The sequence below is a fragment of the Callorhinchus milii genome, unplaced genomic scaffold, assembly GCF_018977255.1.
Source record: "Callorhinchus milii isolate IMCB2004 unplaced genomic scaffold, IMCB_Cmil_1.0 Scaffold14, whole genome shotgun sequence".
Taxonomy (NCBI): Eukaryota; Metazoa; Chordata; class Chondrichthyes; order Chimaeriformes; family Callorhinchidae; genus Callorhinchus; species Callorhinchus milii.
Genome location: NW_024704755.1, coordinates 13,843,391 through 13,963,159, shown reverse-complemented (window position 1 = coordinate 13,963,159; position 119,769 = coordinate 13,843,391). Strand labels below are relative to the sequence as shown.

Genomic DNA, 119,769 nt, shown 5'->3' with positions numbered 1-119,769 from the left:
AAGGTCCATCTCTTTGACTACACCTTTGGTCATCTTTCCCCTCCCCACTCGACTCCCATCCCCAGTTCAGGTGCTAAGCCAGAACTCTCGAGCGTCTTGGAACATCTTCCTGACATAAATGTAAATCTGTAATGAATTGTTACCTGTTTCAGCTTGTGGCTAAATATTTTCTGATGACTCCTTACCCATGCCCTTTATTATCATTTTACCCGGACAAATCTTCAGGTTTTAATTTATAACTCAATTTGGGGTATAAATCAATGCACATATTTATGTGTATTATATATTCTACACTGCATATTTATTTCCAATTAAAGCAACTACCCACCTCAATCAAGATTAACTGCACAAATGAAGTCCCAAGTGGTTTGGGATTGAAGTGGAACTGAGGGCTTCTTTCTCACAGTAAACTGATCCATGCAATCATAATAGCACAGACTAAGAGCTATTACAATAAACCCTACAGCAAATATGGAAGCTGAGACCGATCAGCACTCGATCATTCCAATTATGACAACTTGCATTTAATATAGCACCTTTCACGCTTATCAGTGGCGGAGCCTGACACTGAGCCAGGGGGATGGAGGAGGTGACCTTGAGCACGGTCAAAAAGGAAGCAATTTGAAGAAAAAAAAGGAAGCAAACATCAGCGTCGAAAAAGAAACCAGAAAATGATCCAGTGAAGATTTTTCCCCTCAGATGACTGATGCGGTCAACATCTTCAGTCAATTAGTGACGTCCTCACTAATGTAAAAAATACATTTGTTTGTGTACAACCACCAAAATATTGCACCCCTCTCCCCATACACACACACACACACACACAAGATCACAAGAAAACCCCAATTCTATATATTAAATATTTTCAAAAAAAATTAAAGTTGGCCTTTCATTGTACTTTTATTTTTTGAATCTGTAAAATGTTTCACAACAGCTGCAGTGCCACCTAGAGCAAAAACAAGAAACTGTCACAGTAATTCAACCAAGTGGAAAGCAACACAATCTGAAGGCTGGTAATGCCTGCTCTGTGGATGTTCTGCTGGCAAATGTGAGCCAATTTCTCTCATAAGATGTTAACATACATTTACTATTAAAGAGAGTAACCTCTTACAGATAGCTGAACCACTGGATGGAACATCAGAAATAACACTGTAAATGAACCATTGCCCCGTGGTCATCTACGCTTAACAAAGAAAATGGGAGTCCAAACTCCCAAGAAGCAAGCTAGGTTTTGGGGGAACAATATGCTTCATATTTTAGGTGGGAGATTGAAAGAAAGGGCTATTGTTGATGTACAAACCCTAATACCTTCAGAAAATGAACATCAAATTGTGTGCCCTAAAATGGCACAGAAACATAAATACTGTATAACATCCAGGCACCAGAGATCCAAGAGAAGTGATCCAGCTGATGTCTGATTTCATATTTATCTGATGTCCAGCTTGTAACTGGGTCTTGTATCCATATAGTTATTGCTGGTATATTTGAAGCCAACCTTCTTAGTCTGTGTGAAACTGAGAATTGAGAGATGCGTATCACATGTTGCTTCCAAAAAGATCATGTCTGGATAATGCTCTCCTGACAGTTCTCCTGACAGATGCTAATAATCCTTTGAAGTCCACTGAACGAGCTTCAGTTGTTCAAAGACAAATTAGCTAGAATCCCAGCAGTCCTGGTGTATCCAATGTGATTGACATACTGCATTCTGTTCTCACCATTTATTGTCTGAATAAAATCTAGTTGTAGACTTACTATATCCATAACATTGGATTGAAAGGTTTCAACATCTCTCAAAGGCTCCAATTTGTTTTTGTCTACTTGAAAAATCTAACCTGCTTAACAACCAAGTCTTTAGAGAGAGAAAAAGAGAGGGAGAAAGAGAGAACTTGCATTTATAGAACTTTATATTTTGAAATGTTTCAGAAAAACTTTACAGTAATCGTTAAGTTACATGCTGTAGGGCAGATGAAATGAGCCATTCATACAGATGAAGGTGATGTGGAAGTTCTGTGGTTAAAGGAAGGCTGACACAACTGACAAGAACATTAACACTCTAGTGTTTTTGAAGGGAAATATCCTGCACTAACAGCATATTCTGGCTGATTGTGGGACATTCCTGTGCACAAACTGGCTGCCACATTTGCCCACAAAACACACAGTCTCACTGCACTTTTCAGTGTATCCTGTGAAACACTTTGGGGTATCCCAAAGGGCGCTGTACCAAATGTAAGGATTATTATTATTATTATTTGCTGGGCACTAAGCCACCAAGTATTTTCTGTAGGACTGTTTTGTGTGAAGGTACATGCTACCCCAAGGTCTGTAGGTATCAGCCAATAATACACACAAAAAAAATGAACAGCAAAAAATGCATTAGTTCTGTTCATCATGACCAGGAATGAGGAAGAGCCCAACTCAAGACTTCTCCAAACCAAATTTGTATGTGGCCAACAAGGTAGAAGGGGAATTTGGGAAACCAACATAACACTGAAAAATGCAGGAAGACCAGGATTAAGTCACCACCTTCAATAGGACTAGTGGGTATGGTGTGTACCTCCAATGCAATCTCTACCTACCAAGGAGTGCGTGTCATGAGGTTTTTCTTCTTCCTCCTCATTCCACGGCCTTATCTGAATCAGAAAAACCTCAAATGTCTCAAACTGTCAGCCAAGTATTTTTGCTTTCAACCCTGTATAAAAAACAATTTTGATGAACTCAATTGGTATTTTTCTCTCGGAACAGGTACCACCGATTACTCAATTCCCATCAAGCAGTCGACAGAATATATTAATATAATAGTTTACTTCAACCACAGTGACATAAACGCGAGTCAGTGAAACAGATATATAGAGGATCCTGGATAATAATAATCCTTGCATTTGATATAGCGTCTCATCACGTCCTTGAGAAGTTTCAAAGCGCTTCACCGAATATACTGTAAAGTGAATAATTGACTGTATATTTTGTGGGTGAAACACGGCAGCCAATTGTGCACAACAGTGTCCCACAAACAGTCGTGGATTGAGAGCCCAAATTATTATTTTTTTTAAGGGATTATTACCCCAGAAAAGCGATCTGCCAATTGGTTCCTATTTACTGCTTGGTGAACAGAGGGTGCAGAGTAAGGAAACTTGCCCAATATTTTGCCCTGCCGGGAATCAAACCCTTTCATGACAAATTTGTTATAAATACAACTGGAAACATTGGCTCTTCATTTGAGACTCAAAAAAAAATGCTTTGAGTCATGTTAGGAGAAAGTATGATGTGGATAGTGACTTCTGCGCCTTGGGACGTCCTCCTGACGTGAAAGGCACTATATAAATGCAATTTTTGTTGTTGACTTGATGCAAAGTGAGATACATACAGCATATCCCTTCTCCCTACCCCCAAAACAATTCTAGCCAGTAATTAACATTTTGGGGTTGGATGCCAACATAATCGACACCCAATCAGCCTCAGAATAGGACAGACAATAGAAGTTACAAGCGAGTGGGTGAAATGGAAACGAGCATTTACTCTGTTGCCAACATGTTAAATAACTTTCACATGCTTGAGCCAAATGCAGTTAGTTTTAGCAATATCGCAAAGTGATACATTTCCAATTTAACATCTTTATAGCTAATTAAATCTATCTCCGCAATTATTTTACGATCAACAATATGTACAAAGTTCTAGGTTCGCTCAGGATCCCACTTTAGAGCCTGCAAAATAATGCAGTAATGGTAGCAATAAGACTTATTTTTGACACTGATATTTTTACAAAGACTATATTACAAAAGATTAGAAATGGTTAGGATTATTAGGCTCTATTTTAATCTCTGGGCTCCAAAGACATAAAAAAGTAGTTATATGAACTTCTAATAGTAGCTTAGAGGCTCACCTGCTTGTGTTTAAACTAGTCCATGAATAAAACTGATATAATTGTTAACATATGTCACATATGATGCAAACAGTGTTCCATGGTAAACCACACTATGAATTATAAGTGATATATTCCAGGCTATCTACCAGGCATTCTCTATTAACAAACAAGGCTCCAGATCGGGGTATCTCCAACTTGTGCTGCAAGTTAGTCTCAAACATAATGTGGGCACCATTACATTCCTAAAATCTAACTGTGCAGTTTCTAAAGCAGTTCAAGGCTTTGCTTTTGAGAAAACAGAACTTATGTACTACTCAGAATTATTTTTATTAATCCACTTTTCATTTAGCGTCTGCAGTAGCAAACTGTTAATGCTTACAAAATGGAGATGACATAGAACACCCTAGGTACCAGCTGCATTTTACTGGTAAACACGGATTTTTTTTTCCAATCAAACATCCACGTTTTCAAAATTGCAGTCAAACAGGATTTAGACGTCTTGCCTAACCTTCGTTGGTGCAGGTTCAATTGCGTGGGCAGTTTATAGTCAGCTGGCTTCCGCTGTGCCCATATCTTCACACCCATTGCTGTTCCAACATCAGACGTCAAAATGAAAATTAACCATGAAACACTAGTTACGGCTCCCTTTCCGTACATGGCACGAGAACATTTGCCTCAAACATCCTTGTCGAAGTAGTGCTTTCAAAAATAAAACCATTTTCCCAACAGTGTCCAAACTGATTGAAACAGTCAAAAGAAAAGCACAGCAGGACAGGCAGTCTAACCCAAAGCAGCGGTCAAGGTGATGGCCTGACTTCCAAGCAGTTTGAAAAAGACATAAATTATATTTTATGAACAGTTATAAACATTTTTGCAAAGGTACGTCTGCAAATATCTCAACTGCAAAACGAATTCACTGGTGCAATAGATAACCAGGTGGTTACCTCCAATGGGTAACCTCTCCATCAACAATACAGATGCCTCCAAAACATTCATACCCAAATCCATGCAACCAACCCATGTCCCCTTTGGACAAAATTCCTCATCCAGGTATCATTACAAAATTTAGATCTTAGTATAAAACGCTCCTTTTTTTTTTAAAAGTATTCCAACACAATGAACCGACTTAATCCGCTATTTAAATTAACCTTTTTCTACAGGCAAGCTGCATAGTTAGAAATGGCTCTCTGTAAAATGTTTCAGGTTACCATTTCTGGGATGGTGTGTACAATCGATGAGAGATGAAGATTTACAAAAAAAAATATTTTTTTTTATATCTACAGATTTATACATATCCTGACCCAGGTAAGTATGACGGCACAAAACGATGAAGCTATAACACACCGTGGAGGAATAGGATATGCGTTTGCATGGCATTGGGTAGGTGCAGAGGGGAGAACAGGCACATCCCTTTCAGGGGCAGAAACTCACGGGGGAGGGGAAGGGTGGAGTGGGGAGAATAGGGAAGGTGCCGAAGCATCTCCTGCCAACTGCTGCTTTGGCAGATACGTGGGATATAATGGTCAGCTCATCCTCTCAACCCGGGAATGGTCATTGTGTAAGGAGGGGAGAAAGCAAAAACAGCTTAAAGCACACATACAGCCAGCTTCAATCCAAGCATAAACGTCTCTGCAAATAACCTTTATTTTGCGACCTTCCTTTGGGAAGGATGGCTTACTGCCTTCTGCAGGGATTTGGGATGGAGGACAAGATCATGGTTTAAGACAGAGGCCAGTCCTTCCACTGCCTCAGTCAGGTGGTTGTGTGCAAGACGGCCAGCCCATATTTACAGAGCATTTTCTTACTGATGCAAAAGCAACGAGCGCCAGATTTGTTGAAAGAAAGTGAATCATTTTGTCTGTTCTGGAGGCAGTGCTCACTGGCATTTCCTTCTTTCACTTGCAACAGGCAATTAATAGTTCATGCAACATCCCGTTCCCTCAACTGTCTGGAGATTGTAGGGATAGGCTGCTATGCAAGTTACGGCTTAAGTTATTTTGGGGAGAGAGAGGGAAGATGGGGAGCCAAACATAGCCATTTTACTGCAAAAAGGGAGGAAAACTAATAGCAGATCTCTAACTTTTAACAATGTTCAAAAGCAACAACTAATGCATCGATTAACAGGTTACAATGTTAATTTGCTACTGTTCTCCCATTCAGAGGTACCGCTTTCTGAACTCTGGTAACAATTCAGACCAAAGCACAGAATCGCCTTCAGCGGCACATCAATGGAAGAAGTCAATGCCCGTCATATGGTGGTTGATCTGTGAACCGCAGTCCGAAACGCACATGGAAATGCTCACTGCCATTGACAGCATGAAAAATTACCACAAGTGGAAATTTAAGAGATTTTAAAAGAGATACAACACACAAATACGGTACATAATTTGACTATCTGAACAATTCACAAAAACAGCTTGGAATTGATACACTTATTCTGCCTATGTTCCAAGAGGGTATTGGATTTTGAATCTGGATCAAAACATTCTCCTAAAACCTATTTCTTTTTCGGGAGGGTGGGGTGGGGAAGAGAGATAGATCTCAAAACCATTTGATATCACACATTTACAAGCAAACATTCTGCTTGCCTCGCACTGAATAATCATGGCACCATTGCCATTTTATAAAAACAATATAACCGGGATGGTTAAACTAAGTCAAACTCCCACAGCTCAGTGATTTTGAAATACATAAGTTTCTTTCCACGCTGGAGGTTCAACTATTAAAGCGAAACAAAGAAGGGGATCACATCCCAACGATTTTGCACCAGTGTTGCACACGCCAACTTCCTCCTACTCTGGGCTTCCCACCATTGCGGTCTGATGGCTGGGGAGAGAAGGGGGAAGTGGGGGGGGGGAACGTCCGACACAGACACAATCGCAGGCCAGTCCTGAACATTCCCACCAAGGTGGGGGGATGGGGGGGGGGGGGGCGGCAGACCTCGGAGGAGGGAGGCTTTACTCTCCTCTGGTGACGCCGGTCATGCAAGCATCTCCGTGCACCCATTTCCACAGTTTCAAAAACCTCATTCGATTTTCAACTCAGAGACCTAGTGTTGGTAGCAGGGCAGAGGCATAGGTGCTGTGAAAATCCAGATCGTTTGAACTAAGTAAGGGCTTCTAACTCTCTGGAAAGCTTGGTAATCCATGAAAGTTAAATAGAAACCACCCCTAAGGGTCGTTCCTCCCTATGTATTCCTAGTAGTCAAGTTGTGGCACAGTTAGACACATTAGCCGAGATCCTGTTTTTTCTTAAAATCACTGTCCACAAGCAGAACTTTCGTAAGAACTTTCCACGGCGTGCTGGAGGGAGTGCTCTTGCAGATAGCTGAGGTCTGTGAACCTCTCGCCGCACCAGGTGCATTTACACTGGTTCTCGCGTGCGTGCACGTTCTGGTGCTTGACCAGGTGTTCCCTCTGCTTAAAGCCCCTCTCGCACGTGATGCACTTGAAAGGCTTGTCCCCAGTGTGCACTCTCCGGTGCCGCTCCAGGTCCGAGGAGTACTTGAATCTCTTCTCACAGTCGCCGCACTTGAGGGGTTTCTCCTTGGCCGGCCGGCACTGGTGGCTCACCAGCTCAGGGGAGGAGGCAAAGCGCTTCTCACATGCCCCGCACTTGAGCGGCTTCTGCTCGCTGTGGCTGGACTCGTGGAGCTGCAGGGCCGAGGCCCGCTTGTAGGCCTTCTGGCAGACCGTGCACTTGTATGGCTTACCCTCGGCCCGGGCGCAGCGGTGGCGCAAGAGTTCTGCTGACTCCTTGAAGCCCTTCTGGCAACCGGTGCACTGGAAGAGGCTCTCGCCGGCGTGCGAGTGCTGGTGGTAGAGCAGGTGGGAGGACTCGCTGAAGCCCTTGTCGCACACCGTGCACTTGTAGCGCTTCTCCCCCGAGTGCACCCGCTGGTGCCTGACCAGGGCATACAGCTGCTTGAAGCTCATCTCGCAGGCGTTACACTTGAAGGGCCGCTCACCTGAGTGCACCCGCTGGTGGTGCTGCAGGTAGGACGAGCGCTTGAAGGTCTTGCTGCACTGGCCACACTTGAAGGGCCGCTCGGCATCTGGCACGCAGGGGTGCTGCAGCAGCTCGCCCGCCTGCTTGAAGCCCAGCTGACAGATGGAGCACTTGAAGAGGTCCTCGCCCGAGTGCACGCACATGTGGCGCACCAGGTGCGAGCGGTGCTTGAAGGACTTGTGGCAGACACTGCACTTGTGGGGCCGCTCAGCCGAGTGGATGCGCTGGTGGTGAGCCAGGTGCGAGGACTGGCTGAAGCTCTTGTCGCACATGTTACAGCGGAACGGGCGTTCCCCCGTGTGAACCCGCTGGTGACGCATCAGCTCCGAGGAGTGGCGGAAGGTCTTCTGGCACGAGGGGCACTTGAAGGGCCTGTCAGCCGAGTGCACGTACTGGTGCCTGGACAGCTGTGAGGACTTCTTGAAGCCCTTGTGGCACACGGTGCACTTGAAGGGCTTCTCCAGCGTGTGGAATTGCTGGTGGGACACCAGCTCAGACGAGTCCTTGAACTTCTTCTTGCAGACCGTGCACTCGAAGGGCTGGTCCTCGATGTGCACCCGCTGGTGCAGGAAGAGCTCGGACGACTGCTGGAAGTTCTCCCCGCAGATGGTGCACTTGTACGGATTGTTCTCGTTGTGCACGCTCTGGTGCTGCACTAGGGCCAGCAGCTGGGAGAAGCCCATCTTGCAGATGTGGCAGATGAAGGGTTTCTCCTCCACCTCCCCGCACTGGTGCTGCAGGAGGTCAGTGGACTGGCTGAAGGTCTTCTGGCACTGGGCGCACTGGTAGAAGCGGTTCATGTTGACGAAGCACGGGTGCTGTTGCAGGTCGGACAGCTGGGCGATGGTCTGGCCGCACAGGTTGCATTTCTGGGAGGCCTCAGTGATGGGCACCGGGTGCTGGTGCTGAAGGGACGAATCCTGGGGGAAAACCACGGCGAACTCCAAGGCCCGCTCGGTGTTCTGGGCCACGCAGTTCTCCACAAGGGGAGGGGGAGCTGGATGCTGCTCCCAACACTCGGTCATCTTGAAATGGGCTCACATCAGGGTTCGGCAGCTCCCGAGGCAAGGCTGGGTCCAACACCCTGTTCGAACACCCGGCTCAATTTCCTTGTCACCCACCGGTGTCCTCAGCAGACAAAGAGGCTTCAGTCTGTCAAAGACAAAATACTTGGTTTAATCATAAGAATCCTTGCATTTGATAGAGCGCCTTATCATGTCATTGAGACATTTTAAAGCGCTTCACAGAATATACTGCAAAGTGAATTGACTTTGTGGGCGAAACGCGGAAACCAATTGCGCACAGCAGTGTCCCACAAACAGTCGTGGATTGAATGACCAAACTATTATTATAACCCCTGGAATGCAATCCGCCAATCGACTAACAACCGGGTTCCTACTTACTGCTAGGTAAACAGACTCATGTGGAAGAAGGAATCTTGCCTACAGTTTCTCCCTACCTGAGAATCGAACCCGGGTCCTCTCACTTGCGAGGCGAATGCTTTAATCAGTGCTCTACAGAATTCCACAAGTTTTTATTCTTTCCCTTTTGAAAAAAAATGTGTTGTGACACTTCTTTCCTCACAATAGACCAATACTGAATTTGAACATCACCATGACAGCACCCAGGAGTAACAGGAGCAAAAGTGTGGGTGGCAATAGGTGTATAACCCCTTATAGAAATGAAGCGACTTGGACAACAACCATATTAAGCAATACATTCTAAGGACTGGTGGCAACATATGTTGCAGAGTGAAAAGAATAAGACAGATAGAAAGGAAAGTGGAAAAAGTCCTTGAGGCCCAACAAGGGAAGAAAGGGTTGTAAGGGAGAGATTGAGAGGGAGAGAACAGAGGAGACAAGGGAAGAGAAATATTGGTAAGCAAGAAAAATTATTAAGTGAGGAAAATAATGGATGGATGTTGATGTGGATAAATGTATTGAAAACATGTACTCAAAGGATGTCACTTGACAAGCCTGGAAGAGAAAAAAAGGAAGGGATTACTGACTATTCACTGATGGTATCCAATCTATACAAAGCTGTTTTTTCATGGTTTCAAAGCGCTGCGCTCAAGGATTTGATTCCAAGGTTGTTTAACCATTTAAAGTCCATCCGTGAGGGTCAGTTTGGAATAGCTTGTGCGGCTTTCAGCATTCTATCTTCAAAAAGGTTGAACTAAGCAGATACGAATGGAAATGTGGGACTGAAAAAAAGCCATTCAAACCAACCGGCTCCTTTCCAGAACTAATCATAGTTTCACCATCTCAGTCTAAGATCTATGTATACAGGCAAACAGGAGTATTATGTACACTATTTCAAACAACTTTCTCTCTGATACTCTCTCTTCCCCTGTCATCATGCTCCTTCCTGGCTGTTTGTTTTGCTTTCCTTTCTCTCTCTCTCTGTGGCCACCTATCCCTTTCATTTTGACTTTCAGCTCCATCAAAAATCGCAAAACTTCCTTCAATTTGGTATATTCACTTCTCACAGTTTTTATAGTTATTTATAGCTATACAAAGAGATCAGAGACAGCTTGAGAAGCCTCAGACTGTAGATGCAGCGGGGAACAAATCCAAGTTATTCACTTGATTTTCAAGTAAGAAAATTGATTCCAGGCAGAACACTCCTTAGCCACTGGGCAGGAGTCACCTGCACAACATAAGACTCAGAATGGAGCCTCAGCAACTATTTTTGGAGGCGGCCATCCATCAACCAACAGCAAAGAGGTTCAAAGTTCTACAGAATCATGGGTTTACCTCAATGTCCTACTTTTACTTGGTTTTGCACTGGAATTCCTATTAAAGCATCTCTTCAGATCTGGGTACTGTACAATATTAATAGATTAAATGAAAGTATTAAAACTCCTCAAAAAATTATTTTGATTTTCACTCGACTTTATGATTTGGCCCAATGTAAAGGAAGAACCTCAATACATCGGATTCCTACAGTCTCAGCTTCCTCCTCTGTCCATGTACTATATCTTCTGCAATAAACACTAGACTGTAAAGGTCAAACCTAAGTCACTGGAGAGGAATTCCAATGTGTATTTTGTTACCTCCAATTCCATGGCATGGTATTTAAAATGCACATCACCGATGTCTAGTGTCAGAACATTGGCACTGCACAAACTTGAGCTGGGTGTATATCTTTTACATCCTAATTAGAAGTTTCACAAACTTTTCTGGTGTGCCAAATAATCAGTCTGGTAACCTTGCTTGAATCTCTACGGGGAACCTTGTTGAATTTACCCCCAAATATGAACAGCCTGCAGATATTCATGGGAGTTAGGTCAGCTTCAATAGGGTTCAGAAAGACAGCTTGACCAGAGTGACAGGCATGAGAAAGTGCCCAAAACAAACAACAGCGTTTCAGGAGGTTGATCTATCGAAATTCACAGCACAGAAGGCCATTCAGCCCACTGCGTCCTCATCTATCAGTCCCATTTACCTGTCCTTTCCCCATAACCCTGCAACTGACACCTTTTTCGATATTTATCTAGTTCCCTTCTGAAAGCTAATAAGGTTTATGAGGTTGTGAGATAGGGAAACTCAGTTGCAAGATACCAGAGAGCAACAAAGAGGAAAAGAAACAGAGTAAGAGCACAAAAGATAAAAGATCCAGAAAGAGCAGTGACAATAAGACACTCGGATAAGAGAGAGAAATTACTTGAAAGTAGTCTAACCGTTGATCATAAAACAATTCTTGCATGGACAGGTGAAGACATGTAAAGGGGAATAAGGAAGTGGTTGCATTGTTCCTGCGTTATTTTTGGGTTGTACCGACACTTGTGTGTACACAAGAAAACATACAGGGAAAGGCACTCATAAAGCCAGGAAAAGGTGGAGTATCAACAGGAAAAATGTGACCAGGATGTAGTCCTGCAATCAGTAACCTCAGCCCACTCCACCTACTGCAGTCAGTAACCCAACTCGGCTACTCTCTACTTACAGAAACAGGAGAAAGAGGCAGCGCCACCTGAAGAGAATACGCTTTAGATAATAAATGATCGGGAGATTGTTGCACAACAGAAGCTCTAGTAATGATAAACTATCAAGTAAACCTGAACATTTTATCAAGGTCATTCAAGCCCTTAAGAGGCTTGCTGCTTTGTAACCCAATTTAACCTATTGTACTTTTTATGATATATACAATTGGAAAGTTTGAAGCTAGATTATTCCATTTGCGTCTTTTTTGTAGTTTTGCTGCCAGTAGGTATCATAACAGCAATCCAAAGGCAAGCAAGTGGCTGGTCCGATCGTAAATTTTGTTGAATATTGCACCACAAATTGCAGTGATAATGATAATTATTTCACTATATGTAACTGGGAAATAGCACATCTTGTTCATATTTGCTGCTAATGCAGAGGTGAGAGTGAATTACAGGAAGGCATTTTCCACTGAGATCGCAATCAGCTTTCTCAACAACCCTTAGCCATGTAACCTCACACTCCAGAGAAAACTGTTCCTTCTTATTGGAGACCTCAAAGTTATGACAACAACAACTTGCATTTATATAGCACCCTTCACGCGGGCAGCATCTCGGGTAGTCCTACCCTTCCATTAAACAGAGCTCCAACAAATTGCAGTGTTAAAATCAAAAGGTAGTCAAAGTGCAGTTTACAAATGGTCAAGTATGGACCAAAAGGTAGCATTGAGACACAATGCATTACAGCAGCAGAATTACTGGCAGTTTAAGGCAAGAGTGCTCCATCTGTTATTTTGCATAAAATATTAACGATTCTCCAGGCTGTATCTCGAAGGGCAATGAAGCAGTATTCTCACTATGACTAAGTTCCAAGTCTGGCCCTCATTCAGAATGCACTCACACTGAGTAAACTTAAGGTGAGCTCCATGTGACCAAGACTTCCTTTACTGTGCCCACCTGTTTATCCCGCTTCCTGTACTGTGCTAGTCAGTCGATCAAAGCTGGCACGAGCTTCAGAAAAACAGTATGGTTGCAAATCACAGAACACAATACATTCAAAACACTGAATTGTCACAACTGAACTTCACACCGCAGATTATCATCCACCAAAGTGGATAACAGATCCGCCAAAGCTAAGTGGTTCTTTGTCGTACTGTATTTTAGTCAGTCCTGGACGGAAACCTCTGAAAATACTTGTCGTGCACAAAGCAGCAATTTTGTCTTACAATTCAAAATAGCATCTTAATATCGAACACCTACGCTACTTATAAATAGCACTTCATGTGTTAGGGTTACTTTGAACAGGAGAACAGCGTTGCAACAGTAACGAAGATAAATAGAACCACTCCCACTGAATGAAAAAAGAATGCAATCCAAGATTCAACTGGCAACCACAACCATTCTAGCTTCATTTCCATGTGTATATTATCTGAACCGCTGGATTAGAATGCAGTGTTCAATCCCTGCCAGGTACTTATCATGTACACCGAACCTTCCCATCTCTCATTCACATTCCAGCCTAGTTTCCCATCAGGTATTCACAAAATATCCAGCTGCTCCCAACTCAACTGTGACATCTGTCCCCTCCCCCCTCCCCAATACTTAACCCTATGACAATGATAGCATTTTGAAGCACTTGCACACAGGCTCTTCTGGATCCCTCAATGTTGACACTATTAATGAATTACTGTGGATAATGAAAGGCTCCTCCAGCACTATAAATCTCACTTACGACAGCAAGCTATGTGACCAGGTGGCTACTGGAGTGGAGATTAACAACGTTAGTGCCATCTGAACCTAAATCTACCGGTTAGGAATAGTAGATGGATTTCAACGTGGATACATAGATCAGCTTTATAGTCCTAAATCATGTGGGTTGTGCAAATTCCAATTCTATTGAGATAAACATCGCTTTACAAGGAGGCCATCAGTTAAAACTACACTGGAAAATGTAAGGGAATACACATTGCATATATCAGGAGGTGTCTATTAAAAGATGGGAAAGGGCTTTTGGCAATCATTTAGCATTCAGTGAAGAAGCCCAAAGTGAGGGTGCTATCAACAAAGCTGGTCCAAGTACTGGGGCTTATCTCAACAGCATTGTAGGGTTAAACTCAAGTTACCGCTTGCAATTCAAAAGATGAGACAATTTTGAAAAGGGTTCAGAGAAAAGCATACAGGAATGATTCAAAGAGCTCCAAGTCAATTGAAAAAAAAGCCTTGAACTGGGTTTAGCTGGAGAAAAGATAGTGAGACCATTTATCCAGGTTTCTAACAGACACAGATAATGACAATGTAAGGAAGTTATTATTCAATTTAAATTACAAAATTAGAACAGGACCAGGCAGCATATTCTTTGCGGCCACATGCATTTGATGTGCTGGCAGACGCAGGGGTCTTTCTTAGGACAGAGCTTTACATGATTAAGCAGAATAACCATAACTTGTCAAGGCTCAAAAATAACTTACAGTTCAGACAAGAGCAGGAAGCAAGCAAGCTGGCGTTGGCAGGACGTCACCTCAGGTGCTACTATAGGGAGCCACTCAACCAGCACCGTTTGAATAGACTCCATTACTGATACTGTTCATTTTTTTGGCAAGTTAGGTATCACTATGTAAATAAAGGATAATAGGGTCTTAGCTCATTTAATGATGAAGAAACGTCAAAGAGATATTGCATGCTGGATCCTGCAGTTTCTCTGCTGGGACATGCAACAGAAGAAATCAAAGGGTTTTGGAGTACTGCAGGCAGGACTAGTGGAAACTGAGTGTAGGAGTTTGGACCAAATGCAATGACAATCAAGTTATGGGTAGCAATCTTATTTTGGCTGCGACCCGATCTCCAGGAAGGGTTGGTACAGGTCAGTCATTCAGCCTCCACACTGTTGGCCTGTTGCTGGTTGGCAGTTCTGATCAAGCTAAACCACGGTGGCTGGCATTGCAAATAGCAGCAGGGTAGAACCTTGTGCTGGAGGCAGACAGCAACATAAAAAGTGTGAAGTGATGTGGTGAAGGTAGCTCCTACAGGTTCATGAAACACAATTACTCGTGACCACAAAGCCTGGGGAAAACAACATTTTACGGACTGATTGACAGCCCACAGCACCACCTGTCAGAGAAACCCGCAAGTGTAATTGTCAGTGTTGTTTATCTTTCTTGAACTCTTGTATCTTCAGACCAAAGATATTACCAAAGAACAACCTCAGATCTGTCTTTTGATCTGGAGGCTAAATTCTCTCCTCTCTATGTTTGTGGACTCGGCTAACAGTCACCATTTCAAATTCCGATTGCTGAAAGTAATGAGTTGTTGATGCAGAGTGCACTAAATTTCTTGCTTGGCCAAAACAAACCAGGCTAGAAAGAAAATGCCTTCAGGGAAGAAGAATGCTGAGTAAAGACGCAGGTGAGAGTTGCAGGACAGAATGAAAGCTGTAAGGACATGCCAGAGGCACGCAGTAAGGAATGGGCCTATAGGGGCAGAGTAGCCTGAGGGAAATCGCCTGGTTGCCAGAGCAAGAGAAGGCCAAGGGCAGGAGCAAGAGAGAATGGAGGTGACGAGCAACGAGTATGGGGAGGTGGAGGTCATGACAAAGTGAATCAATTGGTGGAAATATAATTGGAGGAAAAGCATAGGGTTACATTTGAAAATTGAGGAGCTCTCAAATAGAAGGCTGATAACTGAAAACACACTACAGTATAAATCTGGTTCTTGCACTTTCCAGCCATCAGTGGTATCCTTCTGGACTAATTGATGGCAAGTAGACCTACAAAGTCCCGTAGTGTAGTGGGTAGAGCACTCACCCCGTAAGCGCGAGGACCGGGATTTGATTCCTGGGCAGGATGAAATCTTAGGCAAATTTTCTTACTCCACACTCCTCTGTTACCAAGCAGTAAGTAGGAACCTGATTGTTAAATCGATTGTTAGATCCCTTTCTGAGGGTAATAATCCCTTCAAAAAAAAATTAGCCATTCAATCCACGACTGCTTGTAGGACAATGCTGTGCACAATTAGTTGCCGTGTTTCGCCCGCAAAATACTCAGTCAATTCACTTTACAGTATAATCTGTGAAGCGCTTTGAGACGTCTCAATTACATGATAAAGCGCTATATGAAATGCAAGGATTATTATTTGAAAAGAATCAGGAACTTCTGGTATAGACTCAGCAAATTCAGAGTGAGAACAAGATACGCATTCAGTTCACAGTCGAGCAAAAAGACCAGGAACACTTCCCCTACAATACTTCTCACTTCCACTAACTGCAAACAGAATAGAATCAACAACGCCTGCATTAATCTGGGCAAGTTTATCTATTGGGTGAAGATCATGCAAATCAGTTTGCTGATGAGCTGTTTAGATTGTGTATGTATGGTGCAGACAGTAGCTGGTATAAATTACAGTGAGTAATGGGTTTATTACCCTCTATTGCAGTTCATATTGCCATCTGTGTGGGTGGTGACTCAGATTTAATATTTCATACTCCATATATTGGAAGGAGCTTGTGTTACATCACCATAGTTTACACAACCTAGAATATCTATCGATGTTTGTGAAATCACATTGCTTCATCCACATTTAGCCACTATAAATTTAGATTCTATATNAAAAATTTACTGTGTCAGAGCTTCTTGCTGAAGAATATCATTCAAACACCACAATTATTGACTTGGCTCTCCCCCCGGGTCAGAAGGTGGTCAGTTCCAGTCCCACAGCAGCACTTTGAACTTGCAAACCTGTGCAATAATGGAGCATTGTCAAGAGATGTCATCCTTCAGATGAGGTGCAAAACTAAGATCCCATCGGTCCAAAGAAGAGGGATCTTCTCATTGTCAATCTACAGTTAACTTCGTGGCTGCTTGTGGGAGCCTTCTAGACACAGATTGGTGCATTTGCCTACAGCAATATAGTCACTATAGATGACAGCGATTACTGGGTGTACACTGTTGAGGTGCATTAGGCACTGGATAAAACGCACAGCTTACAACAGCATTTTCTATTAGCATTCATGAACTGATGGGGGGGGGGGATCTGCATTTCTTTGCTGCAGGACCCAAGGCTGGACCAGACTCTGCTCTGGAAAATCCTAGTGCACAGGACTGAATACGACCACAACTAGTAATAATCCTTGCATTTGATACAGTGCCTTATGGAGCCTTTCAAAGCACTTGGAAATAATAAAAGTGGACGGGACTGTGCATTCTGTGGGCTGAAGGCGGCAGCAATTGCCAACGCAGCAGTGTGTGCGTGTGTGCGTGTGTGTGTCCCACAAACAGCGGAGGATTGAGTGACCAAATGATAATTATTGTTATTTATTTATTTATTTATTTATTTATTTATTTTGTGAGGGGATTAATAAACCGCGGGAAATGCGGCCGAATACGACTCCCTGGGGCGGAAAATGCTAGTGACCAGCGCTGAATATCAGAGCCCGGAGCACAAGACCCGAACCCGGCCATTAGCCGCCTGGTCGGCGGTGCGGTGCGGTGCGGGCGCGGGCGGTGCGGTGCGGGCCGGCCGGGCGGTGCGGGCCGGGTGGGCGGGCGGTAGCAGCAGCTCCTCTCCCTGGCCTTTCCCCCTTGTCTGCCTGTCGGGGGCCGGCCGGGCCGGGCCGGGCAGGGCCGGGCCGGGCAGGGCCGGGCAGGGCGGACAATGGCCGCCGCCGCCTCCCACCCCCTCAGCGCATCGTGTGACCGCGGGTCGGGAGGCGGTGGCCGAGGCCGCGGCCCCGATTAGTAATCCCCCGCCCGCCCGCCCGCCTAACGCTTAAACCGCCCCCCTCCCGCCCTTCCCGCCGGGCCGCGCCCCGCCCGCCCGCCCGCCCGCCCGCTACTCACCTCAGCTCCTCAGGCGGGTCGGTTTTTCCAGCGCTCACCAGGCCCCAAAGCCGCGGCCCTGCCGGCTCGCTCGCTTCCCGTCCTCCCCCCCCCACCCCCGGGGGTGGAGGTGGAGGTCGCGGCCGGTCGGCCGGTCGGTCGGTGAGGAGCGAGAGCGGGGCCCGGATTTCGGGCGGCGTTTGCGATGGTCAGCAACGGCAGCGCCGCCGCAGGTTACTCCCGGCGCGAGGCGAGGCGAGGAGAGGGCCGCAGTCCCGGGCCGACACCAACCGAGCGGCCCGCGTAAACAGGAAGCCAAGAGCAGCCGCGGGATTTCCTGTCAGCGGCGCCCACTCGCTGCTGCCCCCCGGCGGATCCCCAGAGAACAGCCGCTTACTGCCCCACTGCAGAGCAAAGCACCAAACACAGCGCGTTACCCTGAGCCCCGAAGGCAGAGCTTCAGTTGTGTGTTGTTGTTATTATTATTATTATTATTAATAATAATAATACTCCTCCTCCTCCTCCTCCTCCTGGCAGTGGGGAGTCCTCATCGCCTGCCCGAGACGTCTCAAAGCACTTCAGAGGACTTTACTGTGAAGTGTAGTGACTGTCCCGGAGTCCTTGTAGCTCAGTGGTTATTAAGGGCGCTCGCCTCGCGGGCGAGAGGACCTGGGTTTGATGGCCGGGCGGCCGGGCGGGCGGGTGGGCGGGGTCGGGGCGAAACGTCGGGCTGAGTGTTTCCTCGCTCCACGCGCCCCCGCTTACCCAGCAGTGCGGAGGAACCCGGCTGTTAAGTCGATTTGGCGGATGGCTTTCCGGGGTGAACAATCCCTTCGAAAAATAAAAACGCGGTCACTCAATCCGCGACGGTTTGCGGGACGCTGCCGGGCGCAATTGGCTGCCGGGCTTCGCCCCACAAAATAGACAGTCAGCTCACTTCGCAGTATATTCCGCGAAGCGTTTTGAGACGACTCGAAGACTCGGATCAAACGCTATATCAAGTTCAAAGATTATTATCTCCCCGAGATGTCTCAAAGCACTTCAGTGGATTTTACTGTGAAGTGTAGTGAGTTTTAATTGGCAAACGCGGCAATCATTTTATCTGGGCGATTGTTGGCCAGGACACCCTTTCCTTTACAAAAAATGCCATGGGATCTTTTGGATCCACCTGAACAGGCAAACAGGACCTTGATTTAATGTATCATCTGAAGGATGACACCTCCAGCAGTGTAACATGACCCCAGCACTTGCACTGGAGTGTCAGACTAGTCTATGATAAAGTCCTGATGCGGGGCATGAACCTGCTACCTTTGAGGCTAAATTATTATATCTCAGTATTTCATTTTAAATATAAAATGACCAACCTGTTTGAAGGGATAAACAAATCCATTTTAAACAGTTTTGAACAGTTAATTACCCCTGAAGTTGTTTAAATGGGTTAATTACCTGTTAAGAATTTCTGCTTTGATTCTGTTAATATATTGTCCCAATAGAATTGCTAAATTTAATTATTTGAATGTAATTAATTGGTATATTTAGTCTATTATTTGCGTGACAATTTCAGAGATTTTCGAATCCAATATGACTCCTTAATAGAGCAAAGCTCAATCGAAACATTCTGCTTAACTAATTCCTGAGTGGAGTGGTGAGGCGAGAATGTAGAGATGATTAGATGAGTCATTTATGTAGGCCCATAGCATATCTCCTAGTGATTTGTCATTGAGTACCATTGGCAAAGACCAAGGAGAACATCTTCAAACAATCATCAACAACAACTTGTATTTATATTGTGCCCTTCACGTAGGATAACGTCTCGGGGTGCTGCACGGTTGTGGAGTTGGATCCCAAGCAACAGAAAAGGGAGCGGGATCAGATTGAAGTTCGAGAGGAATCCATAGAAAAGGTTAGCGAACTGGAGAAATCCATTTCTGTGTGTTTGTGCTTTCTTTCTGGTCCTCTACATACAGTCCAGCCAATTTCAACATGTTGCTATTCAAGGAGGATTGAAATAGAATTTTCCCCATTGACTTACTCATTATCCAATGAGGCAGTGGTATAAAGGAAGAATAATAGTGACCATATAGTTTGGTATTTGTCCAACTGTTCGATCTTTGCAGGGCTAACGAGACGCCAACAGCTCCATGTATAGGAATCCATTACGCTGTGTGGTTACCCAGATAAACTCAGATAGTATTTCTTTGAATGTTCTTTATATTTATCGATATTGTGCAACAGCTTCAAACTTTTATTAAAGTGTGTGAGTTTAAATGGGTTAATGTTTGGATGTTTAGCAATGCTTTAATATTTATCTTAGGAAAGTTACAAGTAACTAATGTCCATTTGACCACAATTATTAGAAACAGCTCCAATGATGTTCTCTGTGATGCAGGAGGTCACTCTATTGCATTGGAGAATGGAGCTGCTCACAGCACTGATAAGAGTGCTCACCATGATACCATATAATGATAATAATAATCTTTGCATTTTAGTGCCTTATCACAGCATTAAGACGTCTCAAAGCTGTTTGCTCTGAAACCATTGAGAAACGTTTATCAATTGCATTAACTGATCAGTGAAACTCATCAATTGAAATACTATTGTCATGTTTCCTCCTATGTTCTCCTACAAAATAGTCACTAAATTTTACAGTGAAACATTTCAAGTCCTTCAACATATCCACACAACGTGCATATGAGTGCATATGGAATGCAATTATTATTATTATTATTATTAGGTACTGATTCTGGGGATTATTTCTACTGGTGTGTTTTTCCATTTTAAACATAAAGTAATATTTACCCTTGTTTTTTATAAAAAAACTAACATTTTTATAATTGCTATGCTTAACATGCACAATTTAATTTAGTTTGTATCTGAGAACTATAGAAGCATAGAAATTTACAACAGAGAAGGTCATCTTGCTGTGTAGAATCTTTTAAAGAGCAATCCTTACAAGCTCATTTACCTGCCTTCTCTATACCTCTGTAGTTCACCCCTTTTCAGCTATACTTCTAGTTTGCTTTTCAAAGTTCATTTGGATCCTTTGTTTAGTTAGTTATTAATTATAATTCTGTAATAATAATCTTTACATTTGATAATAATCCCTCCAAAACAAAAAAATAATAAATTGGTCATTTTCAATCTACGACTGTTTGTGGGACATTGCTGTGCGCAATTGGCTGCCGCGTTCGCCCACAAATATACAGTCAATTCACTTTACAGTATTCTGTGAAGCGCTTTGGGACGTCTAGAAGACGTGAAAAGCGCTATATCAAATGCAAGGATTATTATTATTATTGCGCCTTTCACTTCTGGAGGATGTCTCAAATCGCTTCACATGATACTGTAAAGTGCAGTGACTATTTTGTCTTTGCGTCAGAAGTAAGTAGCTAATGTGTCTTTATTTTACTCTTATTACCCAGTAAACTCTCCCAAATGTGGGTCAGTACCCCAAAACAAACACATCCGGTATCACAAACTGCAGTGCGATGTCTGAAGTCTGCACACACTATAGGGCACATTACCTATAAAGTCTTTGTCTTTCACACCTACCTCAAGTTTGCTCCCAGTTCCATGAAGAGATGGATTGAGTTAAGGATCTTTACTCAGAATGTTTGCTGTGAGGACACTTCTCTTGCTTTTGAGGCTGGGAATGATTTACACAGGTGCGTGTGATCACATTGCAGAAAGGTCATTTACCCAAACTGGAATGTTTCTGTGCAATAATTTTTGTTCCAAATATTGGAGTTGTGCTTCACTTTGATTGTCTTTTTCGGTTTTCCCGTGTCCGCAGATTCCTTCCGGTGAAGTGCCTTTAACTCGCATTTATTTACTGTGTTATTAATTGTTACTTTCCTTTCCTCCAGTTACCTGGAAACCTCTCCAGAATGTGAAACAGGTCCCTGAGCAGCTGAGAAGGACTAAAGGCACAACTGCGACCTTTTATTGCTCTTTCCCAATTGTCAAAGATAAATCCTAAATCGATGTCCATTGGTGGAGGGAGGGAGGGAGGGAGAAGAGGAATTATTGAACAGAAAGGATACCAGGAATCGATTTGAAGTTGTGAATCAAGGCAGCGCTGACTTTCACCTCCTAAATTTGAGTCTTTCGGACTCGGGACGCTATTACTGCAGAGTCAGATACGAGCTTCAAAGCGGTAACGGAAATGGCACATGGCTGGATGTAAACAGTGAGTGTCTCCAATGTTGGGAATCCACAGAGTAAATAAATAATCCTTGATACAGCGTTTATAACGTCAAGAATGTCAATACCCACACACAGTTTCTATAAAGTATAACAACTGTGCATTTGTAGGCTAGACAGTCACTTTGCATTTGGCAATGCCCACAACAGACACAATGAGAATTACAAATCTTATCTGCATTCTGACACTGTGTTAGATATTACATATGGTGATGGACAATATTGGAGCTCATTAATATTGGTCAGTTTTCTAACTTGACTGTAAAGTGAGTCGGATGCAAAGAATTTTTAATTTGGTTTCGATACTCTTTAGCATGGTGTTGGGTTTCAGCATGTGTCAGCCAGGCTGAACAAACAAAAACAGTAAAGGGCACTTAGAAATAAAACAATTGCTTGAAATCTCCAATCTGACTTGGAGACAGGGGGAGTTTGTGTATATGATATTTTTAAGTTCATTTGAAAAAAAGTCATTCAATATTCAATGCAATTTAGAAAGAGAAACAAAATCACCATCAGAAATGGGTCATAAATGAGCCACAACTTCTTTTCTCTGTTCTTCTGATTGACAAAATAATTCTTGCATTGAGTGTCCGCTTCGAAAGGTCTCAAAATTACTTCACACTTCAAAGCTGTTTAAAATGTCCACAGAAAGTCTTTTACAGAACAGAAGCGAGAAATATCTGTAGGCACACAAAACCATCAACTTTCTCTGGGTTTCAGAGATCTTTTGCTCGATTCTTTGGAAATACATACTTTTTTTTAAAAAAAGATAGGTATAAAATATAAATTAATAAAACAAAAATGTAAAATAAGTTAGAGATCTGCATCCTGATAGAGACCAGATCAGCCCCTGACTCACCCATCCCCGTGGATAAAAAACCTCCAGAAACGCAACACTGAAGTGTAATGTAAATGAAATCTTGTTGTTGTTGTGTACCTTAATATTTATGAATTTTACTGTAAATGACAAAGAATTATAATAGCCTGACATTAAGGTGAAAACTTTTATTTGACTTTTGCCTACAAAATATACAGTCAATTCACTTTACAGTATATTCTGTGAAGCGCTTTGAGACGTCTTGAAGACACGATAAGGCGCTATCTCAAATGCAAGGATTATTATTATTATAGTCATGTTTCAGCCTGCGGACAGCACTAAATTACATACCCTCCCCATTCTGCACCCATCTGGGAATAATAAATTCCTGCATTTGATATAAAAATTATCAATTAAAAATTAATATAATGATAAATTTATAAGATGATCACTTGTAAGTTAATAACGTAATTTAGAATTAAAATAATTCAGAACTGCATGCTGTGGATAAGTAATAAATTCACAATAAATTCACTTTTATTTCAATTGTATCTCTTTTTACTGCTCTGGGTGCCATCCCATCTGCCTGTTCAGGTGGAGATTAAACAACCCACCTGCACTATTCCAAAAAGAAGAGTTTCTCCAGATGTCCTGGCCAACAATCCCCAGATTCCCATTTAGTCATTACTTCATAACTGGAGGACCGTGGACAAATTGGCTGTTTCTTTTGCTGGCAAATACAATTACTACCCTTTAAAGGCAGTGTTACCTGTCAAGCACTATGAGAGATTTAGACTTTCTTTAAGTTTTATCAAAGTTTTAATAACGTCGCTGCCTATTGCAGTGTAAACCAGAGTCTGACAACATAATCCGTTTTAAATTAAAAAAAAACATGTTCGTCGGTTATCTGCTCTCAAGTTCCCCCAGCTCCTTTGAAGATCACCTCCGTCCCGCTTGAAAGGAGCTCATCTGTGTTTCTGAAGCTGGTGTGTAAGACCCATGGGTTTTACCCAGACAAGCTGCAACTCAGCTGGTTTGTGAATGGCTCAGAGATTGCGACGGGGATCAGCACTGATGTACAGCCGAGTGAACAGGGGCTCTTTCAAGTGTCCAGCTCCATGGAAGAGAAAAGCTCTGTGCAGCCGGGGACAGTTTATACCTGTCAAGTCTCCCATCCCTCTCTCCAGACTCCAGCCATCTCCAATTACACTTTCACCTCTCCAGGTAATGGTTAGACTTTTCTCAATGCTGCTCCCATGATTATTGTGATCCTGGCTTTAACGTTTTGAAGACAAGATGATTGTTGATATGAGATGCTTGAAAGTGGGCACTGCTTTGATGATGAGAAGGTATTCGACTTTCGTTTTGGTCAGCCGTGTGTCCGATACATGCGGAAAAACCATCACTATGCTTAAGATTATACAAATGACACAGAGGAGATCATTTAAAATAATTTTCCATTTGCTTCTAACCACCTTCCCCCCCCCATTATTTACAGAATATTCGCTTTTATTTTCTTAAATATTAATAGCCAAGTTTACTAGCCAGGACATGGCTAGCCAACTACTTCATGGCTGTTTGTGGGGAATTGCTATGCGCAAATTGGCTGCCACATTTACCCACAAAATACACACTTTACACCTACAGTAAATCCTGTGAAGCGCTTTGAGATGTCCTCCCAAGGTGAAAGGCATTATATCAAATTTAAGGATTATTATTATTTATTAATAATATAAGGTATCATTATTAATAAAATCAGAGTTCCGTAGTGTAGTGGTTAGCACGCTCGCCTCGTAAGCAAAAAGACCCGATTTGATTCCCGGGCGAAGCAAAATGGTAGGCAAGTTTCCTTACCTCACACGCCAGTTTACCTTGTCGTAAGTAGGTTGTTGGTTGATTGGTGGTTTGTTTTCTGGGGTAATAATTCCCTCAAACCGCCCCCCAAATTGGCTGCCGCATTTCGCCCACAAAACATACAGTCAATTGACTTTACAAAATATTCTGTGAAGTGCTTTGAGACGTCTCGAAGACGTGATAAGGCGCTATATCAAAATCAAGGGTTACTATTATAATTATTATTATTAAATCATATTGTTTGTTACTGCATGCTGAAGTCACAAGGTTGGAAAAGCATTCTCAGTGATACATTTCTCTTTGAGAAAGTGACCTTTGCATTCTGGTTTGTGCATTTGTTGCAGAACCAGTGCACACATCCACATGGTGGATGTCTGTTAGTATCGCTGTTGGGGTTTTTCTTTTACTGCTCCTAATTCTTATAATAATATGCTGTGAGATGAGCAAAGGTGAGTATGTTTTTTGTGAATTTTTTAAAATTTAGATTTGACGTGTTTTGTCTTGAATGTGTTAAAATCAGAAATTGCAAGGAATTAAAATGTGAATGAAGGTAAATTAGGATTTACCTGTATTGGCTGCACTTGTAATCCTTAATAGTGACTTCAGCAAAGACTTTAATGCACAGGCAAGAGATGACTTGAATGTTGAATGATGATTAAGTATATATCCCCAGGATCATAATGCTTATCAAATATATTCCATTCAGAATAAAGTGATTTATTAAAACATAATTGTTATTAATTATTATAATTGTAGATCAGATGGGTTGCCCCAACTATACCTACACTGACGGCATTGAGCCCATCCCTGTAACTGTAAACTCCAGTTTCTCATCTATAATTTTTTAAAACATTTATTTCTTAGATCTTGTTTGGCTGCTTTTTGCTTCTCTCTTTTCTCAGTTCAGCGCTTCCCTCTGTTAATATCCACATTGGTTTCTATCTCTCCTTTCCCGTTTGTTATCAGCTTAAATTCTCAATGTTAAAGTTGCTTCGGCAAATTTTCTCTCCCACCCCATCACTTTTATGCAAGACAGAGAAGCCAAGTCTCAGCTTCTGACAGTTGCAAAAGTGTCAGCAAATTATTGTTAGATTTTGACCGGAATGTCTATCAGAACCTCGTCAATCAAATGTTTTCCTGCTGTTTCCCGCGGCTCATGCAGACATCAGCCGGTGAGGGGATGGCAAACTCCACTTCGTATTTCAACAACCCCATGAAATGCCCAGTTCCCCAACCCAAGCAGAAAGCAACACAGGCGCACGCAGCACTCAGGAAACAAGCCAGAGACACAGAGATCGCCAACGCAAGCAGCACTTAGAATCAAGTAGAACTTTTGCGAGAGCTTGAGGGATCTTGAGTGTCCCTAAACCCTTCAAACAATGAATCTGAATCATGACTGTGAGTAAATGTTTCCTTTTCGCACCTTCAGTTTTTGACTGTTTTTTCAAATCGTGATTTTTAACTGAACGTGTCGCTGACTGCCAAAGTACGTGATAAAAATGACACAATTCTTTCAGTGTTGCCTTTTGGAGATAGCTTAATAATCAAATGGATTAGATTAGTCCCTAAATCAGATTTATACTGTACTTCTGGCATCACGTGGACCAAAAAATATATTATTAATAACGATATTCCTTGGATTTGATAAAGTGCTGTATCGTGTGACGGAGACATCTCAAAGCGCTGCACAGGTTTTACTGTGAAATGACTAGTTTTGGTAGGCTAACCTGACAGCCAATTTGCACACAGCAACGTACCACGAACAGCCATGAAGTGATGTCAAATTGATGTTAGAGGTATAATGCAAATCTAGAATTTACGCTACCAAAAGCATGGGTTTTGGAGTGAAACGAAAGGGTGTGGAAGGGAGAATCTTTCACGCTGAATGTAGAGACTTTGATATTGTGGTTCTGCTATTCTTCGCATCTTATCTCCTGCACCTAAGCGTCTTGGGACGTCCTCCTGATGTGAAAGGCGCTATGCAAATGTAAATGATGTTGTTGTTGCACCCCGATCTGCCTCCTTTTCAGGGGTCCTTTGTTCAGCAATATTTGACTGCCAATCTCCCTTCAGTATCTTAATGCTAACTTTTCATGCCCTTTATATTATTGCTGCTGTTTGTAGCCAGACCACTCTCCAGTCCCTGCCAGTCATGTGGTTGCACTAGCATATTGGTTAGAGCACCCGCCTCGCAAGTGAGAGGACCAGGGTTTGACTCCCGGCAGGGACAAACCTTAGGCAAGTTTCCTTACACTACAAGCCTCTGTTTGCCTAGCAGTAAATAGGAAGCCAGGGTGTTAGTTGATTGGCAGATCGCTTTCTGGGGAAAATAATCCCTTAAAAAATAAATTTTAAAAATAATTATTTGATCACTTGATCCATGACCGTTTGTGGGAAACTGCTGTGTGCAATTGGTTGCCGCATTTCGCCCACAAAATATAGAGTCACTTCACTTTACAGTATATGCTGTGAAGTGCTTTGAGACATCTCAACGACCTGTTTATTATTATTATGTGTGGGCTGATGGACATTTAAGTGTGTTTGACTGTCTTTGCCCATTGCAGTGGATGGTACTGAATGATAGAACGCTTGCACATTGTCATTTTATCCCTATTTCAGAACAAGCATATCAGTTTGTAATCGTAATTTTGAGTTTTATTCCACAGTTCCCTGAACTCCCAAACAACAATTGTCTATGAAATGTTCTTCCTGTATATAGGTGATGGGTTGTGCAGATATCCAGGTAATAATGGTTTGTTCCCACCAGGTGGCAGCGTTTGCCTTGGGAAAAACAACATTGCTCTCGCTTTTGCAGTTGGTTTAATGCAACACAATTCACATTTCTATAGTGCCTTTCGTGTTGGGAGGACGTCTCAAAGAGATTGACAGTACTGGCTGGGGCCCGAGCTGGCAGTGGGAGCCTATGGGAATGGGGCGGAGAAAGATGACTGAAAGCGCAATCAATTTCTGGTCTAATTGCTAGGAACAACCTGTTGCTCTTCTCTGAATTCTGGCCCATGTACTCTTCAAAGGTGCACAAAACTGTATGAGTCCCCAGTATGAGGTTAGATAGTCTGTTGACTGGTGAATTACCCCTGACCTGCAAACAGGTGTTTGATTTGCTACCTGCAACTTCATGTTTTAATAAATGATCAATAATCGCACCCTTTGATTTTCCCACAACCAAAATTATGGTGAGTGCAGGTGACTTTGAATTCCAGTTCAGTATTGAGGGAACACTGAATTGTTGGAGGTGCCGTCCTTTGGATGAGATGTTAAACTGAGGTCTCGTCTGCCTGTTCAGATGGACTTTAACATCCCATTGCACTACTTAAAAAGAGAAGGGAGTTTCTCCTGGTATCCTGGCCAACAATTCCCCAGATAAAATTGGTCATTCCCTTTTGGCTCTTTGTGGGCCATCGCTGAGTGCAAATTGGCTGCCGCACTTACGTACAAAGATACACAAAGTCCTGTGAAGTGTTTTGAGGCATCTCAACAACGTTATAAGGCTCTGTATCAAATTGAGGGAGAATTGAAGCGGTGGTGATTCCAGGCATCTGCTACTTCCCTAGGTAGAAACAGAAGGAACATTTGGCTGGGAGTTTGAAACCAAACAAAGCCCAGTTGCCCAGGCTTATGACAATATGTTTCATATTCCAATAAAAATACCTTGAGGTGCATCCCAGAAATTGAGAAGGTTTGCTGACGTGACTGGGTAGGCTTAATGATCACACCCAAATCCTATTCCATTCCATATTTGAAACTGGACACTACCCATTCTCAGTGTCTATTTTTGTGACAATGTGCATTATTGTTCACTGTGCATTACCTAATTTGTTTATCCCCATTAAATTCTACAATTCCTTGCTCAGATCCTTTTGAAAGCTATCAGTTTCACTCGTATTTGGCTACATAGTTTGGTGTCATTAGCAAATCTGAAAACACTGGTGGCTATATCCTCTTCCAGAGCAAGAATGATACTTTAAGCAGCAGCATCCTCTGTGGAACTCCATTATTAATCTCCTACTGATAAAATGCACTTGAAGGCGAAAAAATAATTACTTTTTTGATATACAGTTATATATTTTCAACTGAATTATTGTTGAATCAAATGCTTGCTTTGCAGACAATAAACATTTACTCAACACTTTTAAATGAAGGTATTCCTCTTTAATAGTAGATTGCAGATGATAATATTCCTCTTGTCTATAGGAACCGTGGTTGAAGCCAGGATCTAGACGCCTTTAAAAGACAGCTTGTCAATAATGATCCTTGCATTTGATATAATGCCTTATCACGTCTTCAAGACGTCTCAAACCGCTTCACAGAATAGACTGTAAAATGAATTGACTATATTTTGTTGGCTAAATGTGGCAACCAATTGCGCACAAAGCAATTGTGGATTGAGTGACCAAATGTTATTATTTTCATTTATTTTTTGAAGGGATTATAACATAAGAACATAATAAATGCTGTCCGAAAAAAGATTAAATCCATCTAGTTCGTCTTTCACCTTCCTGGCGGTCGCATGTACACATGTCCCAAACTACCTATGTACTATATCGCATAATGTTATTTCCTCAGAGAAAACTATCTAATCTGAGTTTGAAGAAATCAACACTTCTTGTTTCAACTGTCTCCTAAGGGAGCCTGTTCCACAGGTTCACTATTCGCTCACTGAAATTGTGTTTTTGTAGATTTGTTTTGAGTTTACCCGCCTTCAATCGCAGGCCATGTCCTCTGGTTTTACTATTCTGGACAAGTTGAAACAGCCTGTCCTGATCTATATTGTCTTGCCCCTTTAGAATCTTAAAAACAGCAATCATGTCGCCTCTTAATCTTTTCTTTTCCAGCGTGAACAATCCCCAATTTACTTAGTCGCTCCTCATAGTCCAATCCTTTCATTCACTCAATCATTTTGGTTGGCCTCCTCTGATTCTTCTCGATTTCTCCAAAATTCTTTTTGTACTGCAGCGACCAGAACTGTACACAGTACTCTAAGTCTGGTCCCACCAATGATTTATACAGTGGCAGGATTACCCCACTATTTCAGCTGCTATTGATCTTTTGATACATCGCAACATCTGGTTTGCTTTACTCACTGCCACAGAACATTGTTGGGAGAGTTATTATCAATCAGGACCCCTCAGGTCCTTTTCATTTTCCATACATATTTATTTTCCTTCCGTTCAAATAATAGCCCCTTCCAGGATTTACATTTCTCCACATTGAATTTCATTTGCCACCGATCTGCCCAATTCCCAAGTATGTTCAAATCCTCCTGTAACCTATCGTGTTTAGCTTCGCTAATCGACTGACAACCGGTTGAGTTGGTTGTAGCGGAGGAATTAGATCAGAAGAGCTGAAGAGCCTCCTTCATCCTTCTATATAATATAATATATAATAAATAATATATAACAATCCTTGCATTTTGATATATAAGCGCTTTTCACGTCTTCTCGACACCTCAAAGCGCTTCACAGAATATGACTGTAAAGTGCATTGACCGTAGATTTGTGGGCGAAACTTGGAAAAATAATGAATTAAAATTGGGGATAGAAGATGAATTGCAGCCATTCACCACCACCAACTGAGCCCAGGGCGAGGGGGCGGGGCCTGCCCGCCGGGGTCCCGCCCCCGCCTTCTCCCCATTGGCCCGCTCGGCTGTCGCGTCACGAGTTGGATGACGCGACTGTCCGTCAAGGCGTCCCCCGTTTCCCCCCCCCCTCCCGGCCCCCCACAGGACGCGGTTGTGATTGGTCAGGAGCCGCGTCCATCAAGGGCTGAGCGATCCCGCCTCTTCCGGTGGTGGCGATCGGTGTCAGTCAGTCAGTCAGTGCAGTGCAGTGCGCGGCGCTCGGGACCCGGACCGTAAGTGGACACAAGGTGAGGCTCCGGGGGGGGTGACAATACTGTTGTTGTTGTTGTGGGGGGGAGGGGGGCGAGAAACACTGCGAGCAGCGGGGAGCCGTCCCCCTCTCACCCCGGGGGTAGGCCCCATCCCCGGCTTTGAGTGAGGGTCTGTCGGGTGGGACTGAGGAGGGGGTCCCGGGCCTTAGAGGCTGAGCCGAGGAGCCTCCGGGGTGGTGGGAATGTCTCCCCGAGTCCTGTGCAGTGACACCCCCGCGGGCGGGGAGTAGCGCCGCCTCCGCTCAACGTGTGTGTGTGTGTGTGTGTGTGAGAGAGAGAGAGAAGTAGAAAGACCCCCTATTTCACCCCCCAAAAGCCTCATCCTCCCCCTTGATAGTCGCCCCTTGTCTCTCCCCCTCTCTCCCCCCCCCCCAGCCCCAGGCCCCTACCCCCAGGCCCCTACCCCCAGCCCCCACCCCCAGCCCCCACCCCCCCCCAGGCCCCCACCCTCAGGCCCCCTACCCCCAGGCCCCACCCCCAGCCCCAGGAGCCCTGTGTGCTCAGGGAGGGGAAAATAGACAGTTTTTGTTTTAATCCCCACGGTGTCCGGCCAACAATCTATGCGTTTGGAAGCGAACAAGTAACACATCCCCTGCTCAACAAATGTGCCCTGTATCTGGACCTGTGCCCTCTAACAGCGAGGCGTTTGCTGTAATGGGAAAGCGCCTTTGCCTTGCCTGTCTGCCCGATTTTTTATATAAAAAAAGTGTTGGACGAGTGTGACAGCAACAGGACAGTCACTACACATTCAAGGGCTTCAGCTTTCAGTCAAGGAAAGGCACCTTCTGTACTCTGATTGCATGGGGGAAAAGAACCAGTCGAGTCGTTCGAGGGAGTTTTCAGAAACTTATCTACGAATGGGATTCAACATATTTTATTAAATTGAAAACACCCTAAGCTTGGGGAAAGATTCAAGAGTGCCTTATGCAAACAAGCTTGCTAATTAAGGAATGCCAGGTTCAGTCGCCAGAGTCATTTCCCTTCGCATTTCACGATTTAATCAGAATTATGTGTACATTTGAGGATAGCGAGGGGGAAGTACGTTCTTCAGATATGTGGTAGTGTTTTTCTCCCTAGGAGTTCATTCGGTTGAGCATTGGATGTGGGACCAAAAGTTCCTTGGTTCAGATCTCGATGAGTTCATTCAGCCCAGCTTTTCAAGGTTGATAAATTTAGTGCCACTTCTAAATAAATATCTGGGGTGGTTGGCAAGATAGCAGTAAGCAGGCTCAGTGAGAATGCATGTTTTGTCAAAACTCGGCAGATCATTAGTAAATATAAGGCATTGTTAAAAATCCTTACATTTGGAATAACACCATTCATGTTAACAGGACATCTCAAAGTTCTTCACAGGATATACACGACTGTTTGTGGGACACTGCTGTGTGCAGTTGGCTGCCGCATTTTGCCCACAAACACACAGTCAATTCACTTTACAGTCTGTTCTGTGAAGACCTTTGACACGTCTAGAAGATGTGAAAAACGCTATATCAAATGCAAGGATTATTATTATTAAGTGTGGTGACTGTGTATTTTGTGGGTGAATGTGGCAATTAATTTGCGCACAGCAGTATTTCACAAACAGCTGTGAAACGAATGACCAATATTATTTGGGTGATTGTTGGCCAGGAGGAACTCCCTTCACTTTTCGAATACTTCCATGGGATCTTTAAAGTTCATCTGAACAGGCAGATGGGACATCGGTTTAATGTCTCATCCGAAAGATGGCACCTCCAAGCAATGCAGCATAGCCCCCAGCACTGCACTAGAGCATCAGCTTATGAGTTCCAGATTCCATCGTGGAGCTCAAGCCCACAACCTTCTGATTCGGAAGCGAGAGTGCAACCAACTGAGCAAAGCTGACCTGCTTCGCTTTGATGGGGCAATCAATGGGAATTATTTTCTATTACCCTGTTTTGTTACATTTGTTAGAACAAAATATGAGTAACAGTGAACTTCTGAAAACTCCAGAAACACTTTGATCAGGTGTAATTACACCTACCCAGTGTAGCCATTCATGACTTTACCACCTTTTTTGTTACATGTTTGACAAAGTTATTTTAAGGCAGAGTGCTCTGGTTTAGCAGGATTGACTAGTTGAGCTTAGCCATTATTGAAGAGTCTTTAAAGTAATTGCCTATAACAGAGTTTGAACCTGCTTATTGTTTTTGGTGGGAGCAACTTCAACTTGCACAAATGTTTGACTGATAGAATCTTTGATCTACTGACATCTGAAGTCTCCAGCCTTCCCTTCAATATTGTTTAGTCGAGATCCATCGTGTCAATGCTGAGAATGGAGCAATTAGCTGTTTTTGACACGTGATTGGTTTAGTCTCCTGAGCTGACTGACCCCATGACTATTCATAATTGTTTTAAGAATGTGCACAGCTTTTAGCTTTTCCTAATCTATCCTGGTTTTAGGTGGTTTATTTTATTAACACTGATAACTGGACTCTTTATTGGCAGTTGGGCATTCAGCATTTCTGCCCCCACACTCTGGAACTCTATCCCGCAATCCGGCCGCCTCAACCCCTCTTTTGCCTCCTTCAAGTCCTGTCTGAAGACCTTTCTCTTTGACCCTGCCTTTGGCAACCCTCCCTGCCCTCCTCCCCTTCTGACCCGAACTCCCAGTTCAGGTCCAAAACCCTTGATTGACCAGCGCCCTGGGACGTCTTTCCAACGTGAATGGCGCTGTACAATTGTAATTTGTTGTTGTTTATGGTCACTGGGTATACAACAACAAGAACAAGATGACATTATATAGCGCCTTTCACGTCGGGAGGACATCCCAAGGCTCTCACAAGGGTGTAGTAATCGTTCTGCGTCGTATGAATGGATGGAATAGTTACGGCATTCTGATAGTCCAGGCTATTGGATCAGCTGACTGCAAGAGAGACCTCAGTGTGGTTACATCTGTCGTGCTGCTCCTATTCACTTTACTTATGAAGAAAGTTTACGTTTGAATCACTGGGTTCATTACAATGTGAAAGCTTTTTTGTAAACAATGTCGCACCTTTTACTGGGAAATAGTAGTTGGGAAATGGGGAGGAGAAGTAGGTTGAAGCAGCTGGCTAATTCTCTGCGCCCAAACATCTGGATGTTGACGTTAACTTTGCGAGACTGCTCTTCTGGTTTTCTTTCCGTTCCACTTTGACCTGAGCTGGCTGAGGTTGTGAAGTTGCCTTTCAGAAACTGCTGTCCTCCCATCTAGTTAATCACGTGGAACACAGATTATGTGAAAGTTGATGACAGCCGAGGTCACCCAAGATTTACGGCGTCACGGTTATCTGTTGTGAAAGCGCTGTCAAGATCTCCTTAACTGGCTGTGGCTGTAATTTGAACCTGGATTAGTCCAGTGTCACGTTCTTCTGGATGAACAGCTTGCAGCTGAAGGCTAGCCAGGTATATTTAATAGTCCAGCCCACAAAAGCACACATTTGATTCAGATCTGAAATTCCACTGTGCCGTTCATTTCCTGTTCATAGCGTTCTACCTCTTCGTACTTGTATGTTATTTTTTCCTCTTCGTCTGCCTCCAAGCTGCAGGGGTAGAAGCAAATACAGGGAGGGAGAGTATCTGGATCTCTGAGTCATTTCTTTTTCCCTTCTTCCCTCTCTCCACCAATCTTCCCCCTTGCACCTCCAGCAATCTTCCTGCCGCAGGAGTGTAAAGTTGTACTATGCCAGCATTCTAGCTGTTTGAGAAGAAAGCTTTTGTTTGTGTCAGTACCGTGGAGCGAAAACTGTGCTTGTTTCAGAGTCCCAGGAGGGCTGGGCAAAGTGCCCGTGGAATAGTCTGTGGCCAACAGAGCTTTTCTCCCCAAGTGAACGGTGGTCTTTAATTGGTTTAGATAAGGCGATCCTGGAAGTTGAACGGTTTTTGTATTGTTTTGGGTAAAGCATTTATTATTGGTCAGCACGTGGGAGCAGTGAGATAGATATTCTGTTGGACATTTTTTTTAAGCTGCTGTCCAAATATAACTCCACTAGAGAAGTGTAATATTTTGACTGGATTATTTAACAAGGAGCAAAGGCTGCAATAATCCATGAGGGGAAGCAGAAAGGCTTACATTTGGGAGTCTGAGCCCTTTGCTTTAGATAATTGATACAGCTTGGAATAGCTGGGATGTGTTCAGGGCTGAGTTTTTAATAATAATCCTTGCATTTGATATAGCGCCTTATATTGAGAAGTCTCAATGCGCTTCATAGAATGTTTTGTGAAGTGGATTGACTGTATTTTGTGGGCAAATCACAGCAGCCAGTTGCGCACAGCAGTGTCCCACAAACAGTTTTGGATTCATTCACTCAATTTTTTTTGAGGGAATATTACTCCCAGAAAGCGATCCTCGTATGGAGTAAAGAAACTTGCCTAAGGTTTCACCCTGCCCCTGAATCAAAGGCCTTCTCATTTGCGAGGCGAGTACTCTAACCAATACTCTTCTAAATGGGCAGAGAGGGGCAGAAATGTTTTTTGTGTTCAGCATCAGGAACCACCAGTCAGCTTTCATTTACTGAACTCACAGCTGGACTACTCGACAAATTGAAGTGACTTTCTGCCTCAGCTGGTAGGATTTCTGTTCAGGCAAGCTGGTGATCGCAAGGGAGAGAGAGATGATTCTGTGTTGGATGGCCTCTCGTGATTCTGGTCTGCAGGGCAAGTGTCGCTAGAATAAATACATTTGCGAGAGGGTCACAAACCATGACATCCTTGAGCTCTTGGAATGAATCCAGTGGTGATTTAAAAAGTGAAGGGAATGTACAATGTGGAACAGTAAAGGAGAGGGAAGAGTGTCAGTTGTGCTCTATTGAAGACCACTGATGATTTAAAAGGGTGTCAATGCTGCACCTTGTTCACTAAGTTTTATGGGTTATATTTGTACTCCCTACTACTGCAAGCTGTCCCCTGTGTTATTTACAGTATTAACCTGTAACCTACTCAATTGTTTGTGGTTAGTTTTATGTGTTCACAGATAAGTTTGTCATTTACCCCATTAGCAATTTGTCAGACTGTGCTAGCACAAATGGAGGATGTTAGCCTATGAAACGGCCATTATTCTTGACATTAAAGTGCTTTTAAGAGCGCTAAGAATCGATAAAATTGCTAATTTCTTCTTACACGTTTTACCTGGAGGTAAATAATATTTATCTTTGTGTGCAGTTTTGGCTAAATAGTAACCAGGTTCAGCAAACTTTATTTTAAAAGAAAATCTGAAGTGGAGGGTGTACTAAACGGGATTTTGACAGTTTTAATGGTATTACTTGGCTGGGCTGAGAAAGAAATCTCCTTACAGTTTTGATAAAACATTTAACTGGTTTGGTAGAAAATGAAAAGGATCATCTGGTTTGTGCCTGTTGACATCTGGCCAGCAGATTGGCTTTGTCTCTGTTCAAAGAGGACAAGTCCGACTCTGGATGAGAAGCCAGTTCTTTCAGTCCTGTGAGCAAACCAATTTAGCTAAATCTGCTTAGAACTTGGACAACACAAGGGGAGGTCTCTGCAATGAAGATGATGCAGGGAACATGATTTTCTTTATCCTCTTCATTGGCTCGTGTCTCATTGATTCTGTGATATTGCAGAATTTGTTCCGTCTCTCTGCCTACAGGGGGCATTATGCTTCTAAAGAGTTGCTCTTCTGGATGAAGTTTTTTTTGTGTCCGCGAATGCACTTGCTGAGTTTAATTAGGTCACTTTCAAAACTCAAAACATAATGGAAATCAACTGTTAAGTAATGTGAAAATTGGAAGCTTTAAACCATTTCGGAATAACTGAAGGTTTACTTTAATCCATGAGGTAATAGCCTCAGTTTATAGCTTTGAGAGGTGGAAGTGGCATATGTGGATAATATAATTAGCTCTGAAGTTTATTTACTGATTCACTCCCTGCTACAGTGCAAAGCTTTCTCAGCTTCACAGGCCAACCAGCTGCTGTTGACTTCCAAGGTAAGTAGCTGCACTGACCTTTTTTCACATCCCAGTGCAAACTAAACGGCACCCACCCAACCCAGTTCTGAAAACACAGTGAGAGTCACTGTTCACAACTTGTAAGGTCTGCCAGTTCGGATGGAACAAGATTTTACTATTGAGAGGACCGGAAAATTGACTAGTGAAACATGAGCTGAATTGAAAAGCATATACCCTGTTTACTTTGCCATTCGGAGAGCAAGAGATGCAATGGTGCATTCTCTTTGGCCTAGAAGCAAGATTGACTGGGCTGAATGGTTTTTACACTAGGATTTCAGTCCAGCACAATAATAATAATAATCCTTGCATTTGATACAGCGCTTTTCAATAGTGAGGATGTAACATTTTCTATCGTACCCACGTGACTTGTGGAAACCACTAATTGCAATGCAATTAGCCCCGCTACAGAAAATGCGTTTCGCCCACATAATATAAAGTCAATTCAGTTTATGGTATATTCTGTGAAGGGCTTTGTGACGTCTAGAAGGTGTGAAAAGCACTATAAGAAATACAAGGATTTATCATTGTTATTAATATAAGTGTTTAACTTTATCTGTTGTTCTTGAACTGTATAAGAGGGTGATGTTGTAAAGTTTTAGGTAAGCAGCCTGTTGGACATTGGAATACATGAAAATTTGTAGGTATAAATGTATCCCCTTTCTCCCCCTACCCCAAAGTATATTAACCAGTAACAGCACTGGATTTGGTCCTGGGTAATGTGGATTGAGTACCGACAGGACTGATTTTTAGCAGCAGAAATCACTTAACATGTTTAGGTTGACATCTTGCTCTGAATAGCATTGCAGTGCTCGGCATTGACTGCATGTGTTAGCTTACTGTATCACATCTGCTCGTCTGGAGCACTAATGGTCTGGCTCCCTTTAATGTATGAAGTGCCCAGCATGCTTCCTGGTGAAAAATGGACAGACTGGCTCTAGTTAATAGTACGTTTAGGTAAATAAATCATTTTCCATGTGTTTCCTGGTGAGTACTGGCTCGAATGAATAGTCGTGCATTGTGGGCTGCATACATTTAAGTGGCTCGCTAGATCTAGAGGGTATACTTTACAAAGCCGTCCTTATGCAATTAGGGGCGTTCTATTTTCATATAACTTGGGCATTGCAAGACCGTCATATCATAACCCTAGTGTGTTCGAGCAGAACGTTACCAGAAATGGAGCAATATAAACATTGTGATGGGGTGCAAGCACTTTGTGATTGTGAACATTATTCTCTCCTTTTTTTCTTTCTGTGGTTTGCTCCCCCCCCCCCCCCCCCGCCCCCATTCCCCCAAAAAGTTTGTGATAAGCCAAATGTTTTCTCTTGGAGAAGTCTGATTGTGACGTCTACCTCTCAACTGAGTTTGTAGTTAAGTGCTTGAATAGATGTACTGGGTCAGATACAGCTTTTATTTGTTGGAAGTTGTCGATTATCTGAGGCAGATCATCCAATGTGGCAGTTGACTGGGCAGAGATCCCTTCAGCAGATATACATTCAGCTTTTCTTTGAATGGAATCACTCTTTAAAAGCAATCTTTAAATGGAATCACTTTAAACTGCCAGACACCTGTCACTTAGTAAATGATTAAAGCTTCTAAGAGCAACTTCAGTGATGGTATAGTCCGTGTTCTATACTTTACTGCAGTTTTAAGGGTTACCTCTATACTGTACTATATGCTGTGCTTGACAAGTCTTGCTGTAAAACTCCTAGCCCTGCTACAGAATATTAGCGCTGGTTTCAGTGCAAGTAGGCAGCAGAATAAAAATATGCCTGTGCTTCAGAAACAAATATAAGTTCACTCTTGTTTCTCCCCCACTCGCTCCCTCTCCCACCCACTCCCTCCCCCATCGCACCTCAAGACAAAAGTCTCTCTGTAAAGTGGTTTATGTGGATTTTGCCTCCAAACCAGGGACTTGTGGTTTGCAGTCTTGGGAAATAGAGATTACCTGTTGTGGGAGTGAGCCCTGAAGGGGAGTAGGGTGTGTTACTTAAAAAAAGGAACAGACTTTGTCTGGTACATCCCACCCCAACTGAATACACTCCAGCTGTTAAAATACAGAGGGTCATTGACATCTGTGGTTTGTTTGTCCGTACTATGTGTCGTGGCCAGTTGCATAAATGGTGGGGGTGGGGGGCAATGTAAATGAATGTTAACACTGTTTAAATTGACACTTGAGGCTTTTATTCTGATTAGGACGGAGGAGAAAGATCACTTTCACTCGGAGCCTGTCTCTGCCTGTAAATGAATGGAAGAAAAGGTTTCACTGGGGCTGGTAGTGTAATTGTGGGCATTGGTACAGTATTTAAACTAAAGTTACACTGACCTGCTAAGTATAGTTGAACACTGCCATCCTTACACATGTAAAACTGTTTCTTCCCTTCCAAGGTACCAGGGCTAATTTTAATTGCTGAGGTGCCAGTGATGGACTCCCTTTCAGTGGTTATGCTTGAGAACAGTCCATTGATTTAGATCCCAAAGCAGTGGGCACTTTTGACCAGTTTTTCTTCACTGTGCAGTTTGTGTAGCAAGTGGGAGCAAGACAGTTTAATGCACAATGGGTATAAAATAAAGTTCCTATTTGTGGTTTTACAAATCGTTGTAAATGTAATAAAGAAAAATTGCATTTTATGGCGATCTCAGGTTGAAACTCCTCAGAGAACTTCGCAGTAAATAACTCGAATGTAGTAACTTTTTTTTGTAGGTAAACGTGACAGCTAATTTGTGCACAAGCGGCAATGAGCTGAGTGACTTGTTTATCTGGAGCATTGCTGTCTGCTGCACTAAGAGGAACTCCTTTTTCTTTTTGAATGGTGTGATGAGATCTTCAGGCATTCTGAAGAACAGGCAGGCAGGATCGCCGTTTGATTGGAATGCAGCGCTTCCCCAATACTGCACTGTAGTATAAAGTTAGATAATGAGCTCAAATCCCAGCTTGGTGTTTGAAACCACGATCTCCTGACTCAGAGGTGAGAATGCTACCCTCTGAGCCAAGCTAAAGGGTAAAAGTTTAAGTATTGCTGCCAGTCCCATCATTCTGCCTCACAGATGGCAAAAACCAGAAGCCTCAGGGTACTGTAGATCTGCTTTTATTTGGACCTTAGGGCAACAATATGCCATTATATTGTATGAGTAAGTAGGTTAGGAAGCTCTGCCCTATGCTCTTTTGTGCAAATTAGATACAGATGGAAGGAGAGCGTTCAGACCTTGGGAGTGAGGTGTCTTGCAGATAAAGACAGACTTACAACATACATTACATTTAATCTCCAAGAATGGTCCTTTTTTAATGTTTTGATATTTGACTTAAAATTATGTTTATAATTTGTGTAAAATAGTTTGCACAGTCAAACTTTTTAAAAAAATAAGTCTCCCCTTCCTTCTGTGCGGGTATGAGTAGGGTTCCAATGGCTCTCCGATCCCTCAACCCCTTGACTGGTGGGGCGGGCGAGGCAGGGGACAGGTGTCCCCACCCTCTAGAACTCCACTCTGCAGTCTGTTCGCCTCTCCCCTTCCCTTGCCTCCTTCAAGACCCATCTCAAGACCCTCCTCTTTGACCATGTCATTGGTCACCCCTCTTTCCACCCTCCCTGATCCCGACCCCAGCTCAGGTCTGAAACACTGTTCTTGTTTTTCCATGCACGTTCATGAACTATCAGCAGGAGTCATTGCATGGAGATAATAATAATAATAATAATAATAATAATAATCCTTGCATTTGATATAGCGCTTTTCACGTCTTCTAGACGTCCCAAAGCGCTTCACAGAATACTGTAAAGTGAATTGACTGTATATTTGTGGGCGAACGCGTCAGCCAATTGCGCACAGCAGTGTCCCACAAACAGTCGTGGATTGAAAATGACCAATTTATTATTGTTTTGTTTTTTTGGAGGAATTATTATTAGGTGAATGGAGTAAGGAAACTTGCCCAAGGTTTCGCCCTCTGCCTGGAATTGAACTCGGGTCTCTCACTTGCAAAGCGAGTGCTCTAACCACTGAGCTACAGGACTCCACAGAAGCAGACTGATTTTACCTCCCTATCCCAGGTCAATCATTTCAGTCAGCTAACTCAGATTGGAGATCGAGCCTGAAACTTTACCAGTCTGGCACAGTATCCATTGGGTAAATTCCCTCAACTATTAGAGGAGCACAATAAAACGAATTAGTAATGCGATAAGATGTTCCCCCACTAATTTCAAAAACTCAGATATTGCTACCTATAATAATAATAATAAATAATCCTTGCATTTGATATAGCGCTTTTCACGTCGGGAGGACGTCCCAAAGTGCTTCACAGAATATACTGTAAAGTGAATTGACTGTATATTTGTGGGCGAACGCCGCAGCCAATTGCGCACAGCAATGTCCCACAAACAGTCGTAGATTGAAAATGACCAATTTAATTATTGTTTTTGGTTTTGGAGGGATTATTATTAGGTGTGTGGAGTAAGGAAACTTGCCCAAGGTTTCGCCCTGTGCCTGGAAATGAACTCAGGTCTCTCACTTGCAAAGCGAGTGCTCTAACCACTGAGCTACAGGACTCCACGAGCGACCTATGGGATTATAAGAGCAATTAAATTGGTGAAGTAGTCTGGATATAAGAAATAAACTCTTATGATTTGGAGTTACTGAAAGAAGTGGTCATAATGTCCTTTGTTTCAGCATTGCAAAGTTTATTAGCATGTGTGGAATGGCTAAACCATTCCAGATTGTGTGCTTGTGAGCGAGTGAATCCGTCTTTCAAAGAGTTTTCTAATGACCAGTGATTTATTGCATCCAATTCGCTAGAGGCAATACAAACACTATTGTGTGTTTAGTTTATGCGAATATCTTTAGAATAGAAGCATTTCAAATGAAACCTATGGTACTGGTTTGAGGCCTGGTTGTGTGATTCATACGAGTCTGAGTTCCTGATCATTTTGTATATGTGAGGACTTTCTGTCCAGGTGATTAGACTGTCATTGATGGATCAGGAATCAACCTTTCAGTGTTGTGCTGCAACACAGCCTTTGGATTTTCTCACCTGAAGGAGTTCCTAATCTCGGCTGGTCTCCTCGGCAGCTAATCACAGGAGCAGAGGTCTGGAAGCAGATCCCTGTTTGCTTTAACAACAGGGAAGCAGCATGGGAAGGTACAAGGGGGAATAAATAGTATAAAATAAAGCTTTTTTATGAATTGCATTTTTATCTTGATTTGTTTTCACAAAAAATGTGTATTGGTTAAAATGCTAACGTTTCTGCTTTTTCCATCTTCACATCAGATTGGTTCAGTGGAGGAGCTGGATCCAGTGGGTTTCCCCTTCAAAAGTCCCCTTCTCTTTTTATGATTTACCAATGGAGTCTCCAGTCCATGTGCTGCACCATTAGTGATTGTAGCAGCCTGCTACCATGGAGAAAAAACGGAGAAAGAAATGAGAGCCTTCAGAGCTGGGCTGTACTGCCAACCATGAGAGCAGAAATAACCTCTTGTGCTAACTGTTCGTGCAAATCAAACAGCAACAAGAGAATATTATCAGTGCGGAAAATGAACTAACCCAAGTGGACAGTACAAACGGATCGGATTTCTGGATCTTCGAAACTATTTATGATCTTGTGACCATGCGATTGGCGAGCATCTGGCTGCTGTTGGTAGTGATTATATTGTGCAGTGGGGGACGTCTCGGTACAGAGCTGCGAAATAGGAGTTCCATAAGGGGCACCGTCCTTTGTCCAAATTGTACCAATCTGTCGCTGAAGGTGGAATACACTTCCATTGCTGTGGAGCATGGTAAGTCAATGGCTGATCAACACTCTAGAGTTTGTGGAGTCCTGTAGCATATTGGTTAGAACATTTGACTCACAACCAGAGGACCCGGGTTCAATTCCCGAGCAGGGCAAAACCTTAGGCAAGTTTCCTTACTCTACCTGTCTCGGTAGGAACCCGGTTGTAAGTCGATTGCTTTCCAGGTGTAAAAGTCCCTTCCAAAAAAAATAGTAATTAGGTCACTCAATCAACTACTGTTTGTAGGCACTGCTGTGCGCAATTGGTTGCCGGTTTCGCCCACAAAATATATAGTCAATTCACTTATTGTATTCTGTGAAGCGCTTTGAGACATCTCAGTAACTTGATGAGGTGCTATATCAAATAGTATTAATAATCCCAACAAATGTGCATTTGTACAGATTGGATGTTAGGACCTCTCTCTCCCAAACTAAACTCCTCAGAGTTTAAGCTTCCTGTTAAGTTGGTCACTGGAGTTCCGAGTACAGAAGAGAGGCAGGTCCCAGGCATTATCTTAAGCATGTTCCTAGTGGATGTGTGGCAAGACTGGTTCTTAACTGGTTTTAAACAACAATCTGCATCAGATAAAATTTGAATGCAAGCATAATGATTCTTCCTGTTTTAAGGGGAGAGTTTTTTTTGAATGGCATGCATGCATGTGGGATTTACTTACTTAGAGCTGGCTCCAAGGTGATATGCTTGCCAATGTAATGTTGAAATTCAAGTCAATCCTCGATGGTAATCTTGTTTCCTGAGCCAGACAGGTCCGCAGACCTCCATGGCACTGCTGATAATAGATCAGCCAGTATGGCTTGTCGGCAGGACTTGGAAGGGCAGAGCAGTCCCTGGGAGGAAGGATTCTTCCCACTTGGCTGCTGTTAAACATGCAAGCCAAAGCTTCGTTAGGATAGTCCTAGTAGGACGAGCAGAGGGAAGCTTGCCAGACAGTCTTCATCTGCTGTTTTAGCTGGTTAGACTTCAGCAGTACCCCAACCGCACACATGGGCCCCCCACACTAGTTTCTTGCCAACCTGCACTTAATACTCTCCAGCGTTAGGTAAGCTGAGTACATCCCTCCATGAAGAGAGTGCATATTCCATTTCAGACACAGGAACGTTTTCATATGTAGGTGGCATCTAAATATGGAAGTCTTAAAAATCTTACATGTTTCCACATGTCAGATCCCTGGCCAACCCCAAAAAGTGAGTTTCAAATCAGTTTTTTTGTGATTATGCAGCAAAAAAAAGTTAATTTGCAGAGCTTAGCAGCAATTCCTCAGCATCACATCATTTATGCCAAATGCCTGTTAGTACAGAGTCAGGCCATCAGCAAGCATCATTTAAAGAGCACAACATAATTCCAGCTCAAGTTTTCCTGGACACAAATACTGCCTGCGCTCTATGTGAAAGGAACAATCTACATCTCAAGTTGTTAGCTGCACGCAGGGAAGTTTCCAATAGTTGTTTTGGGTGAATCTGGATCTGCCAGAGCATGCTCAGTAAACTTCAATTAGAAACATAGAAACAGAAGTAGGCTGTTCAGCCCCTCGAGCCTGTTCCACCATTCTGTAAGATCATGGCTGATCTGTACCTTAAGTCCAATTACCCATCTTTGCCTGTATCCCTTAATACCCTGACCTAACAAATATCTATCCAATTGAAGAGGTGGCTAAACACCTCCATTGTAATTTGAATGGAGTTGTGTTTGAGGAGAGGCTGCCCAGGCTTTGTGTCCAGGAAAACTTGAATTGGAATTATGTTGTGTTCTTTAAATGATGCTTTCTGATGACCTGACTCTGTACATTAGGCATTTGGCATAAATGACGTGATGCTGAGGAATTGCTGCTAAGCTGTGTACTGCCTGGCACTTGTTTCAGGAGGTTGGTGTCTGGGGATTAATGCTGGAGAGATGCATTTTGGTGCTCTGGCACTTGTTCTGGAGCGTGTGCGTCACTTGGAGATGCTTGTGCTTGTGAGCTGTACTGAGAAACTAGACGATTGTTTGACAGGGGAAGAAAAATTGTAGTTAGTTGTAGAGTAGTCATTGGACAGGCTGAATAGAGGCTGGATTTCTCTGTTGGTCAGGAAATATGTCTTAAGGTGTGGATTGCAGGGGTAAAGCTAGGTAAAGGGAGAAAATAACAACATCAGGAATAAGAAATACAACAGCATTCGTATTGTTCTTTGTAGAGCTTCCCTATTAATGCTCACAAAGTGTTCTTGGATGAATAGGCAATACAGTTGAAATGGCTGATGTATTCCAGAACATCTTGTTCAGTTTGTGTGCACGAGACAGATCCTTACAGCTTTAATAGATGTGGCAGTCACTGATGCCTGGGCACCTGAATGAACTTTACTGTAGCCTGCAGGTCCTGAAAGTCTGTGTTCTACCAATTTATTGTGTGCTCAGTCTAGTTTATTCCCCTGCCTTACTTGCCTTTGGAAGTGCCGCAGGACGCTACCCCGTGTGTTGTTGTTGTTGAATTGTGAGTGAGATATAAACGTGAATGATAAAAAATTGATTCTTTGAAAGTGTTGAAGGATATAATGTCCACGAGGGATGCTGGAGTTGGCTGCATGCTGTTGGGTGCCACAAATGGGAATAGTGTGAGTGAGGACAGATTGAAGTCAAGTAAACTAAAATTGCTGAATTTTGCCATTGAATCTTTGCTAGACTTGGCTCTCCCATTTGGAGATGGTTCATTCTCCTGGAATTTGCACTTTGCTTGTTTGAGTTTCTAATGATATTTCTAGAAAGTTGAACATATTGGATCAACAAAACCTGACATTACTTCAGGATTTGGAAAAGGATCATTTGAACTTCTGCAGCAGTGTCTAAGCCCCAGCATCTGACCCACATGTGATATCAGGGGATAGATGTTCACAATCTCTTTCTTGTTCTCCGCATGACATAAGTGAATGATAAATAAAAAGCACATAGATAGACGGGCTGGGATATCCTACCAGGTAGCACAATGTCTGAGCTTGCTCACACTATTCAGTTGATTTCTTACCTTGTTGCCAAACTCTGCCTCATCTGAAAATAGCTGATGCTGATCATTATCACCCTGTCGGTGGCTTTTATGATTGCCAACTCAACACAATCCAGAAATTCAACCTCCAGTCCTCCGGTCTATATAGCATAGTGAATCATTAGGTGATAACTTTACCAACTAGCCCATCAGAGCATGGAGTCTTCAGTGTAGTATTTGCTAGATCTGTGCAAGAATGTTATGGACAATCTTCAATGAAAATCATTTTGGACGTGTTTGTAGCTCAGAAACGAATGTGAATGCCTTGGCTTTTTATTATTTTGCAGAGTACATTGTGGCTTTCAAGGGATACTTCACTGCCACAGCCAGAGGCAAGTTTATTTCGAGTGCACTGAAAAACACAGATGTGGTGGAATGGCGAATCGTTCCTCGTGACAATCCTGCCAGTGAATACCCGAGCGATTTTGAGGTGGTTCAGATCAAAGAGAAGCAGCGAGACACTGTCCTGACCCTGGAGGGACATCCACACATCAAGCGAGTTACGCCTCAAAGGAAAGTCATCCGCTCTCTCAAATTCACCGAGAGTAAGTATGGTGCAATGTTTTGTGCAAGTCGTGTCTTTAAGTGCTCAGGGTCACTACCCTGCATGAGGGGCGCTATATAAATACAAGTTGTTGTTGACGTCTTAAGAGCATCGTCATATTTCAACAGCAGCAATTTGTGTTTATATAGCACCTTTTAGGTAGCATAATCCATTGGAACGCTTCACAGTTGTCAGGGTTGCTAGCTGAGCAAAGGGACCATAGGCGTAGTTGAAGATGGAGTTCATTCGGCTGCCTGAAAAGGGCACACATCGTATATGTGTACAAACAGCTGGCTGGTTTTATGGGTTTGAGCTTTCTTTATGGAACAATTAAGTTTTTGTCACTTTTTCCTATTTTACTCTGTACAAATAATTTGTTTAAATTTTCCAGCTGTTGTGACTGAGGGAAATGGATGTACTTTAACTGCAAGCTGTACTTTGAGCAGCAGCTGTGTATGTCTGTTGGTTGTTTACAACAGGATGACAAAAGAGTGAATTGAACAACCATGGAAAAGAACCTTTGTGCTTAAGCTCCAATTGATGTGCTTTTGGTTAACACCTTAAACCTCTCATTGATTGTGATGCTCCCAACAGCATTGTGAAGTATTTTGAGATATTCAGCCCGCATGAAAGGCTCTAAAAATGGAAGGATAATTAGATACTTGTGATAGCTTTTGTTTTTAATGATAAAGGTAAGATATCATACCTGTTTTATTTTTATTTTTGCTTTCCTCCCGCTCCCAAAATGAGTGCGGATGGACTAAAACATATTGGACTTGACCTGCATTCATCCCCGCCTCATCCCAGACACTGTATTGTATATGGTATTTGAAATGAGATGTTTGTGGAGTATGCAGTGAGAGAAGCCTTATCCTAGCAGCATGACTAAAGTTCTGTTCACTTCACAATTGAGCACTTTTGTGGAAGTGGATCTTTGCATGCACGTTTTACCTTATAAACAGACAGCTACTCTGAAACATTTTGCTTGCAGGTGAAATTTGGATGTAAAGTGTTCCATAAGCAGCAGATGGAGACTTTGAAAATGGTACCCGAGCAGATTTATGGCCTCTCACTTGCATGCACAGAAAGTGGATTTTGGCTTGCCTCCCAGCTCCCCGTTTTTGTGCTACTTGTAGATTGGAGGTGGGAGAAAACAACACAGAAAGGTTGATTACACATCTTCCATACCCTCCTTTTTGAAATTGATGTGAGAGATCAAAGCGGAATAAATAATGGTGTTATGCAAGGCCTTTGACACTTGTAAAATTGTGTTGTGATTCTTTTTCCACCTACGCACAGAGATTTGGACCTGTATGCTTTTTCCACCGAAGCGATGGGCTAACACATCTGGAGAATTATATGTCATTTTCCTTAAAGCTAGTTTGTTTGTGGCCACTCTTGTTGGCAAGGGTATTGGTAATCATTTTTAGGCTGTTATGCTCCAGCATTGGTACAGCAAGTTACTTCAACAACAACAATTTGCATTTATATAGCACCCTTCATGCAAGGTAGCGTCTTCATATATTTAAGATATTAGCTTGCTTTTTTTTGTGAGGAAAGAGTAAGGAAACCTTCAAGGAACCATCTGTTCTTAAGGTATCTGAGTTTTCGTGCATTTGTGCCACTAATCACTGCTCCCTTCCTCTGGGTTCATGAACATAAAAGGCTTGACACTGTGGAAAGATGGAGTTTGGTGGTATTAAATACACAAATTACAGTGCTAAAATATACCAAAACTACACGACTTTAGAACTTTTGTAGAGACTTTTGTGCAGTCCTTACAAAAGTCCTAAAGTCGTGTAGTGATGGTATATTTTAGCAAGTGGTTTATTGTGAAGCAATACGGCTTTTCAGTTTGGACTCCGGAAAGTGTTTCTCTTCCAATAACTGCACTTCCTTCTAAACAATGAGTCAGAAGGATGTGGGTTCAAGTCCTATCAGGATTTTGAATTCACTTAGAGAAATAATTTGAGAAATCCTTTGAGAAATCTTCCCAATATGAATGACGCAATATCACATGCAAAGATTATTATAATAGGTCTATTATGCACCAATTTTAAATACGATTTTCTTAATAAGGGAACTGGGAATTACATCACTGATTTGTCAGAGTTCTACTCTGACAGAATCTACTTTTGGATTGACTGGATCTCGTGACCTACATATGGTTAAGGAATAGAAATAGACACATATTTCCCACTGTCTGGAATTACTCCTTAGGTTGGGATTGTATTTATCATTTTAGATTATTTTTTACCAAATAAGTGATGACCTTTAGATAGGTTTCAACTTTTGTCACTGCATTTCCTTCAGTGATAAATAGTGACCTGAGTGAGGTTCTATTTAAAAAAAATTAAAGAAAGTTTTAGTTTTAACTCTAGAAAATGTGCCATTGACCTTTCAATATCATCTACTCTCAATGCTGATTTACAGCTAAGCGAGTCAGTGAACATCTGCTTAACCTCTGTTTTGACCAAGCATTTGCCTCAGGGCTTCCTTCACTGTCTATGGTCTTCGGTGATATTCCATTGTGTAATACGCTGTGACACCAAATAATAAATTCCACTTTTATAATAATAGTTTAATAGAGCACTTTATCTCATTGTAATGACTCAAAGTGCTCCCAATTTACTGGATTTACTGTACAACAACAACAACAACAACAAGATTCCATTTATAGAGCGCCTTTCACGTCAGGAGGACGTCCCAAGGCGCTGCACAGTTGGGTCATGACCCGAGCAGGGGGGAAATGGTCAGGGTGAGGGGAGGGAAGGGAGGGAGCGAGGAGGAGGAAGAGAGTCGAGAGGGGAGCTGAAGGCACGGTCAAAGAGAAATTATAGTGCACATCTATTTATTTGTAGGTGATGATTAGCCACTTGACTGTATACACAATATAAATATAAACTAGCATTCATTTTGTCCTTTCATGTTGGGAAAATTTCCACAGAGACTTAACAATACAGGCTTGGCACCCAAGCCGGGGATAGGAGCTGAGGCAGTTGGGAATGGGAAAAATGACAGGCAGCGCAGACAAAGAAGTAAGTCTTGAGATGGATTTTGACCGAGATAAGAGAACCTTGGTGAGAACTGCTATTGCCTAAATATGGAATAAAACCACCCTGTAAAATGTGCTCTGCATAACAAAACGAATATCTGACATTACAGGGTATGAATCTAATTGAGTGGTTCACATGGCAAGTATGGAAGAAAAATAATCTGCACGTGATTAAACAGCTGTAATCTCATATCAGAGTCCAACTAGAGTAGAACTAGAAAAGCAAAGCTCAGTTTGTAACCTTTGACTGATATTCCTCACGTGATTGCATTCAGCTTCACATATCAAATGCATATGGAGGGCAGTCTGTATAATTGCTCAATTGTGACTGTGGGACCTATTTAGTTTTTTGTAGTTACAGAAAAGATGGCAGGCAATTAATTGTCATATTTGGTTCCTGAGGCTTTCTGAAACTGTTGGTTAAGGTAAGGAGATTTGCTGCGAAACTGTTCTTCTTGGGTGCAGCAAATGGAATGTGCGGTTCTAGTTGTTTGTTTGGCTTATTTGGTAGCACTTTCACCTCTGGGACAGAAGGTTGTGGGTTTGTGCTTCATGTTGAAACTTGAATTAATTGTCTGGGTTGACACCCACTGAAAATATTGTGCTGCATTCTTGGAAGTACTGATTTTATAATAATAATCATTGTATTTAATACAGCCCTTTTAATGTTGGGAGGATGACTCAAAGCACTTCACAGGATTCACTGTCAAGTATAGTGATTGAATTTTGTAGGTGAAAGTGGCAGCCAATTGCGCACAGGACTATCCCACAAACAGCCATTAAACGAATGATCAATTTGATTCTGATGAGGTCTCTCCTGCCTGTTCTTCAGGTGATCTTAAACCTGCCACAATGGTTTTTGAAAAGAGAACAAAGTTTCTCCCAGTGTCCTAACCAACAATACTCCAGTTAAATTGGTCAGTGACTTACACTTTGTGGCACTTTGTGGGACTAAGCTGTACACAAAAATGGGCGCCGTGTTTGCCTATAAAAACAGTTGCTACACTTGACAGGAAAATACTGCAATAAGCTTTTGAGATGCCCTGAGGCACTATAAAAATCCCAAGTAATTGCTATCCAGTCGATATCTTAATCTTTTCCACCTCAACTTTAACATTTTTGGGGAATGTTGCAGCAGATCCAGTTGTGCCATGTAATGACACGCGATGGACACAGAAGTGGCAGTCCTCAAGACCTCTCAGGAGAACCAGCCTCTCCCTGGGCTCTGGATTCTGGCACGCTTCAGGCAGACACTCGAGCCGGCGACTGTTGAGGGCCATCCCTCAGCAGGTAGCTCAGACCCTACAGGCGGATGTGTTGTGGCAGATGGGACACACAGGTACGTACAGGGCTCCCTAATACTTTTTTAGCTTGTGGGTGGAGGAACAGCCGCATTGCACAATAGAATAGTTTTCATGACCGAAGAATGATTTTACCGCAAGTATTTACAGTAGTTACAGAGTAATACTCCCTTTTTTATTTTAAGTGAACTTAGCATTAAAACAAAAAATTATCAGTATTTAAGTTTGAGTAAATCTATTCAGTTAACTTCTCAATAATTGTACTTTTAAAAATCAGAGACCCAGCAATGAACTTAGTTTCAACCCATATAAGACCATTTTGTCTTAAAATTTCAGATTTTCACAGATCTATGCAACATTCTTCAATTTACTGTAAATTTGTGTAATCCAGTTCTTTCTGTAGTTCTTTTTTTAAAAAAGCACATTAAGATGTAAATTTAAGAACATTTCCACAATTTAATGCAATTTTAAATTTTAAGACAAAATTACCTTAATGGCTAAGACTAGATGTGATATTCATCCTCTGTTATTCTAATCCTGATGAACTTTTGTTTTATCCTGGCTTGGGTTTAAAAATGATATTAGACTACTGAATTGCGAATTTGTTTTGTCTTTGAAAATTGCTGAATCTCATAGTGTGAAAGAGCAGATGGTCATTTAACTCAACATGCATCAGTGACTTTTTTTCCCCAACATTCAATCTGCTTCCCTGTGTTGCCTGGTTTGGCAATCCATCTCCGTTCATCCCTTATGTTGTTAGGCTCAGTTACCCATTACAGCTGACTTCTCTTTTTTGTCAACATGTACTGTCCAAAAAGAATCCAAGGTGACAGGNAAAAAAAAATGTAAAAGTCTACCTCAGTAGGTTTCGTGTGGAATGAGGAAAGAATCAAATTAATTCTTGTAGGCAAGCAATAGGAAACGGAAAATTGCCCCATTGGTGCGTACTATAGAGGTCTTCATTCTGGATCCTAATATTCAACAGCTGACCCGGGAATGCTGAATACTGACACTGGTTACCTAAAATAGGAAAGTTAATCCTTAAACCCGTACTGTAACATGATCTAAAACATTGATTGATTCCAATAGTGCCCTGTATGAAAAGCCCAATGTGCAATGAATGTTATAATTCTGACCCTTGACATAACATGCTCTGGAAATGTCTCCCTCACCGACTGTACCGTACTATAAAATGTGCTTGCTATGACTGATTTTCCGATCTTTGATATATTATTTATGGTTCCTTTTGAAAAGCTTATAAATGTTTCTAATATGTTTCTCATTATAGTAGTCCCGGTACAACAGTTTCTGTAATGCCTGTAATGTTCAGTGCTGCTTAATCCATAAATTATAGAGAACAGGGTTTAGGTTAAATATGTGGCTCCTGTAAAACGTGCCACTTACATGAGAATTTTGAGAAATTTACCATGATTTCTCCCCTCCCCCCAACCGAGTTGAAAGGAACCACTTAATGTGTTCCCGGCACATTGAGTAGGCATTTTCAATTCAGAAGGGGGGGAAAAGTATTAGTAAAATTCTCCTCTGGAGAATTCATCAAGATTGAAGAGGTCGGGACCAGCAATTTCAAAACCTGTACCAAATTCTAAGTTCTAACTTGCATTTTTTTTCTCCCTTTCTCATTCTCTTCCCCCACCTCCCCACACGCGCGCACACACACACACACACACACATCTCCACCCTCCATGGGCAGAATCCTCAGTTATAGAGGGAGAGGTTTTACCCACCTTTTTAATTAGATTTATTCCAGATTTAGATTTATTTTAGATTTATTTATTATATTTAGATTACAGGATCATCACTTTAAAGTCTGTTGTATAGTTGTCGAAAAGATACTCTGTGGCTTACTGTAAAGTGTGTTATTCATACTGTTGCAATACATTGGATATGTTTATTATATTTAACACAGGAAACAATATGATTATTTTGTTTGTAAGACAACAATAACCTGCACATATAGCACTTTTCACATAGATTTTGAAGAAGTTCACAGGGATGGTGTGGAAACCAAGCAGATTTCCGACCTTAAGTGCACTGAAACCCATGTGCTCTCTGATGACTGTTTATACTATTAACTTTGTGACTATTTTACGTTGCCAAACTGAATTCCTGGATCTGTTTAGTCATTCCAAATTGGACTTTGGATGGCCGCATTTAACACTGCATCTTAAGATGTATTGCTGCCATTTTGTAGTCGACTCACTTTCCTTCCTATGCAGTGGTCTTTCAAGAGGAAATTTGATAGCTATTTAGTGAAATCCATGATGTGTGTGTGTGTGAGAGATTAGCGTAGGTCTTGTATTTACTTTGGTTCCTGGCCAGATGGATCGCATGGTCTTTTCTAGTCCAGTAAATTCCTATGTGCCTCTGCATATCTTGGCTCCCTTGCACAGCAAATGGCAGAAAAATGTGCAGTCGAGTTTAAGAAAAACACATGTGTTCTCAGTTGCACATTCAAAACATGTGATGTTTCTACAAACTGCTGCAGTGTCTCAGTGCCTTTCCCCAGATAACCTTTGGAGCTTGAACTCCTTTCAAAGAATGGGGATCATACCTCCAGCAGGTTATATAAACTCTTTGTGACCGAATTCTGGTTCCAACTCCTGCAAGAGCTCTCTCTCCTTTTCTTTGCACCTTTTTCTTGCCTCCCCTGCCGAGTAACATTCATATTTCTTAGTGTTGATTCCATTAAGCTGAAGCTACCAGCGATACAGGGAGTTTCCTCATGGGGATGGAGAACTACTATCTGCATCCTAATGTAACCTATAGTCTGCCAACAAATTGCAAATTGTCAAACGATAGCAAGCTAATTGATGTGTGAATATTTTCTTCTCTTTTCCTATCCCCATTCCCCCGATGGGAAAAGAGGAGGTAGAAAATATTCACCCTATGCCATTCTATCCCTCCCGTAAGCAGCGACACATTAACTAATTTGCAGAGATTTCAAGTGTGGTTCAGCAGATGTGATGTTCTATTTCTGTCCTGTTTATTTATGATGTTTTATGTATTGCCAGGTGCTGGTGTGAAGGTAGCGGTGTTTGATACAGGACTTAGTGAAAAACATCCTCACTTCAGAAATGTGAAAGAGAGAACAAACTGGACCAATGAGAAGACTTTGGATGATGGTATGTCTATTCAGAGATCAGTCCAATATATTATTGGTTTTGAATGCAATTTAACTCTGGTGGTTGCAATTGACCACTTAATTTGACATGATTTATTCATAAAGTTCATCAGATTATTGCCTGTTCTTTTAAAAATTCTGTATCCTTTCCCCCAGTATCCTGGCCAACAATCAACCGAATCAAATCGGTCATTCTCAAAATGTCATGGTTGTTTGCGGGACAAATCTGTGCAGAAATTGGTTGCCAAATTTGCGTGCAAAATGCCTGGTTTCTACTTTTACAGTAAATCCCGTGTAGCACTTTCCCGATGTGGAAGGCACTATGACAAATGCAAAGATTATTATTTATCTGTTCTATAATTTTTGGGAGCCGAGCCATATTGCAGATGCTGAGGTACTTGCATTACAATGTTGATCTGGACAAACTGCTTCCAACCAAATTTTTGCTCTAGGTTTCCATCAAGCAACAGCAGGATTCAGTCTTCTGTAAATTTTGGCAATGTTCTTTTTAACGTTCTTCATCCTCGCAAAGAAACAGCTTATCTCCTGAAAAGGTAGAGTGCCAAAATTAAATAGATTGTAATATACTTTCATTTAATTCTGACCTGTTTATGTGGTTTTAAAATAATTATACTTATGAGATATGGCTTAATTGCCATCTGGACTGATCTACATGGGCTCACAGCTGTGTTATCTACCAACCCAGCACAAACACGTATGGCCAAGTATGTCTGTGTTTCATCAGCAGGAAACTGAGCATATTTAAGGTGTGAACAAGTGGTTGAGTGAAGCACTTAAGGTGATTTTCTCTGAAATGTTTGAAGCAGTTCATCTGCATGGCATGTTTAAGACTATCCTTTGTTCACGAGTATATATAGATCATTTACCATATGGTTCTGCACGCAGTCTGATTTACATCAATTATTTTACTTGACCAGTTTCCCTTGATTGACTTCCCTTCACATGCTGTTAAATCAGAACTGTGGCTATCTGGCTTGAGTGGAACTAATTGTAAGAAGTAGGAGCCTTCAGCTGGCTTGTGAAATACAGTTGCAGTGTTTTTAAATGTGTATAGTTACGGTGAACTAAACGAGTCTCACAAAATTCCTAGGTCTCTGTCAACCAACAGAACTGATTTATGGGAGAAATGTAAACCACAGGACATGTGAAAGCGGAAGGTCAGGGAAACCTGTTTCAAACGCGTGCGATGTGAATGGACAAAAGTACCATTAAGAAATTTCTTCAGCCTCTCCAATAAACTAATATATTTGCCTGAAGTGCAATTGAAGCAGTAGTGATCAAATGTAGAACATTTAACCCATTTTGCCAATTTCGTGTTTTTCTTAAAAGCCTCCTTTTTTTGTTCAAATTCATTATCATACTGAATTCCACACATTACAGGGATTCCAGCTACTTGGTAGTTAGGGTGCAGCTGACAATTTACGATGCTGAGACTTTTTGATGCACTCTGACCTTTTATAATGGACCAGGAAGGAACATGGAGGACTATTTGAAATGGGCTGAACAACACCAAAAGTGGTTGAAACCAACCTTACAGTTAAACATAATTCTGAGCTGTATGCACTGTTTAATGATCCTATCCCCAGCAAGCAAATCAAGATGAAAGTCAGACCTGTGATCCTATTGTTGGATCAATTGTTTGCTGAAAGGGGGGTGGAATTCTTAGTGTCGACTTGAAATTGGCCCTTTGCCTGGTGCTAGTGACTCAGGGAAGAGGTGTACTGGTAGCACAATTCTGCCTCCACAACCCCACTAGATTAGAGCAATTCAATTACAATTGCCGCCCCCCACCCCACAATGGCAGTAGTGCTGAAATTGCCCATCAGAGCTGTGGTAAATAACTCGTGCAGTACTTTGTGTATTGCCAAAGAACAAGGACATAAATGTTGTTGCTGCGAATAGTTATGTGAATGGATTACACCTATACTGGAACTTTCTGGAGAGTTATGTCAATATAAACCTTATCAGTGATCCAGCAAACTGGCTTCAGATCTTTCCTGCCTCTATCTGGCCTGAAAATGTATACTTTGGTAATGCTCCAGTCAAGTCCAAGTCATCCAATGTCGGCTACTTACAAAGGGTTTCAATATTCAGATGTTTTAGTGGTAGAATACGTGCATGTTTTAACTCATTCTAGTGAACATTAATATGATAATAGTTAATTTAATGAAACCTGTGAGGTGCTGTTTATAAACACTGTTAATTTGTTCTGTCTGAAGACTATTACACTGTGATTCTACCACAGTGTGCTTGAGTCAATCTCTATCGTGCAGTAAATTACAAATGATCAAGAGGTATAGGAATCTAAATATAGTATAATTGACCTCATTTAACAGATCCTGTGTGACAACGTACTACATCGTATAGCAACCACTGGTCAGAGTTTCTATGACGTGAGGCACTGATGGTTTTGTTGTTGATGTCACTGAACTGTCCTTGGCAGGAAACCGTCCCTTCATCACAACACTGGGTTCATTTAAGAAATTGCTTGATGCTGTTACTGAAGGCGAGAGGATTGGTATTCTGGAAAGATGAGTTCAAATGAACTGAATAAGCTTTCTGCATCTGAACCTCTGGAAGTGTACTGCACTTCTGATGTTGTGCAGTGCACCTGCATTATATACGTTATGCAGTTATGTGTAATGGGGTCCGACTAACTAGCTCTTTGCATTGTGCTTTCCTTTATATATTTGTTTTGGAAATATTTCACTGATAGAGCATAAGCCTTTCACCAAAGAGATTGGATATATATCTTAGATTAGTATCTGCTGGCTGAGCATGTCCAGGTTGTTTTGTGCAGTAAAAATGATCCAGGGAGGTGCTGAAATGAAAATTCATTGCAACTAAGATATCCTATTTTATTCTCTTCTCATTTCTGTATGAAGGAATGTTATCATTATTGTGGGTTCTTGGTGTTGGTAGCTAATGCAGCTTAAAGCACACCAGTTTCCTTTTTTTTAAAAATTAAAATAATTTCTGCTGTTGGGAGAGAAAAGCATAATCTTCTAACCTCAGCGCAGCAAGGTTCGTATACAAAAGTCCGTATTTGAATTCATTGTCCCCCCCCCCAAAAAACCCTTTCATCCCAAAAGAGTCCCAAGCAGTTTCTTAACTGAATCCAGTGTTGCAATCTCGACCATCCTCCCTGGTAACCGCTTCCAAGTATTAACCTCCTTCTCTGTAAAGATCTACTTCTTGCTAAAAAAAATATTGCCACTGTAATGAAAGATATTTGTATGTATCGGCAAAGTTTCGATCCTCTGACGGTGTCTTTTTCTTTCCATTTTGGGTTGATATCAGGCTTGGGTCACGGCACATTTGTAGCAGGAGTGATTGCCAGCATGCGGGAATGCCAAGGGTTCGCACCTGATGCAGAGCTGCACATCTTCAGAGTCTTCACCAACAACCAGGTACAGTGGAGCTCTGTGTCTGAGCTTTCCCCACTGACCATTGGCACAACCCACAACTGTCAAATATCTGACAGTAAAACTTACACATGACTAATTTCAGATTTCACTGACCCCATTTAAAATCCACTTTTTTTGCATGGTTTCTTTCACTTACGTGTTCAAGCTTAAAGCACAGGGAAAAGGCCCCCTCACTGAACACTGTTGCCTCAGTATAATTGCTTACTACTCATTATAGAGCTATGTGATGAATAAATAATTCACAGAGCTCAATAGTTCAGGCACTTAATTGTCCAATTGATTTCTTTTTACCATTGCCTTGGCATGCAATGTGAGATTTATTATTAGTGTAAGTCATCTGTAAACCTCTCCTCTCTGGTTCATGGCAGATTCTGGCTCTTCACCAGTTGAATCGCTCCAAAGTGATGTATTCTTGGTTGCTGTTGGGGGTGGGGGATGTAGCAGTGGATTTGAAAAATGCCTTGCCATCTTCTGGGCTATTAGAACTTGTTTGAAGAGTGGCCGAGAGGGATCAAAAATGCATCTGTGCTTTGTGACAGCTGGTATGGTTCTTAAAGGAAATGAGTTTGGCCAGTCTTCATTGTGGATGTGTCTCTTGAGATTTATTTCGGGTCAGGACACAGGAGTTCAAAACTATATGTTTCAAACAAAACTGTAGAGCAATAATTTCCTAATCTGTCCCTGTGTAGTTCTCAGGTACTGATGACAATCAGGCTATAGTGCATCGTATTTGAAAGAATTAATTCCATTGAAATACTTATTTCTCTAATGGTTGATTTATAAATGGTGTTTGCTTTGAGGTTAGTGCTTGTGAGGGGAATTTTCTTTGGGCCCTGCTGTACTTATATGTAAACCATATATACTGTGTGATAAGGAGTTCTGTATCGTCTACAATAAGTCTTATTGGTGGATTCAAGGGCGGAGGATTTATTTTTGTGTATTTAGAAACTGTTGTTGGGTCGAATAAATGAAAACCGTTTTTGTTTATTGCTTTTTTATTTTCTTCAGGCTTGCTTTCTCGCTTCCTGAACACCTGTTCATGGCTTTCTTGAAGCCCAAAGCCAGTTTGTGTAGGTGTGTGAAATTCCAGTGGAGGAGATTAGCAAAGAGTGCTCCAATTGTACAGCTGTCACTTTTTTGTAATCCTTTTGTTGCTGCAAGTTTCTTCTACCAAATTTCTTGCCTTTCCCACTCTTCCTTTCAGGGGGTTTGTTTTGAGTTCTTTTGCCTTCTCCTTGGGGCGGTTCCACAGACGTGCACCCTTCTTCCTCTGGTACCTCCACCCAATGGAAATATTTTATTTAAAGCACAATACGGTTGGGTGTGCTGTCACTATTGTGCAATAAAGCTTTGTGAAAGCTTTATTGCAATTTTTTGCAATAAAGCTTTGTGAAAGGTCAATTATGTCTGAGTTCAAAATTGAACCAGATTGTTCTTCAGAATGACTATCAGTGAGTTTATGAGCTTGTCCTGTGTTCCTGCCCCTCTTGTCTATTCTGTCTGCATGTGATGAGTTATAAATCCTTGGGGGAGGAGAGGGTATTGATAGCATCTTTACAACAACAAACAACAACAAAATTACATTTATAGAGAGCCTTTCACATCGGGAGGACGTCCCAAAGTGTCCCAAAGTTACACAAGTGTGACTAACTTACCGAAAATAGAGGAGATTCTGGAGGCTTATGTTAGTGAGGAACTTAAAGAAATGCACATCTGTAAAGCAATACTACTAGAAAAATTGATAAGATTAAAAACCGATAAATTCTCTGGACCTTTTGGCCTGCATCTTAGGGTTTTAAAAGAGGTGGCTGAGGAGATAGTGGATGCTTTGTTTTTGATCTTCAAAAATTCCCTGGATTCTGGAATGATTCCCAGTGATTGGAAGGTCGCAAACATAACGCCGATATTTAAGAAGGGTGGAAGACAAAAAATGGGGAACTATAGACCAATATATTTGCATGGATTGGAGAGTGGCTAACAGGAAGAAAACAGAAAGTAGGGATAAGCGGGTCCTTCACGGATCAGTATGTGACTAGTGGAGTGCCACAAGGATCAGTGCTCCGGCTCAGTTATTTTCGGTCTGTATCAATGATTTAGAACTTAACATATAGAACTTAACAGAACTTTCTCGGACGATATGCAGATAGGTGGGAGAGTAAGCTGTGAGGATGACACACGAAGAATGCAAAGGGAAATAGACAGGCTGGGTGAGTAGGCAAGAAGGTGGCAGATGGAGTATAATGTGGGGAAGTGTGAAGTTATTCACCAAGGTAATAAAAATAGAAAAGTGGATTATTTTCGAGAGGGGGAGAGACTAGGTCGTGTTAGTGTTCAGAGGGATTTGGGTGTCCTTGTACACCAGTCACAAAAAGTTAGTGTGCAGGTACAGCAAGCAACTAGGAAGACTAATGCCATGTTGGCGTTCGTTGCAAAAGGGTTAGAGTACAAGAGTAGGGAAGGCTTGCTGCAGTTGTATAAGGCCTTGTTGAGACTGCACCTAGAATATTGTGTGCAGTTTTGGTCTCCTTATTTAAGAAAGGACATACTCGCCTTAGAGGGGGTGCAGCGTAATTGGTTCCTGGGATGAGGGGGTTGAATAAACTAGGCCTATATTCTCTAGAATATAGAAGAATTAGAGGTGATCTTATAGAAACCTATAAGATTCTTAAGGGTCTTGACAGGATAGATGCCGTGAGACTGTTTCCCCTGGTTGGAGAATCTAAAACTAGGGGTCATAGTCTCAGGATTAAGGGTCAGCCTTTTCGAACTGAGTTGAGGAAATATTTCTTCATTCAGAGGGTAGTGAATTTATGGAATTCTCTACCCCAGAAGGCTGTGGATGGTCAGTCAGTCCTTGAACATATTCAAGACGGAGATTGATAGATTTCTAAAAGATTAAGGGATATGGGGGTAGGGCAGGTAAATGGAATTAGGTTAGGAGATCAGCCATGATTTTATTAAATGGTGGGCAGGCTCGAGCGGCCGAATGGCCTACTCCTGCTCCTACATCTTGTGGTCTTATGGACTGAAGGCAGAATGGTGGGAACCATAACTCCTTGTTGATTGGAGGAGCGAAGCAGGAGAAATGGGTTTCGAGAGTCGCATTAAAATAAAATCATTGAATATAAGTAGATGTCACAAAGCACTGTTTTTGAGGTCGGCCTAATGTGAAATGTAATGTAAATAAGTAATCCCAGTGTTTTACTGAGCAGGTCTCGTACACCTCCTGGTTCCTGGATGCCTTCAATTATGCTATTCTGAAGAAGATTGATGTTCTGAACCTCAGCATTGGTGGACCAGACTTCATGGACCATCCTTTCGTGGACAAGGTGAGTTTGATGGTCCACCAAATATTTGGTGTTGCGTGCATTTCCATGTCACTTTCTACAGGTCTGTATTCTTTGCAGTCAGTTTGCACACATATTAGTTGATTGTAGTTGAATATTAAAACTTCCTGGTTTGAAGTAAGAATGATGCATAACCTGTCTGGATCTCTTTGTGAGTTTCATTATTGTAGATTACAGTCAGGCAGTAGAAGAAGTAAACATCAGTTAATTGCACCATTAAGTCTTGCAGAATGAACAATTCTCTTCCATTGTCTTATATAAAAGTTTACCCATTGCAGGCATCATTGTTAACGGAGACAGTTTGTGATCTAAGTGTTGAATTTTGGTTATAGCATTGCTCTGTTATTTGAGGTGCTGTATTCTGGACCCTTTTAAATGTGGTAGTACTTTAACATATGTCTTAATGCATCCCAGATTAAATGCTACATTATTGGTCGCATTGTTCTTGCAGATATATATATATATTCAGTGTCTTGCAGTATTCTGTACAATTAGATGGAACTCATTGACAGGAAGAACGAATACGTGCTTAGAAAAGCAGCATGGGTTGTGTGTGTGTGTGTGACTGCGTGTGTGTGACTGCGTGTGTATATACATCTATCCATATATCTAGATGAATATGATGACCTCTCTGCTGTTGGTTGGGCATGGACGTTTTGCTGTAGGAGGTTATAGATGCATGAAGGAGAGGCTAGTCACCTTACTCTAGGGCTTGGATTGACAGAAGTCTGACCAGAGCTTTGTCAATATCAATGCAAAGGGAATCACTTTGTGCTGCTGAGAATGAAAACAGAGTGAGTCTGGGAGCATCAGGAGCTTTTGATCCCATTGATACCAAGCTGAGTAAGCGTTGGGTTGGGTTTGTGGGTAACTTTTCAAACAATTAATGTGAATCCTTGTCATGCTTGATTTGTTGCAAACAGTTTGAATATCATTGGGATTATGTAAGACTGGGGTAGAAGGGAGTAGATATTGTTTCCTGTTAAAACCTGCCCTCAGAAGGTCACATCAAGATTTAATTACAGATTAAAGGAGAAAGAAGAAAGTTTGGTTGTGGAAGTATTTAAAGTGAATTGAAGATTTGACTGGAGCAATAAAAAACATTTACACATTTGGTAGCTCAATGACTCTGGGCATTTCTTACCTAAGCTTACATGCCAGCGTTTTGCAAGTATATATTCTCTGCCCTGGAATGGCAAATAAAAAACAAGTGGGCAGTCTGGCTGGCTTGAATTTGGGGGGAGTGGGAGGAAATTATGGTGGTGTCGTACTGTTTCCCAGGAGAAGGAAAAAGAGTCAAAATGTCTTCCGGGGGAGAGGAGAAAATTTGATAAAGAAATGAAAGTCATGAAAGTAAGAGTGACTTTAATTCACTCTTCATTCCCCTTTATTGGCCATTCCAGGGCAGAGAATATATATTTGCAAAACGCTGGCATGAAAGAGTAGATACGAAATGCCCAGAGCCAGTGAGCTACCAAATGTGTAAATAACTATGTATCTTGGCGGTGGGGGTTGTAGAGGGTGCACCCAATTCCAGAGGCTCTGTTCCCCCCACTTGCGTGGTTCCATTAAATCTTTTGTTTAGCAGCCATGAAAGGAATTGTGTGTCCCATTAAGGCATGAGTCAGACTCTGTTGTGAAGTGGCGTGGGTGGAAGTATGGTGCATGGTAGGAATAATCAGACATTTTGGGTGATTTCTAAAGCTTTCAAGTGCGCTCTCAACCTTGGGGCGTTAGAAAGGATTTACCCACATTCCTTGAAAATGTAGACTCAAAGGTCCAAAATTCTACCTAGCTTCAGGCTGTAATACTGTTTTAAAAATTAAGATTGCACAAAATTGTGGAAAACTCTCAGTCAGTTTTAATTTTGTTCTTAAGACTGTTCTTTTTAATTAAGAAATGCGGAAAGCTATTGTTCTAAATTAAGCCTATATTTAAGAATTTTCTACTGTTGATAATAATAATCGTTGCATTTGATATAGATCCTTATCACGTCGTTGAGACATCTCAAAGAGCTTCACAAAATATACTGGAAAGTGAATTGACTGTATTTGTGGGCGAAATGCGGCAGATATTGCGCACAGCAGTGTCCTACAAATGCATGGATTGAGTGACCAAATTATTATTTTTTTTGGAGGGAAAGCAATAACCCAATCGACTAACAACTGGGTTCCAACTTACTGCTCAGTAAACAGAGGCGTGTGGAGTAAGGAAACTTGCCTCTCGAAATCGGGTCCTTTTGTTTACGAGGCGAGTGCTCTTAACCCGTGCAATCTTAAATTTTAAGACAGTAGTTTTACAGGCTAACACTAAGAGAAAATTTTAGACCTTCAGAGTCGGTTTGCCTCCTGAGTGATCTGATGACAGGACTTTGAACAACCATTCCCTATCTTGTTTCCAGACTTGTTTTTCCAGGGTCTGGCAATGGTTCAATCTCTTCTGGCCAATTGTAATGGCCTTTTGAGTCAAAATGGCAGTGTATGACATTTTGAAAGGTTTCTGAAATATTATATTTTGCAAACTTTCAATTATTCAGCGGAGTTTGCATCTTTTACATTTACTCTTGTAAATAGCATATAGCATAATGAAAGCCACACTTGGAGCAGCTGTCGTGTGTGTCTTTAATGCGTGAAAAATGTCTCTGCACATAGAAATGTCTGTTGCCTTTTATTTATACTCGGTGGTTGATTTGCTTGAATTTATTGGGTGCATGCACGCACACACACACACAAAATAGTTTCATCGTAAATAGAATTGATCTTGGTGAGTGACATTGAGTGAGCAAGGAGAAGGGTTTTGGGGGTTGGGGGGCACGGGTGAAGATAACAGGATAAATAAATAAATAATAAATAAATAAATAAATAAATAAGTGAGGCAGATAGAAGCAGGGAATTCCAGAGGTTGGGGGCATAATGACTGAAGGTTCAGCAATTAGTGGTGGTGCAGAAGGAGTGTGGGTTGAACAGCAGGCCAGTGTTAGCAGAGGGGCTGGGCAGAGGAGTGAGGTCCGAGGAGATCAGAGAGATGGGGAGATGCTCGGGCGAGAAGGAAATTATGTGGGAGGATTAGAACCTTGAAGTTTCTCTGTTTGGAGACAGTGCTAAAAGAGTTTGGAAAAGATTGGGTTGATGGGCGTGCAGTTCAATGATGTAAATGAGGGGATAACCCAAAAGAACTTATTGTATTTTAAACACTTATGAGAGCAATCATTCTCAAATTCTGTATAACTAGAGCAAAGCCCAGATGTCTTCCATCAATGATGATTGTGCCATAATTAGATTGTGAGTTTTAAACCTATCAAATCATTCTTATCAACAATTCTTACAAATCATTTTTGTTAGGTGTATTATACATTGCGTCTTATCATGTTTCTCCTTGTTTTTATAATTGAAAAAGCACGTGCAGGTGAAGAAAGGCCTTAGATTTTAATCTCTGAAATCTGAAATATGTTACTTTTCAATTCTTTTTTTCTGTCATTAACCAACTTATGCTGTTGTCCCTTTGTGATCTCTAGGTTTGGGAGCTGACGGCGAACAAAGTCATCATGGTCTCTGCAATTGGCAATGATGGACCACTTTATGGGTAAGTTTGTGGTTTGTCATAGCCTTGGTATTCCTGGTCAGCCTGGCGTGACTGATTGTTACAGCAGTAATAAATACCTGAGTGCACAGAGCTGTGGTGATGAAGAACCCTCCTACCCTCCCTGCCCTCCTGCCCTCCACCATCCCCCATCCCGACCCCCAGCTCGGGTCCAAATCCCTGACTGTCCAGCACCTTGGGACGTCCTCTCGACGTAAAAGGCGCTATACAAATGTAATATTGTATTGTATCTGGCCTAGGCTCGTTAAGTGAAAAGGATAAGAGCAACTAGATGAATCCTGCTTCCTGTTCCAGCTCATTTGTACTGTGAAAATAATTGGGTTTCAGACCTCACGCCACTATCGACCCAGAAAAGTGCAACTTCTGTCAAATGTTCTGTAGGGGTGGGTGCCTATACATAGCCGTCAAAAGAAAGCTCATTTGATACAATCACTCACTGGGATGTGTGGGTGTTATCTGAATCAGATCAATCAGCTATTGCTGTGTTTGAAGTGTGCTATCTGCCTGAAAATGTTTTTTGATGAACTCTTACTGAAGTGTGTCGACGTGTGTCGTTTTATGTCCTACACAAATGATGTCTCTAATTTGGACATCGTACTAAGTTACCTAAGAATTGTAGATGTGGAACTGCACTTACTTTAAGTAGCTGTTATTCCATTACTGACTGTAAAGCCCATATTCCTAATGAGTTGGAGATCAGCCACTAACTGATTAAACATGTGTCTACCTTGGAATCTTCCAGCACCCTCAATAATCCTGCTGACCAGATGGATGTAATTGGTGTGGGTGGTATCGACTTTGAGGACAACATGGCTCGATTCTCCTCCAGAGGAATGACAACTTGGGTAAGCTCCACAATGCCTGTGTACAGCACATTGCTGCTATTGTTATGTTCTTGGTGGCACAGTGAAATGGGTGAGAGCAATCAGAACCTGTGGCTAGGATGGGAGCCTTAGCAAAACTTACTTGTTTGACTGTGGGGAAAACAGAGAAATGAAGTGTTGGGACCCAGTAGAACAAATACTGAGCCTTTCCGTCCCACAAGAACGTTGAGACAGCAGGTAACATTAACTCTTCATTTCAGGAAGAGTTACAAGGAGGAGGAAGCACCCTCTGAGAGAGGGTTTCACAGACTAGAGAAATGGTGGGTGAAACTTTTGCATAGACTTCATGAATTGTTGTCAAAAATTGTGCTGAGGCTGATGTCTTCTGGCATGATCTTGGAGATGAAATATCTCATGACATTGGATGGTGCGCCATACAATTCTGGGAGACAGTTCTCTACAATACAATAGATGGTTGGTCTGCGATCTCCCAATTCTAAAACACAAATGGTTGTACCTGGAGGGAATTGATTCAACGATCCATTGGAAAACAAACTCAAAACTGTCTTGAGAATGTACAATTATTTTGTGATCTTTCGTGCTCCTCAAGATAAAGGAAACATTTGCCAGTTATTTTGAATAATGATACTGTAATGTTAGCTTGTCTTTCTCTTTTAGATGCTGATCAACCAGAGGGCATTTTATTTTAGGCACATATTATATAATATCAGTGAGGCCTATATGGAACCTTAGAGCTTTACTGCACAGCAGGCCAGTCAGCCCATGGGTCTATCCTGTCTCTCTGAAAAAGTAATCCATTCACTCCCATATCTCCCTTTTTCCCCATATCTGTTCAAATTGCACTTTTTTTTTAGATAACTAGCTAGTCCACTCTTGAAAGCTAAAATTTATGTCGGTGAAGCAAATATATTAGTCTTGGGGAAGAACCTTTTTTCATTTTGATCACATTGCCCTCCTATTTTGCTCAGCTTGAAGTAACTTTTTCTCCCCTAGTATGTTGTACTGTATAAGAAATTCAGACTGTGTTTGTGGGTGAGAGAGAGAAAAAGTAGTCACCAGGTGCAAACATATTGATTCAAGTGCTGGATCTGTCTGGACACCAAGGTAAAGTGGAATGAGCGCTCATTGTGAATATAAATTGTGCCTGAGGTGGAACTACACTCATGCCTGAAGTGAGCAGTTTATTTGATTGTAAGCGAGAAAGAACTGAAGTCTGGCAGTGATCCAGAACAGTTGGTGACCCACATCAAAGTGACAGATGCATTTTCCACAGGCTATTCCTGGCAGAACAGTTTCTTGTTATTAATGGTGATTAAACTTCAGAGCATTACAGGAAGAAACCGGATCAGTCTGTGGGTGAAAATCGAGTGCAGAGCATGTAGGCCTTATCCTAGCGTTCTGCTCTCATAATGTCTTAAATAATTAATTTGCCAGTTCGATACTGAAAGAGAAATGTACCGTAATTAGATAGAATAAAGCAGCAGTGAAATCTACGAGCCGTCACTTCCAATGTATCTTCAGGCATGATGTGTTTTCTCATCGCCATAGTTTGCATCTGTTTCCCCCCCTCTTCCCTCCCACCCCCACAAAAAATGGAACGATAGAGCTATTATTTTGACGCAGAATTTGCGACAAACTGAAGTGCTGTGCTTTACTTTCAACAGGAGCTTCCCGGGGGCTATGGCAGGATGAAGCCTGACATTGTGACCTACGGTTCCGGGGTCCGAGGCTCTGGGATGAAGGGTGGCTGCCGTTCGCTTTCAGGAACCAGCGTGGCGTCACCGGTGGTGGCGGGGGCAGTCACTCTGCTCGCAAGGTTAGTATACTTACAACAGGATAATATTCTCATAATAATAATGCTTACATTTGATATAACCCTCATCATGTCTTCGAGATGTCTCAAAGTGCTTCACAGAATAGACTGTCAAGTAGATCATCCAAAACTCTGCAGCTCGTGTACTCTCGCACACCAAGCTCCGTGATCCCATCACTCCCACCCTCGCCCAACTCCACTGGCTCCCCATCCCTCAGAGGATCGAGTTCAAGATCCTCGTCCTCACTTTCAAGGCCGTCCATGGCCTTGCCCCCTCCTACCTCTCTGACCTGCTGACTCCCTACCAACCTGCCCGCTCCCTCCATTCAGTGGGCTCCGACCTGCTCCATGTCTCCTGCCCGACCTGCCCTATCATCAGTGGCCGAGCTTTCAGCCTCTCTGCCCCCAAACTCTGGAACTCCATCTACAATCCCTTCGCCTCGCTTCCTCCCTTGCCTCCTTCAACACTGGTCTCAAGACCCTCCTCATCGATCGTGCGTTCGGTTGTCCTCCCACCTCTCTGCCTTCCCTCACCTTTACATCAGCCCTCCGCCATGCTCGGGCCCCGACACCTGAATGTTCAACGCTTTGGGATGTCCTCCCGACGTGAAAGACGCGCTATAAATGTAAGACTGTTGTTGTATAGTTTGTGTTGGCGAAACGGAGCAGCCAATTGAGCACAGCAGCGTCCCACAAACAGTCGTGGATTGAGTGACCACATTATTATTATTATTATTACACATGATTTAAAAACAGAACGTGAGAATTAAAATTAGACAGACATGAACAGAGGTTTGGGGGGGAGCGCAGCAATTTGGGGCTAAACCATTCGGTAGCTTTAAACCATAACAGCACCCTGTTAGCTCTATCAGATAAATACTGGACCTGAAACCGTGTCCTAGTGGGTTCACTCAGTGGTTCACCATTTCACAAATCAGTCAAGGCCAATATTGAGCTGCTGTATATTTATGCAATTGATTTTGCAACCTGTTAATTTGCACTGATGTCCCGCAGCACAGAACACTGAGGTTAAACAGTCAGTGCGTCTCATGTCGGAAATACTCGACCAGTAGTGTGTAATTGAAGCTAGTGGTACTTTTCTGGTGGCATAGTATGTTTGTTTGTGGAATGTTTGTTTTTCATTAAGTCTGGGTTCTTTTCTGTATTCTAGCTGAATATTTGAGAAAGTTTGAGCTGCTATGTTGCATTTCACTCGGTTATTATAGTCATTATGTCACACCTGAGATTGGGGTGCAATGTACAATAATTTCTAACGAGACTCCTAAATAAGGAAATCGGAAACATGTAACCGAGAACTCCTGACACCTTGAATTCAGAGTGCTTCCAGTAGGAGTCTCTTCCCCTCCCCCTCCCGGATTTTTTAATAAATAGAACAAAATTGTCTAAGACTCCATTCAGTGTTACCAATTCAAGCCCAGTTCTTACTTGTGGCTCTCACAGTTCTGGTTTAAGACAATCACTGATATCTATATTTCACCCATAAAATATACAATCAATTCATTTTACAGTATATTCTCTGAAGCGCTTTGAGACGTCTCGAAGAACTGATAAGGCGCTATATCAAATGCAACGATTAGTATTATTTTTATTCCTGACCCCCAAGAATGTGTAATGCAGGGAGGGTGTGCATTGATTGCTCCCAACTGTTGAAAGGGTTAACTGGGATCTGAGTAAAGTTTCTCAATCATTTGATCACCACGAGCTCCCTCTAAAACTAAACTTTCAATCTGTTTGCTCATTTCTTTCCCTTCCTTTCCAATGTGAAAGAAAGGCAGCCTGCCAGTAATCAGTATAAATATGTCCAGCCTTGAGCTTCTTTAATGCTATGAAATATCCAGTCAGACAAAACACCGCCTTTCAAGGTTCCTGTAATTATGCCAGTCTGTCAGGCAGTAGCAAAATAACTGCATTAACACCACTCTGGCCTTACCATGGACAGAAAGCAATGGCCAAAGCTCACCGAGTTCTTTATTTTAGGTGTTCTAGCCAAGAGATGGTGTTTTAAAAAGGCAGCTGCTGTGAAATGATGAAATTAGATAATGTTCAGAATCTGCTATGACCGTGCCAAACTCACATGGATTCTTCTGTCCAGGGGCCCTGTAAGTTACCACTCCTCTGTCTAGATCTTAATTACTTCACAGAAGTATTTTAGCCTCTACAGCATTTTCCACTGCCCAGAAAAGGTTGAATCTGACCTGGTTAACCTCTGGGTTTCATTGGAACATCTTGTGAGTTTTGCCTTTGGCTTCAAGTAAACCCATTTTAGAAAGGTTTTATTTTGGGATCCAAGTGCTTGCTGTTTCTCGTGCAGCATCATATAGCCCACACTTGCAGGTTCGAAATTACCTCACTATGTGCAGCCTTAGACTGAAAGTCAAATCGAGTGATGTTGCTTTGGTAGACAAGGGCATAATATGCAGTTCGTCTCCCCGGGGAGATGCTGTAAGCTCCTATCTGATCTAATCAAAAGATTTAGACACCACAAAAGTACGGTATCTTTGAGCCGAGCAATTTGAAAATGCTCGACATCACCTTGTTGATTTGTTTCCTCTGCATTTTCTGAAGTGTGAGGTCTGTTACCTGACCTTGGGATTGGAATACTTTGGAAATGAGCATTCAAGCTTAATTCATATATCCTAAATACAATTTTGTGTTCTGTTGTAATACTTGTACAGCTGTTTTTCTGACATCGGTGTGGTGCATTTAGCACCCTGCAGAAGGCATTCACTGTGTGGTATACTCGTGCGGGGTGATGTGATAAGGCACAGTAAGGAATCTCAACTATTTTACGCCATGAAAGATTCTTGCTCTGTGAATCTGCGTTCTCCACCAAACCAGGTCTGACTGCACCAAATATACCTATTTTCTAAAAGTGCTTTTGAAAGGAAGTGTTAAAGCACTAGCATGCAGCATCACAGAGAGGGATTTGTGGAGTCCTGTAGCTCAGTGGTTAGAGCACTCGCTTTGCAAGTGAGAGACCTGAGTTCAATTCCAGGCAGAGGGCGAAACCTTGGGCAAGTTTCCTTACTCCACACTCCTAATAATAATCCCTCCAAAAAACAAAACAATAATAAATTGGTCATTTTCAATCTACGACTGTTTGTGGGACATTGCTGTGCGCAATTGGCTGCCGCGTTCGCCCACACATATACAGTCAATTCACTTTACAGTGTGTTCTGTGAAGCGCTTTGGGACGTCCTCCCGACGTGAAAAGCGCTATATCAAATGCAAGGATTATTATTATTATTATTCCTCAGCTGAGCTGCAACTCCTCAAGGAGTGAGGGGAACATCAGCTGCTAGGGTTTCACCAGGCTCCTCTTGCCTCTTACCAGCTATGAGGGAGTGACCTAGGAAGCAAAATTCCCAAAACTTTTCTCTTGATTGTGAGATATTTGTAGTTGTGGGAGAGGTGAGGCGCAGAATGTGTAAAGAGACGAATAGATCACTTTAAAACCTTACGCTGTGGACATTTGTTTGAACAGACCGTTGTATTCAAATTCTATAAGGATAGGCTTTTGGATGTTTGCTGTTCTTTCTGAACAGATTCATAGTTAGTAGTTTACATTAATAAGAGATTAGAGACATGGGAAGCGGATGCCGGATTTGGGTTCGAGTTGCTGCCAGTGTGCTGTCCATATGACAAATGTTGTTTCTTTTCCAATTGGAACGGGTCCAAGGTCTGAGGTGCGAATGCAGATCCATTTCTTTTTTATTGCTCGATTGTAGAAGGGAGCGGCTCCAAGGCTTGTGGTTTCAAACAGGATTGTGAGCAGTTAATTCCACCAGATGTTTGACACAATGGAATTAATGAGATCGCTCGCCCCTGACAAAAACTCTTAATTGCTCAGGTCTAAAATCTCTTAGAAGCAAGATTCACATCTTCAGTTCCGATTGCTCTTAAGAGGAACAATAAAAAAAACTCCATACCCCATCTGCCTGTTTGCCATAAAAGGTGCAGCTCATGCCGTGGGATTCCAGCATTGCTACTTAGCTGGCTTACCCGGAAACCAAACAGCAGCAGCTTGCATTTATATAGCTCCCTTCAGGTGGGGCTGCAACTCGGAGTGCTTAGCAGAGGAGCGCTCTGAGACGCCGTCCAGTGTGGAGGGCGCTATATAAATCCAAGTTGTTGTTGTTGTAGCAAAGGCAGAGCCTGACCCAGTGCCGGGATAAGGGAGGAGGTGACCGTAAGCACAGACTACGCTGTGCCAGAGGAAGAATCATAGAGATAACATTCTCTGTAAGACGTATTGATGTAGGTTATTGTCGTGGGTCCATAAGAGAGGATCAAACCTACATATGCAACAGGAGAAGAAGTTTGGTGTGGATAATGGCATACTTGCGTTTGATATGTTGCCTATAATGGCAACATCTCGAGCTTCGCAGGGATTTGCTGTGAAGTGTATTGACTACATTTGTAAGCAAATATAGCAGTAATGTTGTGCACAACTAGGTCCTATGAACGGTTGAGCAATTTATCTGGAGGATCATTGGACAGGACATCTCAAAGTGCTGTGCTTTGTTGATGAATTTGCCAATGTGAACACAGCAATATCCTACAACAGCTCAGGAGTGAGTTGCCAAATGCTTGCATTTGATATAACATTGTTCATGTCTGGAGGACATCTCATAGAGCTTAACAGGATTTACCTTAATGGGCAGTGACTACTTTGTAGGTGAATCATGGGAGTGAGCTGTACAGACTAGGAGGGTGCCACTTTAATCCCTGCTCTGTGCCAAATCAACTGATTTTAGTAGGACAAGCAATGAAGAGACTAGACTACAAGTGTCCCCAAGCAAAATGATTTCAGGAGAAGAGAAAAAAGCAGCTATTTATGCAGAATTCATGCTCCATTGAAGAGCACTGAGCAGATTTAATGTATTGTGACATTTTAGTCCAGTAAATGTTATTTCTTTGATTTAATTCAGTAATTTCCTTTTATTTTTCTCAGCACTGTGCAGCACCGTGAGCTTGTCAATCCAGCCAGTATGAAACAAGCCCTCATCGCTTCTGCCCGCAGACTGCCTGGAGTTAACATGTTTGAACAGGGCCATGGAAAGCTGGATCTGCTGAAAGCCTATCAGATTCTGAAAATCTACAAGCCTCAGGCTAGGTGAGTTCCAATGAGGTCTGATACCTGCTGTCCCTCCCCTGCCCCTTCTTCTGTCAGTAGTCCCCTCTTTTCCCAACTTCAGGTTGGGTGACATTTGCATGGGCAGCCCAAGTGGCTGCTGGGTTCACCCACAAAACACATCACTTTACAGAATATCCTGCGAAGCTCTTTGAGACTTCTCAACTTTGCGATAAGGCACTATATCAAATACATTTAATTATTATTAAATGATCATTCACCATATGAGTGCCTGGACAGTGAATGACAGTGAGGAACATCGTGCCTGCTCCCTTTTCATTTCCAAAACATCTGGTTCTATTGAATTCGGTTTGCATTATGAATGGGACAAATTTGATCGAACTGGCAAGCCAGCTCCACTGAAATACCTTCATAGTTTAAGCCTGACATATCAGTACTGCAGCCAATTCAGCAAGTTTCTCTTGAAGCTTTTTTTTAAAAGGAGCTACAAAGTCATTTGCATGTTCTTTTCACAAAACCACCCACTTGATCGACAGCTCAGGTGGTGATTCAAGATGACTTGAATTTTTAGACTCAACACTAATTGCTATGGCCTTACTGAAGTTCCTGTTATATAAGAAGCCCCCAAATAGACTTCTAAGAGTGATCCCATGGCGCATAGGTTAAACAATTGGCTTTATTTCATTGGAGTAGAGACGATGAAGAGGTATACAAAATTATGAGGTGTTTGACATGGTGAACAGAGAGAGAATTCTCACTGGCAGGTGAGTCAGTGTCTATGGGACACCGAGTTAATAGCCATAAGACTAAAAGGAGAACTTAGGAGAATTTTTTTCACAGAGCTGTTGGGATGTGGAGTGAACTACCAAATAAGGTGGTAGAGGCAGAGTTCATTGTAGGTTTCAAGAGGGAAGTGAGTTGATATATGAAAATTAGAGGCACGAATGGGGAAAAAGGATAGAGCTGGGCTATAGGATTGAATGGCCACCTTGCTCTGAGAACTGTGCAGACTTAATTGGGTTGAATGGCCTCCTTTTGTACTGTAAATTTCTATATTGAAACTATAAATTCCTTTCCGATCATTGTGCTCTATAAACATCTGTTCTGTGATTTCAGTTCCCTGTAGAAATCCAATTTAAATGGCTGGTTCACTTTAAAAGGTGCTTTGCGTACTGCCAGTTTAAAAACAACCTTCCTCCAAGCCCCGGATTAGCTATATTTCTCCACTCCAGCTGCTCTTAGAAATGACTGCACCTTAGGGAGGAAACAGCTGTCTTCCTGTTCATATGATTATGAAACTCACCTGCAACAATCCTGATCACCTCTTCAGGGTTTGGTGTCCCCACTTTAGGTTTGTCCGGAGCCCTCATCTAGCTTTAAATTGTAGTATGTTTCTGATCCACCAAAAATCGACTGCTCTGATCAACGTAGAAAAGTTTGGAATGTTTTAGTTCAGGCATCTCTCCAGTTTATTCAGCTCATTCTGTCACGCTGAATGTGTTGTGGGTAACATTACACACAAAGTTTCCATTGCAGTAACTTATCAATACTATCACGTTCACTTTACATTGCCTGCTGTCCTGTCCTAAACAATGAAATACTTCTGATTGTCAGTTAGGAAATGATCAGACTTCAGCCTTATTGGATGCTTTCTTTGTAATGTGGTTCATTCTAAAAATATCTTAAGGTTTTGCAGCAAAGATCTGTTCAGGATGCGCAGGAAGTGTCCTCATGCTGGTGACCTTAACGCCACAATCCCATGATTTATTGTAATAGACCAACTACCTTGAAAAGCTGAATTCTGTTATATGACTGTTCTGAACAGGATTTGATCTCTTCTGAAAGCTTGAATATCTTTAGAAGATGGGGTCACTCTGATTGATGAACATCTGGGTCTCACTTAGCACCAGACTTGGTTAGTCAGCTTGGTCACATCCAAAAGCACTGTTGGGAACATGGTCCTGGATATGATTTTACTAAGTAACTTTATTCCTTTCAGCCTAAGTCCCAGCTACGTTGACCTGACCGAATGCCCTTACATGTGGCCCTACTGCTCCCAGCCCATTTATTATGGAGGCATGCCAACTATAGTCAACCTTACAATCTTAAACGGCATGGGGGTCACTGGTAGAATCGTTGACAAGGTAAGGATGACTGAATGAAGGTTGAGAATGGTTTAGAGATGTGCAGGATGCTAGTGAAACCTGTTTTAGTACTAGAATAGAATTCAAAATTGACAAAGTGCCTGAAATGTCCTTTTATTTTGGAAGCAGAGTGCTGATCTGTCAGATACCAGTTACTGCTCATTTCTTATTAAATACTGTACAAAATGTACCGACAGGATCAATCATTCCAAAATCAGTACAGCAAGAACACTGGTATTATCAGACCTTTCTGGCAGAGGAAATTGAAATATTTTTGTGGCCACATTACGTTTAGTTTGACACTGGTTTAAGTGGTTTCAGGACTTGGTTGAATGTGGGGAAATTATGAAAAAAATTTCTTTGGTCAGCCGTGTATCTGACACATGCGGAAACCCATCACCATGCTTAAGAGTGTTGAAACCAAACAGAATTCTATGCATCCCATCTACTTTGGTTAAACTACAGGAGTCCTGTAGCTCAGTGGTTAGAGCACTCGCTTTGCAAGCAAGACACCTGGGTTCAATTCCAGGCAGGGTGAAACCTTGGGCAAGTTTCCTTATAATAATCCCTCCAAAACAAAAAAAAAGTAAATTGGTCATTTTCAATCCACGACTGTTTGTGGGACACTGCTGTGCGCAATTTGCTCCCGTGTTTCGCCCACAAATATACGGTCAATTCATTTTACAGTCTATTCTGTGAAGCGCTTTGAGACGTCGAGAAGACGTGAAAAGCGCTATATCGAATGCAAGGATTATATAAAACTGATGAATCAGAAATAAATTGCTAGATCTGAACTGCAGGATTGCTGTCCACAGATTTTGACTTTTCCAGGGTTACAGGAGTTTTTATGTGGGTTTTGGAATGTGCACAGTGAATCTGGAGCTTTCTTCTTATTCATTTATAGCCTTGATTTTGAGTTACAAAGCAGAATGAAGTTTATTAACTTTTCTGTTCAATACTTGCCTTGTGTGTGTCTATATAATGCAATCCAGCATCTGAGCTACCAGTCCTTGGAGATTAGGATTGATTTTACGGCCAGCAATTCTGCCCAACTTGGCGTCCAAAATCCTCAGAAAACCTTGCACCTTATGTTTGTAGGTAACCACTGATTGTTTGTCTGAAATAAAAACAGAAGCCGCAGGGAACCCGAGCAGGTCAGGCAGCATCTATGGAGCGAGGAAAATTAGTTAACGTTTCAGGTCGATGACTTTTCTTCAGGACTGAGTTAACAAATTTTCCTCTCGCCATAGATGCTGCCTGACCTGCTGCGTGTTTCCAGCAATTTCTGTTTTAATTTGAGATTTCCAGCATCTGCAGTATTTTGTTTTTTGCCTTTTGACTGTTTGTCTGAATTGGGTAAACCTCTCATGTGTATATCTCATTTTTCTTCCAGCCCATATGGCAGCCTTATTTGCCCCAAAATGGAGACAACATTGAGGTAGCTTTCTCCTATTCCCAGGTTCTCTGGCCTTGGTCTGGCTTCCTGGCCATATCCATATCTGTCGCCAAGAAAGCTGCCTCTTGGGAAGGGATTGCTCAAGGTCACGTGATGGTTACCATTGCCTCGCCCGCTGAAAATGATGTAAGTGTGTTCAGCAACAGCTTCCCTTGTACTTAATGCCTTATGAAATGGAAATACTCCTTAAGAGCCCAGACATACAAGTCCACGATGCAGTTAATGTCAGATCAAAGTGCACTGGTTCATTGATCATGCTGGAAATACTAAAGTGCCATCTAGTGACCAGTGCTGACAATTACCCCTTTCAAATGGCGAGGAAACAGTGAATATTGGAATAGTAGTTTGACTGGATTTCTGTTTGCAAGGCAGTTTATTTTGCTGGGTGTGCTGGTAGCCGTATTTACCTTAGATTGGAGAGAACATAGAGGTGGCTTTTGTGTATTCCAAAGTTATCTGGCCATTGTCAGCTTCCTGGCAATATCAATATCGGTTTGAATGTCAGTCAGTTCTTATAAATTAGATTGCACCATTAGGTAAATGTGCACCCTCCATTTGTGTAACAGAATAAAAATCTACCAAATTCTTGTAGACCCGTCAAACTAAAAGCACATGCAGTTCAGCTAACATTGGGATACAAGTTAGGTGCTGGTGCTGGTGCTTCCCTGTAACAACTGAGGTAATGTGACATAGTTGGTGGAGACTTCAGTTTCCAGAAAGAATCAGGTTCGTCCAATTGTCCAGATGTTTTTTGAGCTTTGTCTCAAGGATGCATTTGAAAGCAAAACATTACTGATTCCAAGTATTGCATTTGATCACTGAGCAGCCTGGAATTCGAAGACTGCAGTGTTGCTGGTTGTCTGTATAAGTGTCTGTATAGTTCCGATAATCCCAGTTATTTCCCTTTCTTGCTGCAGTCTAAAAGTGGTAATGAAATGACATCGACCATAAAGCTGCCAATCAAAGTGAAGATCATTCCAACGCCACCCCGCAGTAAGAGAGTCTTGTGGGATCAGTACCATAACCTGCGCTACCCTCCTGGATACTTCCCCAGGGACAATTTACGCATGAAAAATGACCCATTGGATTGGTGAGTTTGTACAAGGAAGTCCTGTTCAACACCTTATTCTCTTTTCTCCACCTCTTCCATCCTTGTCTTGCCCCTCTTTTCTCTTCCCAGCACAAAATATATAGATAAACAGTGCGCTGACTTTATTCCACAGTTTGATACTAATCTTCAAAATGTATTTGAAGAACATGTTGTGCTATTTGAATCAAAAACTGTATGGAAAGGAAATTTTACATTAGTTTGTTCCAAATGTAGATGAAAATAGTTAACGGAAAAAGAACAGAGCAGTTTCTTTCTGATAAAGGCCACAAGTTAAACCCACCATCAATAACAGCACTTCCTCAATCCTTTAACTTCAGTAATTAAAGAGGAACCTTCTATCAAACCATGGGGGGCAATCGCATGAGAACAGCATGCTGTATGATCGGATGACCTTACCTCTCCCAATCTGCTGTAGAGGAAGCCCTAATCTCTCTCTTCTGTAATTGTTAGCGAATCTTCATTTCCCAAATGAATGCTCAATTTACTACACGAGTATGTTTGTGGGGGGTGGTATGTACATATGTTCTGTGGTCAAGTTTTTCCAGTTAAATGTGCAACCCTCAACACCATCATTACACCATCTTAAACAGGATCTCCAGGGCAAAGCTCAGTGTTTCCTTAAATGGGAAATAATCCCTGTGTGGTTGAGCATCCCAACGTAAGTGTTGTTAAGTCTGAGGGTGCTTATAGCTAATGGAAATAAGTCGGGGGTTGGGGGGGAGGAGTGCTCTCTGTCTGCAGTTTTCTCCTGAGCTCTTTGAGTAAATTTGTTAATACTTTATTATGATGATAGTGGTAGATTTAGGATCCACACAATCACGTAGAGATTATTTCCCCTTTATGCAAACACTGAAATCCTGTTTAAGATGGTGTAGTGATGGTGTTGGGGATTTGCCTTCTCCAGTACCAACTCCAGGTCCGCTGATGTTCTATCGCTTGTCGGGCCTGGATAAGTGCAAACTTCCTGCAGTTGAATGTGGACAAGACGGAAACCATCCTCCTTGGCTCCCATCAACCTCTTCACTCCTGCGGATCTAAACTACTCAACCTTCCTGGGCTCTCGCTCAGACTCACCAAACCAGTGCGCAATCTAGGCGTCTGATTCGCCCCCCAGCTGTCCTTCCTCCCCCACATCCGGTTCCCCACAACCCTACCATCGGAGTTCGCGCTTTCAGCCACTATGCCCCGAAACTCTGGAACGCTCTCCGTCAATCCCTCCGCCTTGCCATGTCTCTCCCCTTTTTCAAGTCCCGTCTGAAAACCTTCCTCTTCCACCGTGCTTACGGCTACCTCCCCAAACCCCCCCCGAGGCTCGGACTGAGGCTCCGCATCTGTTGAGCGCTCTGAGACACTACCCTGCGTGGAGGGCTCTATATAAGTGCAAGTTTTTGTGTTGTTGCTCATCCTAATGAGGAAACCACCTACATAGGGAGATTGATCATTCCTCACTGGTGCCTGATCTATTTTATGTCTTCTCTGCTATCTTCTGAGTTGAGGATGTGGGTTGAAGCCCCACATCAGGACATTGAACTCATAGCCTTGGCTCACGTTCCAATTCAGTGCTGGTGGGGGGGGGGCTGCATTGTCAGATGTGTTGTCCTTCGGATAAGATGATAAACGTATTCAAGGGGACTTTAAAATCTCACACCACAATTCTAAAAAGCAAGAAATTTCTCCAGGTTGACAGGCTTCCAGATAAAATTGCTCATTTACTTTGTGGCTGTTAGTGGGATATTGTATGCAAATTGGCTGTCAGGTTTGCCTAAAATAGTCACTACACTTGGAAGCAAAATCCTGAGAAATGCTTTGAGATTTTTACCTGACATGAAAGTGGCTGTAACAAATTGTGAGTATTATTATGATTCGTTAGAAAGGGAGATAACGAGTCATACTATGTCAAGCTTATTCCAGAGGTGAAAATAAACTGTTCTCACACATCTCTCTTGTCTCTGCATTAGGAATGGTGACCACATACACACCAACTTCAGAGACATGTACCAGCACCTGCGGAGCATGGGATATTTTGTGGAGGTCCTCGGAGCACCTATCACCTGTTTTGATGCCAGTCAGTATGGTGGGTACACCGTAGTGTGTTAACGTTCAGTTGCTCTTACCTAGTTTGACAAGACTTCTTTATGTTGGAAGTGATAAGTTCAAGTTACCACAAGTTACAACACTAGCTCAACCAATATTTGTGGTGTGGGTGCAAAGTTGTGCAACTGTGACTTGAAGTTTCACACAAAGTGGATTCCTAAAAATTTGATCAACGGCGTGAAGTTCTCACCAAAATAAAAATAGCGGTTTATCATTACTACATACTTTTTGAGGTCAGAGAAGGTGTTCATTTTTAAACTGATTTCAGAGAGCATTTTTTCCTATCATCTCTGGCTTCGTGTGGCAACTTTTTATCCCTGAAAAAAGTTGCCTCTGTTCTTCGTTGCCTCTTTCATCCTATTCACCTTTCCTCTCCTTGGGAAGTTATTCACATTCATCCTTGTCATAAGAAAGATTCTTTGGGTCTCTAATGTTTTCAGCTGGCCTCTTTTCAGCACAGTTACTGTCCTGCTAAAGTAGAATTCCTGTTGTATCTGACAATATAATGAAGAGAATGCAACCTTGTTTGTGGTAGTTGACTCAGCATCAGGGGTGGAACTCTCTTTCCCATCTATTGGTTGATGTGAACCACTGCTCATTTTTCAGACGTTGTTGCGTTAACTTATTCTCTGACAAGAGAGTTGTACAGAATCAGAGTAAGTTATTGTACGCGTGGGTTGGGGTGCTGGGGAGAAGAGGAAAGATCTACTGTGGTGTTAAACTCTTAGTGGTACCCCTTTATAAAGTGGCATTTGTGAGTTGATTAAGAACATGAAGGCCAATCATGTGGTCTAACATTAGGTTTGAAATATTTTTTCTATTGAGTGGTGACACTTGGAACCTTGTAGGTTGTGAACGATTTTTCACCCAAGAAAATATTTGTGATCGAGTTTCAGGTTAATCACCATCTGCTTTTGAGCTGATTGCTGCAGCTGTGCCATTGCTCCAACCAGTTCTGCTGCCTGTGTACTGATACTTGCATTGTTTTTGGCAGGCACTTTGCTGATGGTAGACAGTGAAGAGGAATACTTTCCTGAGGAGATCACCAAACTGAGGCGAGACATTGATAATGGCCTGTCTCTAGTCGTTTTTAGTGACTGGTACAACACATCTGTAATGAGAAAAGTAAAGTTCTACGATGAAAACACAAGGTACAGCACTATTTGGTCTTTGGTCTTTACATGATTATAGATATTATTTGATTCCATTTTGGGCATGTGCTTTATTGGAGGGTGGAAGGGGCTGGAAGGTTAGCACTACTAGTGAACTGTGAGCAGACCATTTATACAACACAGTTGGATCCTTTGTTACTTGTTGGTACTTTCAAGACATTCTACTGTACTTGTATTTTGCCCTAAATTACTTTAATTCTGTTCAAAGAAAAGACAAAATCTTGAGGAGGAATACTTTGTCTAGAGGGTGGGTTTGGAGGGTGGGAAAGGGAAGGAGTCTAGCAGGCAGTAAAGGACTCTGGCCAGCAGCAACATGAGGAAAGAACATAATAATAAAAATAATAATAATCCTTGCATTTGATATAGCGCTTTTCACGTCTTCTAGACGTCCCAAAGCGCTTCACAGAATGTACTGTAAAGTGAATTGACTGTATATTTGTGGCGAACGCAGCAGCCAATTGTGCACAGCAATGTCCCACAAACAGTCGTAATAAGAATTGGGTTTGAGATGTTTTTGGTCAGGCAATAATGTTACTTGCAAACAGTGCTTTACTCTCTTGCTTGCTGCCAAACACGTTTAAATTCATAACATTGAATCCAGGTGAACCCAACTTGTTTCGTGTCTCTAACTAAAGCAGCACCTTTTCCTATACCTACTCATGCAAGTGTTTTTTTTTGCTTGTTTTGCATTCTACAGGCAATGGTGGATGCCGGACACTGGGGGGGCTAACATCCCAGCGCTCAATGATTTACTGTCAGTGTGGGGAATGGCTTTCGGTGATGGCCTGTATGAAGGAGACTTCAGCATGGCAAACCATGACAGTATGTCTCCAGCTATATTGCCTCGATCTAAGTGTAAAATGTGGTTGGCTTCTTGATGGTTAAATTTAAAAATTAAATGAGCGTTTGTATAAATACGTGACACTCATTAAAAAAAAACTCCATAGTCGTCTCCGTCTATTCTACTGTGCCTTCTCATCATCTTAGTACAAGCTAGAATTCTTGGTTTTAACCGCTATTTATATTGTGTTCATATGGAAATGATCCGGCATAAAATCTGAACTCCTTTTGTTTTCCAGTGTATTATGCCTCAGGCAGCAGCATTGCTAAGTTTCCAGAGGATGGATTGGTTCTTGCTCACACTCTAAAAGACCAAGGTAGGAACTACACGTTTTTGTCCCCATGTAATTTAAGTCATTTTTTTCCTACATAAGTTAATTTCCTAAGTAATTGAAGAGCTCTGAGATGCAACCTGTGTGAGGAACGCTATATAAATGCAAGTTGTTGAAGTAGTTTAAACCGATATTTAAGTTTGAGTTTTCTTTGAGTTTTCTTATTGATTCAGACTTAATGAAAGAAAATCTGATGGTCCAGAGATCTAAGAGCCTCTTAAATGTGAACAGCTACAGTATTTACACTTTTTGACTGGTAGAATACAAAATTACATTTGTATAGAGCCTTTCATGTCGGGAGGACGTCCCCAGGTGCTGGTATAAAAGGAAACTGAATTTCTCTTCTTTAGCCCACTCCACCTCCTGTGACACCATTTTCTCAGTGAAAAATGCAGACAAGTGATTTTTTCACAGCCAACCAATATCGTTTGTGAACTGGTTTACAACAGGATTAGTAAGAGCAATAGATGATCTTCATTCCCCTCCCCATCCCTTNAAAAAAAGTGAGTTGGTGGAGGATTTTACCTTTGTCTTGTTCCTAATTTTCAAATGCAAATCTACCAAATGCTATCTCTTGGATCAATACAATAGACAACTTGAAGAAATGAACGTAAAACATTTAGGTATGATTGCAAGTTGAGTTGCAGGGATGTTGATGTGAAACCTTTGTGACGGGAAAGGTGCTCTGCCGTCTGGCTTACACACCAACAATTGTTGATTCACAGAGTCCTCTCCAAGTTGCTCAGAAAGTGTTGCTAAGTTTTTGGGCTCGTGATCAGCAAGACATTTGCCCGCTTCACAATTGCATCACCTCTTAGACACCAGTAACTGCTAAGCTGTCCTTGGCTATTGCTCAACAGTCACTTTCTTTTAATAACAACTTAAACAGCACACGGTTACCCCTTCATATTCCTTCAGCCTTCTGAGGACTGAAGACGCATTTCTGCAATTCATCCAAAAATAACAATAAAGCATTTGAATCTAGTTCTCATCTTTACCTATTACCCTCTCCCTGGGGAGATCAGATCCATCTGTATTTATTTTAGAGTGGATTATTTTGTTGACTATTGTATAAATAGATGTTCCAGATTTGTTTCTAATCACGTTGATTATTTTGCTATTTATCTTATGAAAAATCATTGTTTGCAGAGTTTTGGAAGCTTGACTCATGTTGCTATCTTTAGTGGTTGTTGGCAGAAGCTGGAGTGTACTAAAGGAACTGCAGGAAACGTAGAAAGACTGAGAGGAGAGAAAGGAGTGCTGCAAATAGCCTCAGTATGTTGATCCTTCTCACTATTCAGTAATTCCCTGCCCAAAGTGCGGGGGTGTTTGTCGGGAGGGTGGGGGCGTGGGGTGGAGTGGTGTATCTGGACACCAAGTGAAGACAGAATTGAGCTAGAGACTGGTGGCTGTCGGTGGTAAGCCACCAATATCCTCAGACCAGATTCCTTTATGAAGAGCTGTCACTGATGCACAAGGACTGGAATTGCCTATGGATTCACACTTAAGGGGAGGATGGAAAAAGTCAGGAACGAGTTACAGGAGAGAAATCAACAGAAATTCATTCTGTATCCCGGTGCCTTAGGATATCTTTATATCCAGCATCTTGGAACGTTCTCCCGATATGAAAGGCGCTATACAAATGTCGTTTTATATTGCATTGCCAGGAGAGAAAGGAGACTAATACCTGGATTTCAAGTTGACTTTTAGAGGTGAAATAGGAATGTCTATTCATGGCATATTGCACCAAGTTGAAGGGGAATGGGAGCACTCCAGAACTGGAGCTGCTATTTTTTTAAAAAAGAGTTTCGGGAATGTGGCTGTTGGATTTTGAAGACTATTGCTTTGGCCATCCGAGTACAAAGCAATTTAGTTAAGACTGCAAATCCATTTGAAGCAATCCTTTATTCAAGTCCTGTTTGTCTTTAAAGTAATTCACTCTGAATTGATCAAAAGGCTCATTTCCAGGATGGCCATAGAGTGAAATAGTTAAACATTTTAAGAATTTGTGAATAAGAAAAATAACCTGGAAAAAACTCACACAAGCTAATAAAAAAAATCTCTAGGAAAAATAATAATAATAATAATCCTTGCATTTTATATAGAGCCTTATCATGCCTGTGAGATATCTCAAAGCGCTTCACAGAATTGACTGTATATTTTGTGGGTGAAACGTGGCAGCAAATTGCTCACAGCAGCGTCCCTCAAACAGTTGTGGATTGAGTGACCAAATTAATTGGTTTCAGGGGAGGTCAGAGTATTATCTGAATGAAATCATTCACATCCCAAAAAATCAAACTATCAGAAAAACAAGACTAATCCTATTTACCAAAAGACGGAGAGGATCTGCCAACATGGCATTAGCCTTCCTAGTTGCTTGCTGCACCTGCAGACTAACTTTTTGTGACTGGAGTACAAGGACACCCAAATCCCTCGTAACACTACCTAGTCTCTCCTCCTCTCGAAAATAATCCACTTTTCTATTTTTACTACCGAGGTGAATAACTTCACACTTCCCCACGTTATACTCCATCTGCCACCTTCTTACCCACTCATCCAGCCTGTCTATTTCCCTTTGCATTCTTCGTGTGTCATCCTCAAAGCTTACTCTCCCACCTATCTGCATATCGTCCGAGAATTTAGATATATTAAGTTCTATATGTTAAGTTCTAAATCATTGATATAGACTTAAATAATTGAGGCCCAAGCACTGATCCTTGTGGCATTCCACTAGTCACATACTGCCAATCTGAGAAGGACCTGTTTATCCCTACTCTCTGTTATCTTCCTGTTAGCCACTCTCCCAATCCATGCTAATATATTGCCTTTAATTCCATGGGCTCTAATCTTATGCAACAGCCTTTTATGTGGCGCCTTGTTGAATGCCTTCTGGAAATCCAAATACACCACATCTACTGGTTTCTCCTCTATCTAACCTGCTAGTTATATCCTCAAAAAAACTCTATAAGATTTGTTAAACAAGATTTCCCTTTCGTAAAGCCATGTTGACTCTGCCTAATCATGTTATGATTTTCTAAGTACCCCATGACGACGTACCTGATTAAGGACGCCAGAATTTTCCCTGCCACCGATGTCAGACTAACTGGTCTATATTTTGTCTTCCACCCTTCTTAAATATCAGCATCATGTTTGCGACCTTCCAATCACTGGGAAGCATTCCAGAATTCAAGGAATTTTTGAAGATCAAAAACAAAGCATCCATTATCTCTGCAGTCACCTCTTTCAAAACCCTAGGTTACAGGCCATCAGGTCCAGGGGATTTATCGGTTTTTAATCCTATCAATTTCTCTAGTAATATTGCTTTATTGATGTTCATTTCTTTAAATTCCTCACACACATTAGCCTCCAGGTTCCCCTCTATTTTTGGTAAGTTTTCAGTGTCCTCTAACGTGAACATAGAAGCAAAATAATTGTTTAATGACTCTGCCATTTCTTTAATCCCCATTAGAATTTCTCCTGTCTCTGCCTGAAATGGACCCACATTCACTTTTCCTCTTTGTGTACTTGTAAAATCTCCTACAATTTGTCTTTATGTTCCTAGCAGGTTAATCTCATATTCCATTTTCTCCCTCTTAATCAGTTTCTTGGTTTCCCTTTGCTGATTTCTAAAGCCCTCCCAATCCTCAGGTTTACTGCTCTTTTTAGCAGTATTATAAGCCTTTTCTTTTAATGTTATACTTTCCCTAACTTCTCTAGTTAGCCAAGGCTGAACCACTTTTCCTGTGGTATTTTTATTTTTCAAGGTGATCTATATGATCGCTGGGAATTATGTATTATATCTTTAAACATTTGCCATTGTTGGGCTACGTCATTTTTTAATCTAATTTCCCAGTATATTTTAGCCAATTCTTCTTTCATACCTGCAAAGTTGGCTTTATTTAGATTTAAAACCCTTGCTTCGGATTCAACTCTATCACTCTTTAACTTAATGTTAAATTCCATCATATAATGGTCACTCTGCCCTAGAGGAGCCTTAACTTCTAGATTACTGATTAGCCCTATTTCATAACACAAAACAAGATCTAGGATAGCCTGTCCCCTGGTTGGTTCCTCAGCATACTGTTCTAGAAAACTATAATGCATTCCATAAACTCATCCTTAATTTACCTTTGCTAATTTGGTTTTCCCAGTCTATATGAAGATTGAAATCACCCACTATTAGTGTATTCCCCTTGCTACAAGCTCCTCTAAATTCCTGATTAATACCCTGCCAATACTGTAACTGCTGGGGTCTTGGGGTCTATAAACTACTCCCACTAGTGTTTTCTACCCCTTCATGGCCTTGAATAACCATTAGATGTGCCGGCTTGTGATCCAGTTCTAAATGACAGGAAATTTTCATCAGTTGATCCTGGCTTGATATTGGATTTCTGCTTTCAGACTCCAGAAAGACTGGAGGAGACCAGCTTGGAATAACTAATTCATCTCTGTTCATTCTGTTCCAATTTATGTCATTGTCTTATTATTTCTGTGGCGGAATTTTCTGCAGTGTTCTGAAGAGAACGCCAAACTAGCATGTACCTGGTCAGGTGAGGTAGAGGTGACCTGTCTTTAGTGTAATCAGGAGGCTAAAAAAGGCTTGCTGGTGGTGTCAAGTTCATTGTGTTTAGTTTTGAGCCAAATTTATTTGAAGTGAGAGAAGCCACGTTTTATAAAGTTTCGCTTTGCCAGGAAACCTAATCACTACGTTAATGTTGTTTTGCTGCTGCAGAAATGATGTCCAAAATAAACCCAGCTGTGATGTACCACAGATTTCTTTCTATTTTCTATTTGTTTCCGAGTCAATAAAGCCTTTCTTGAGGCACAATTGTGAAAAGGTCAGAACGATGAACTTTGTTGACTCACGGTTAAGTTACACAGCCTCCTGATAAACACATCACTGTACAAAGCAGGCCTCTCTGCAGGCAAAGCATCTTTGTACAGTGGGATCAGGGACACAGTTTATTGTGGTACATACCGGAAAATAATTCTCACTGGATTTTGATGAGTTAAGTATCTGGGATATTTCAGGTGTACTTTAATTCTATTGTGCAGTTTTCTCTAATGGAACTATGTACTGCAGCTGTGGGTATCAGTGGATTAACATACTAATGAAGAGATTGCAACCTCCACAATGAGAATCTCAAATAGATAAATAGCCTTTCCATTTTAAATTCTGCCTTAGGAATATAGGAACAGGAGGAAGCCATTCAGCCCCTCAATCTTGTTCCGCCATTCTACTTGATCACGGCTGATCTGTACCTCAACTCTACTTACCCGTTTTTGCTGCATGTCCCTCGGTACCCTGACCTAACAAAAATCTGTCCGCCTCAGACGTGAAAATTTGAATTGATCCAGCTTCCACAGCCTTTTGTTCCACAACCTTGTTTCTTGTTAAAGTATGAGGATTTTCTTCTGCTCCTCGCTTTACAGAGTTTGATACAATTGCAGCACAATATTATGTTATTATTCATATACTCCAATCTTGGTCTTGTGTTTTCCAGGACTGGAAGTATTAAAGCAGGAGACCAAGATTGTGAATAATGTCCCTGTGCTTGGATTGTACCAGACGCCCTCTGAAGGTGGTGGCCGTGTTGTTTTGTATGGAGATTCCAATTGCCTGGATGATAGCCATCGACAGAAAGGTAAAGTGCTTTATGAACTTTGCGGTGGATTGTACGTTATCTTCTCGATTCTGTGTTAGTGCTCTCCTCAGTGATATAGTAGAAAACCTTTATTCAGAGAAGTGCAGATCTTGCGCAAATGACTAAAGATAGCGGTCTTTTCAAATACAAAATTACATTTGTATAGCGGCTTTCACTATGACTTTATGATGGAACTTATTCTAACCCAGAGGTGAGAGCACTGCCAAGTGAGCCAAAGTGAACGCTGGCATTAAAGCTTTGGGCACCATTTGGTTCTAGTTTTTTCATAGTTTGAAGGATGACTGCATGTTTCTGCTCTGTCCCTAGACTGTTTCTGGTTGCTCGATGCTCTCCTTCAGTACACCTCTTATGGAGTGATGCCCCCAAGTCTAAGCCACTCGGAGAACAGGCAGCAACCACCTTCTGGCCTTGATCACCCTCTACCTGAGAGGATGGAAGGTAAGGCTATGTGCTGACAGGAAATTCAGGAGTATGAGATATTCCCTTTGCAAACGTAACTTTGTCTATCTGTCCCTCTCTTTCTCTTTATCACAGGCCTCAAATTATTGGGATTTTTGCTGTAAACTGGGTTGGTTTCTATTTACAGTATTACATTAAAGTCAAAACAAACCTAATTATAGGGGAGTTGGAAACTCTTGATTTGGATTGCAGTATTTTTGCAGTATAACTTACCTCAAATACCTTCTAAATCTGAAATTTCCTGGCATTCAGCACCCACACAAGTCAGGAAGCAAAACTTGCAGTTTGCTGTGATTATTACAGCAGTTCATTTTCATTATTTTTAATAACCATCTCTTTTTGTTTCTGCTTCACCCATCGAATGGTCCATTTTTCTTTCCCAAAAATGTATTCCAGTCTCTGCTGTCACTAAATGGTAAATTGTCTCTCAAACTCTGTGGGAACATAATAATAATATTAATAATCCTTGCATTGGATTAAGCGTCGTTGAGACATCTCAAAATGCTTCACATTTTTATTGGTAAAATGTATTTTGTGGGTGAAATGTGGCAGTTGCACACAGCAGTAGCCCGTAAACAGTCATGGATTGAGTGAGCAATTCTTCTTGAGGGATTATTACCCCTGGAAAGCGATCCACCCAACCGACTAACAACTGGGTTGCCACTTACTGCTAGGTAAACAGAGGCATGTGGAGTAAAGAAACTTGCCACACCCAGAATCAGATTCTGTAGCACTGACTGGAGCTTGCCACTGAGATATTTTGAGATGTTTTGTTATTGGCATAACTGAAACACTGGACAAGTTCCTTTATTATATTTAATGTAATAGAGTAACATAGCAACAAGAATAGGCTGCTGCATGTGCTCTACCATTTTATTAGACCATGGCGGATCTTCTAATGCCATTTAACCGAATATTTGCTTATAATTGTATCTGAACTGGTGCTGTTTATTTTGTGGGCTGATCGATTGAGCTTTTAATGAAGTCCGAGGATGCCTACAGATTTGGTTCTAATTTTATTTGATCTGATTTCCTAGGCAACCACTTATATCGGTTTTCCAAGGTTCTGGAGCCTCACCTTGCAGATCCCAAGCCCCGTCCTCTGCCAGCATGCCCTCACCTCTCCTGGGCCAAACCACAGCCTCTAAACGAGACTGCACCAAGGTCAGTGTGTGCCATGGCTCCCGGGGTTCTTCTTGTGGGTCGATATGGATAGAAGAAATATTAATCGTATTTAAATCAAGAAACTTGAAACCTTGATAATCCTGGACGAGAGACAACTTTAGCTCAACGTGCGCAAAACTGAGGCCCTCCTGATTGGCTCGCGTCAGCGCCTCCGCACTTCGGGCGCTGACAGCATCAGCATCCAAAGCTGCACTCTCCACCTCTCAAAGCCGGTCAGGAACCTCGGTATTCTGTTCGACCCTGAGCTGTTCTTTCTTCCCCACATCTGTGCCACAACTGGCACCGCCTTCCACCACCTCCGGAACATCGCCAGACTACGGCACTACCTCACCCCTCACGCTGCTGAAACACTGGTCCACGCCTTTATCACCTCAAGGCTGGACTACGGCACCTCCCTCCACAAGCTGCAGGTCATTCAGAACTCTGCAGCTCGTGTACTGTCCCGCACCAGGCTTCGCAACCACATCACTCCCACCCTCGCTCGCCTCCACTGCTCCCCATCCCCCAGAGGATCGAATTCAAGATCCTCATCCTCACCTACAAGGCCATTCACGGCTTTCACCCTCCTACCTCTCTGACCTACTATCCCCCTACCTACCTGCCCGTACCCTCCGTTCCTCTGGCTCCAGTCTGCTCCACATCCCCCGCCCTAACCGCCCTACCATCGGTGGCCGGGCTTTCAGCCTCTCAGCCCCTAGACTCTGGAGCTCCATCCCCCAGTGCCTTCGCCTTGCTTCCTCCCTTTCCTCCTTCAAGGCCGGTCTAAAGACCTTTCTCTTCAGCCGTGTCTTCAGCTCCCCTCTCGACTCTCTACCCCCTCCTCGCTCCCTCCCTTCCCTCCCCTCACCCTGACCATTTCCCCCCTGCCCGGGTCCCGACCCAACTGTCCAGCGCCTTGGGATGTCCTCCCGACGTGAAAGGCACTCTATAAATGCAATCTTGTTGTTGTTGTTGAAATGTATTGCATTTGAACAGTGCTTCATCACATTACTGAGACTTCTCAAATTGCTTCACAAGATTTACTGTAGAGTGAAGTGACTGTGTAGGTCAACATGACAGCCAATGTCCCACAATTAGCCATGAAGTGAGTGACAAATTTTATCTGGGGTCTTTTTGGCCAGGACAATTATCTATTTTCGAACAGTGTCGTGAGATCTTTCATGTCCACCTCAACAGGCAGATGGGACCTCAGTTTAACACTCATCTAAAGAAAGGCACCTCTGACAATGCAGTGCTCCCCCAACATGTAGTAGAGTGTCAACCGGGACCATAAGATCAAAGTCCTGGTGTGGGGCTTAAACCTCAAATCCTCCGATTCGGAGCAGGTATGCTGCCAACTGAACCGAACTGACATCTGTGCCTTCGACCAGGAGTTTGTGATTAGTAATCAGGGGTGGGAACCTCCAGTCCTCCCTGAGGACAATTAGTTCTATTTAGGAACTACCAAATGATATCCTTGTTCCCCGGTGTGGTTGCTTTCTACTCCTTCATTAATTAAACCAATTGAGCACGTGTGACACACAAACACCTTCTTAATGAAGTTACCTGGATGGTTAGTACACCAACAACAGCTTGCATTTATATAACGCCCCTCACGCAGGATAGCGTCCCAGAGCGCTTGACAGTGGCGGAGCATGACACTGAGCTGGGGGGCAAGGGGTTAACGATGGCACAGTCGAATAGGGAGGTCCTCAGGCGCGACCTGATGATGGGGAAGGAAGGGGCAAGGCGGAAAGATAGAGGATAGAGTGCATTCTGTGCCTCTATTGTATTGAGACTGATTTTGACTGACTACCACCCAAGATTAGGTGAGGCTGAACTTGAAAGCCCCCCCCAAAAAATGTATCGTGATAGGAACACAATGTTATTGTAGGGCAGTACAGATATGACCAACTTTTCATTATTCAAGAGCAATAACGAGGTTAAATGTATTAATCTGCACTGCAACTCACCCACATAGTAATAATAGTAATAATAATAATAATCCTTGCATTTGATATAGCGCTTTCACGTCTTCTAGACGTCTCAAAGTGCTTCACAGAATATGCTAAAAAGTGAATTGACTGTATATTTGTGGGCGAACCCGACAGCAATGTCCCACAAACAGTCATGGATTGAAAATGACCAATTTATTATTATTTTTGGTTTTGGAGGGATTATTATTAGGCTCTGTGTGGAGTAAGGAAACTTGCCCAAGGTTTCGCCCTCTGCCTGGAATTGAACTCAGGTCTCGCACTTGCAAAGCGAGTGCTCTAACCACTGAGCTACAGGACGCCACATAATGGATAGTGTGATCCTAAATCACCTGAGCATAAGTTGCTTCCCTGATGTGATCATTCAGAGTATGTCACTGTACACTGTATTCCAAAGGTGTTTTGTGTCTGCTATTTTTGCACCTTGATGTTTTCTGTGTTTAGGAGGGAGTGCTTTACACCCAGACTTAAACCATCAAGAATTTCGCCAGAGTGCCTCGTTTACAGCCCATTTGAGTTGGGCTTCACTCTATTCCTCCATTCTTCACTCCACCAACCTTTGCCTCCAATACCTCACTATTTATATTGAATTCTGCTTGCAAATTGTTTTCATTGCTTAAAATCAGGCAATAAGCTATTATAATAATAATAATTGCATTTGATAGAGAGAGCGCTTTTCACGTCTTCTAAATGTCTCAAAGTGCTTCACAAAATATACTGTAAATTGAACTGACTGTAAATTTTGGGCGAAACGCGGCTGCCAATTGCACACAGCAGTGTCCCACAAACAGTCGTGGATTGAAGTGACCAATTTTATTATTGTTTTGTTTTTCTTGAGTGATTATTATCAGGCGTGCGGAGTAAGGAAACTTGCCCAAGGTTTCGCCCTGCCAGGAATCGAACCCAGGTCTCTCACTTGGGAGGCGAGTGCTCTTAACCACTGAGCTACAGGACTCTAGTTTAACTAACTTCCTCTCAGGAATCCCACTCTTGTTGCACAATAGTTTTCATACCTGAAACTTCCATTCTCTGTTCAGTCAGGGATCAATGAAATTTCCTTTTAAATATCACAAAAGTGAATAAATTGCAGCACTAGGTACATGATTAAATGATATATGTTAATTATATATAATTATATATATATACTATATATAATATATAATTATACTACAGTACTGTAAATTAGGGCAAAACATTGGCAAGTTTCCTTGTTCCACATGTCTCTGTTTACCTAGCAGTAAGTAGGAACCCGGTTGTTAGTCGATTGGCGGATAGCTTTTCCAAGGATAATAATCCTTCCAAAAAAACAATAAAAATTTGATCATTAAATCCGCGATTGTTTGTGGGACGCTGCTGTGCCCAATTGGCTGCCGAGTTTCGCCCACAAATATACTGTCAATTCACTTTATAGTATATTCTGTGAAACACTTTTCAGATGTCTAGATGATGTGAAAAGCGCTATATCAAATGCAAGGATTATTATTATAAGTTGCTGGAAGACAGAGAGCTCTGCTTTGAGTAATCTCATGAGTTATTTTCTCTCCTCAGTAATCTCTGGAAACACCAGAAACTATTATCCATTGACCTGGACAAAGTGATTTTCCCGAATTTTAAGCAAAGCCGTCCTCAAGTGCGTCCCTTATCACCAGGTGAAAGTGGGGCTTGGGATATTCCTGGAGGTGAGCCATTGTCTTAACTTTTCTACATACTATTAGTGTCTGTTATCAGTGCAACTTACTGCGCTAAATTACTGCACTTTATCAATGCACTTACTGCACTAAATTCAACAAAATGTGACTTCCTATGTCTCTGAATTTGTTATCTGATCCTCTAAACCGGCTGACGCACAGTCTGGAGGTGATACACCTTAGCAGGAGCTCAGGTGATCAGATATGCTTATTTATCACCTGTCCTGTCCGCTCCCTGGACAAAGTATGCCAAAGGGTGTCTTATCTTTCAAAGGTCATGGGCACAATGAGAGGATTCTGAGTATGTTCAATCACAAACCCATTATCTTGTTTGCCAGACTTTCTGAGCTGAACACGAAACAAGTGTTGAATATAATGTGCAGTATGAGTCACAGGGTAACCTTTCACATCATGTCCATCTCCCTGTATTAAGATCACTATAGAGCGAGAAAGAATAACCATTGTTCTGGTTGTTTTTATGACCTCTGAGTTGGTGAGGCAATTGCTCTAAACCACTCATGGATAGTGTGCTATTGCTTGTTCGTTCTAAGCATGTTTCTGGAGCTTTTTAATTGCATTTGATGATTCCCCATATCCTTTTGATGGAGGCAATGTTCATCATGAAGCTACCGTGTTGTGTGCCATTAGACTGTAGGAATGTAGGAACTGATATTATAGAGTGTTGCAATTCTCTTGCATTGCGGTAAATGGCACCGTTTCTAAATAAGTGAGAAACGCACAGTCCTGTTGCGTGATCTGCTGCTGTCCATTGGTTACCTTGCTGAAAGCTGGTCTGAGCGAGAAGATCTTTAGTTAACGAGTTCCCCTATTTACCCAGTTTATCGTCTGGGTACTAGATATATTTTGTGTTCGCTTACAGAGTAGAGCTTTTGAGTGTAAACTTGCTCCAAAGGTTTCCTGTGACTTGGAACATTTTTGTTCGCTCTTGTTTTCTGGGATTTCCAATTGGAAGTCCAGTTTCTTGGTAATTTAATTCTGATTGAATTGCGATCACACAGTGTGACGGTAAGTAAACTGGCCTTCGAGTTATTAAACTCTGATCTGTTTGTTTTGAAGGTATAATGCCCGGCCGATATAACCAAGATGTGGGACAGACCATTCCGGTCTTTGCTTTCCTCGGTGCTATGGTGGTGCTGGCCTTCTTTGTGGTGCAAATTAACAAATCGAAGAGCAAGCCAAAGAGACGGAAGCCACGAGTTAAACGCCCGCTACTACTGCAGCAGGTGCACCCGCCAAAAACCCCGTCCGTGTGACAACACCAGCCACATTCGCAAGGACACAGAGAGTTGTGCTGTGGGCTGCTCCAATGGCCACAGGTTTCTTTTGCAAATGATACCCAGTGAAGGTGGCTGATAGCACGGCTCGTGTCAAAAGAGCAGACACGCAAATACCATTGGCCGAATGGAGGAGACCTTTTGAAGCAATCACACTTACCAAAGACGTTGCATTTGGTTGATAACTATTTATATTTCCCTGGGAACTGTTCCAAACCCACTCAGTCAGTGGATACTGGGAAACTCTTTCTTCATTTCTTGGTTTTATTTCATGTGTAATCATGTAGGACGTTCATTCCTGATGGGAGCGATTATTGTTTCAAATGTATTTTGTAATATGAATTCCACGATCCAACCATGGTTTATGCAAAGATTGAATTGCGGACTTTCAACAAATGAATGACGGTGTGATCTGGCAAGAATGATGGACTGAGGGGAAAGTGCACCCTGTTGAGGCGGGGAGGGGGATGTGGGGCTCTGTGCTTGAATTGACTTATTTTTATAAAATGGAAATACCATAACATTCTGTAAATATTTAAGATGGCAGTTCAACGACGTACTTTCACCATTGTCGGTGGAATAAATTTACAGGCTCTGCAAATGCATTGTATGGGTGGAAGCCTCTTATGTTCCTGATTGCTCTCGAGCTACGCAAAGAAATTGTACTCCCCACCGCACACGTAATAAGTGTGGAATGGTGAGCTGCTGATTGGAGTTCATTGTGTTTGTTCGCAAAGGGCACTAACAGGTAATGTTGGCTACTTGCCCACTCTCTGACGTTTTTTGCCAGTGCTGATTGTTGATGAGGTCATTTCTTTGTACAGTTTCACAGTGACCTGAAATTTGATCGTATGTTTCGGGGGAATGGCGTAAATCATAGAAGAGCTCCAAGGGGTTTATGGATGCTATTTGAACTTTCAGGTTTGTGGGTGGGTGCAGTTAACGGATTAACTGGAGACCTCTTTATTTCAAATGATATTCAACAAACTACTCATTGTTCACAAGCCTGAAGCTACAATATGAAAAGTCAAGCTATTAAGAGATGAAACAATTGGCAACCTCCTGCGTTTCTAGTTTAAAAAAACCAAAGGCTTTATTGGTGTGCTGCAGCTTTGGTTGAAACATTTCCCAGAAGTGATTCGCATTGTTTTTTCATCATAACGCCGATGCTAGATTTTAATAATAATAATAATAATAATAATCCTTGCATTTGATATAGCGCTTTTCACGTCGGGAGGACGTCCCAAAGCGCTTCACAGAACACACTGTAAAGTGAATTGACTGTATATTTGTGGGCGAACGCGGCAGCCAATTGCGCACAGCAATGTCCCACAAACAGTCGTAGATTGAAAATGACCAATTTAATTATTGTTTTTAGTTTTGGAGGGATTATTATTAGGCGTGTGGAGTAAGGAAACTTGCCCAAGGTTTCACCCTCTGCCTGGAATTTTGTGCTATTTGTGCAGAACATCCACGAGAGGGTGCTTTCTTTTCATTAGAAATTTCTATCCTTTTTCTCCTCCCGGATCAGGTTTGAGAGCTGCCAACTTATTTAGGAAAAGGTTATTAAAGTTATTTGAAACTATAACAAAGAGGGTGGGTACTGCATCATGATTTTCAGAAGGTTAAATTGGGAAGTAATTATTAAATGGTTCAGATGAATTGCGGAGAGTCTGATAACTCTCAGGATTCAGCCACTGAAGCTCTGCTGTTTGTAAGTCATTCATTCCTTGATTCAGGTATTATAAGAATGTCTAAGCCAAATGGTGGGGCAAATCAGGAAATGGCGCATAATTTCCACCAATGTTGGCGCATTGACAAAATAATGAGCAGAGGTGGTTTGAAATTATTGCCTTTTCCAAGGCAAGTTTCATATAGCACTCAAGTTCTGTTGCATAATTGAGATAAGGTTTTATAAAAATTTCAAAACCACACTACTCCCCTGCAGACTTCCGTCCACTGCTCCGGTCTGAACCACTGATTGTCCAGCGCCTTGGGACGTCCTCCCACCGTGAAAGGCGCTATATCAATGTAATTTTGTTGGTTGTTGTTGTAAATACCAGGAAACCACAAGAGTGAAAGTGAAAGAGAAAGAACTAGTTCAGGGAGAGTAGGCGCTGAAAGTCAGATCTATGGATACTCTTTGTTAAAGACAGTCTGCATTTCGACTCCTCGGCAGTGTGATAACAAGATGGAAATCATTGCTTACGAGGCGACCAGTAGAAGGTTTCAGTTTCTTACCAAAGCTTATAAGGGAACAGGTAAAAAGCTATTTTTCAGAATGTATTGCTATTCATAGGTACTGTAAGGCCTTTATTTAATAATGGCTCTTGTGATGTTGGTAGAGTATCATTCTGAACATGTTTAAATCAACAGTGGTTGAACCAATTACTGTCAAAGAAGCAGAGGAAGGAATCCAGGCAAAAGGCCTCAGAAGTCTTTTTCTAAGGAGAAGCGGGTGATGAGTCGAGGCTCATCAGTCTCGGAATCATTATGATTGAGTGTTAGTAGGAAAGTGAGATGGATGCCACCTAATTACCAATCCATCTATTGGTGATTAGGTGGCATCAAGCTGCGTATGTATCAGGATGGCATCAGGGTGCAATGTAAAAACAGCCTTTGTCTTCATTTTAAATCTTGTTTCAATCTGAAAGTTTGTTCTGAGGAACTGAATCAAAATGGAACTGAAAGAGAATGGCGACAGCAGCCTCTCCATTTATGGCTCTGCACATAAAAGCTATTGTTTAAACTGTGCCAAACTCAATTCCTGGTATGGGCTTGAGTTAGAACTGAGATACTTGAGTACTACAATTGGTCTCAGTGAGCTGAAGTAAAGAGAGGTGAGTAGGGGGTGTAGAAAGTCACGTACGGTTGAACCTGACTGTAATGAACTCTGCTTTCTCTTTGACCGTGCCTTCAGCTCCCCTCTCGACTCTCTTCCCCTCCTCGCTCCCTCCCTTCCCTCCCCTCACCCTGACCATTTCCCCCCTCCTCGCTCCCTCCCTTCCCTCCCCTCACCCTGACCATTTCCCCCCTGCTCGGGTCATGACCCAACTGTGCAGCGCCTTGGGACGTCCTCCTGACGTGAAAGGCGCTTTATAAATGGAATCTTGTTGTTGTTGTTGTTGTTGCTTATAAACAAACCCCTGTTTTTAACAATCCCAAAGGCAATGCCTGACCTTTGCACCAGTTTGACAGCCAAACCTTACTATAGTGAATGCCCTGATATAACGATCTTCTGATAATCCTGAGGGATTTGCCTTTCTCCATGAACTCTTCAGTTAAGTAGCTTCCAACTGATTTGTGGAGAGTGCAGTTTTGAGATTGACAGTACTTTGAGTTGCGCCTCATGACTCGTGGTTGCTTCTGTTCTGTTTTGCAGGGGGTCGTTTGTGTACAGCATCATGTGGCCATTTGGTGGAGTCCAAGGGCCTGAACAAATGGTGTGAGGCGGTTCTGAATGAGGTGAGGTCAGGGTGCACCAGAATTATTTAAGCTTTGTGGGTTTTACTCGCTGATTAATTAAATCTCATATCTGGTCTTAATTGTGAGGAGGGTCTCTCCCAATAACCTCTCAAAAACGTGTACCAAAGAGTCATGAGATGTGAGACTCCACTCATCAGTTGACAAGTGGTGACCGAGCAGTTCACACGGTAAGAGGAGAAAACAACTCACCGATGGTTCAATAAAGCTATTGATCACTAGGTTTGCATTTTGACTTGAGGTACTGACGCTGGGATCTGCCTATCTTTGAACAGTGTTCCTTTCCGTTCTCTCACTGGACCACAAAGGAGAGGAAACAGAATTGAACGCCATCTCTGGCACAACTTCATTCTCTGAAGCTGAAATTAATAGATATATGGCAGAAACTATCTTAACGCTGTGTTACATTGCAGCCAATTACTCATCTGGATATTAAATGGAAGAATGTAGCCTGTGGTCGTGTAGTCTTTACTGTGGTTTTAACACTTGATAATTCTCTGCAGGTCACTTGGTGTTTAAATGCCCAAAGTGCTGTAAAGTTTGGCTCTGGCAGGAGGTATGTGCACTGGCCTGCCTAACGCAGGAAGAGCGGAGCTCCTGTGAGGAGATAATCAGCAGGATAACAACACAAGCGGATGAATCTTTCAAAAAGGTAAAGTTCAGGATGCAAGATTGTCCAAATCATTGGGAGAAACTGCCTTCTGTTTGAATAATCACAGAATTGCAGCCGAGTGTAATCCATGTCTTCATGCTATCTCTAGTCCTTGGATTCCTGTAACAATTCCGTTACATTGGAATTGCCAAATTCAAATTGCCGGGTGATCTATGCCGTTCCCTTTTTTATGGATCTCAATTGAGTTCCTCTGCCCTCTGTCCACTTTCTCCTCTTTTCTCTGGTTCTCAATCGCGTTCCTCTGCCCTCTGTCCCATTTCTCCTGCTCCAGTATCGTAAGATACTGTCTCTTGAACTGATCAGCGGATCGGCTCAAGACACAAGCGGGATGGTTCCTCCCAACGTCTCTGCAGCTCAACCTGCTACAGAGTGTCGTCTCGTTCGAGTGACTGCAGGGCTGTTCCCCTGTCTACCTCCGCTGAGTCTCGTTCTCTCTTGACTATTTCACTCCTATACTTATACCTCTCTAGCAGTGTCTGGCCAATAACCAGATCTTTCCTGGTCAGTGTCCTGTACTTCCTAACTCTTGATTTGTGCCCTTTAATGTGATCACACTCTTATCAGGAATGGCTTTAGCTCATCATTCCTGTATAGTGTTGTTTTATCTTAGCTCGTTTCTTTGATTTAATTAACCAAAAACAATGTGGCCCATTGTAAATGCCCCAACCCTTGTCTTCCCTTATCTCTCTCCTGTAGCTGCCTTTAATTGGCCTGTACCCATTGGAGATGGTATCCCTTGCATTCTAGCATTCTTTCCTGTTCCCGTGGCCATCTTCCCCCGGTCTCCCTAATCTCTACGCACCTTTCTTTCCCAGACCTTGAGACTACTTGCTTCTCACAATGATGGGTTGTTCCTAGCAGGGTTATCTGAGAATGCACCAGCTTGTTATCTGAGGTCGGCAGCTCTTTGAGCCTTCTAACTGACTCTAGTCAAACAGGCTGTTTCCTGATATTTGCTTTTGATATTACCATATTTTTACATTCGGACTGGACTATGGTGGATTCTATGTGTGTATCTCTCTTGCTCTCTGTCTCTCTGATTGCCTCGGTTTGTGTGTGCATCTCTCTGTCTCTCTACTTACCTGCCACAGGTCTGTCCACCTCATGCTGCTTGAATATAATCAATTATCTTGTATTCACATCCTCATCAAATAGCCAGTGAAAATGAAGTGACAGATGTTGATCTGTTCGGCTGATAATCCGTTTTACTTCTTGTACCTCACTCAAGTTAATCCTTGCAATTGATACGCAGCCCTTGTGAATGTTTTGAAGTTTCACAGATTATTGCAGACAAATCTATTTGTAGACAAAACACAAGATTGTGCACACACATCAAGGTGCAACAAATGAGCACTGTTATCTGGAAGATTGTCCAAATCATTGGGAGAAACTGCCTTCTGTTTGAATAATCACAGAATTGCAGCCGAGTGTAATCCATGTCTTCATGCTATCTCTAGTCCTTGGATTCCTGTAGCTCAGTGATTAGAACACTCACCTCGCAAGCGAGAGACCTGGTTTGATTTCTGGCAGGGTGAAACGTTGGGCAAGTTTCCTTACTCCACACGCCTCTGTTTACCAAGCAATAAGTAGGAACCCGGTTGTTAGACGATTGTTGGATCGCTTTTCCGGGAGTAATAATTTATTCCAAAAATAATTATAATAATAATTTGATCAGTCAGTCCATGACTGTTTGTGGACATTGCTGTGTCCAATTGGCTGCTGCTTTTTGCCCCAAAAATATACAGTTAATTCACTTTACAGTATATTCTGTGAAGTGCTTTGAGACATCTCGAAGATGTGATCAGGCACTATATGAAATGCAAGGATTATTATTATCTACAAATGCTGTCCCAAAAGGAATCAGCAGAGTGAATTTCGATTGACCATCATAATAATAATCCTTGCACATAGTGCCTTATCATGTTGTTGAGATGCCTCAAAGTGCTTCACATGATACACTGCAAAGTGAATTGACTGTATTTTGTGGGCAAAACCTAGCAGCCAATCTCCCTTATTTGAATCCAGGATTCTGAGACAGACTGTAGTTCTCTTCAATGCCGTCTTGATTGAGATTGGATTGCAGCACAGGGCGAGGAATGAACATGGTAGCTTCTTGGTCTGGAAAGCCCAGCTATTTACTGGATAACTTGTTGAATAGCTTTCCTCATGGTCACTTGTGGGAACTTGTTGTGCACAAAATGATTGCCTTCAAGGTAGCTAGGGAGCCTGAATTCTCCAAAGCTGCAGGGAATTGTTGAGGAATCAATATTGCGCTCAACCGAAGGGGACAATAGTGTGACTAATGGTATGCTTTGTCCTCAGTGTCCAGAATGTGGTCTGTATGTACAGAGAGTGGACCTGGAGAAGCTGTCTGCGGAGTGTCTGCCGTGCTCTGAGACAAAAAAGAAAGTCTTTGTGTTTTGCTTTGACTGCCTGAGGGAATGGAGGAATCCTGATGTGCAGAGCAACTCATGCGGTAATGGTGCCTGCACGTTTACAGCCCTGCTCCAAGGCTGTCCCACGATCAACGTACAGAATACTGTTGTGCACGGGTGCCCAAAAGTGCGAGCCTGCCCTAACTGTGAGGCGTTAACACAACACTGCCTAGAAGGCTGCAGCAATATTGACTGCCCCAACTGCAATTATACATTCTGTTTTCGGTGCCTTGGCTTGAATGGAAATCACACAAGAGGTTTACAGGGCTGTTCTATAGCTGAACGCCAAAAGGTATTGGGCAATAAAGTTTACAAGAAAAGAGAGAAAAACATTCGAGCATATCTCTTACTGCAAGCTCAGTTAGAAATGGAAAACAGATGGGCTCAGTTACAAATGCACAGAGTTACCAGAGCTGATGGACCTCAGCAGCCAAGTAATCAACCTTGAGAAATCTGAATGGTTTGCTGACGACTTGGGAGCTGGTTGCTTGACAGCCGGTGGAGGTTGTCTCAGCTTTTACTGTAGGAGTTTGTCTATTCCAGTGAAACCAAGTCCCATAAATGGGGACTTGGCAGGTGGTGGTAGGTCTTGAACAGACCCAACACCAAGTGTCAGCTAATCACTCCTGAGAAATGTTTTTTGCATGTTTCTTAAATTTTGCAACAGAACTGATATTCCCAACCTTGTAGAGCATCTCAACAGCCTCATAGCTGTAGATAATAGAGACCTCTGTGAGATTCCCAGCCAAGCCTGTAAATGAGCGAAGGACCTTCTTCATCCAAACTTCTCTCGTGAACCTCATAGGATGTGTATAGCCTGTAAGTGATATCCCTTGTTCAGGGAATGAACTGTACACTAACATGGTGGCCTTGCAATCGTGCAGGTGTGTGGCCACTTTGTTTGTGAAAACAGATATTGCCTGTCTAGAACTGCTCTTGCTGTACATCTCAGAGTGTAAGATCAGCTTTGTCTGGCTTGCTAACCTTCCTCAATCGTGAGAGAAATGCACGCAACTCGTATTGTGCAAAAGGAACACTTTGATAGACTGTAATGCTTTGGTTATTTTCTTTTTCTCAATAAAGCAAATTGTATGACAGGCTCGAGCTCTTTATTATACACACGCACCATTCTTTTAATCTTTCAAATAGACTCTCTCCCCGTCCGTTTTTTCTTACTGATTCCCTCCACAATTAAAACATTTTTGAATTGTTTCTCTCTCCCTCCTTAAAAAGATTTTTTTCACATTGTGAAGAGGGTTTAGCTTCTGTGGCCTCTCTTCATGTCTCATTGACATAAGATCTGTGACTCAGCCTCACATTTTGTGATTATTTTTCTCATTAATCAGCCAAATTAACTGGCATTGTAGGTGGAAGCCTCTTATGTTCCTGATTGCTCTCGAGCTACGCAAAGAGATTGTACTCCCCACCGCACACGTAATAAGTGTGGAATGGTGAGCTGCTGATTGGAGTTCAACGTGTTTGTTCGCAAAGGACACTAACAGGTAATGTTGGCTACTTGCCCACTCTCTGACGTTTTTTGCCAGTGCTGATTGTTGATGAGGTCATTTCTTTGTACAGTTTCACAGTGACCTGAAATTTGACTGCATGTTTCGGGGGAACGGCGTAAATCATAGAAGAGCTCCAAGGGGTTTATGGATGCTATTTGAACTTTCAAGTCTGTGGGTGGGTGCAGTTAAGGATTAACTGGAGACCTCTTTATTTCAAATGATATTCAACAAACTACTCATTGTTCACAAGCCTGAAGCTACAATATGAAAAGTCAAGCTATTTAGAGATAAAACAATTGGCAACCTCCTGCGTTTCTAGTTTAAAAAAACCAAAGGCTTTATTGGTGTGCTGCAGCTTTGGTTGAAACATTTCCCAGAAGTGATTCGCATTGTTTTTTCATCATAACGCCGATGCTAGATTTTGTGCTATTTGTGCAGAACATCCACGAGAGGGTGCTTTCTTTTCATTAGAAATTTCTATCCTTTTTCTCCTCCCGGATCAGGTTTGAGAGCTGCCAACTTATTTAGGAAAAGGTTATTAAAGTTATTTGAAACTATAACAAAGAGGGTGGGTACTGCATCATGATTTTCAGAAGGTTAAATTGGGAAGTAATTATTAAATGGTTCAGATGAATTGCGGAGAGTCTGATAACTCTCAGGAATCAGCCACTGAAGCTCTGCTGTTTGTAAGTCATTCATTCCTTGATTCAGGTATTATAAGAATGTCTAAGCCAAATGGTGGGGCAAATCAGGAAATGGCGCATAATTTCCACCAATGTTGGCGCATTGACAAAATAATGAGCAGAGGTGGTTTGAAACTATTGCCTTTTCCAAGGCAACAGTTTCATATAGCACTCAAGTTCTGTTGCATAATTGAGATAAGGTTTTATAAAAATTTCAAAACCACACTACTCCCCTGCAGACTTCCGTCCACTGCTCCGGTCTGAACCACTGATTGTCCAGCGCCTTGGGACGTCCTCCCACCGTGAAAGGCGCTATATCAATGTAATTTTGTTGGTTGTTGTTGTAAATACCAGGAAACCACAAGAGTGAAAGTGAAAGAGAAAGAACTAGTTCAGGGAGAGTAGGCGCTGAAAGTCAGATCTATGGATACTCTTTGTTAAAGACGGTCTGCATTTCGACTCCTCGGCAGTGTGATAACAAGATGGAAATCATTGCTTACGAGGCGACCAGTAGAAGGTTTCAGTTTCTTACCAAAGCTTATAAGGGAACAGGTAAAAAGCTATTTTTCAGAATGTATTGCTATTCATAGGTACTGTAAGGCCTTTATTTAATAATGGCTCTTGTGATGTTGGTAGAGTATCATTCTGAACATGTTTAAATCAACAGTGGTTGAACCAATTACTGTCAAAGAAGCAGAGGAAGGAATCCAGGCAAAAGGCCTCAGAAGTCTTTTTCTAAGGAGAAGCGGGTGATGAGTCGAGGCTCATCAGTCTCGGAATCATTATAATTGAGTGTTAGTAGGAAAGTGAGATGGATGCCACCTAATTACCAATCCATCTATTGGTGATTAGGTGGCATCAAGCTGCGTATGTATCAGGATGGCATCAGGGTGCAATGTAAAAACTCAGCCTTTGTCTTCATTTTAAATCTTGTTTCAATCTGAAAGTTTGTTCTGAGGAACTGAATCAAAATGGAACTGAAAGAGAATGGCGACAGCAGCCTCTCCATTTATGGCTCTGCACATAAAAGCTATTGTTTAAACTGTGCCAAACTCAATTCCTGGTATGGGCTTGAGTTAGAACTGAGATACTTGAGTACTACAATTGGTCTCAGTGAGCTGAAGTAAAGAGAGGTGAGTAGGGGGTGTAGAAAGTCACGTACGGTTGAACCTGACTGTAATGAACTCTGCTTTCTCTTTGACCGTGCCTTCAGCTCCCCTCTCGACTCTCTTCCCCCTCCTCGCTCCCTCCCTTCCCTCCCCTCACCCTGACCATTTCGCCCCTCCTCGCTCCCTCCCTTCCCTCCCCTCACCCTGACCATTTCCCCCCTGCTCGGGTCATGACCCAACTGTGCAGCGCCTTGGGACGTCCTCCTGACGTGAAAGGCGCTTTATAAATGGAATCTTGTTGTTGTTGTTGTTGCTTATAAACAAACCCCTGTTTTTAACAATCCCAAAGGCAATGCCTGACCTTTGCACCAGTTTGACAGCCAAACCTTACTATAGTGAATGCCCTGATATAACGATCTTCTGATAATCCTGAGGGATTTGCCTTTCTCCATGAACTCTTCAGTTAAGTAGCTTCCAACTGATTTGTGGAGAGTGCAGTTTTGAGATTGACAGTACTTTGAGTTGCGCCTCATGACTCGTGGTTGCTTCTGTTCTGTTTTGCAGGGGTCGTTTGTGTACAGCATCATGTGGCCATTTGGTGGAGTCCAAGGGCCTGAACAAATGGTGTGAGGCGGTTCTGAATGAGGTGAGGTCAGGGTGCACCAGAATTATTTAAGCTTTGTGGGTTTTACTCGCTGATTAATTAAATCTCATATCTGGTCTTAATTGTGAGGAGGGTCTCTCCCAATAACCTCTCAAAAACGTGTACCAAAGAGTCATGAGATGTGAGACTCCACTCATCAGTTGACAAGTGGTGACCGAGCAGTTCACACGGTAAGAGGAGAAAACAACTCACCGATGGTTCAATAAAGCTATTGATCACTAAGTTTGCATTTTGACTTGAGGTACTGACGCTGGGATCTGCCTATCTTTGAACAGTGTTCCTTTCCGTTCTCTCACTGGACCACAAAGGAGAGGGAACAGAATTGAACGCCATCTCTGGCACAACTTCATTCTCTGAAGCTGAAATTAATAGATATATGGCAGAAACTATCTTAACGCTGTGTTACATTGCAGCCAATTACTCATCTGGATATTAAATGGAAGAATGTAGCCTGTGGTCGTGTAGTCTTTACTGTGGTTTTAACACTTGATAATTCTCTGCAGGGTCACTTGGTGTTTAAATGCCCAAAGTGCTGTAAAGTTTGGCTCTGGCAGGAGGTATGTGCACTGGCCTGCCTAACGCAGGAAGAGCGGAGCTCCTGTGAGGAGATAATCAGCAGGATAACAACACAAGCGGATGAATCTTTCAAAAAGGTAAAGTTCAGGATGCAAGATTGTCCAAATCATTGGGAGAAACTGCCTTCTGTTTGAATAATCACAGAATTGCAGCCGAGTGTAATCCATGTCTTCATGCTATCTCTAGTCCTTGGATTCCTGTAACAATTCCGTTACATTGGAATTGCCAAATTCAAATTGCCGGGTGATCTATGCCGTTCCCNTTTTTATGGATCTCAATTGAGTTCCTCTGCCCTCTGTCCACTTTCTCCTCTTTTCTCTGGTTCTCAATCGCGTTCCTCTGCCCTCTGTCCCATTTCTCCTGCTCCAGTATCGTAAGATACTGTCTCTTGAACTGATCAGCGGATCGGCTCAAGACACAAGCGGGATGGTTCCTCCCAACGTCTCTGCAGCTCAACCTGCTACAGAGTGTCGTCTCGTTCGAGTGACTGCAGGGCTGTTCCCCTGTCTACCTCCGCTGAGTCTCGTTCTCTCTTGACTATTTCACTCCTATACTTATACCTCTCTAGCAGTGTCTGGCCAATAACCAGATCTTTCCTGGTCAGTGTCCTGTACTTCCTAACTCTTGATTTGTGCCCTTTAATGTGATCACACTCTTATCAGGAATGGCTTTAGCTCATCATTCCTGTATAGTGTTGTTTTATCTTAGCTCGTTTCTTTGATTTAATTAACCAAAAACAATGTGGCCCATTGTAAATGCCCCAACCCTTGTCTTCCCTTATCTCTCTCCTGTAGCTGCCTTTAATTGGCCTGTACCCATTGGAGATGGTATCCCTTGCATTCTAGCATTCTTTCCTGTTCCCGTGGCCATCTTCCCCCGGTCTCCCTAATCTCTACGCACCTTTCTTTCCCAGACCTTGAGACTACTTGCTTCTCACAATGATGGGTTGTTCCTAGCAGGGTTATCTGAGAATGCACCAGCTTGTTATCTGAGGTCGGCAGCTCTTTGAGCCTTCTAACTGACTCTAGTCAAACAGGCTGTTTCCTGATATTTGCTTTTGATATTACCATATTTTTACATTCGGACTGGACTATGGTGGATTCTATGTGTGTATCTCTCTTGCTCTCTGTCTCTCTGATTGCCTCGGTTTGTGTGTGCATCTCTCTGTCTCTCTACTTACCTGCCACAGGTCTGTCCACCTCATGCTGCTTGAATATAATCAATTATCTTGTATTCACATCCTCATCAAATAGCCAGTGAAAATGAAGTGACAGATGTTGATCTGTTCGGCTGATAATCCGTTTTACTTCTTGTCCCTCACTCAAGTTAATCCTTGCATTTGATACACAGCCCTTGTGAATGTTTTGAAGTTTCACAGATTATTGCAGACAAATCTATTTGTAGACAAAACACAAGATTGTGCACACACATCAAGGTGCAACAAATGAGCACTGTTATCTGGAAGATTGTCCAAATCATTGGGAGAAACTGCCTTCTGTTTGAATAATCACAGAATTGCAGCCGAGTGTAATCCATGTCTTCATGCTATCTCTAGTCCTAGGATTCATGTAGCTCAGTGATTAGAACACTCGCCTCGCAAGCGAGAGACCTGGTTTGATTTCTGGCAGGGTGAAACATTGGGCAAGTTTCCTTACTCCACACACCTCTGTTTACCAAGCAATAAGTAGGAACCCGGTTGTTAGACGATTGTTGGATCGCTTTTCCGGGGGTAATAATTCATTCCAAAAATAATTATAATAATAATTTGATCAGTCAGTCCATGACTGTTTGTGGACATTGCTGTGTCCAATTGGCTGCTGCTTTTTGCCCCAAAAATATACAGTTAATTCACTTTACAGTATATTCTGTGAAGTGCTTTGAGACATCTCGAAGATGTGATCAGGCACTATATGAAATGCAAGGATTATTATTATCTACAAATGCTGTCCCAAAAGGAATCAGCAGAGTGAATTTCGATTGACCATCATAATAATAATCCTTGCACATAGTGCCTTATCATGTTGTTGAGATGCCTCAAAGTGCTTCACATGATACACTGCAAAGTGAATTGACTGTATTTTGTGGGCAAAACCTAGCAGCCAATCTCCCTTATTTGAATCCAGGATTCTGAGACAGACTGTAGTTCTCTTCAATGCCGTCTTGATTGAGATTGGATTGCAGCACAGGGCGAGGAATGAACATGGTAGCTTCTTGGTCTGGAAAGCCCAGCTATTTACTGGATAACTTGTTGAATAGCTTTCCTCATGGTCACTTGTGGGAACTTGTTGTGCACAAAATGATTGCCTTCAAGGTAGCTAGGGAGCCTGAATTCTCCAAAGCTGCAGGGAATTGTTGAGGAATCAATATTGCGCTCAACCGAAGGGGACAATAGTGTGACTAATGGTATGCTTTGTCCTCAGTGTCCAGAATGTGGTCTGTATGTACAGAGAGTGGACCTGGAGAAGCTGTCTGCGGAGTGTCTGCCGTGCTCTGAGACAAAAAAGAAAGTCTTTGTGTTTTGCTTTGACTGCCTGAGGGAATGGAGGAATCCTGATGTGCAGAGCAACTCATGCGGTAATGGTGCCTGCACGTTTACAGCCCTGCTCCAAGGCTGTCCCACGATCAACGTACAGAATACTGTTGTGCACGGGTGCCCAAAAGTGCGAGCCTGCCCTAACTGTGAAGCGTTAACACAACACTGCCTAGAAGGCTGCAGCAATATTGACTGCCCCAACTGCAATTATACATTCTGTTTTCGGTGCCTTGGCCTGGATGAAAATCACACAGGAGGTTTACAGGGCTGTTCTATAGCTGAACGCCAAAAGGTATCGGGCAATAAAGTTTACGAGAAAAGAGAGCAGTTAGACGATGAAGATTATCTTCTCGTACTGCAAACTCAGTTAGAAATGGAAAACAGATGGGCTCAGTTACAAATGCACAGAGTTACCAGAGCTGATAGACCTCAGCAGCCAAGTCATCAACCTGGAGAAATCTGAATGGTTTGCTGACGACTTGGGAGCTGGTTGCTTGACAGCCGGTGGAGGTTGTCTCAGCTTTTACTGTAGGAGTTTGTCTATTCCAGTGAAACCAAGTCCCATAAATGGGGACTTGCAGGTGGTGGTAGGTCTTGAACAGACCCAACACCAAGTGTCAGCTAATCACTCCTGAGAAATGTTTTTTGCATGTTTCTTAAATTTTGCAACAGAACTGATATTCCCAACCTTGTAGAGCATCTCAACAGCCTCATAGCTGTAGATAATAGAGACCTCTGTGAGATTCCCAGCCAAGCCTGTAAATGAGCGAAGGACCTTCTTCATCCAAACTTCTCTCGTGAACCTCATAGGATGTGTATAGCCTGTAAGTGGATATCCCTTGTTCAGGGAATGAACTGTACACTAACATGGTGGCCTTGCAATCGTGCAGGTGTGTGGCCACTTTGTTTATGAAGACAGATATTGCCTGTCTAGAACTGCTCTTGCTGTACATCTCAGAGTGTAAGATCAGCTTTGTCTGGCTTGCTAACCTTCCTCAATCGTGAGAGAAATGCACGCAACTCGTATTGTGCAAAAGGAACACTTTGATAGACTGTAATGCTTTGGTTATTTTCTTTTTCTCAATAAAGCAAATTGTATGACAGGCTCGAGCTCTTTATTATACACACGCACCATTCTTTTAAATAGAGTCTCTCCCCGGCCGTTTTTTCTTACTGATTCCCTCCACAATTAAAACATTTTTGAATTGTTTCTCTCTCCCTCCTTAAAAAGATTTTTTTCACATTGTGAAGAGGGTTTAGCTTCTGTGGCCTCTCTTCATGTCTCATTGACATAAGATCTGTGACTCAGCCTCACATTTTGTGATTATTTTTCTCATTAATCAGCCAAATTAACTGGCATTGTGGAGTATGAACTTTTTTTTTAAAAAAATTGTTTGTGATCATTCCAAGCTTCTTCCTCCTGTAAGTCCCTGTCATTTAAATGATATTACCAGTGTATGAATTAATGTGAAAGAGTGGAAATGATTCAGTGGCTAAAGCGTTGCGAGGTAATCGCTTATTAACCGTTTCACTTGGGGCTTGCTGAGTGATGTGGGAAAGAGTGAAGTGCCAGTGAGAGGTTAAGCAACCTTCATGTTGTTGTGCAATAGAGTTGTAATCTCTGAATGTCTGATTGAACACTCAGTAGTGCTATTGTGCAGAAACTTTAATTTCAGGGTATGCTCAGCACCAGTTGCCATAACATTTTAAGGATATGGGGTAAGAGCGTGGGAGTGGGACTGATGGGGTATCCGACACAGGCACAATGGGACAAACGGCCTCCTTCTGTTCTGTAATATTCTATTACTATGAAAATATTAAACCAGTTTTAACAGGTATTACGCAGTGTTTTTTTAAAAAACTTTGTCTTTAAACTACTTCTGTGACACTTCTCAAAGTGTTTTACAAATGCTATGATTACTTTCAAATGCCATGACTTAGGGGCCATTTGGCTCTTGCCAGCCTGTGCTTTATACTTTCCACAATCAGGTAAGTTGGATGCATTACTCCATGGAGAGAATGTGCATTTCATTCCAACAAATATCTTGGGAATTTCCAATATACAGGTGGGATGCATGAAACTGGTTGGCTACTCTTTAGCATAGTGATGCATTTCTGCAGGTGTTAGACACAACCAAACTAACCAAACAAAAAAATAGAAAGGGGAACTGCATTTGGCCAGCAAGGTTTGTTCTTTAAACAACTACAGGCGAATACCTAGTTAGACCAATGAAGATGTTAGTCAAAAAACTTCCTTTTCTTTTCAAATAGTGTCAATAGTGTTTTAAAGTCCATCTGCATAGCTGGGATTTTCTTCAACAGAACACTGTATATTTCTCCCAATAATACTGAACTGGATGATTGGCTTTTAGATGATTTTGTGTAAAGGGACATTTAATAAGTCTGGCATTAACAACGTAGTCAATTGCATCTTAGTTCCGGATCCATGAGGTTCCTCTTCACCCAGTTGTTAAGTAATGTCACGCAGTGACATTGTGAATTCCAGTACTGATAAGTAAAGGGAACTGCATTGATCGGTGCAGAAGTTATGAAACATTACTATCCAGAGGCTTCAAATGTGCACGCAAACCACACCTCCAACCGGGTTCTGGAGCTAAAGATATGTTTTCTAGCTCATTGCTTCACCCAGTTTCCCCAAATACATTCTATTCTGACACAGGAAGCGTCTTTGTGACTGATATTAATTGAGTGGAAATGTAGATTTGCTTAAATTGTACCCATTTAAGTTGGTTTTGGAGCTTGGGTAAAAGTCCCAATTCTTCATGATGGGTGGATTAGGCAGACTATTGTCGTTGTGAAGGTTGATCATGTATTTGACATTCACTTATTAAACTTTTATTGAACATTTCTTGGACAGGAGGAATAAAGAAGTGTTCCTACCTTAGAATAAACCTCAGAGGAGCAAAGAAACAAATAAGTCTCAAAGTAGCAACACGGGTGGACAAGGTTATCAAGTAAAAAGAGTTCTGGGATTTATATTCAATGGAAGAGAGAACAAAAATAAGGAAATATTGTTAAATCTGTAAAAACCTTGGTTTGACCACATTTGTCCTGTATTCAGTTCTGGTCACCACACTGCAAAAAAGGAAATTGTGTCTTTGCAGAGATTACAGCATAGAATTATCAAGATATTACCAGGGCTGAAAGGATACACATATCAGGAAAGACTGGACAGATATTTCCCCCCCTGTGGACGAGACAATTGGGAGGGGTTCCCATAGACATGTTGTAAAATCATAAAAGGTGTAATTTGAAGTGAACACAGTGTGTTTTCACTTGATGAATCTATAACAAGGTAGCGGAAATGAGATGTACACCATCAGATGTAAAGGAGAATGAAGCAAGAACTTCTTAACACAGAGAGCAGCTAGAATGTGGAACTCACTGAACAGATACTATGCTTGAAGCAGAAATCGTAATATGGTAATCCTTGCAACTGGTGTACAACAACAACAACAACAAGATTCCATTTATAAAGCGCCTTTCACGTCGGGAGGACGTCCCAAGGCGCTGCACAGTTGGGTCATGACCCGAGCAGGGGGGAAATGGTCAGGGTGAGGGGAGGGAAGGGAGGGAGCGAGGAGGGGGCAAATGGTCAGGGTGAGGGGAGGGAGCGAGGAGGGGGAAGAGAGTCGAGAGGGGAGCTGAAGGCACGGTCAAAGAGAAAGGTTTTGAGACCGGCCTTGAAGGAGGAAAGGGAGGAAGCGGCGAAGGCACTGGGGGATGGAGTTCCAGAGCCTCGGGGCTGAGAGGCTGAAGGCCCGACCACCGATGGTAGGGCGGTTGGGGCGGGGGACGTGGAGCAGACCGGAGCCAGAGGAACGGAGGGTACGGGCAGGTAGGTAGGGGGATAGTAGGTTGGAGAGGTAGGAGGGAGCAAGGCCGTGAATGGCCTTGTAGGTGAGGATGAGGATCTTGAAATCAATCCTCTGGGGGATGGGGAGCCAGTGGAGGCGAGCGAGGGTGGGAGTGATGTGGTCCCGAAGTCTGGTGCGGGACAGTACACGAGCTGCAGAGTTCTGAATGACCTGCAGCTTGTGGAGGGAGGTGGCGGGAAGGCCGGCGAGGAGAGAGTTCCCATAGTCCAGCCTTGAGGTGACAAAGGCGTGAACCAGGGTTTCAGCAGCGTGAGGGGTGAGGTAGTGCCGTAGTCTGGCGATGTTCCGGAGGTGATGGAAGGCGGTGCCAGTTGTGGTGCGGATGTGAGGGAGAAAGGACAGCTCAGGGTCGAACAAAACGCCGAGGTTCCTGACTGGCTTTGAGAGGTGGAGAGTGCAGCCTTGGATGCTGATGGTGTCAGCGCCTGAGGTGCGGAGGCGCTGACGTGAGCCAATCAGGAGGGCCTCGGTTTTTCGCACGTTGAGCTGAAGAAAGTTGTCTCTCGTCCAGGACTCGATGTCGGACAGGCAGCTGTCAGGACATCGGTGGTCGTGGAGTTGAGAGTAGAGGAGGAAAGGTAGAGTTGGGTGTCATCCGCATACATGTGGAAGTTAACTCCATGTCTGCGGATGATGTCACCGAGGGGGAGCATATAGAGGGTGAAGAGGAGGGGACCGAGGACAGAGCCCTGAGGGACACCACATGAGACAGTACGGGGGGTGGAGGAGAAGCCATTCGTCGAGACAAAGTGAAGACGGTGAGAAAGGTACGACCTAAACCATTCAAGGACAGTGCCTTGAAGGTTGAGGTGGGAGGACAAGCGGTGGAGTAGGATAGCGTGGTCGACCGTATCGAATGCTGCCGATAGGTCGAGGAGGACGAGGAGACAGAGGGAGCCCTGGTCACAGATGGTCAGGATATCATTGGTGACCTTGACCAGGGCAGTTTCTGTGCTATGGGCAGCACGGAAACCTGACTGAAGGGGTTCGAAAAGAGAATGGGTGGAAAGGAAAGAGCGCAGTTGGGAGGCGACAACTCTTTCCAAGACCTTGGAGAGAAAGGGGAGGTTGGAGATGGGCCGGTAGCTTGATAGCTGCGACGCATCAAGGGAGGGTTTTTTCAGGGTGGGCGTGATGATGGCAGTTTTTAATGGAATGGGGACAGAGCCAGAGGAGAGGGACAGGTTGATGATGTCAGTGATATGTGGGGCAAGAAAGTGGAGCTGGGAGATAAGGAGTGGAGTGGGGATGGGGTCAAGGGAGCAGGTGGTTGGTTTTAGGGATAGGATGAGTTCAGTGACAGAGGGTGGGGAAACGGGTACGAAGGTGTGTAGGGGAGGATGGGTAGGAGTCGGAGTGTGGGAGGGAAGGGGTGGGTGGTGGGTGGAAGTTGGAGGGGAAGTGACCGCGGAGCGGATTCCCTTGATCTTGGATTCAAGGAAATCCAGCATCTCCTCGCAGTGAAGGTTGGAGGAGATGACCTGCGCGGGGTGGCGGGGGGGACGGAGGAGTCGGGTTGTGGTGGAAAACAGTAGCCTGGGGTTGTTCTTCGCCTCCAGGATTATCCTGGAGTAGAAGGACGACTTGGCCGAGGCTAGAGTGGAGCGGTAAATTTTGAGGAGGTCCAGCCAGATTTGTCGGTGGACCGTTAGGCCAGATTTGACACAGGTGCGTTCAGCAGCCCGCACCTGGCTTTTCAGTGAGCGGAGGTGGGTGGTGTACCAGGGGGAGGAGCGGGAGTAGGAGACAGTGCGGGAAGTGATGGGGGCAAGAGTATCGAGTGTGGAGGAGAGGGTATTGTGGAGGAGGGAGAGAGGAGAAGAGGGGTCGGTGAGGGTTGAAGGCCAGAGGGAGAGGAGTTCAGAGGACTCCAAGGCATCGGTTAGGGATTGTGGGGGTAACTTCTTCCAAGGGCGGTAGAAGATGGTGGTGGGTCTGGTGGAGGTGGGGAGGGGGGTGGAGGTGGTGAAGGAGATGAAGTGGTGGTCAGAGATGGCCTTGTCGGTAATAGTGACATCCGAGACACTGAGGCCCCGGGTGATCACCAAATCGAGTGGGTGGCCGTGACTGTGAGTGGGGGAGTTTATGTGTAAGGAGAGGTTGAGTGAGGAGAGCAGGGAAGAGAAGTCTGTGGAGATGGAGCAGGAGGGGGTGAAGTGTAGGTTAAAGTCGCCCAGGATGATGAGGCGATCGGAGCAGAGGCAAAGAGATGTGAGGAGTGTTGAAATGTCAGAGATGAAGGTGGGAGAGGTTTTAGGGGGCCGGTAGAGGAGGAGGATTTTAAGGGAGAGGAATGAGGGGTGGGAGAGGGTGAGGTGCTCAAAGGAGGGGAAAGAGCCAGTGGAGTAGGGGGATAGGGCAAGTGGTGTCCTTGAGATAAGGGCAACACCACCGCCACGGCGGTTGGGGCGGGGGATGTGGTGGGAGGTGTAGCCGGGTGGTGTGGCCTCCGTGAGGGGGAAGGTGTCGCCTGGGGTGAGCCAGGTTTCTGTTAAGGCCATGATATCAACGTTCTCATCAAGGATGAGATCGTTGATGACCAGGGCCTTGTTGCAGAGGGAGCGGACATTTTGCAGTCCGATGTGGAGGGAGCGGTTGACAGAAGGGTGTGTGGGAGGGGAGGGGGTCCAGGTTGTGAGGCAGGGGTGGGGGAATGGGGATGAGGGAGGAGAGGTTGACTCCCCGGGTCTGTGTCCGGGGTGGCTGGCGAGTATGGTGGGGAATGGGGCAGTCGGTGTGGCTGCTGCTGGACAGCCAACGCCGAGTGCCACGGTGAGCCCGGCGGAGGATTCCCAGGCTGGAGCAGAGGGAGGTTGTGGGAGGGTCAAGTGGGGATAGAAGACGAGAGGGACGGAGAGAGAGGAGGAGAGAGCGGGAGAGATGCAGAGGGGGGAGGGTTTGGGGGTAGAGAGGAGGGAGGAGGGAGGGAGGGGGGTCAAAGCGGCAGCCATAGTGCGCACGCGGGGACCGGGAGCGAGCGGTCAGGTGGATGGCATTATCCCGTAGATTGGGGCAGCAAACCCAACAGGACCATAGTGGGCTCTGATGTGAGCCCTGGGGGGGGGGGGGGGGCGCAGAGTTTTTTTTTTTTTGTGTGCGTGCGCACGTACCTGAAAACTAATCTATGACGTCGCAGTTCCCCCGCTCTCCCCCCCCCCCCCCCCCCCCCCCGGGGCTGAACTCGCTCCGGCGTCGAGTTTAAGTACCTGGTCAGTAGGCCCAGGCTCCTCCCCGCGCTGTCCTGCCGCCGCTCCCCGACTGGGGAGCACTCTTATTGTGTCATCGAGAGATTTCAAAGCATTTCGCAGGTGATGGCCTGTTTGGGTGATATCAATTCTGTGCAATTCTATGTAAAAATAACTTGCATTTATTTATAAGTGCCCTTCACGTGGGTCAGCATCAGAAAGCGCTTAACAATAGCGTAGTGCTGGGGAGAAAAGGGAGGGCAACCTTAAGCATAGCCGAAGAGGGAAAGTCTTCAGGTGTGATTTAAAGATGGGCAAAAAGGGGGCAAGACGGAGGGTTTGGAGTAGGATAGGAGTTCCAGCAGTTAAAATAAAAATGTCCTTATTTAGCATATCTGTGATAATGGAGATAATCTTCCAGAAACATTAACAATGGAAAAGATTACAATATAGTCTGACTGTACTTTTCGAGCATTGAAAACAATCAGATGTTTTGCCGGTCACTTTTCAGAAGGATTCTGGATACCCAGCTCTTGCTACTTGAATCTGGTTGTGGCGTAGGTGATCTCTGTGTTTCTGGCTTGAACCCTGGGTGCTGCGTGTGGCTGTGTTGTTTTCTGCTTGCGTTGGGGATCTGGGCATTTCCTGGAGTTGTTGAAATCCAAGGTGGCGTATGCCATCCCCTCACTGGCTGGTCTCTGCATGAGCTGCGTGGAAACAGCAGGAAAACTTCCGATTGACAAGACTCTGATTTTTTACATCATTATTGTCTAATTTGCAATATTTCTTAAACAGGATTTTTTTAAAAATAGAAAACGTGTCATTATCAAATTTCTAATTCAAAGATTTAGAAATGTGATAACTGTGTATTTCTTAAGAAATGCTGCAGATTAGCCCTGAATATCCAAATCTTCAAATACAATATAGTCCTACTTCTGATTTTCTGACTGATTCGTGATTGTAACTGCGCTGATTGGGGTCAAAACTTGATGGTAATTTAAAGAAAGTCATGTTTTCACCCTTATTAACTCCTGATCTTTCTCACAGTCTGTTACAGTTGTTGAACCCACAGTCTCGGCTTCGCTGTTCCGTTAAAAGAGATGTAGCAACAACAACAATAACTTGGGGTTATATAGCACCCTTCACTTGGGGTAGCGTCCTGGAGCGCTTAAGAGTGGCGGGGTCTGAGACCGAGCCGGGGGAGAGGGAAGGGGTAGGTGACCGTAAGCGGGATCAAAAAGGAAGGTCTTTCGGTGGATTTGAAGGTGGGAGTGGGGGTGGGGGCAAGAACGAGGAATTGAGGGAGAGAGTTCCAGAGTTTCGGGCGGAAGTAACACTGGGGAAAACTGATTCCAAATAAAGGCAACACAAAGAAAAACAAAAACGTAGGGAGAAAGAAAGAGAGGTAGATGTGAGTTTCAATGAACTAAAACCTTAAGAATAAATTGTGGGAATTGTGTGGCATAAAACCTTCCTTTCCCTCTGAAACCTCCGTCTGAATCCGGGTTCTCTCCTGGGCATAAGTGGTAAGTGTGAGCTGAGGTATGGGTAGTGTCAATCCATTTTTGAGTGGGTGTGAGTTTGCATGCAGGTCAAAACTGCCCAACACAAATTTAATATTGATTTGCAATCACTCGCTTGCTGAGATAAGTTGTGTAGGAATTGGAAGCGGCGCAAGTTTGCTTTGGGAGTGGAGCTTGCCCCATTTACATTGAATACATTATATTAGAATATACAGCACAGAAAAAGACCATTCGGCCTAACTAGTCTATGCTGGTATTTATGCTCCACATGAGCCTCCTCCTGCCCTTCCTCAACTAAGCCTTCAAGCATAACCTTCTATTCCTTTCTCCCTCATGTACCTGTTTAGCTTTCCCTTAAATACATCTGTGCTATTTGCCTCAACAGCTCCTTGTGGTAGCATGTTCCACATTCCCACTGCTCTCTGTGTGAAGAAATTTCTTCTAACTTCCCTGTTTGATGTATTTGTGACTATTTTATATTGATGGGCCCTGGTTTGGGTCTCCCCCACAAGTGGAAACATTTTCCCTATGTCTACCCTATCAAAACCTGTCATCATTTTAAAGACCTCTATTAGATCACCCCTTACCCTCCTCTTTTCAAGAGAAAAGAGTCCAAGCTGTTCAACCTTTCCTGATAGGTAGAACCTCTCAGTTCTGGGATTATCCTTGTGAATCTCCTTTGCACCCTCTCCAATCCCTCTACATCCCGTCTATAATGTGGGGACCAGAACTGCAACCAGTATTCTAAGTGTGGTGTAACCAAGGTTCTGTAGCAGTTTACCATAACTTCCCTGCTTTTCATTTCTATCCCTCTAGAAATAAACACCAATGCCTGGTTTGCTTTTTTATGACCTTATTAACCTGCGTTGCTACTTTTAGTGAAACTGTGTATGTATACCCCAAGGTCCCTTTGCTCCTCTACCCCATTTAGGTTTTTATTTTCCAGGATGTATGTGACAAGGACAAGTACTGGAAACTTTATGCTGCACGTAATGTGTGCTGGTTTTATTGCTTAGTTGTTGCCATTGCTTCAGTAATTGTAAAAGAAAACTAATTTAAAAGTTTCGCAACCACTTCTGACAACCAAAGAAAAGTAATACATTCAAACATGAATCGTCCATTTCAGTAAAGTTTTGAGTCTTTCTATCTCTCACTGTTCAGGAAACTTCAGTTTAAAAACAAATATTTTCAACAAACCTTGGAATATCTGATAACTGGGATTTTTGTCAACGTACCTGCATTTCCTGAACATCTGTTTCCACTGGTGTTATCTCTCTGCCTGGTGAGCAGAATGACACAGAAGCTGGGTTACATCACCGGATAAGCCCTTTGGCCCATCTGATCTCATCCTTAAATCATTGTGCTCGGAAATTAGCACAGTCACAACAGTAACTACTGCTAACCATGCTAATTAACTACTGCACTCATTCAAGATCATATTTGTACTTGCCTGATGAACATATCTGTTTTAAGAATCTTGAACATGGCTTTTCTGGTGGAAATATTTAAATGGATACATTTGCTGTTGCATTAAAGGAGGCCTTACATTTAGCACATGATCCCAAATAGGTTTGAGTAAAGAAGGACCTTCCTTCCAGAATACCCACCCTATCATATTCCCATTATACCATCAACCTGTTTCTTAAATTGAGTCCACCTCCTGGCTAAGTCATTCTTCCTGATGACCCATTTCAGATGTTGACTGATTAAAGGAATGAATCCTGATGCCTGAAAGTGTGGGGGAAGCCGATTTGATAACAACTTTTAAGAGCGAAGTAGATAATTATTTGGGAAGGACAAGTTTGCAGGGCTATGGGGAGAGAGTGGGGGAGTGGGATTGAATTGGATAGCTCTTTTCAAAGAGCCGGCAAAGACACGATGGGCCGAATAGCCTCCTTCTGCGCTGTATATTCTATGATTTTATGATATGATTCTATGTCTATCCTAAAGTTTCCCTTCACAGTCCTAAATGATGTCGTCTTAGGCCTGTCTCTAGGACTTGGGATACCTGGAAGTATTGTTCTGGGTTTATCTCAATAGTATTTAACATCTTGTATAAAAAAACCACAGTTATCACACATTTCAATATCTTTAACTTTGGTGTGATTTTCTAACTATTTTGTTGGACTAAACGAGGCGTTCATTTCAAAGTTTAATGCGAACTGGAAATGTCACAATAAACAGAAGTACCACAGAAAAATCAATTGTTTCCATGACATACTTGAGGTGCAGGTTAATTTGGATCTGCCATCAATTTTATTTTTCGGTGTGAGCCTGGCTCAGTTGGTAGGACTCTCACCTCTGAGTCAGAAGGTTCTAGGTTCATGGCCAACAATACATCTGATAAACCCAGATTGCTTTCAACTCAATTGACGACTTCAAAGTTAATTATGGCGTCCGACCTTATACGCTTGAAATATTGACTGACCTAGGTTCAATTCATATCACAAAACAAAACCAGGCATCCTTACCTTTGAATATACAGCACCTACAGAGTATCAGTATGCTAATTGGAAGTAATAGAAGGAAAGCTCCAGTTCCTATAGAAGCGTAGAGCCACCAGGGTAAATGGTTGGCATTTTCTGCAATATATACAAAACAAGTACAAAATTCAGTTTGCTGTTTATTTCCCTCTAATATTCTCTCTTTTCCTGAAGATTCATTCTGCCCACAAAATATACGCTTTACAATATATTCAATGAAGCGCTTTGAGATGTCTCAACGATGTGATAAGGCGCGAGATCAATTGCAAAGATTATTATCCTCCATCCTGCCTTATCAATATCTGAACCTGTTCTAGGTTTACTTTATCCATCCCCCACACCATTTTATCTAGTTCTATGTGACCTCCGAATTTCACTTCAGGACTAGATTATCTAGTCCTTCCTAGACCGTCCCGCTAACACAAGGGAATCAACTTCATTGTTTCCCTCACCGTGAATCATGAAAAAAATGCCTGGAAATAACAAAAAAAAAGATTGATATAAAACCACATTGTCACCTAACTCCACACATGATCATGCCAAATACTCCACGGTTCTTCTGACTCCTCAGGTAGGATTGATGAAAACGTTTTCATCGTTTACACAGCTCGAATTGAGAATCATTTTGTCTTCAAAACGTTAAACCCAGATTCATAACACATTTCATTTATATAACGCCTTTCACATCGGAAGAACGTCCCAAGATGCTGGACAACGACAACAACTCGCATTTATATAGCTCCCCTCATGCAGGGTATGTTTGAGGGGGGGAGGGAGGGGGGCAGTGGTGTGCGGATGAGTGTTGGTGTGTGTGTGTGTGTTGGGGTGAAGGGTGTTCAATGATGTGCGTGTGGGACACAACCTTCCAATAATCATGGGAGCAGCATTGAGAAACGTCTAACCATTACCTGGAGAGGTGAAAATGTAATTAGAGATGGCTGGAGTCTGGAGAGAGGGGTGGGAGACTTGACAGGTATAAACTGTCCCCGGCTGCACAGCGCTTTTCTCTTCCATGGAGCTGGACACTTGAAAGAGCCCCTGTTCACTCGGCTGTACATCAGTGCTGATCCCCGTCGCAATCTCTGAGCCATTCACAAACCAGCTGAGTTGCAGCTCGTCTGGGTAAAACCCATGGGTCTTACACACCAGCTTCAGAAACACAGATGAACTCCTTTCAAGCGGGATGGAGGTGATCTTCAAAGGAGCTGGGGGAACTTGAGAGCAGATAAGGGAAGAAAATGTTATTTTAGCTCAGCAGATAGAATAGGGAAGCACTGGGCAAGAGAAAGGGAGAGTATTTGGATGGTGTTCCAAAAGCATAGCGATGGATTTCACAGTAACTGAGAGCACCTGAGCTCTCTCTCTCTCTCTCTCTCTCCCTGGTTCTCTGCTAACTTCTGTAGGTCATTGTTTCTTTGAGAGATTTCTGAGAAACGTGACTCCACACCCGATCTGCCCTGCAAGCTCCTTCGTGTTTAAACATTCAGATGTTTTATTGGTTTCCTCGACCTATCTTTTAATTGAAACCCACAGCCCGGGCTGTGTGTGTTCACTGAGCACTGTCCCAGGGCAACTCAATGCCCAAATGTATTGTTATAACACAATACAATCTAGTACAAATATCTCTGTTGACCTTCTAGAACTCGGCAACGAATGGTTCAGACTCCACAAGTGTCGTTGCCTCCTCGCCCAAGAGGATTACTAAGATTACTAACTTTCAGTTCAATATGTCTTAAAAAAAGAGTACAAAATTGACAATTTTTTTTATGAGATGCTGTCTGGTAGCAGGCACTGACCGGACAGATAAAATGGAATAAAAGGAATAACTGGAATGTATTTCGCGCACAAAATATACAGTCCTGCATATCCTGTGAAGCGCTTTGAGAAGTCTCAATGATGTGATAAGGCTCTATATCAAATGCAAGGATTATTATTGTGTGAAATTAAAGCAAAACATGCTGGCAATGCAGCGTGGACAGACTTGTTTCCATCAACGGCAATTCACCGCAATGTCTCGCTGCTTATTATTAATGTTACTGATTAATAGATGAAGAAGAGACATAAACACTTAATATACAATAGAAATTTATATTTATTTTAATTGTAATTGATTAATAGAAGTTACACATTAACATGTCACTCTCTGCTTTGGTCTGGCTACAATTTGAATCGTTCTCTGATTATATGTGCTAATTCCCTGTTTGTGTGCAACTAGCTGTCGCGTTTCACCCGCAACATACAGAGTCATTTTCAA

The 119,769-nt window shown here is 42.7% G+C and overlaps 5 protein-coding genes, 1 long non-coding RNA gene and 1 other non-coding gene across 9 annotated transcripts; 4 read left to right on the top strand and 3 right to left on the bottom strand.

The window, feature by feature from the left end:
- Positions 1-6,788: 6,788 nt before the first annotated feature.
- Positions 6,789-8,895, bottom strand: LOC103185934 (zinc finger protein 319). Its single transcript, XM_042340413.1, has one exon. The coding sequence runs from the start codon at positions 8,893-8,895 to the stop codon at positions 7,120-7,122; it is 1,776 nt and encodes a 591-aa protein (XP_042196347.1). The 3' UTR covers positions 6,789-7,119.
- A 10,360-nt stretch (positions 8,896-19,255) lies between these two features.
- Positions 19,256-21,853, top strand: LOC103185933. Its single transcript, XR_488697.1, has 2 exons — positions 19,256-19,508; positions 21,472-21,853. It is a non-coding gene; the product is annotated as an uncharacterized LOC103185933 (long non-coding RNA).
- An 8,434-nt stretch (positions 21,854-30,287) lies between these two features.
- mbtps1 (membrane-bound transcription factor peptidase, site 1) lies at positions 30,288-93,366 on the top strand. Of its 2 annotated transcripts, none has more exons than XM_007904699.2 (23): positions 30,288-30,365; positions 41,604-42,109; positions 45,422-45,679; positions 49,872-50,072; positions 53,067-53,177; positions 56,498-56,607; positions 59,838-59,954; positions 63,487-63,554; positions 64,315-64,417; positions 66,082-66,233; positions 71,206-71,367; positions 73,346-73,490; positions 74,884-75,072; positions 75,864-76,036; positions 78,016-78,131; positions 79,146-79,302; positions 80,021-80,145; positions 80,403-80,480; positions 86,000-86,140; positions 86,468-86,599; positions 87,658-87,784; positions 91,327-91,457; positions 92,544-93,366. In XM_007904699.2, exons 2-23 carry the CDS (start codon positions 41,941-41,943, stop codon positions 92,738-92,740), a joined length of 3,162 nt encoding a protein of 1,053 aa, XP_007902890.1. In that variant the 5' UTR covers positions 30,288-30,365; positions 41,604-41,940; the 3' UTR covers positions 92,741-93,366. The 2 variants fall into 2 exon arrangements, with proteins under 2 accessions (XP_007902890.1, XP_007902889.1); XM_007904698.2 differs by having other exon boundaries at positions 49,869-50,072.
- On the bottom strand, positions 90,661-90,733 carry trnag-ccc. The gene has a single exon. It is a non-coding gene; the product is annotated as a tRNA-Gly (tRNA).
- A 3,314-nt stretch (positions 93,367-96,680) lies between the features above and the next one.
- On the top strand, positions 96,681-100,705 carry LOC103185936 (probable E3 ubiquitin-protein ligase RNF217). The gene is made up of 3 exons (XM_042340412.1): positions 96,681-96,690; positions 96,748-96,896; positions 99,240-100,705. The coding sequence occupies exons 1-3, from the start codon at positions 96,681-96,683 to the stop codon at positions 99,798-99,800; spliced, it is 720 nt and encodes a 239-aa protein (XP_042196346.1). The 3' UTR covers positions 99,801-100,705.
- A 1,213-nt stretch (positions 100,706-101,918) lies between these two features.
- LOC103172137 (probable E3 ubiquitin-protein ligase RNF217) lies at positions 101,919-107,547 on the top strand. 2 transcript variants are annotated; one of them, NM_001292250.1, is given in 5 exon segments: positions 101,919-102,095; position 103,217; positions 103,220-103,298; positions 103,820-103,969; positions 106,313-107,525. In NM_001292250.1, coding segments are annotated over 5 exon segments (876 nt in total). In that variant the 5' UTR covers positions 101,919-102,025; the 3' UTR covers positions 106,889-107,525.
- Positions 107,548-114,045: 6,498 nt separating this feature from the next.
- LOC103185960 (HLA class II histocompatibility antigen, DP beta 1 chain-like) lies at positions 114,046-118,923 on the bottom strand. Its single transcript, XM_042340411.1, has 5 exons — positions 118,911-118,923; positions 118,424-118,729; positions 117,504-117,614; positions 116,268-116,311; positions 114,046-114,216 (listed from the first exon to the last, which is right to left on the bottom strand). The coding sequence occupies exons 1-5, from the start codon at positions 118,921-118,923 to the stop codon at positions 114,046-114,048; spliced, it is 645 nt and encodes a 214-aa protein (XP_042196345.1).
- Positions 118,924-119,769: the final 846 nt, after the last annotated feature.

What these genes read in the sequence shown, in the direction of transcription:
- LOC103172137 (XM_042340172.1), top strand. Translation starts at nt 102,515, where the DNA reads ATGGAACTGAAAGAGAATGGCGACAGCAGCCTCTCCATTTATGGCTCT. An exon ending in TGTGCCAAACTCAATTCCTG is followed by an intron (nt 102,607 to 103,216) that starts GTATGGGCTTGA and finishes TCTGTTTTGCAG; the next exon opens with GGGTCGTTTGTGTACAGCAT. An exon ending in GTGAGGCGGTTCTGAATGAG is followed by an intron (nt 103,299 to 103,819) that starts GTGAGGTCAGGG and finishes AATTCTCTGCAG; the next exon opens with GGTCACTTGGTGTTTAAATG.
- LOC103185936 (XM_042340412.1), top strand. An exon ending in CGGATGAATCTTTCAAAAAG is followed by an intron (nt 96,897 to 99,239) that starts GTAAAGTTCAGG and finishes CTTTGTCCTCAG; the next exon opens with TGTCCAGAATGTGGTCTGTA.
- LOC103185960 (XM_042340411.1), bottom strand. An exon ending in TAGGTGCTGTATATTCAAAG is followed by an intron (nt 116,312 to 117,503) that starts GTAAGGATGCCT and finishes TCTGCTCACCAG; the next exon opens with GCAGAGAGATAACACCAGTG. An exon ending in CAGATGTTCAGGAAATGCAG is followed by an intron (nt 114,217 to 116,267) that starts GTACGTTGACAA and finishes GTTTCCACGCAG; the next exon opens with CTCATGCAGAGACCAGCCAG.
- mbtps1 (XM_007904698.2), top strand. Translation starts at nt 41,941, where the DNA reads ATGCGATTGGCGAGCATCTGGCTGCTGTTGGTAGTGATTATATTGTGC. An exon ending in CCAGAGGAATGACAACTTGG is followed by an intron (nt 64,418 to 66,081) that starts GTAAGCTCCACA and finishes TACTTTCAACAG; the next exon opens with GAGCTTCCCGGGGGCTATGG. An exon ending in TCACACTCTAAAAGACCAAG is followed by an intron (nt 80,481 to 85,999) that starts GTAGGAACTACA and finishes TGTGTTTTCCAG; the next exon opens with GACTGGAAGTATTAAAGCAG.
- LOC103185934 (XM_042340413.1), bottom strand. Translation starts at nt 8,895, where the DNA reads ATGACCGAGTGTTGGGAGCAGCATCCAGCTCCCCCTCCCCTTGTGGAG.